This window comes from Solanum verrucosum, unplaced genomic scaffold (genome assembly GCF_900185275.1).
Source record: "Solanum verrucosum unplaced genomic scaffold, falcon-dt-bn FXZP01000125.1, whole genome shotgun sequence".
In the NCBI taxonomy this organism is placed as follows: domain Eukaryota; kingdom Viridiplantae; phylum Streptophyta; class Magnoliopsida; order Solanales; family Solanaceae; genus Solanum; species Solanum verrucosum.
This window is the reverse complement of record NW_026019923.1, coordinates 183,989-328,167: the sequence shown is the minus strand read 5'-3', so window position 1 is coordinate 328,167 and position 144,179 is coordinate 183,989. Positions and strand designations below refer to the sequence as shown.

At 31.1% G+C, this 144,179-nt stretch overlaps 8 protein-coding genes and 3 pseudogenes across 14 annotated transcripts; 5 read left to right on the top strand and 6 right to left on the bottom strand.

Moving 5' to 3' along the window:
* Positions 1-17,819: 17,819 nt before the first annotated feature.
* On the top strand, positions 17,820-21,100 carry LOC125823621 (auxin response factor 18-like). Of its 2 annotated transcripts, XR_007442720.1 has the most exons (4): positions 17,820-19,065; positions 19,629-20,343; positions 20,423-20,527; positions 20,647-20,761. XR_007442720.1 is itself a non-coding variant. In XM_049502968.1 (3 exons), the coding sequence occupies exons 1-3, from the start codon at positions 17,956-17,958 to the stop codon at positions 20,720-20,722; spliced, it is 2,085 nt and encodes a 694-aa protein (XP_049358925.1). In that variant the 5' UTR covers positions 17,821-17,955; the 3' UTR covers positions 20,723-21,100. The 2 variants fall into 2 exon arrangements, 1 of the variants encoding a protein (XP_049358925.1); XM_049502968.1 differs by having other exon boundaries at positions 17,821-19,065; positions 19,629-20,527; positions 20,647-21,100.
* Positions 21,101-31,123: 10,023 nt separating this feature from the next.
* On the bottom strand, positions 31,124-37,850 carry LOC125823808 (uncharacterized). Its single transcript, XM_049503198.1, has 4 exons — positions 37,668-37,850; positions 34,558-34,669; positions 31,670-31,735; positions 31,124-31,493 (listed from the first exon to the last, which is right to left on the bottom strand). The coding sequence occupies exons 1-4, from the start codon at positions 37,820-37,822 to the stop codon at positions 31,407-31,409; spliced, it is 420 nt and encodes a 139-aa protein (XP_049359155.1). The 5' UTR covers positions 37,823-37,850; the 3' UTR covers positions 31,124-31,406.
* A 6,175-nt stretch (positions 37,851-44,025) lies between these two features.
* Positions 44,026-44,641, bottom strand: LOC125823801 (uncharacterized). The gene has a single exon (XM_049503188.1). It carries the CDS (start codon positions 44,568-44,570, stop codon positions 44,094-44,096), a length of 477 nt encoding a protein of 158 aa, XP_049359145.1. The 5' UTR covers positions 44,571-44,641; the 3' UTR covers positions 44,026-44,093.
* A 23,187-nt stretch (positions 44,642-67,828) lies between these two features.
* Positions 67,829-80,568, bottom strand: LOC125823735 (aquaporin PIP2-1-like). Of its 4 annotated transcripts, none has more exons than XM_049503137.1 (3): positions 79,935-80,527; positions 79,722-79,862; positions 67,829-68,001 (listed from the first exon to the last, which is right to left on the bottom strand). In XM_049503137.1, the coding sequence occupies exons 1-3, from the start codon at positions 80,517-80,519 to the stop codon at positions 67,888-67,890; spliced, it is 840 nt and encodes a 279-aa protein (XP_049359094.1). In that variant the 5' UTR covers positions 80,520-80,527; the 3' UTR covers positions 67,829-67,887. The 4 variants fall into 4 exon arrangements, with proteins under 4 accessions (XP_049359094.1, XP_049359087.1, XP_049359072.1 ...); XM_049503130.1 differs by lacking the exons at positions 79,722-79,862; positions 79,935-80,527 and adding exons at positions 68,653-68,793; positions 68,866-69,504; XM_049503115.1 differs by lacking the exons at positions 67,829-68,001; positions 79,722-79,862; positions 79,935-80,527 and adding exons at positions 68,442-68,561; positions 68,653-68,793; positions 68,866-69,500.
* A 4,912-nt stretch (positions 80,569-85,480) lies between these two features.
* LOC125823763 (aquaporin PIP2-1-like) lies at positions 85,481-86,746 on the top strand. The gene is made up of 3 exons (XM_049503148.1): positions 85,481-86,096; positions 86,169-86,309; positions 86,401-86,746. The coding sequence occupies exons 1-3, from the start codon at positions 85,512-85,514 to the stop codon at positions 86,512-86,514; spliced, it is 840 nt and encodes a 279-aa protein (XP_049359105.1). The 5' UTR covers positions 85,481-85,511; the 3' UTR covers positions 86,515-86,746.
* A 17,040-nt stretch (positions 86,747-103,786) lies between these two features.
* Positions 103,787-110,556, top strand: LOC125826113 (uncharacterized; annotated as a pseudogene).
* Positions 110,557-111,915: 1,359 nt separating this feature from the next.
* LOC125826103 (uncharacterized) lies at positions 111,916-115,881 on the top strand (annotated as a pseudogene).
* A 1,153-nt stretch (positions 115,882-117,034) lies between these two features.
* LOC125826095 (uncharacterized) lies at positions 117,035-117,942 on the bottom strand. Its single transcript, XM_049505399.1, has 2 exons — positions 117,592-117,942; positions 117,035-117,475 (listed from the first exon to the last, which is right to left on the bottom strand). Exons 1-2 carry the CDS (start codon positions 117,940-117,942, stop codon positions 117,035-117,037), a joined length of 792 nt encoding a protein of 263 aa, XP_049361356.1.
* Positions 117,943-118,071: 129 nt separating this feature from the next.
* LOC125826085 (uncharacterized) lies at positions 118,072-120,562 on the bottom strand (annotated as a pseudogene).
* A 9,655-nt stretch (positions 120,563-130,217) lies between these two features.
* On the top strand, positions 130,218-134,360 carry LOC125823563 (serine/threonine-protein kinase-like protein CCR1). Of its 2 annotated transcripts, XR_007442719.1 has the most exons (2): positions 130,218-132,790; positions 134,261-134,360. XR_007442719.1 is itself a non-coding variant. In XM_049502924.1 (1 exon), the coding sequence occupies exon 1, from the start codon at positions 130,415-130,417 to the stop codon at positions 132,710-132,712; it is 2,298 nt and encodes a 765-aa protein (XP_049358881.1). In that variant the 5' UTR covers positions 130,218-130,414; the 3' UTR covers positions 132,713-132,943. The 2 variants fall into 2 exon arrangements, 1 of the variants encoding a protein (XP_049358881.1); XM_049502924.1 differs by lacking the exon at positions 134,261-134,360 and having other exon boundaries at positions 130,218-132,943.
* Positions 134,361-140,529: 6,169 nt separating this feature from the next.
* On the bottom strand, positions 140,530-142,904 carry LOC125823701 (putative serine/threonine-protein kinase). 2 transcript variants are annotated; one of them, XM_049503072.1, is made up of 6 exons: positions 142,814-142,904; positions 142,611-142,726; positions 142,255-142,471; positions 141,633-141,873; positions 141,365-141,515; positions 140,530-141,113 (listed from the first exon to the last, which is right to left on the bottom strand). In XM_049503072.1, exons 1-6 carry the CDS (start codon positions 142,887-142,889, stop codon positions 140,766-140,768), a joined length of 1,149 nt encoding a protein of 382 aa, XP_049359029.1. In that variant the 5' UTR covers positions 142,890-142,904; the 3' UTR covers positions 140,530-140,765. The 2 variants fall into 2 exon arrangements, with proteins under 2 accessions (XP_049359029.1, XP_049359037.1); XM_049503080.1 differs by having other exon boundaries at positions 141,633-141,870; positions 142,814-142,896.
* Between the last annotated feature and the right edge of the window lie 1,275 nt (positions 142,905-144,179).

Below are 144,179 nucleotides of genomic sequence, written 5' to 3'. Positions count from 1 at the left end.
CAACTCTTAAATTAGAGATATTAAGTTCACACTAGGACGGGGTTCAAAATCGAATCAAAGCCGATAATTCGAATCAATAATTTGGTTATTTGGTCAATGGTTCGGGTCAATGATTAATTAATAGTTTGGGTCTCGATTTACTATAAACTTCTTATTGGCTTATCGGTTCGGATCTCGATTTGGCCATAATTCTAATCGGGTGCCCCGATAACCCGATAAGAAGTTTAATTAATTACATTTATATCAGTTAAAGTGTTAGACACTTTTAGCTTTTAGGGTTTACACTTCATTCTTCAGACTCTTTACCATTACTTTATAGTTGACACTCAAATTTCACAATAATATTCCAAAGTTGCGACATCACTCATTGATTCACGGTCACTGCTCCCACATCAGCGAGTTATATTGAATATCATTCTCTAAGTGTCTAAATTGAGGTTCAATGGTTGGTTCCCTTGATTTTAGTCTTTGTTTTTTTCTTCTCATTACAGTGAGTGAGTCAGTGAGATATGCTTGCAATATTGCAATACTATAATCTGCAATGAAAAAGTTTTTATTAGTAATGGTCTTATGATCATTAATGTTTTTGTTAGTAGTGTTGTAATGGTTTATAGTTCATATCGAAATTGGCTTGGTTGTTATGAGGAACCCTTTTGAGTTTGCCAGTTTGGGCAATATTGACATCTCTGTCAGGTTCATATGGAGTTTAATTTTATTAAGGGTGTATTTGGTATGAAGGAAAACATTTATTTTTCGGAAAATGTTTTCCAATTTTCTCATGTTTGGTTGGGTTAAATGTTTTGGAAAATGTTTTCCAAATCAACTCATTTTCCTCAAATTTAAGGAAAATGACTTCCCTTCAAAACTTAAGGAAAACATTTTCCAAAACTCTCTTCCAACTTCCAATTAAAAAAAAAATTATTGAAAAAATCAATTTATTTGGTCCCTACCCTCAAACCAGCCCCCCCAACCACCCCCCAAAAAAAATAAAATTAAAGTTTGTTTTTAAATTCAATAGTTTTACCCCACCCTCACCCCTACCACCACCCCCTACCACCGCCCCCCCCCCCCCCCCCCCCCAAAAAAAAAAGAAGAAGTTATTTTTAAAAGATATTTCTAATTTCAATTTTTTATTTTTTTACACCCCCACCTCCTACCCTCACCCCCCAGCCCCCTATCAGCCCCCCACCCCATTCAAAAAGAAAAAAAATTAAGTTTGTTTTTAAAAAATACGGAAAATGGTCAAAATTGCCCCTGAACTATGCGAAATAGACCACTTATACCCTTCATTACATTTTGGGATAAAAAATACCCCCGCAGTTATCCCAAGAGACCACAAATACCCTCAAGAGTTAACACCCCAATTTTTTAGTAACGTGGCAAGCCACATGGGACTAATCCCTCCACCTAAGCATTGCCAACTAAGATTCACTACAAAAGAACTTGACTTTTAGTGGCGACAAAGTCGCCACAAAATCCCAAAATATTGCCACTAAAGGTTATGAGTGATTTTTAGTGGCGACTAAGACTCCAACAACCATTCGCTAGTAAAACCTATTTTTTCAACAAAAAATATAATAATTAATTTTCGATTGCGACCTAATTTTCTAAAATAAATAACTTGCAATATCCATATTAAAAACATCCAATATTATTACGAAAAATAATCAAAATTACTTCTCGATTCAAATCCCCTACTATATATATATATATTGCATCATTGTACATTTTATACATTTACATATGACATAAAAATAAAACATATAGTGTCTTCAAACTCCTACTTAATCGATATCGATCATATTTGATTTTTTAAAAACAATGAAGAAAAAAACACAAAATTAGAATTTAATGTTAAAAACTTTTAGTGACGATTTTCTGGGCTTTTGTGGCGACTGTTGTTGCCGCTAAAGGTCTAGTTCTTTCGTAGTGAATCCTAGTTGGCAACGCTTAGGTGGAAGGATTAGTCCCACGTGACTTGCCACGTCAACAAAAATTTGGGGTGTTAACTCTTGAGGGTATTTGTGGTCTCTTAGGATAACAGCAGGGGCATTTTTTATCCCAAAATGTAACGAAGGGTATAAATGATTTCATATAATTCAGGGGCAATTTTGACCCTTTTCCGTAAAAAAAATTATTTCATTTTTTCAACCTTACCCTCGACCCCCCTATCCAGCCCCCACCCACCCCCTACCAACCCCCACTCCCCAAAAAAAAAAATTAAGTTTGTTTTTAAAAAATATTTTCGACTTCAAAATTTCATTTTTTCACCTCTACCCTCGACCCCCCCCCCCCGCCCTACCAGCTCCCCCACCCCACAAAAAAAAATTTAAGTTTGTTTTTAAAAAATATTTTCGACTTCAAAATTTCATTTTTTCCACCCCTACCCTCGACCCCCCCACCCCCTACCACCCCCCCCCCCCACCCCCCAAAAAAAATTTTAAGTTTGTTTTTAAAAAATATTTTCGACTTCAAAATTTCATTTTTCACCCCTACCCTTGACCCCCCACGCACCCAACCCCTACCAGCCCCCCCACCCACCCCCTACCAGCCCCCCCACCCCCTACCAACCCCCCACCCCCCAAAAAAAATTTAAGTTTGTTTTTAAAAAATATTTTTAACTTCAAAATTTCAATTTGTCACCCCTACCCTCGACCCCCCCACCCCTCACGCCCACCCACCCCAAAAAAAAATTAAGTTTATTTTTAAAAAATATTTTCAATTTCAACAATTATTTTCTACTCTATTAAAAATAAAAGAAATTTTTCAAAAACATTTTTCATTCATAAATCAAACACTAAAATTTTTTTTCGGAAAATATTTTCTACTCACCAACCAAACATTGAGAAAATAAGTCAAAAATCAACTTGTTTTCCAAGAAAACATTTTCTAGGAAAACATTTTTCTTCATACCAAACACACCCTAAGTGTTTTATGTAGTAATGGACTAACACGGAAAAGTTCAGCAGTGACTACTGGCTAATGCGTACGATTAATTAGTGATTAGTCCATTAGTAATTCTCAATGAAAATTGTGTGAACTGTTAACGGTTAACCCGATAATCGAACCGATAACGATTACTAACCGATAAACCAATAACCGACAAACCGACATCTTAACAGTTCTATAACGATTTAGCATGATTACAAATCGATAAATAAAACCAATAAATTTCAAAACCGAACCAATCGATACACAACTCTAGTTCATATAACTTGATTTTAAAACAGTCATGCCAGTATATTTCGAATACGTTACATTTCTTAGGTTTTTACCAACTTCTACTGTCTTTTAATTGGGGGGGGGGGGGGGGGGGAGGGGGAGAAGGGTACCAAGACGACAGAGATTCTGAAAGGAGTTGCAGTCGTTGGACTAACTAAAAACAAGTGGCCAAAGAGGTTTACATCAACATACTCACCAACTACCCAACATTTCACAACAAGTGCTTCTTACTTTTGTCAAATACTAATAAAGTAATATGGGCCAATGTCTGCCTCTCTAATAGCTTTGTGACAAAGACACTTTCCTTCACGCTTAATTAGAGGTGTTAAATAGGCGTGATCAAGTTATATGGGTTATAAAAGTGGGATAAGTTAATAAATGGATGAATCAAGAGAAAACTGATAAATATACCCATGAATTATCGTAAATGATATGCATATACCCTCCATATTTTTGAGACATTGGTGCCCCTGCCATCCAAAAACTCTAGCATATATGTCCTTCACTCTAACAGAAGACTAAATAAATAGGGACACGTGACACAATAATCTTATCCATTGATACAATATTTAATAAATGTCGGGTCGGTGGATAAGATTATGACACGTGTATCTCCATTAGTATAAAGGGTATATATGCTCTAGTTTTTGGACGCAGGGACACCAATGTCCCAAAAATATGACGGAGGATATATGCATATCATTTACGATAGTTCGGGGGTATATTTGTCCTTTTTTCCATGAATCAAAGACTAGCTTGTTTAAAAGTTACTTAGGTTGGATGAGTTAAAAGGTGAATCATAACATAAAATTTTAATTTCTTTGTTTGTTCTTATATGATTTATAAATACCTAATATTTTTCTCTCTTTATTATAGATATATATAAACATTATCAAATTAAAAAAATCAAAATATTTTTATTTTGATAAGATTTCTCATGAATTAATTTGAGCTATGTGTCAAGTTAATGTTTAGATAATCTGAATTAGGGTGGTAAAAATGCATCGATCTGCCCAAACTTGCACGAGTTGGGCGGATCATATCTTCATGCGCTAATTATTGATCCGACCAAATATGTATGTATGCGATGGTCGGGTGATCAAGCTATATTTTTATGGACTAATTTTGTCTTGATAAATGTATTTGTTAATTAGTGATCCATTATGTAGTTTCAATTTAAAATAGAGAATCTGAATCATCAAAGAATTAATAATCAGTTTGAGAAGTATTTCAAGTGAAATAATGAATTTCACTCACGAAACTTCAGCATTATTATTTTTTTAGTGAAATTCATGTACAAACAATATAACGTTCCACTCTCAAATATCATTTTTTAACGTTAATTTCAAATACTTTTTTTCCTATCAAATTTCAACCAAATCAATATTCAAACATCGATATTAGTAATGTTCAAGTGGAAAATACGTTTTTGATCCATTTATAATGAGGCGTATGCAGGGCCGTCTTAACCCATAGGCCACTAAAGTCATCGCTTGGGGCTCCATATATTTTGAGGCCCCCATTTTTGAAAAAATAATTACTTATATATGTTTTTTTTTTTGTAAAAATAAATTATAAGTACTATGAGTGTTATGATTTCTGCTAAGAAAATTGCATATGAGATGAAAATAAACTTGAATTTCGTAAGAAACAATTTGATGAAAATATAGATAGCGAAATCACTAAGTCCCTTGAAGAATCTTTTAGAGTTTATTGTTTTATATATGCAGGGTAGATCAAACTATTTTTTCACTTCAACATAGATTTGAACCAATTGAAGCATATGGAAATATTTTTGATTTCTTATTTAGTGGTAAAATATTGAGATCACTAGATGATGAGAATTTTAAAAATATTGTCTTAACCTTGAACTTTCTTTAACATGTAATAGATGGTTTAGATTTATTTTTTTTAATTAAAAGTGTTAAGAGAAATAATACAAGTAGAAGATAATAATGATCTAATGAAGATAATCAAATAAAAAGACTTGATTCTTTTCCAAATACACATATTACTTATAATACTGTTAACAGTTCTTGTAACTGTTGCCTTGGCCGAAAGAAGTTTTTCCGAAATTAAAATTGATTAAATTTTCTTTAAGATCAATAATGTTTCAAGAGAGATTGAATATATTAGCTATATTACCATTAGAAAAATAATTATTAAAACTAATTGATTATAAAACAGTATCTAATGACTTCGGATCTAAAATATTTAGAAAAATAGATTTTAAATAAAATTATATATGATGAAAAAAATAAAATATTAGGGCCCCTCTCTTCAGTTTCGCTTTAGGCCCCCAATGTTGTTGAGTCGGCCCTGGACGTATGTTATAAATAAAAAATAGGCACGTTTTTAGTTGCACTTTACAAGTTCTGTAACTCAAAAAGGTAAATTTAGTTTACACGATAGCAAAAGGAAACTAAATTTTAAGAAAGTTTGCTAGACTTTTTAAATTTCGAACACAAATTTCCTTCGCATGTTTTTTCGATCGAGTTAATTATATGAAGGTTACTTAATGCAATTTACTTCTCTTGTACTGTGGCTTGCGTCTTTGTGAGGTATTATACTATAATAGAATTTACTTTATATCACCCGAAAAAAATAATAACCAGATATTATATATATATACTGCTGATAAAAGCTTTTGCATGGTTTCTTTCCAAGGGGCATTGATTTCTTTGATAGTATATTCTAGAGGAATTTTATTTATAATTTGACCAGAGTACAATATGCCTTTTTCATAGTTGGAATATTTACCTTAGAAAAGGAGGAGGTAGATAGAAGAAATACATTCAAAATTCATAAGTCTTAGATTTGAGCTCTTAAAATAAAATTATTTTTAATATAAAATATTTTTATCTTAAAAAATTAAATTCTCAACATAAATTTAATTTAGTTGAACTTCAATATAATACTGACATCAAGGTGTGAGTATACTCTTGACGTTTATTTTTCTTTTTTCATTGTGACAATCATTGTATTAGACTTTGAGAAAGCACAAGAAGAGAACATTTTTGACTTTTTTGTTACTTTTAAGGACAAGATGTGAGTAATATGTGTCAATAAATTCATCTTTGAAATGATTTTGCTTCTTCTAGTACTAATTTTTTCTTATTTCTTTTGTCTCATTATGTCTCTCATGAAATTTCATCGAAAAGTAATGCCTCATAGCACTGTAATTTTGCTTTTTTATTTAATTATAAGTTCAAAATACAGATGCTTATTTTATTTTTAAAATGAAACAAAAAAAAACATTAAACATTGTATTTGATTAGGTTTTTGATACAATAATAAGATAATTTAGTGTTTATTTATGCTTGGATTGGTAAAGAGAAATAGAGGTAATTATTTTTTACTTTCAATCATGTATCAATTTAAAATCTTAAATATTACTTATTTTTTTTGTCTCAATTTATATGTCATAGTTTAAACTTCGAAACTCAAACCTTTTAAATTTTGACTGTGAATTTTGAAAATTATGTAAAATATAGCTGCGAGGAGGCGGCATTTTCAAAGTTTTTCGACCTACTAAAGCAGGTAATACCATACGCCACACTAATTAATAATTTAAAATATATGAAATTTATGATTTTTCGAAATTCAAACATTTTCATAATTTTCACTCCAAATCCCACACAAAAATTCAAAAACAATTTTAATTATATTCATATCAAAACATAATCAATTTTCAATTTAAAAACAAATTAGTACTACTTTTGATCAAATTTCACAAATTTTATGTCCAAACGTCCATATAAAGAAAAAAAAACAAGGAAACTAATTGCTGGTCCCATTATCATATTAATGTTGTGACAAATACATGGTTTTGCCAACAAAAACCAACTAGTACTTACACTAAAGTCTTTGAGAAATTAATTAAGTAGGTTTAATAGAAAAAATTTGCTATTATGACACCCCACAAAATATACAAATTTACCAAACTTTGCCATTAACATACCCTACTTAGCTAGTCATACATAAAATCCAAATTAAACCTTGCATTAATATGCAAGTATGTGGTTGTTTAAACTTTTTTCTTTTAATTTGTACTGCTTTTATTTTATTTAATTAATTACATTCTCAGTAACAAAGGAATATATGTTTTTTTCTCCAATCATGAAGTTTGGAGTATATATATTAAGGCTTAACTTAAGCAAAAACTGCCTTTTTTAAATTATAATTAAATTAAATTAATAAATTATAATCAAAGGGACAATATGCATAGATCCCACATTACAACATGCAATGCTAGAGGCAGATTAAGGCAGGTTCCATTAGGTTCATAATTAAATCTTGTTTCTTTCAATTCGAACATAATACCTACGAAAAAAACTAAATGCACATATATACAATAAGATCGTTATCTTCTGAATGATTAAATTCATCGATTCAACATTCTGAATCTGCCTCTATTATTGATATTAGAAGGAGTTCAAGTGGCGCTCGAAAAAAATCCAATAATGTTTGGAGGATCAAAAACCCTAATTGACGTTTGTGTTCTCCATACACAAGTATATATATATTTTCTTATTGATTGAACTTATTAATAATTGTAAGAAAACAAAATAAAATGAAACACAATGATGTACTATAACTAACACAAATTTAGTGATGCTTTAATGTTGCTGTACGTTTATAGTTGCTTAATTAATATGTATTAGACCCTACAACACAACATGCAAATTAAATATGTAAAACTTTAATTAGAAATGCAAAACGCAAGTTGATCAAAGTGAACGTACATGTATAGACCCTACTATACATATATGCATGCTAGAGGCTTATTAGAGCAGGCTGAGTGGATTCATGACTAAATCGATTGCTTTCAATTCGAATTTATATATATATATCCATAAAATTACTAAAACATACATATATAACAAAATCATACACATTCCAAACTCACAAATTTTATGTTCTGAATCTGCCTCTTCAAATATTAAGAGCTTAAGTAACAATTTGGGCAAATTACAGAAATCACATATTTTTAAGGCAAAATTACAATCTATCTCTTAAAAGATTATAATTACAGAAATCCCTCAAACGGATATAATAATATAAGCGTTGATACATCAATCTGATGCGCGAGATACATTAATCGTTAAGTAAGATGCATTACATTTTATACATGATACACTAATCTGATGTACATTTTATACATGATACACTAATCTGATGCGCGAGATACACTAATCTAATGCGCGAAAATGAGGTATTTTGGAGATTTGTAAAACTTATAAGGGATAATGGTAATAAGTAAACTAAAAGGTGGGATTTCTGTAATTTGGAGGATAAAAGATAACCCTAGATGGAGGCTTGTGTTGATCTCCACACAACTATATTTTTCTAAGGGATGGTACCTAATAAGAAAAAAAGGAAACACAATTGATATAACATGTGAGGTTTATTTGAACTTTCTTTATCGAATATTATATATAAAGGACTATTTTATATATATATATTTGTATATAGTAAATAATGAACCTTCTTAGTAAAAATTCAGCCTTTTGCTACTAAGTATCATAAACAAAGCTAGAATATAGCTTTACCGGTTTGGTTGAATTCGGTAAGAAATTTATTGAATATGTACGAACTATCAATTGAAAAAACTATAACCTCAAATTCATAAGCTTCAAATCCTAACTCCATCTCAGTTCTACTGAATATTTGTATAACTAATAAAGCTTGAATTTAGTTTTTTCTTTTTTCCTCTTTCACTACAAGAAAACATGAAATCCATTAATCTATCCCTAGATAGGTTTAGTATGAGACTTTTATTTTCAACTACAAAATTTTATTCATCACTAATTTCTTATTATTGATAGTGTTTTATTATGTGTTGGCAAAGAAACCATCATGTGGTGTCTTTGATGATGGCTAATCTCACACTTGAATTGTCTTTTATATATATATATTATGTGTGATATGGAGTTGGTTAGCTGTCTGTATGGCAAAGGCTGTGTAGACAATTTAGTCGTGGGGTGTATCAAGCACTTGAAAGACAAAACCCACCAACATCTTGAAATGGACCATTTTTATTTATTTATTTTTCTTGCATTAACTCATGAAATTAATACTACTACAACACAATACAATGGGAAGTAGGCCTTGAGTTGTAAAGAGGTTAGGGGTAGAGCATGTCCCATGCATCTATTTGCCTTTTTCAAACTTTTCTTTTATCTATTTTTCTATATTGGATAGTTAGGTTGAAACAAAGGTTAGAGGCAAATTCAATATATAAAGTTTATGATTTCTGAATTCTCGCCTTCTGAATCGATTGGGGGATTAGGTTCCATAATTTATAATTTGTACAATTATTGAATTCTATTGAACACATATTAAAAATAATATATCTTTCCTAGCAGATGTACGTATATACAAGAGTTTCAATTAAATTCATCTATCGTAATATATGCATGGTTGAATTTCGCTAACATACAACAAGTTTGTTGTGTACAGTGCTAAAGGTTACTCAGAATTTGCTTAAGGTTACAAAATCAAATCTCCAGTGTGACGTTCTTGCTTGTTTTTAGTCCTTTTATTAGAATTTCTAATTTCGACATTAATTAATCTATGCAGGGCCGATGCTAGGGTTCATCTGAAACCCTTCGTTCGAAAAAATATACTATATATTCAAATATAAAATTAATAATATTTATAGTAAATATTAAATTATTTTAATTTATCGTACGTTTATTTTTTTTATATTTTGAATTCTTTATCGATTCCACCATTAGTGGTAGGGTTAGTATGCAGAGAAATATATTATATATTGATATGGTTAAAGTGTCTCATTCTTGGTGCTCCTTAGCTAATATTCAGAAATAAGGTGGACATAGTTTCATGGCATTAATAATATCTTTCAACCAAACTGTGGGGATGGTCTTTTGCACTCCTTTCTGGTCATGTCTTAATTATGACTTTAGAATATTAGTCTTCTTCTTTGTTTCTTATACTATATAATATAATATAATATATTAATTTGTACATTTCTATGTTTGTGTACATGTGTGTTACCGACTTGTATATATATATTTATTGTGTATATATTGACATGGTCCATATACAATATATAATTACATGAATCTAACATTTGGTTTGAAAATAACTAGTCACATAATGTGGTGGACAAATAAAATTATTTTTACTCTTAATTAGAAATTTCGAATTCGAATAGTATAAATGAATAACAAAACATGGTAGTGGGTGCTTTCTTTTTAATTGGCTTTATGCATTGCCAATTTGGATTAATTAGAGCTCCAAAATAAATATAAGATAACATGTGGAAATTAAAACTAAACAAAAATGTTTTATAAGAAATTAAGAATAATTAATGGTCGCTTAACCAAATAGTTTTTAAAGTATCTAATTAGACAAGCACTCCTATCATATTTACTAAATTCCTCTCTACTTTAAAATAATTACATAATTCCTCTCTTCCCTTTTTATGCCCTTCTTACTTGAAAGACATTTAAACGTTCATTTTCAAAATTATGCTGGGAAACAACAAAACCCCTTTCTATTCAATATCTTAATTGTTGGGGGGCATTAACTAAGGAGCTAAACCAGAGGATCTCATTCCATGCCTTATCCCCCTCGCTATCTCCCTCTTTCTCAATGATGATGTGCATTAGGTGCACTGGAATTAATATTAGATATATTGAATGAAATTGATTTTGGATACTGAGATACATGAAATTGATATTGGATACCTACATAAAATTTGTGAAACTCAAATACATTCTTAAATACATATACATAGGAATTAGGAATAGAGGCATGAGAGAAGAGAGAGGTGAGCGAAAGAGTTTGTGTATCAGAGATAAATATGAATTAAGATTAAATAAAATGTATCTAAAATAAATTACATCTAATTTAACTTGTGTATATTTGAAATACATATATTTGTTCCGTATACATGTATTTGGAACATAATTCTTCTAGTTTAGGGTTTGGGGCCGAAAATAAAATTAGGTAAATTGCTGTTTCATCATATTATAATTAGCACCAATAATAGTATGATTTGTTTGTTTTATTTTGGTCCCTGATAGAGCACTTATTTTGTTAAACGGCCGACCAAGTAATTAAGTTTTTAATAATTTTCTTAGCTAAGACGGCTTTGCTATATATGATTAAAAACTATGGTCCCAAAAATATAACCAACTTCCCCATCTATTTATTATAATAATGATACTAATAATAATACTACTACTAATAATAATAATAATAACAATAATAATAATAATAAATTATTAATTGAATTCATTATTTTCAATTAACATGTTGCAAGGACGGAAAATAATTAAAGATAAAAGAAGTCAAAACTACCAAATAAACATAGGTTACAACAAAAACCTTATTATCAATATTGAAGTTTCTAAATTATGTCAAATAAGAGATGTGGGGTGGTACAATATATGACATACAAAATTTTGTATGTACGTAGATTTGAAAAAAATCTTCTAAATCAATCGAATTGAATCCAATAGAATATTGAATCAATCGAATAAAGATCTCCATTTTATTTCTGTCGTTAGTAGCAAATTCACACTAAAGACAATTCAGACATTTGTAGCTAGTCTTCAAATTTTAAATATGTTGCTAATTATAAGGTATGTAAATGATCTTTTTTATATGTATGATCGTAAGTTATTCAAAAGTTACTGATATAAACTTAAATACACGCCTCACACTACTTTTTAAATGGAAAGACTCCCTATACCAAGATAATAAGTGAATATGATCAAAACTAATGATTCTTCAAATATTATTTTTTTCATTTTCTTCTATTTTTATTTCCTCATAGATTGGCCAAAGTTGGCAAAAATAGTACTCCTATAAAATATGTTTGGCATAGCAGTACACAAACTTTTGCCTATTGAAACTTTAGCCACATCTTTAATTTGTAGTTGAAACTACAAGTCTTTTGAGTTATCTTTGCACTGTATACCCATATTGCATTATTGTGTTGTCTTTTTGTCTTAGCCTCTTTAGTCTTTAGTATGGACCATTACTACAGTGACTCTGGTCCTAAACATTATAGTAATATTCAAAATTTAGAGTCGGTGAGTTCAAAATGACTATAACGATATATAGTTCAATATGTTTAGCTAGACTTAGAAAAGTTGATCTAAATCCGTTTTTGCATGTCGCATTTTTGCAATTTCTAGTAAGTATTCATTCGTCCTTCACTAAATATCTCAGACTCAACTCATATGTTTGGGATCGATCTTATTAGGGAGCATTGTACTCTCTAATATGAAACTTTTCAGCTTGAATTTAAATTTTATACGACCTCAATATAAATATCAAACACCACTAAAAAAAAAACTTTTAAAAACATACATTCTAATACTCAATTGTGTTGTGTTTCTCTATTATCACCTCAATGTTTTGAAAAGGAGTAAATGAGGTACTAACATTAGGACCATCTTGATTTATTTTTTGAACCACTATAATTATATCTCACTTTGGGTATATTCTCCCCTCCTTCATTTTTACATTATTTCAAAATTATTTTTTTACATTTATTTGCTATTTTTCATTTATCAGAAAAAAAATAATTTATTTTATCCTCAACATTAATTACTTATTTCTAGAATAACCTAAAATTATATTAATTATTATTTTTTAACAGGCGTACAAAACTATCAACATGGGTTGTGGTGCACTGGTGGGAGTTCTTCACCCTTAACCAGAGGTCTCGGGTTTGAGCCCTGGGTATGGAGAAAATCTTGTTAGGAGTGCCACCTCCGAATGGGCCCTGCAAAGCACGATCCGGATTTAGTCAGAGCTCCAATGTGGGCTTCGGACACTAAATGAGAAACCAAAAAAACAGGCGTACAAAACTCAAAATGAATAAATAAAAATGAACGGACGATATGTTATAAAGTACAATTGATTGATAAATCTAACTAAGAGTTAATATCTTCACATACATGCAATGCAGTGTTGTAAAGTACAATTGATCAACTACCTTTTTTACAATTTTGAAATTCACGCCATAGGTTAGTCCATTGTACGTAATGTAGCATAAACTTGACATAGAAAGGTTATAATTGCAAAGATTTTTTGTTAGAATTCCTTCAATTACTTTGTCCTTATTTATTATAGGTAACTTTTTTTGGAATTTTCTGATCTTCATATAATCCCAGCACTTCATATATTCTCTTAATGGGGGATTTTTAAAATACCACTATTTAGTATCGAATGAAATTACGTGAATATAATATCTGATTTTAACTATATATAGTAAAAATTACATGTATGTAAAGACATATGATATGTATAGCCAACTTGATCCATTGTATATTTGTTTTCAAACTATATGTGAGATCAACAGTATGTGAAAAATATGTAAAATATATGTGGAGTGTATATTTGTTGTAAAAATATATAACGTCCTTATGTTTTGTAATTTTTTTAATAGTACCATTATAAAGAGTAATAGAAGGACTCTAAATCGTTGCATCGAGTAGTTTTTATATCTTTTTTAACTTGGTGTTTGGTATCAATATTTGATTTTGAATAATTTAAATTCAAAACTTTTTAAAATATTTATTGTAATCCCATTTAATAGAAATATTCCCTCCGTTTCTTAAAAGAATTTACCTTAAACCTTCAAGTGAATTTGGATATACATTTCTTATTATTTTTAAATATAAATAGTATCTAGAAATTACAAAAAAAACACTTTATTTAATTTATTATATTTAAAATTACTTTAAATTCTTCTTGTTGTCAACCTTTTTTGATGATTGTTTTTTTTTTAAAATAAAAAATACAAGGTAAATTTCTCGATGTTGACATTATCAAGAGGACGTAAATATTGAAAAGTCTTTCAAGAAAGGAAACATTTTTATTTAATCAATAGAAAGAAAAGAAAAAGTATATATAATTTTTTTATAGTAAAATAATCATTAATTTTATCCTGAACTTCTAAAATAATAAATAATTTGAGATATTTAATTTTAAAAATTAAGAAAATAATTTGAAATGAAATAGGTAATTACCAAGATGACACAAGAAATTTAGTTGGTTGGATAACCCTTTCCCCATCCGACCCACTAAAAGTTGTCCCGACTCGATCCAATCTCGAACCTAACAAAGACACAATTTAGTTTAGTGGGTCGAGTCGGGCCAAACCGGTCCCTGTTGCCGGTCTTAATTGAAGGTCTCTTTACTATCTTTATCGAATTATGTGGTCAAAACTTAAAAGAAGTTAAATGAATCCACGTATTTGAAATATAGCCATCATTTAAGTAAGGTGAAAAAAGGAAAAGTCATTTATGCCAATTGTGTACTTTTGAAACATAATGACATGTTTTTCTCATATATTATTGAAAAAAATTATATAGTTTTCTTTGTTTTTAGGTTTAAATAAGTTTTTTTGTGAAATTTTGGTTCAGTAGGTTAAAGTTGGCTTACGTTTGGATATGTGATATATAGTTATGATTTTAAATTAGCATTTGAAAATGTAATTTAGGATCGTGATAGAAACTTAGAGTTTAGAAATGCGATTTGGGATCATAATTCAAATTTCAAATTCAACAAAAAAAAATATGATTTCGAATCGTGAATTTAATTTATATATTTTTTTAATGTAAAACTTGATCCATAAGTTTATATTTTGTAAGAAAGACCTATCATTTTGAAACTCTACAAAAAATAAAAATAAAAACTCATGCTCCACTGAAGAGATTGATTGTACCACGTGAAAGATTATATAAAAGAATAATTCGTTACTACTCTTATTGATTAATGAATCTCTATAAAAATGTGTGTATTTTGATAAATTATTAAGTAATTAAACGAGTTATAAGATAACAAACAAACAAATCAAATATAGAAGTTGATTCGATATAATTTGTGATTCATTGTTTAGTTCATCTTAACCCAAAAACATCTTTAAAAAATTACTACAGTGGATATGTTAACAACCTGTAGTAAAGATTACTAAGTATCATCATCAAAATGCAATCGTTAAAGAGAGCTTAAAAAAAATCTCAATAAACACAACTATTGAAAATAATCTATATAGAATTTGTGCACGGGTTGTAGATTGGGAGAACTCAATTTAGTTAACTAAAAATCAGTAGCATATTGAATTTAATTTTTTAATATATAAAATATCTCGACCAAACTAACTCGAATTCACGTCAAATAAACACATTAAAAGAGTTAAATGTTCCAAAGTTTTCCCTAGGGTCACACTCACACACATACATAAATATAAATAGATTAACACCAACATAACAACAATATTACTATTTAGTAGGTACAACTAATTTAATAAACCAAATTTGGAGGTTAATTATGTCAATTTATAGTTAGTTAACTTCAGTCAAAAAATAAAATTAGTGTCCCACATGGTTTAGTCAATCTAACCCAACATTTTAATATTCTCAACCTAATTAATTAATCACAGCATTTGCCTTGCTTTAAGAGTACTATTGACTTCCCATATTTCCAACTATCACAATAATCACATTAAATTAATCCAACTTCAACTTATCAAATTGATCAAGTAAATCCAAGAGAATAAATCAATTAATTTTTTAATCCATTAAATAAATAATGAAAATGACAATACTATTTTCCTAGTATTATTTTATTTAATACCATAATAATTGAAAATAACAAAAAGAAGAAAAAAAAAGTGAACAGCTGGCTTTAAGATCTTTGTTGTTTTGCTGGCTTCTGAAGATACAGCAGAGTTTCTTCAGATCCGAAGAAAATGGTCAGAAAAATAAAATTTTATTCAACCAACCAAAAACCATAAAAATATACTTATCAATTATCAAGAAACCTAAAAAAAATAACAAAAAAAAAATCATCACATGTGGATGAAACTGTATTTTCCTTAACACTCAATTTCGAGTCTCAATATTAAAACAATTCTTGAATAAAAGCTATCCCCGATATAAATTTAAATTATTTGAGCCACAATTTAAATATCGAACATCACAAAAAAAACAACTAAAAAGTATAAAAAAATTTATAGAGAGAATCATTTATCAAAAATGCTAAAAAAATAATTTACTAAGTGATGTACTTCATAAGGCTACTAGTTTTTTAATAAAAAATGTTGAAATGAGGCTATTTCTTTTTTAACTAGAGATTTTGATTTTGAGTGGTGAATATAATATATTTTTGATAAAAAGAGTGACACCGGATTAGGGGTGTGCACTATTCGGATTAAATCGAATAACCAAATCAAATCAAACCGAATTTTTATTTGGATTGGTTTTTTGGTTTTTCGGATTGATTTTGAATTAATAAATTACTTTGTTTGGTTTTTTGGTTTGGTTTCAGATTTTAAAAATAAAAACCGAAAAAAACCGAATTATATGTATATATATATATATATATATATATATATATATGTTTAGGCTTAGAATTAAGTTGGAGTTAATCACTTTTGTCCCTTTTTGGTTATTGTCTTTCATGATGATTACGTTTATATTTTATGCTTGAATTACATCTCTAATAGGTATACTTATAAGTATTGTGTTTTAAGTTTTACTTATGATTTATATTAGAAAGTATATTTAAGGGATTAAATATTATTACTTTGGCTATGTATGTTATTAATTATTGACATAACCGAATAACCAAATCGAAAAAAGCCGAACCGAATAGAGGAAAATCAAACCAAACCAAATTTATTTTGAATCAGATTGGATTACACTTTTACAAAACCAAAAACCAAAAAACCAAATGCACACCCCTACACCGAATAGACTCTATCCGTAAATAATGATTCTAATTTAATTAGACTTCCAATTGAGAGATCGAATAGGTAAATAGTGAAAGTTAAAAACAGAGCAAGAGAGAGAGAAATAGACAAGTTTTTTACATGGGCACACACACACATGTGTGGACATAGAGTGCATAGAGGAGTCATCATATATATGTATACATCTTTTTCTTTTTGTATGATACAAACAGAGAACTCTCTCTTTCTCTTTTGTGTGAGAAATATATATATATTTGTGTGTATTTTGAGACAAAAACATGACAAAGAGTATTGTTAGCGAAAGCCCACTCTAAACCAGTTTTTCACTTTCCACCAATTTTGATGATTTGTTAGGGTTTTCTTGGTTTTTTTTCCTGTCTTTTTTCTTGTTTCTTGTTTCTGTCTGGTGAATTGTGAAGTGGGGTTCTGTTATTTTGTTGTGGGTGTGGCAAAAACAGTGTAAAGGTGGAATCTTTTGGTTTCTTGGAGCAAATTTTGAGTGTTTCTTGATTTTGAGAAAAAAAGATTGGATTTTTTGCTTGATTTTGAGCTCAAAGTGAGTCAAGGTTGTTGGAGACCTCAGTTATTTTGTGTTTAATGGATGATTAGGAGGGAATTTTATGTTTTGAAGCGGTCAAATTGAAGAAAATGAGGGGTTTTGGGTTGAATCTTGTAAAATTGTTCTAATTTGGTGGTAATTCAGCAAATTCTCTTGAGTATTATGTACTTATAATTGGTGTTTCTGGAGATAGATTTCTTTGTTGAACAGATATAAAAAAGGTATGGACTTTTGAAACTTCTTTGAGTTGAATTTATTGTGATTTACTTTGTTTTTTGCTAATTGGTACAATTAATATGCTTAAAGAATATTTGTTTCTTTTTATTTGATGACAGCATTTCTATTCCTAATGGGAAAGTAAGTATTTATGAGGTGAAAGACTTGTTGGTTCTTGAATTGATTGTCATATTAGTAAGATTTTGTTGACATCAAGATGATTACATTTATGGATCCAAAGGACAAAGTGAAGGAAATAGAAAAGTGTTTAGATTCTCAACTATGGCATGCTTGTGCTGGTAGTATGGTACAAATGCCTTCAATTAGTTCAAAAGTTTTCTACTTTCCTCAAGGACACTCAGAGCATGCCTCTGGAAATGTTGATTTTAGGAGCTCCATTAGGATTCCGTCGTATATTCCTTGTAAAGTCTCCGCAATTAAGTATATGGCAGATCCTGAGACTGATGAGGTTTTTGCCAAAATTAGGTTGATTCCTGTTGGTAGGAATGAGGTTGAATTTGATGATGATGGGGTTGTTGGGATGAATGGTTCGGATAACCAAGATAAGCCTAGTTCATTTGCTAAGACGTTAACGCAATCAGATGCGAATAATGGTGGAGGTTTCTCTGTCCCAAGGTATTGTGCAGAGACGATCTTTCCTCGTCTGGATTACTCTGCGGATCCTCCTGTTCAGACCATCCTTGCTAAGGATGTTCATGGGGAGACGTGGAAATTCAGGCATATTTATAGAGGGACGCCAAGGCGCCATCTGTTGACGACTGGATGGAGTACTTTTGTGAACCATAAAAAGCTCGTCGCGGGTGATTCCATTGTGTTCTTGAGGGCTGAAAACGGGGACCTTTGTGTAGGCATTCGGAGGGCAAAGAGGGGAATTGGAGGTGGACCTGAGACTTCTTCTGGATGGAATCCGGCTGGAGGGAATTGTATGGTACCATACGGAGGGTTTTCCAGTTTTCTTAGGGAAGATGAGAATAAATTAATGAGAAATGGGAATGGGAATAATGGTGGGAACTTGATGAACAAGGGAAAAGTGAAGGCAGAATCAGTTGTTGAAGCTGCAAATCTTGCAGCCAGTGGACAGCCATTTGAGGTGATCTACTACCCTCGTGCTAGTACTCCGGAGTTCTGCGTGAAGTCATCGCTTGTAAAGTCAGCATTGCAGATCCGTTGGTGCTCGGGGATGAGGTTCAAGATGCCTTTTGAAACTGAAGATTCTTCACGGATAAGTTGGTTCATGGGAACTATATCTTCAGTTCAGGTCTCCGATCCCGTTCGATGGCCAGATTCACCGTGGAGGCTTCTTCAGGTAATACCATCTTTATTTAGTGCATCCCCATTGTGATCTGTCATATATGATCCTGATGTAAGCACACATACTCGGTCACATAATGTTTCTCACATTTTGTGCTGATTGTTCCCCACAGATTCGTTTTTTGTTTTGATTAAAAAAGAAAAACAAATATCATTTCATTAATAACATAGTGTTGCACTCGTTATGTTATACACATATACTCATAGGAAGTGATTCAGATTGGTATACCAAAAAGGAAAAGAACTCCTAATCTGTAGAAAAGATAAAGTATTTAAATTTGTTTTTAGAGAAAAAAAGAATCAGGGACTTTTAATTTTCTGTAACACGATGTTTGATGATTTTCACAATCTCGTGAAGTTGGAGAGTTTTGATACCTGTATTTGAACTCAATGAACAATACTTGGAGTTGTAGCTTTTATTTCCCAAACAGAGGGTTGAATTATTACATAGTGTGTCCTGTTTCTTTACTTACAAAAGAAAGGGACAGAATCCGACAATCAATCAATTCTTGCTTAATTTAGTATGATCCTGACTTAAATTGTGATGAATTGCTGTAGGTGACGTGGGACGAACCTGATCTGCTCCAAAACGTAAAACGTGTCAGCCCATGGCTTGTGGAATTAGTCTCAAACATGCCTACCATTCATCTTTCTCCCTTTTCGCCCCCACGAAAGAAACTAAGATTACCTCAACATCCAGATTTTCCTCTCGATGGCCACCTTCCTATGCCGGCTTTCTCCGGCAACCACCTTCTAGGGCCTAATAGCCCCTTTGGTTGTCTTCCCGACAACACCCCTGCTGGCATGCAGGGAGCCAGGCATGCTCAATATGGTTTATCATTATCAGATCTCCATTTCAATAAGTTGCATTCTAGTTTGTTTCCGGTTGGTTTTCCACCACTTGATCAGGCTGCAGCAGCACCTCGTAGACCCCTGAATATTCCAATGATCAGCAAGCCATGCAACAATGAGAATATATCTTGCTTGCTAACCATGGGAAATTCTGCTCACTCTACGAAGAAATCTGATATTGGGAAAGCACCACAACTCGTGCTTTTTGGTCAACCTATACTTACTGAGCAGCAGATCTCTCTTAGCTGCTCGGGAGATACTGTTTCTACTGTTCGTACAGGGAATAGTTCCTCTGATGGAAATGCTGATAAAATCGGGAACGTGTCCGATGGTTCAGGTTCTGCACTCAATCAACGTGGATTAACAGAACGCTCACCATGCGACACATTTCAATCTGAGCCTAATACCGAGATTGGACACTGTAAGGTTTTTATGGAATCAGAAGATGTAGGTCGCACTCTGGATCTTTCATTGCTAGGATCTTACGAAGAGTTATGCAGGAAATTGGCAAATATGTTCGGTATTGACAACTCGGAGATGCTTAATCACGTACTTTACCGGGATACCACTGGCTCGGTCAAGCAACTTGGTGATGAACCATATAGGTATGTTTTCAAAAAATTTCCCATGTTTTCCAACATACTCCATTATCTGTTTATTCATATAATGAAATATTTCACATTGCTTTCGTAGTAAGGAAGTGTTTCTTTCCTCTATTTTGCAGCGACTTCATGAAAACAGCGCGAAGGTTAACAATTCTAACTGATTCAAGCAGTGACAATGTAGGAATCAGGGAATAGAGAGAACAAGTAAATCTCCACTTTCCTTTTTTCGAACTGTATAGCTGGATGATCGAGTGCTTTGTTCCTAACATCTCAACTCTTTCGGACATGCTGACGATGATGATGTTCAATTTACCTAGTTCATGAGTGGAAAAGTTTGCGTTTTGCATCAACGTTTCAGTATATTTACTAGTAGTTTTCACTTTTCTTGGGATCGTTTCCGAGTTTTTGTTTCAAGACAATACCTACAAAGAACAAGATAGAACTTGTTTTTTGTAGGCTTTGTCTGCTAATTCTAGTACTCCATTTGTTAATTAAAGGCCTTCTAAGAAGGCTTAAAAGACTTGTTCTAGTTTCTGTTTTCTATATATCTAATCAGTATATAGTTTAAAAGTTTTTTTCTTGTTTTATTGATGATTTAGTATTCTAGCGGCGAATGCACGCACATCTATTGTCTTCAGCTCGAACTATATGTATATATAAATGGGATTTTTTGTTCACATACGCATATACAAAGTCAAACATTCATTGTCACTGACTTCAAATTCTTGATCTGTCTCTGCCTCATAACATCTCCAAAGTCAAAAGAGTGGAAAGGAACACATTTGATTGCAGAAAAGGCATAGATAAGCACATATAGAGCCTATTAATTGGTCATTTTGAACGACTCGATGAATTAAGTTGATCATTCCAGAAGGCCTTAATGATTATAGATCGAACATATTCAACTTTTATTGTACGAGTATGATGGTTGTTCACGGCCTAACTACACCTATCACATCATAAAAAATATCATCGTGTTTATGTAGGATTTGAGGAAAATCATATTCTAAAAGGGGTGTGATATAGACGACTTACGAAATTCTAAATATATGGAAGACCTGCACAAAGGTGTTGGTCGGAATATGGGAAAATATATTTGTCAACATCATTATTGGATCAAAGGATATTATATTTAGAAATTAGAAAGTATATATCTTTAAAAGGATTCTAGATATTTTGCGTACACGATTATGTTATCTTTAAAAAGATTTTGTTTTTTTCTTTAAATTGGACTTATTATTAATCTTGATAATGATTAAGTATATGTCTAATCAAATAATTGACAAAAATTATTAGTACTAAATCAACAAGCAAACCTCCCTCCACCTATTACCTCAAATCTTGAGTTTGAATCCTAATCGAGTTTAAATATAAGTATCAAACGTTCGGCGAAAAAATAATAAAATGCCATGTGTACACGACATAATCTGCAGTCCCTAAAAGAGCAGAAGTCACATGGTAGACCAAAAACATTTGAAAACAAGATACCCTAAAACAAAGTCCTACATTAAATACTGCTATTTTGTTGCCGCAAGAATTGGGAATTTTTTAAAAATTAATTAAATGTTTGTTTACGTGATTAGTATTGGGATTGAGGCAATTAAATATTAATTAAATTTAATGAAACATTGACCTTAATTTCAGCAACAAACAGCAAACACAAAGTCAAAGATAGAGTTACGCAAAGACAACATCAGCAACACCAACAACAAATGACTTTTATTTCTTTCTTTTTAAAAAAAAAAAAAACCTTGAGGCGGTTTTCAAATGGTTAAAATCAGAATTCGAAATTTATGAATTTTCATTATATCAAAATAAATAATAATAATTGATACTTTAATTATTAGCTACTCACACATAAAATTTGGATAAAAATGAAACTATTGAATTCACGTGAATCTGTACTAGAGGTGATAACAAAAGTGAAATCAGAATTTTAACTATTTCAAATATTAATAACTGTGTTCTAAACTTAATATCTATACGTATTCAATAAAACTTCTTAACACACCAAGCAAAAATTACTGAACTTGACCAAATCTATTTTCGAACTTTTAGCTCCGCCCCAATGAGACACACGTGTGAAGAGTGAAGACACGTGTAAGTCAAATAAAGGAGGTTGATTGGTCAAAGAGTAAATAGGGTTCACGTGTGGCCAACGTAAGCAAGAGTAGATTTTTGCATGGGTTGCGCCGTTTTGAAGACCACGCTGTTTCTTTCTTTGAATTTTTTTTTATTGTGTACTTAAATGGTAAATCGAAATAAATCGTAATTCATATGTTTAAATAAAATTTATAAAGTTATCGATTTATCGATATGTTAGAGCCAAATAAATAAGATTCCCTATATCCTACGCCAGGGAAGGGTACCCATAAAAATTGATTTAGTTATACCTTCTAAATGCTGTAGTCTTAACTACTCCGATTCTTCCGGAATATCATATGTAAATTTTATAATATAGTATTTAAAGTGTTTGTTTATTTGATTTAAATATTGGAAAAATATTTGTGTTTGTGCTATAGATATGACATGTACATAGATAGATATCATACATGATGGTCATCATGTACATGCATTGTATGATAATAACAATAATCAGGGGCGGCTCTAATAAATTAGTGGCCTAAAGCCAAATTCGAATGGAGGCCTCAATTCGAATATAATTTCTTTTTGAAGTTTATTATAGTCAATTATCTAATCTTTCTTGAGACATAATATTCATAATTTGTCGAACTTCTATTACTTCTTTACTTTTTTATGAAAAGTTTTTATTTTCTATAAGTAATACTCGATATTTTTTTAAAAAAATACTTTTAACCTATTATTTTTTTAAAAAAAAATGAGGAGGGCTCTCAAATTTTGGGCCTAAGGCAATTGCTTTTTTTCAAAGCTGTAGAGCCGCCCTTGACAATTATCATGGTTTAGTATTTGCACTAAAATACAATTAAACTAAAATTTGAGGATCGTTGAGTTATTTTTGAAGAGACAGTCTCAAATAAAATATGTTTCATTTTTAAGGGTTCAAAAATTGAGACATCTGATTTAGGATAGAGGAAATTGCAATCATCCTATCATAATATCATAATTTATATTGATTGGTGTGCTTTAATGAAGATTGAAAATATGAACAAGTAATTTTTTGAGTTTTAAAATATTATTTTAAGAAGATTGAAATAGTTGTTTAATTCTATAACTATATTTGCATTTTGTTTCATATAATAAAATGCAATAATTTTTTCCCTAAATATCTTTTTGTTTCCTTTCTGTGTATGTACGGGTTACGTGTGTGACTAAATATGTAGTTTTTGACAAAATAAATTGTACACTAGCTTGTCCCAATATATAGAGTCATAGACTGAAGAACTACAAATAATTAAAATTCAACATAAAAATATATATGTACATTTGATTTATTTTGTGGTGCAAAAAAGTGCACACACTTAAAACATACGTATATACGAGTATAATTATACACAAGTTGGGATCCATTAATTTCAAGCCATTGACTCAGTATGTGTAAACCTTTTACTGACAAAGATCCATTTTATGAGCTTAATTTAATTATAGAAAAGAGAAGACTTTTATAATAAGCTTCTTAATTTCCACTCCTAAAGCCTAATCAGATCCTAATTAAGCCATAGTACTACTTAGCATTAATAACATTAATTAAGTAAAAGAGTTATTCACGTCCCAAATTATATGTCGTGATTTCTTAATAGTTATCTTAAAGTAATATAAATTATTATTATTTTCATTTTATGGATTACGCTTAGTAAAATTTGTTATTAAATACTATAAACAGTTCAATTATGGGATAATGACAGTAAATATTCAATGAAGGGATAATATATCTTCAAACATAAATAAGGATAACATAGTCAAAACTGTTCCTAGTTACTCCTTCCGTTTCATTTAAATTGACTTCTATACTAAAAATATAGTGTACATAGTTTTTTTTTTTCCTCATACAACTATTTGTATTAAAATAATATTAGTCAAATTTAGAGGTTTTAAAACATCATTAATAAAATGAACTTAGTAAAATACACTCTTAATAAAAACTCTCTTAAAAATTGTGTTAAGTTAATATAAATTATATTTTCTTTTAAGACGTATAAGAAAAATACGACAGATAATTTGTGACGAACCGAACGAAAGAACCGACAGAGACACTTTACTTGGAGTGAAAATAGTCACCGACAGATTTCACAACACAAAATAAAAACAAAAGAATAGACAAGATCATAAGTAGTTTTGAGTTGGATCACGTGAATGTACAACCACGTTTGATCAACGTTGTCTTTAATCCTTTTTATATGTTAGCCATATGAGTCAATTTGTTGAGAGAGACGAATTTAGAATTTAAATTTTTATGAATTATAAAATTTAAAATGATAATATCAAGTTTTAATAAGTGTATACGGAATAAAGAATGTGGTATGTTTTGATAAATTTACATATAATGATTTGAGGCAAAATTATCATGTTTCAACTAAATCGTATTCTATCAAATTGAATATGAAAATTTTGTTTTTAATGATTGATACTTTTGAATATCTCAAAATTCATGTCCAAATAAAAAGTATTTCTCCATATAATCCAAGATTCAAATTGCAATTCAATTCAAATATTTAAAAAGCACAAAATAAGGGTGTGTGTTTTCCTTTTTTCTGCTGGTTAAAAATTCTGAAAAATATTTTTTCTCGTAGAAAAACCAAGTCCTTGAAAAAACTTTTAAGAAAAATGACTTACATAATAAAAGTAGAAAAAACAAGTTAGAGTATGTTCTCCTCGCTCTCTCTTGCACCCCCATCGCATCCGCATATATAAATATTTTTAAAATAATATTTTTACTTACATATCCTACACAAACGGATTAGTAAAAAATCACTTATTTTTCACAAAAATATTTTCATATAAAACCCACCCAAAAAGAGAAATTAAAAATAGGGGACATGTAACACTTTCCAAGGCCTTTTCAAAATGTAAGTATTTATTTGGAGCAAACATTTAATTAATTACTCTGTTTTCAGCACCCCAGGAATTGATCTCCATAATATCTGCACCATGTTTAATTTCTCTGATTCTCTCCATTTATGAGATAAAAGTCTACACCAAAAATGCCACTATCAATTTAATCTTAATTAATTCCACTTTCTACAAGTTGTACTTACTAGGTTAAAATTTGATATGTTAGATATATCTTCTTCTTAATGATTGTGGTGTCTCGATCAGTTTTAATTTTTAGTGTACATAGTAGGTATTTAAATTTATATAAAGTACTTCCTCTGTATCTAATTACTTGTCCACTTTTGAATTGACACACATATTAAGAAAATAATGATTGACATAGTGAGTTTACCATTTTACCCCTATTAATTATGAAGTAGATCGATGAATTAAAAACTTAAGAGTTTCAAGAAGCTCTACATTTTTCAAAGTAATTAATTGAGGGTATAATAGGTAAAATTTTTTTGTCATTTCTTGATTTGTCAAAATGGACAAGTAATTAGGGACAACTAAAAAAGGAAAAGTGGACAAATAATTAGGAACAAAGGGAGTATTATTGAACAAATAGACATATACGTCCTACGTGGCATAATACATTTGTTTTGAGTGTATCTCACACAAATTTACACGTAGAACGTGTGTGTCTAGTTATTCAACTTTATACAGGTTTAATAAGTGTCTACATATACATATCTAAAATTGCATAAATATGATCAGGTGAATCCAAATTAAACGACATATTTATATATTACGAGCGCTAAATTAAAGGACAAAGAAGTTGGGAAATTTAGGAGAGGAAAGGACGCATGCATATGCATGTGTTGTCTTGGGATTAAGTTTGCTTACAATTTACGTTAAATGATCTATCGATCAGTGCAGAAAACTAAAAAAAGTTCTGTTTGTTTTTTTGTTTTTTCATCTTTCCTCTTTTGATAGATCCAAAGCAAACACCAAAAATGGTGGGTGAGAGAGAGAGAGAGACCGTTCATTATTTTACACATTCTTTGCATCATCAAAAACATTATGAAGCATGGTTGGTTTGTCCTATAACACAACAATCCCCCACCCCACCCCATCACCTAAAAAACTAATCCTTATTGAGTGATAAAACTAACGTTTGATCATATATTTTGAGTCAGATTTTGAAATTTTATCTTCAAATATCTGTTTGGCCATGAAATTTTAAAAAACTAGCTCAAAATTAACTTTGGGAGAAAAAGATTGATTTTTTTTCAATTAAGATACATGTTCAAACATACCACTTGAAAAATTCGAAATTTCGATTTTCGATATCAAATTCTATGGACAAAGGGATGGGAATTTAATTTTTCCGCAATACTTAAATGGGGTTAAAAAGGAAGAAAGACCATACTTTTAAGAGTTTAATGAAATGCATATCATGTATTATGTATTGATGGTGTAAGAAATATTGGGATCTTTATACAAATAACTGATTGAATTTACTGTTTACTTTTTTAGATAATATACATTAATTATACATTAAGTATATACAATACTTTGAGACATATTACAAATGAACTTTATACATTATGCCATATATTCACTAACCATTTTCATTTAAGCAATTGATTAACGAACAATTAGGTAAGTTGATTCTTAAGAAATATTAATACAATCAATTACTACATATAAGATATAAGATAATTATAAATAACAACTCTATTACTATCGTATGCTAAATTATAGTGAGATACAAAATACGTAAAATGTCAATATATATAACTTAAATCTTTTTTTATCTTACCGTCTAGGAGTCTACCTACAATGCTCTGATGGAAACCAAATGAAGTGGGTCCGGCCCATTCAGTATATGGGCTTTTTCTCTCCACGAATGTCATATGGGCCCAGACCGACAGAGATTCGTAGATGAGATTAATCAGTTGGCCCATTAGGTCCACTACAATAATGGCCCAATCATAAATTGTTTGAAAATGACCTTTCAAGACTATTGTGGACCTAACTAGTGGGCCCATTTCATTAACTGCAGTATTATAAGGACTAGGTGGGCCTAACTAATGGGCCCTCATGTTGATGAAGGGTGATTTACGAGAATGGCCTTGGACGTGAGCGTGGGTGGTTTTGAACTTTTGACATAGAAAATTTGGATATCCGTTGTTTTGACGGATTAAAAAATTCTGAATGGAATGATTTTGAATATCAATTTGCTAAATCAAACATATTTTAACATGCTCAATTTGTGTTAATCATGAATTGAGAAAAAAAAAAAAAGTTTTTATATGTTGTCTTTTTCTCTATTTTTTTATGGAGTGATTGTGAAAGGTAATTTTCTCTTAATTTTTAGTGTGAAAAGAGTAATAAAATCTGAATTATTTCATGTCTAAAGTTGAAGTTTTTGGTCAAAATCATCCTTAAATTATACCCCAAACTTGAACTGCATTCTTAAAGTATCATTCTTAGCAGAAAACATCCTTCAAGTATTTAAAAGTGAATAATTTTCATCCTTCTACTTGGAAACTTAATCCATTAAAGTATCCACTTACCAAAGAATTTATTGTTACATTATCATGCTTCCAAAATTAATATGGAAACAAAATGTAGTAGAGAGTCATTGAACAAGAAAAAAATTGTGACTTTCTAATGGACGGATTGAGCCAAATTAAAATGAAATTAAAATAGTCGGGTTATTAATTAAAGAGGTTTCAGATCGAACCGCATAATTCATGTTTTGTGCAGTATATTTAATTTCGAGAACAAAATTGATGCCCTAAGGTATCATGGGTGGATTGATTTAAGTTTGACCGATTAATAAAGAGAGTTGAAATTATAAATGTTTAATGTATGATATTAAACATTAACTTTTGGACCATTCATAAGGTACAAAGTGAACTAGTAGTATGGTATCATTCCTGTTTAAATATATTTCGATTGCCAATAAAATAGAATGCAACTGAATAACACATACTGAAAAACAACTTCTAACATTATGAAAAGATAAAGAGTGCAATAATACACCACCTTTAATAGAAATACACACAACTTAAAATAACAATTTTTCTATATTGTTTTTACAAGCATATTAGAGATAACAACAACAATATCAATAAGCAAACCCAAAATATAATTATTTTTTGTAAGAGGGGAAAGCAATTTAGCCTTTTTGAAGGATTCTTCACAAAAATTAATATCCAAATTTGCATCTTTAGCATAATAGCCCAAATCCATAAATTGCTTGTATTCCAAGTACAATTGTGTTTCTCCAAGAAAATCCATTGCCTCTTCATAATTAATTGAACAATTCCCATAAATGTTTCTCAATTTTGAATCTTTTTCATCCAATAAAAGTGAATTAACTTTGTCATTTGTAGCATTAATATGGGAAATTGCCAAATTGATGGCTATATATTCAAGAGTGGGCAAATTTGATGTTTTGGATTTTGGATTTGACTCCAAAAAATTTTCACAAAAATTTTCATTCTTGATTTGTTTGCAAACATTTGGAATCAAATTTCCAAATGAAAAACCAATTAGAAAAAATAAGTTGAAGAGCAAGAATAGAAGTGATAAAAATTGAGAAGATGAGGCCATTTTTTTTTTCAATTGAAAATGCTTGTGTTGTGTAAACATATATATAGTATTAGCTTTTTAATTTTTTTCCCTTTTTGGGTTGAAACTATTGAATTTATGATTGTTGTAATCTGTATTTCTTTAAATATTTGTTGCCTTGTTTGTTCTATTATTACTTCCCAATTAAGAAAAATACAATATACATTAATAGCCTTGTAAAGTATTATTGCAACACAAACACCTGTAAAATTGCTCAACGACCAAAATCGTCCACCATTTCTTTCTTGCTTACGAATGTTTATGGGTATCGTTTACTAGGTCATTATAAAAATTGGGGTTAAAAAGATTTTGTCGGGCATATTTCCAAAAATTCTTGGACTAATAGATATGAAAAGCTGAAAAAATTTGAATTCACATTACATTACCTTTAAATGTCAATAAAAATGGCGTGGATTTTGTAGATGCTATGATTATCATTCACTAGATCCTTATGAATGGTCCCACAAAATTTGGGGTTAAAAAGATTCAGTCAATCATATACCAAAAAAGATAAATCATAAATTAATATACACAAAAAAAAATGAGAAAATTCTGAATTTTTGTTTCGTGACTCCTAAACGCAAAAAAATGACGTGGATCTTGTAGAGGCAATGTGTTTATTTACTTGGTCATTGCAAAAGGTTTCAAAAAAGTTTGGATAAAAAATATCCGGTTAGTAATATTATATCAAAAATTTATGGACTTACACAAAAAATTGTGAAAAATCAAATACCTCGTTCGTGATCCTTAAACACTAAAAAAAGGGGCCTGAATTTTGTAGAGTCTATGAGGGATCGTTCATTAGGTCATTAAGAATTATCCACAATTAAAAAGTGATATTTTCAAAAAATCATGGACTAGAGCCCGTCAAAATGAGCTTAGCTTATGGGGCCAGCTCAACCCAACCCGTTATTGGGATATGATTTTTCAAGCCCATTTAAAAATAGGGCTTATAAGCCCGACCCATATAACCTCTAGGCCCTTGAGGCTTGATTGGGGCCTAACCAAGGTCGGTCCATGGGCCAAAACTATTTATTTAAGGGTACGCAACTTACAGAAATCACACTAGTGTATGAGTTAATTACTTAATGCACGCTATGTTATAATATTATGAATCTTACCAGATTTGGTGCATCCAGATACATGTATCTCAGGATCCATGGACTCATAAGTAGGTGTAATTTGTTCTAGATACACTCTATCCAAGTGAATTCTCACGTATCTAGGATATGTAGACAAATCTCATACCCTCGCCTCTCTCCCATCTCGCTTATCTCGCTCGTGTATCTAGATGCATCATGCATCATACCGAATACATGTATCTCGCATATCTAGTATCCTAGATACATGCTTGGACTGGGTGGGGCCCCTTCATGACACACTATCATGGACTAATATATGTGAAATACTAAAAAAAATCGGAATTTTTATATTGTGGATCCTAAATGCTAAACAAAAGTGGTGTGGATCTTGTAGAGGCAATGGGTATCGTTAACTAGGCAATTACGGATGGTCCTACAATATTTTGGATCAAAAACATATGTCATATATATTTTAAAAAATTTATGGACTAATACCCACAAAAATTTGAGAAAATCTTGAATATCTATTTCGTGACCACTAAACACTAAAAAGTGGCATGGATCTTGTAGAGGCTATGGGCATCGTTCACTTGATCATTCCAGAAGATTTCAAAAAATAGTTGGGTACCAAATATTCATGAACTAATACACACAAAAAACTGTAAAAAATCAAAATCCTTAAATGCTTAAAAAAAAGTGACAAGGAATGCATCACACAAGATCAGCAGCGGTTTATCTTTACCGGTAAAGAGCATATTCATGTGTTATGCCTTTTTTTTAGAACCTTTGCAGTCCAGATACTATGAATCAAATTTCAGATTTTTGACAGCATTGAGAATGTCACTCATACATATATAACAAAATGTAAAAGACTTGATAATCAGCTGTAAAGCACTGTTGCATTTTGTGACCTCTGATGGTTCAACTCCTTTTGGTCATATCTGCTGCTAAAAATCTATACAATTCAAGATTTAATAAAATGTTGTATGGGGACTTAGAAAAATCTAAGAACCATCACTTAACAAAAGAGAGTATTCTAGGGAGGCCAAAAATTTGGATGGCAGATGCTCCGGCATGCCTCTCGGAAAGCATAATGTAGCGCGAATTCTGAAGCATAATCCTCCTTGCCATGTTTGAGTTAGATTAATTTGGTAAGTTGTCAACTTCTGAATGATCTCTGGACCACCAGGGTTCTGGTGAAGTCATATATGTTTCATGCTACATTTCAACTTCTCCGATTCAAGCTCTTGTTTCAAAGACTCGAGTCGTTCAAGTAAATCAATGTTTTCCTGGTGAAATCGAACATCAGAGACAAAAGTATAAATTGAACTGTGGCAATTATAATAAGCATCATGGTTATCACGATCTACAAACTTTACACTTCTCATATAAAAGGCGTCAAAGAGGGGGAGAAGAAGAGAAAGATCAAAGAAAAGACATCAAGTAAATTGTCTCGAACGTTCACCTTTTGCAGCAGGTCCAACTTCTTCTTAATGCCAGCAGCACCATCCTCCTTCAACAACTGCTTAATCTGTACGAAAGGCCACAAGTTAAAAGACTAGCAAATGAGGTGCAACTACGTTGCTCGGACTCTATAAAAATGTTGCCGCGCCCATGTAGGATCCTCCAAAAATGCACTACTTTTGGAGGATCTGACATGCACCTGTCGGTATTTTTGATAAGTCTAAGCAATATCAGTTAACCCTCTTTCCGGTAAATAAAATGTACACCTGGAGTCCAAATAAGCTTCCAACGGTAACTTTAAACATATATTTAACCATCGCTTCTTCTTTTATCCTTGAACAAAAATTAATCTCTCTTTTGTTCTTGAACAAAAAGTAATCACTTTCCTTTCTCTTTTGTTCTTCAAGGATAACTATTCCACCATTTTTCAAAGCATGAAGTTAGTTGTCGTAATTGTATCTTTTGCTACAAATATTGAATTTAGGGTTTGCAATTTTCCCCAATTTCATATTGAAGATTCGAAATCTTCCCCAATTTTATCTTCTCCTATTTTTATTTTTATTTCATTTTGTGTTGTTAGGGTTGGTAATGTCAAATGTGAAATTGAATAAGTTATGCATAGAAGAAGAATCAGACTCAATGCTCAAAGCCATAGTACGATGCAAACATGAAAGTTTGTTGCATATGCAGACTTCTTGGTCGAAGTCAAATCCTGGAAGACGATTTTGGTCTTGCCCCTGCTATGGTGTATGTGACTTTTCTTTTGTTGTTTGATTTTGTTGGGTTTAACAATATTTTGTTTGATTTTGTTGGGTTTTGATTTTTTTAGTCGAACAATATATTAACATGAACTTCAGTTAAACCCAATAAAATCAAACAACAGAAGAAAGTCACATACACCATAGCAGGGGAAAGACCAAAATCGTCTTTTTGACATCGACCAAGAAGTCTGCATATGCAACAAACTTCCATGTTTCATCGTACTATGGCTTTGAGCATTGGATCTGATTCTTCCATGCATAGCTCATTCAACTTCGCATTACTAACCCTAACAACACAAAATTAAAAAAATAGGAGAAGACAAAAATGGGGAAGATTTCGAATCTTCAATATGAAATTGGGGAAAATTGCAAACCCTAAATTAAATCTTTGTAGCAAAAGATACAATTACGACAACTAAATTCAAGCTTCATGCTTTGAAAATGGTGGAATAGTTACCCTTGAAGAACAAAAGAGAAAGGAGAGAGATTAATTTTTGTTCAAGAACAAAAGATAAAGATATTAATTTTTGTTCAAGAATAAAAGAAAAAGAGATGATTGAATATATGTTTAAAGTTACCGTTGGAAGCTTATTTGGACTCCAGGTGTACATTTTATTTGGTTCTTATGTGCCTCACGGAGGTGAGTTCACGCTTGTGGACAATTAGCCTATAAGGGTGAACTAATATATAAAAAAGGTTCAGGGGTAATAGGACTCCCGTGAAGATTACGTGTGTAGTTGGAAATACGGCTAAAGCTTGAGGGAGCATTTGACCATTTTCTCAAGGATATTAGGAACAAGAAATCGAAGAGCAAAAGGGACTTCAACATTGGCTCAAAACTTCTCCTCTTCATTGACCTATTATATTATTTCTTTTTTATGACTGATAAATTGGTCTGAAGCCACCCTTCGGGTCATTTTCCACTTAAATACTAGACTTTGTTCATTCACTTGGCATTGGGATCAAACTTGTGACCGAAGACACAAGTCCCTCTCAATCTTGGGTTAATTAAACTTTTCTATTCTGTCTGCCCACTTTTTTGAATATTATCTTTTTCTTAAACTAAAAAAAAATAAAATCAAATAAGTTTGGCAAACACAATAGGAAATATTCTAGTTTTACGTTTGAGGACAACATCACTTTTTATTTGGTAAGATGACATGAGATGAGCTTAAATGGAGAAATATTGTCAGTTATGATCCATATAGACGAACCCAACTTGTTTGGACTAAGACATAGCTATTGTTGTAAAGATCACGACAGGACCTGGCAGCAAGACTGATCCTTCTCCAACTAGTTTGATTAAGTTGGAGAAACTTCAAAACTTATGTCTATTCATCTTAAATTTTAGATAAGATCTTTAACCACAACGAGAACTCAGCAAACTGATTCTACTTATTCAGCATGGTCAGAGTAGTAGCTAAGGGCCTTACATCAACTTTGATTGTATTCAATAATGATTTTTACCTGCAAACTATAGAGTGTATGCAAAATTTCTTTCACAAATCGAGTCGAATATTGTCTTATTTAAGGGTTTAAAATCGATTATTCTTTAAACGAGTCAAATATTGTCTTAGTAATAATTATTTATTACTAGCATATTTAGGATTCCAGGAGAGATTGTTTTCACCGCATTTCTGGAAGTCCTTGTGTACCTTGTGTAAGGAGCTGGTTACTCAGGTAGAGCTTAGCATAGCATCTCACATATGGACTGATGGGTCAGTCCGTGTGGACCATTCAGCCCAGTCCATGTATATAATGTTGTTCATTCATGTCCAACAATGCTTTATTTCTTTTCTTAGACATAGGGTCATCGATACAATCATTTTTCTAGGCAGATGTATCAAACTAGAAGAAAAGGTGAATGTTTTCTTTTTATGTATTTGCTTTTTTATGCTGGTACATATGTGATTGCCTAGTTAATATTCTTGATTAAAGTGATAGATTACTTGGTTAATAAGGCACTATGGTGTTACATTACACTCAAGCCATCATTGATTGTCAATAGAGAGGATAACATGTCGCAGAAAAATAATATACAACGGAAGTTCAAGGACTTCGCTATATATATATATTAAATACTTAATCAAGCATCTATGGTATTGATTCTGAATGAAAAGATGCCTACCTTAATCAGTTCCTTTTGGCAGGCAGAAGATATCTTTTCCTCGTCATCATATCTTTTTCTCCACACTGCAGATTCGTCCATTGCTTCTCTACTGGCAAGATCGAACTGTCTCCTACAAGAAACCAAGAACAATATACTTAGCCAAGCATTAAATGGCATTGAAATACCATCTTAGAGGGAAAGTTGGATTTTAAATCTAAAATATGATCATATGTTTGATTGCCATCAATTTTAGACTCGTGCTGGGAATGTGGAATGATTAAAAACCTTGGTCCTGAAAACAAAGTTTCTTATTTATTTGAATCACTACTTAACTTGGAAGCGGTTTTGCATCGGCAACTTAAAGAAAACAGTACAATGTTCACAAAACATTCTAGTAGAAACTAGTTCTAATAGTTTGATATATTCCAATAAAACCCACCTCTATAATCAAAATCCATGTCAAGTCACCTATTAAAGCATTTGCAATAGAGTTCACATGATTTTCACCTGCTAAAGAAAATAAACATTGGGCATAACTCAAACTTCAAAAGCTAGTTTATGCAATGAGGATTGCCAAAACCATATAAAGAGTCTAATTGAACTATCCCCATATGTGTGGGACTTCCAACCCCCCCACACGCCTAGGCCTGCCTATTGGAGCATGGACAACATAATATGAGGGCCAACATCGGGTAAACCAAGAATCAGGATGGGTCTAGCTCTCTTCATGATAAGAAAATGGACTTTGGGCTTAACTCAAATTCAAAAGCTAGCTCATGTGGTGAGGATCGCCCAAGACTATATATAGAGTCCTATGCACCATCCCACATTGATGTACGACTTCCAACCTCAATTGGTAATCAAGTCCAAATGGGGCATTCAAATTGGTTTTCCTTTTGCTGGTCACTCAAGCAAGAAAAGAAAGAAACACTTCTCTTGGGTGGTTATCAAAATTGAATACAAACATGAAAACTACATTTCTATGCTGGATACAAGTAAAGGTGATTTGTTTTTTAATGTTCTTGCTCAAAAGTTAAGACTAATCAACATCCCCAACTACTCCTCCAGTTCCTTGAACTACACCCAATTTTTTGAGCAACCAAACAAAGTGAAAACAGAATTCCAATCAATTTCTTGATCCATTTTTGGGTGCAAAGACATGACCTTTTTGAGGTACATACAAAAGATTAAGCAAGAACATTAAGATAAAGGTCACCAACACAAAATACAAACAAGAAACACAAATTCCTGTGCTAGATACAAAAATGAAGGTTGGCACTTTTTAATATTCTTGACTGAGAGTTCAGACTGATTCAAATTCCCAACTTATAATTCTGTTTCTTGAACTACATCCAATTTTACCAGCAACCAACCAAAGTAAAAGTCCAAATCTGGGTGCAAAAACATAATCTTTTTTAGGTACATTCCAATGCTGGATACAAGTAAAGGTGATTTTGCTTTTTTTTTTTTTTTTTTGCTTCAAATTAAGATTAATCAACACCCCCAACTAGTTCTTCTGTTTCTTGAACCACCCCAACTTTCCCCAGCAACCAAACAAAGTGGAATTCCATTTCTAATCAATGTTTTAACCCATTTCGGAGTGCAAAGACATGATCTTTTTGAGGTACATACAAAAGATTAAGCAAGAACATTAAAACAAAGGTTTCCAATATTGAACACAAACAAGAAATCTACTCCTAGGCTAGATACAAAAATAAAGGTTGATGCTTCTTAATATTCGTGATTGAGCGTTAAGACTAATCAAAAATCCCCAACTAGTCCTTCTAATTCTTGAACTACACCCAATTTTTCCAACAAACAAATAAAGAGAAGAACCATTTCCCATTATTTTGCTGATCCATTTTTGGGTGCAAAAACATTATCGTTTTTTAGGTACATTCCAATCATGGGCGGAGGTAGAAGCCCAATCACCAATAGTTTTTGCTCAAATAGTTACAACAACATACCCAGTGTAATCCCACGGGTGGGGTTTGGAGAAGGTAGAGTGTACACAAACCTTACACCTACATTGGGAGGCTTTTGCTCAAATTGTGTAGTTATGCTAAGAAATTAATTTTATATGTACATACATTATGTTTAAAACTCAAGTATTAGCAGTTGAACTGGTCGTTCTAAAATCATGGCTCCGCCTCTAATTCTAATGCCAGAAACAAAGGTGACTGACTGCTTCTTTTTTCCCTTCTTTTTAATGTTCTTGCTTAAAACTATAGACTAATCAACATCCCCAAAAGACACCAACTAGTCCTTTCTGTTTCTTGAACCACACCCAGTTTTCCCAGCACCCAAACAAAGTAAAAATCTATTTCCAACTATTTCCTTGGTGCAAAAACATGATCTTTTTGAGGTACAGTCCAACACTTGGATAAAAGTAAAGGTGTTCGTTCTTTTTTCCCAATGTTATGCTTAAAGTTAAGATTAATCAACATCCCCAATCACTCCTCCAGCTTCTTGAACCACACCCAATTTTCCCAGCAACCAAACAAAGTGAATATCCATTTCCAACCATTTTCTTGGTTCAAAGACATGATCTTTTTGAGCTACATACAAGTAAAGGTGATTGCTTTTTCAATGTTCTTGCTTACAGTTAAGACTAATCAACATCCCCAATTAGTCCTCCAGTTTCTTGAACTACACCCAATTTTCCCAACACACCCCAACAAAGTGAAAATCAATTTCCAAACATTTTCTTGGTTCAAAGACATGATCTTTTTGAGCTACATACAAGTAAAGATGATTTCTTTTTCAATGTTCTTGCATAAATTAAGACTAATCAACATTCCCAATTACTCCTCCAGTTTCTTGACCTACACCCAATTTTCCCAACACCCCAACAATGTGAAAATCAATTTCCAAACATTTTCTTGGTTCAAAGACATGATCTTTTTGAGGTACATACAAGTAAAGGTGATTGCTTTTTCAATGTTCTTGCTTAAAATTAAGACTAATCAACATCCCCAATTAGTCCTCCAGTTTCTTAGACTACACCCAATTAACCCACCAACCAAACAAAAGTGAAAATCCATTTCCAACCATTTTCTTGGTGCAAAGACATGATCTTTTTGAGGTAGCAAGAAAGAAGAAGAAGAAGAAGAAGAAGAAGAGAGTACCTGAGTAATTCAGTTTCACTAGATGAGAAATTGTAGTCAATGGTCCAAAGCCTCAAGTAAACAGCTAAACCCATCACCATAACAAGACCAAGTCCCAGGAATATTTGCTTTCTTCCTCCTCCCATCGTCTCCTTCTTTCTTCCCAACCTCTGCATTTACTGATTTCTAGGTTTCTCAAAAATTATTTAGAAAAAAACAAAAAAAAAAGTTAGCTACTGTAATTTGGGATTAATGGTAATTGGTTTTAAAGTCCATTTTGATTTTTGACTTAACTAAGATATTAAGCCAATGGTAATTGATTGGTCAATTTTTTTGAAAGGAAATTCTCAAAGTTAAATTAAATTATATTAATTTGATATTTTAAATAGAAAATTTAGATACTTTAAAACGATATGAAAAGTATTATAAATTGTAATTTTTTATATAATACATCGAAGTTTTTGTCATTTGACTCTAAAAAAAGAAATAATAACAATTAAAAGTAGACGGAGTGATTAATTTTCTAGTCTTATGCAACTTTTTTTTAGTTTTATACTTTATTTATAAACGATCTTTGTTATTTTATATAAGGATAAAAAAAGGATTTTTTTTTTTTAATTCAAATAATAAAAGGGCAAGAGATTTCGGCGTGAAGTAATACATTTTAATATTTTGGTGAAAAATGAAGGAATAATTGTTATTCATTTACTAGTTCTTATAAAATGCCTAGGAATTAACTACTATTAGGCAATTGAAATATTTTCTATAGTCTGTATAAATTATAGTGGTAGCATTTTCTTTGAGAAAAACTTGAACCACAAGTATTGTGTTTCAAAACAAGAAATTATAGGTCTAATATATATCCATTTGGCCAACTAATTATAATTATGATTTATTTAAATTTTAATCACTTGAAATTATATTTGAGAGATTTGAAGATCAAACTTCAATCTTTTGAATCTAAAGATGGAATTGACCAAAGTCTAATGGTTAGATTTCAAGTTTAAAATTGAAGAGTCTAAAGTTCGACCAAATTATGATAAAGTTGATTCTCATGCAAAATATAAGATAAATGAATTTATAAATATAATTAGAGAAACATAAAAGTAAAAATGGGTGACATAGACTGATTCTTCTAAAAAAATTGATGCTGCCTTTTTGCATCATTTAAGTCCATGATCTATCAAAACAATCTTTCTACCCATAGGAATAGGAGTAAGATCTCCATAAGTCATATCATTTTTGAACCCCACTTCGGAAATTATGCTTTTGTTATTGTTGTCTTATATATATATATATATATTGAGAAAACTAACTTTAGCTTTATTAAACATACATACATACCATATTATATTAATTCTATTTATACTTTATTAAACATACATACCATATTATATTAATTCTATTTATACTTTTAAACATTTACGTATCTTACTTTTAATTAAGAGTTTTCTACCTATATTGAGAAAGATACATCTAGATACATGTATTTTTGCTATCAAATAAACTAAAATAGGGAGAGAGGTGAGCGAGATGAGAAGGAAGGCAAGTCATATAATCATGAGGCGAGTGAGATAGTCATGCATCTCAGATACATGTATTTGTACGGATCTGATATGATTCACATGTATCTGGAATATCAAATACATATGAGAGTGGAGAGATAGGAGGGAGGCGAGCGAGATTTGTTATGGATAGAGCGTATCTAGAATAAATTATATACCCCAATTTTGACTCATGTATCCCGAGATACATGTTTTGAAACGTAAATGAATGCATCAAAATCTGATAAGATTTGCAATATTGAAAACTAAAGCGTATCTATGTAATTAGGTCCAAAACTAGTAAGGTTTCTATAAGTTTTATTTTGGAAAAATTGTATATAATAGCAAACTATTAATTCAAATTAAATGTTATAACCACAGTTTGATTTAATTGTAACCCGTAGCAAACTGTTGCCATTCGTCACTCTCCCTGAAATTCTCGCTCGCCACTCCCTCTCTCGCTTGTCAGTCTCTCGCTCGCCTCTCTCACTTTATACAAACACAAATGTATAAAATGTGTTTCTGTTTGTATAAAGCGAGAGAAAATTGTATATACATATGCAAATACATATATCTTCGTCATATACACTTATAATTATACAATATAAATCTTCCTCTGCCCAGTTCTCTTTTGCCTTTCTCTTTTTCTCGCTTTATACAAACACAAATTATACAAAATATAATGTATAATTTGTGTTTGTATAAAATGAGAGAGAGAGATTTGATATACAAACGTTTTATTTCGATTCAATTGTATACAAATTCAAATTTTATGCAGATATACAAACACATAAAGTTGAATTGAGAGGTTGCCAACGATTTATACAAACGAAAGGCTGCCAGCAATTTATACAAATGAGAGACCGTCAGCGATTTTATACAAATTTGTTGCCCCCAGCGATTTATACAATTTGATGCTCCATAGAAAACATAAAGTTTGCTATAAAGCGTAATTATGCAAAATATAGTTATAACATACAAATATGATTTTTATGTTTGTTAACTGTGAAAGTTGCTCTGTTATTTTCCATAAGATCCACACAAGGTGGAAAAGTATTGGGCTTAAAGAAGTGTAGAGTTGGGCTATGTACGCCAATAACCACTTAAGGATTGTTGTTTAAGATTTATCTTCTATGTAATATACACAAAGTATTTAAAATATAGCCAGTGTTGTTTTCAAATACCATTTGTTCCCTATTCAAATTTAGGGAATGACGTCAATGACTCATCTATTTAGTAACTCCATCTATTTTGATCAGTTCAATTATGCTCACTAGAAAGGTTAGGCTAAAAATAATTAAAAAGGTGTATATTTGGTTGAAGTAGTCAACATAAAGAAACAAAGTTTTATTTTTGAAAGAAGGTGGGATACACAAGAATCCAAGTGAATTAGAAAAAACAAAATAAAGGATAAATTTTACTCTCATTAGTTACTTCGAAAAAAAAAAATTAAAAAAAAAAAAGAATAAAAATTGGACAAGTTAGGCTATGATAACTTATTTTAACCCAATCCACACTGTTTAAATAATTTTTTTCAACTCATTTTAATTTATCTAAATTCAGCTCAATTCACACGTCTACGTATGTTCCTTTCAAGTGTCCTTCCAATTCCATCATGTACTGAAAATAGATTTTGGACAAACAGATCAACAAGTATATAAATATATCAATATAAATTGAACATGATATATATACTCTTAGAGAAAAATAATATATATATATATATACACTCTTGGAGGTAAGTTTAGAAGTATTTAGATTCCTTTCTTACGATAATAGTTAATGTAAATCTACCTAATTAACCTTTGATTAATACAACACAAACAAGCTGCTGCGCCCATTGTTTAATTAGCACCTGGTTAATATGTTTAGGTTAATTAAGCCACTAGTTAAAGGATAAGTCTTGTCAAATTTATGTAACTAATTAATGTAAAGGTTAACTATCTTATAATTAATTTCATGACAAGACGTATCTATTTGAAATGGCCTCCATTATTCTAAACATGGACAAAATTAAAGTCACCAAACAGATAATTACAAATTATACAGTAATTAATTAAGTGAGTTTTAGTAAGAAGAGTTTAATTTTACAACTATCAACTTTAGTCGTATTCACTTTTTTATTATTATCACTTAGAAGTGAGAACTATGTATGTGGATTTATATGTGAGCATATAATATATTTCAAACTCGAATAAATAAATAAAACTATCCTTATGCTAAACTCCGTCTCAAACTCGAATAAATTAAAATTTTGTGTTTGTGGGTAAATTGATTATTTTTTTTGGTAATAAATATAAATATTGCTATTAATAACTTTAGATTATCGAGAATGATCTTAGATAAATAGGTATGTACGACACACGTATTAGGGTAAAATGTTAGTGGAGTACTATCTCGCTTTTCGAGAGGTTAGGCTTATTGGTGTCTTGTTTGTTATACTGTTGTATTATTGTACTTCTTGTTATATTTATCATCGTATGATATTTAATATTTATTTTGTTTTGATAGTCGAATATTTTGTTGTTTTTGTTTCTTTTGTTGTAGGGTTTGCACTACTCCCTTATTAGTTGCTATGTTTTTTACATTGTTTTCTTTTTCCTTGTACTTGGATTTGCTGCATTTAAGTCGGGGAATTTTTTAGAGACAGTTTCTCTACCGTCACAAGATGGTGATAAAATTTATGTATATTCTATCATTTTCAACCCTTACTTATAAAATTTCACTCAATAACTTTTTTTTAAAATTATTATTATAACAATAAAATTAATACACCTAAAAAACACCTGACATCATAACCATCTTCTAGAAAGAGTCGTGATAATTAGGCCTCTAATAACACAAAAAATTGTTGTATCAAGATTTCACATTTAATAGCTTTTTCTTTGATTGTCTTACTATATCTAATCTAATAACAATATAAAAATATATTATTTTTGAAACGGTTCAAATAAATTGAATGCAATCCTTTTATTTTATTTTATTTTTGTAAAATGAGCTGACACTCAATTATTGGTTAGTTTTAAAAAAATAAAAAATAAAAAATAAAATCCAAGTGACAAGGTTGAGAAGAATGTGTCATAGATAAATACACGAAAGTACAACTAATATACCAGCCAATAGAAAATAAAAAAACTATTGTCTAATTAAAACAAGATAGAGGGATATGAAAATGATAGAAAGAGACCATCAAAAGATGTGGTGTAGTATATCATTGTTTTTTCCTTAATCAGATATTTCAGATAAGATTGTTCCTTCTTTAATTAGAAGTTTCGTATTCGAGTCTCGAGTATAAAAAAATCTTTGATAAGGAGAATTTGAATTAATATAACTTTAATACAGATATCAAATTTCAAATTAAAAGAATATTCTCTCCATTCCTTTTTATTTATCAAATTTTGATTAGGTACACCTATTAAGAAAATAATGATTGATGAGTTTACTATTTTACTCTTATTAATTGATGGGGTCTCAAACATATTTACTCACTTTATCCTTTATTGATTTATCAAAACTGACAAATAATATGAAAATTAAATTAGAAAATATTTGACAAGTAAATAGAGACGGAAGAATAGTAGAAAGAGTGTTCACAATGATCTAAAATACTTTGAATATGACCTCAATTTCAGTATTTATTCAAAATTATTTCATTATATACAAATACATAAGGTCAATTTATTGGTTCACATGATACAAAATTTGTCCATATCCAAACAAACAAGTCAAGTTATCATTTCTTTAAAGATTAAACAAAATAAGAAAAATTCCTATCTTAGGTGGCGTGTGATGTGATTTTTGCTTCAAAGGATTGTCCAAAGCTAATATGTTGTTTTCTTACCTACCACTATAAACTATCCAAAAGCAGTCTGATACACAAAGTAATTCTATTTTATAAAATTTATAGAAAGATCATATTCAAAAGAATTATATATAATGTAAATATTATATTATGACTAATATTACAGAACGAATTCATAATTTGTAAATAATATAACAATAATTTTATCGTTACTTCAATCCTTTCTCTCTTTCAATCCAATGTATATTTTCTAAAAGAACAACTTGAGCAAAAAAGAATCACACCCGAAGGCTGTGTAATACAGACATGACCATACCTCCAATGCAAACTTGAAAGACTTGATTCATCGTTAGAATTCTTAATCTATAATTACACAAAAATAATTTTATCATTGCTTCAAAATCTCATCTCGTTAATTTCTATCTTCACCCAAAAATGTAACTACTACAACCACAAGAAACAACAATAGAACCAAGAACAAAACTACATAAGTTATGTTTCACCATTTGTTTTATTTATAATAATAATTTGCTAAAAGGAAATACTACTAAAACTTTTTCAGAAATCATCCCTACTAGCTATAAGTGTCATAAAATTAAAAGAAAAAGTACCTACCCCAAAGCAAGAAAGATGAAAGAATAATGTTTGAGAAATCTTAGCGATTCGATTGATTGGCTTTGAAAATTTGATTCCTCATTTTTATAATTAATTTCCTCCCTAGAAAGAAAAAGGCAAAAGAACAATGTATATGAGAAAAAAACACAAATTAAATTAATATACTACATATATTGTTAAAATCCTACAAATACAATACAATTCCCAAAAAACTCATCAACAATTACAAATTACTAATTAGAAAATCTAATAACACAAACTTACATTACATCCTCATTGAAGTCCACAACTAAAAGATGAACATCAATAAACATAGGATCAAATCTATTCTAACCCCAAAAGAACTTACCAAAAAAAATAAAAATTAACCCATTAATCCAATAAAAAAAAACTTTGTTCCATTCCAGCAACAATAGTCTATGATTCAAAACGCCGTATTTTCATAATTACCCCTTAAAAAAAAAAAACAAATTTCACTATTAGTAACTAATCTTCAAAACCAATTTTTTTCCAAATAGCATTTCTAACTCTACTTAAATCTCTTCCTTTTAATGTCCTTCCAATTCCTTCATGTACTGAAAATGAAGCAACTCTTGTTCTTGCTAAATACTCATGTGGTGGAATTCTATTTTCATTATCAGAATCTCCATCATCATCAAACATAATATTTTTTCCCAAATTACCCTTCTCATCACCTAATATTTTTGACCAATCAGGTATATTCACAGGCAACGACGTCGCATTACTCGCCTTTCTTTCGCCTTTTTTCGTCGTTTTCTTTGAAAATCTTGAACTTGGTATTGATAATTTGGGTTCAAAACTATTAATTTCTTCCGAATTACTCCACATTTCAGCTTCATCAAATTCGAATTGGAGGGTGTTTGTGCTTGATGGGAGAGGGGTAATTCTGTCTTTTCCACCTAAGAAGAGGAAATTTTTGTTTTTTCTTGTTGTTGTTGCCATTGTTGTTGAAGGAAGAAAATATTGAAAAAGATGAAGAAGAAAAAGAAAGAGTGTTTGGTTTGTTATTTGTTAGGTATGTGAGTAAGTTAAAAAAGTGTTCTTGTTTTGATTGAAGTTAAGGGGTATATATATAATTGAGTTGTACTATTGGATAAGCTTTGTTTTAATTAATTATTTTTTTTTGGTTTTTGTACTATTGGTAGTACTAGATAACACTTTACCATCATTAGTGTATACAATTATGGAGACGGGCTAGTGGTGCATTAGTGAGACTGTTTCATTTTTAGGAGCTTCAATGTGAGTTTCGGACATTCAGTGAGAAATTAAAAAAAAAGTATACAATTATGAAGGATTTATTTGTTGTGGTGGTGATAGAGTTAGAATTTTCATTAATGAAATTTTAAAATACAAAGAAATAAATTTATGAAGAAGTTGAAGAGTGTTCAGTATCTAATATACACATAAAAAATAATTATAATCATGTATAGAAAATATACTTTTCTTTTAAAGATGATTCAGATGAACCCCTTTAGCCAAATATGGTAGTTCAGAACTTGAATTGACACAAGTGTAACCAAAAAAATGCACATAAATCTCCTTGAAAAATGGAGTTTCGCTCTAGTTATGGACAAAAAATTACTTTATTTAATTATATAAGTTAATTTTGATCATAACATACTTAAGATTTTACAACTTGTTAAGACTTACAAAAATTTAAGCTTCTTATAACTCATAAATGTGTGTAGTTACTTTATGGATTATAAGAATTAATCCATAATATTGAAACTTATTATTATATGGTAGATCTGACTTGGTATGATAGACTTTTTATGGATGAAATAAGTTGAATGCTAGCTGTTTAGATAGAATAAAATTCAAATAAATTGACTTTTACTTCTTCTGTCTCTTCTTTTTATTTTATTTGCACAAACATATATATTCAATGTACACGTGATCCTTCATGAAAAGTATCAAATGGAGGATCCCAATAAAATTATTGCATGGGTTCATATAGTTTATTAGCAGCTGCCTATGATCTTTTATTTTATGTGTCTCTTTATTTTCCCAATATAATTTTGGGTCTAATAAGATAAGGTTATAAGATTATGTACTAATATTTTAAATAAAAGCAACAATAATAGAGCATGTATCTATAACCTAGTTTAGTAGTACTAATTTGAAATCTAATAATGTTGTAAAAACTATTGAAAATCTATCTATAGAAATCATTTTCAAACTTTGACGCATCAACAATAAACTCAGCAGAGAATCATATTTAATAGAAATAAAAATATTAGGTGATATTTGTTTTACTGTAGTAATTTTAAATGTGGATATAATTATTTGATATCTGTTACAAAGGTGATAAATATCCTATGAAATTAGTTAAGATGAGGCAAAGCTGTGAATGCAAAAATTATAAAATAAAATTAAATTATCGATTATAATTATACTTGTGTATAGTTTCATAAAATAAAATGTGGTTTGAAAAAAATATCTTACTTTAATTGTAGCTCGGAGATAAATAAATTGTTTTTGACAGATTCTGACTCGCATATATAAATAAAACAATTAAATAAATAAAACTATACTCTTTCTAACAATTTAAAATTTAAATAAAATAATAACGTATATATTTATTTTTTTGAATAAAATAAAGCTTTTGACATGCACTGTGATTGAATTATTATTTTCAGTACAATGAATCATCAAAGTTTCCATATAACCACAAAACTAATTGTTGAAAAATTTCCAACGTATTTCACTAACTACTAGATATTTATTTGACCAATCAAATTTCGACAAGATATCAAACGTACGAAGCTATTGATTAAAATGTTAAAAAATATTTGTCGAAAATTAGTATATATTAGTTCCGTCATATCAATGTCCTTTATTTGTCATATCGAATTATTCTTGATATGATCTATATAACATTATTAATCGTAAGTGTCTACTCATTTATAATCAACTCATAATTTTCTTTGTTATTTTAAGGATGAGAAAATGGTCTAAAATCCCCCAATTTATATCTGAAATTCCAACTACACACTCCAACTTTAAGAGTGTCCTATTACCCCCTGAACTTTATATTTCTTTATTTTCTACACGCTTAAACGCTGACCTATCATATGAGGTGTTCTCACCTCCTCTAGGCGCGTTAGAAGGTGAATTTTGACGAAAATTTCCGAGAAAATAGTCATCTTCCCCACCCTTAAAATAAACCATTGTTTCTTCTCCATAGCAACAAAGACCAAATTCTCATACAAAAATTAAATTGGGTTTACATCAAATTCAATTGAACTCCCAAATGAGAATGTTTTTTTCTTTTTTTTTTAGATCCTTTAATTATCAATCTTGAATTTCAATTAATAAATGAAAGGATTCAATCTCAATTGACCTCCATTAATGGCATTGCTAGTGCTTTCGTTTGTTCTCCCTCTTTTGCTGCTCGACCATCAACCATCACTGTCGCCACCTCTGGCGAAACCCAAACCACCAACAAAACCCCGTTCTCCTCTTCCCCTCCCCTCTTATCTCTCTCCCATTCCGAGACAACCACCATGAAGACCTACCTCTGTTCTCACAACAAGGTCGATATTCATCTTTGTTTCTCACAATTCCATAGGAATTTGAAAGAATTGGGGGAAAAAATTACCTAAGAGATTTTAAGAAATTGGGAGAGTATAGGAAAAAGTGGAAAGGAATTATAAAAAAATTGAAATAAATAAATAAATTAGTTGAATTTTCACCTGTAAAACGCGTGAAGTTCACAGGCCAACACAGATCTGGTTATGGCTTTTTAGGGGTGTAATTATTACAATTTTAAACAATTCAGGTGGGTGATAGGACTCCCGTAAAGTTGGAGCGTGTAGTTGGGATTTCAGGTATAGGTTGGGAGGGTTTTAGACCATTTTCTCTTTTAAGGACTACAAAACTATGTTCTAAAGTAATCTTTCCAATTATCAGGTATATATTCTTCAACTTTTCTAGCCCATTTTATTGATTGGTAGATATGGTATCTTTCAAAATTTATTAGAATTTTGAAGCACGAGTTATAATATAATCTACAGATAATTAACTAGTAACACTTGAATAAAGACGACTATGAGACTCTATCTGTAGAGGCATATTTTAGATTTAAAGTTTATAAATTTTTATAGTAATTTTTCATTTACAGTTGATGATATTATTTAGTTAAATATATCGCGTTACTTGTTTGTTTATTAAAGGGAAAATGCATAAGTACCTCCCCAACCTATGCCCGAAATCCCAGAGACACACCTAACCTTTACTAAGGTCCTATTACCCCCCTGAACTTAATTTATCTATAATATTCTACCCCTTTTCGGCCTACGTGGCACTATCCTTGAAAAAATTGTCAACATGCGCTGGGCCCACAAGATAGTGCCACGTAGGCCAAAAAGGGGTAGAATATTACATATAAAATAAGTTCTGGGGGGTAATAGGACCTTAGTAAAGGTTAGGTGTGTCTCTAGGATTTCGGGTATAGGTTGGGGGTACTTATGCATTTTCCCTTTATTAAATGAAAAATTGACTTTTATCTTTTGAAATAATTTAATTTTAATTTCTTTTTTACTTTACCACTAATAATATATATATTGGATCCCCTATATATATTTATCATCACAAAAATGTCATATAAAAAATTTTGAACCACAAGTTCAATTTTTTTTTCCTTTTTAAATTTGTGCTCAAACTCAATTATATGATGATGACACGTCGAGTATTCGTAAGATCAATCATTGATAAGGAAAATTTATTATAAATTTTAAATGCTACAAAAGAAGATAGCATAGTTTATCCAAGAAAATAATAAGTGAAAAACGTGGACCAATCAGAAGCCAATAATATATTATGATGGACTTTATTTCTGTGGGTCATTCTTGTTTATTTCATCACATCACTATGACTTTTACAAGACACGAAAATGTTCTTTATCACCGCGAAAAAATTGCGGTGAATCGATAAGTATTCTTTCATTTTTAGTTAAAGATTTCGTGTGTTAGTTTTCTTAGGTATGAAGTAGTTTCTGTTAGGGAGAAATTAACACTCTCCGCTTTCTCAATATGTAACTTTTTGACGTGAATTTAAATTTAATCGAACCTCTATATGAGACATCGAATGAAAAACAAAAAATGTTCTTATCAAGACACGCGTCATGTTTACAAAAATTAATCATACTGCCTTTAGTATAATTTTTCTGTGGAAACTTCTCGACCTACAAGTAACCTCTTTTTTTTTTTGTTAATTTCTTTACGTGATAAGATTAATTAATCAGTTCCAACTAATACAAATGTCATAGTACATATCATGTTTTGATAGTAGTTGAGTACCTTATTATTAATTTTGAGTACCTTATTATTAATTTTGAGTTTTTTTTTAGTGTGATAAATTTTAAATAAAGTAGATTTAAGATTTTAAATTTATATATAGATTCTGATCTAAAAAATCGACGATAATAATCAGGTTCATTATTACTACAGATTGTTAATATATATAAATTTCTTAAGATAAATATATGATCCGGAGAAATATAAATTAAGTTTTTACAATAAGTTCTAAGTAAATAATGTTAATTGCCGTGTGTGTATATTAGAAAGTCTTAAACTATATATACCAAGTGGATATGTATGTACGTGCACCAACTTTGTCTAGGAAAATGACTTTGTTTTTATCCAATTTATTGGTCTAAGTTGTTTTTAGTTAAGAGTTATTTTATTCGTTTCTCGTTTAATAAATAAAATTGCATGCCATAAAATTTTGAAACAAGAAAGGCCTTAATTATATATTCTTTATTATAATCTCTTGTTTATGCCAAACTTTATACTACCTCCGTCTACTTTTAATGCTAATAGTTTCCTTTTTAGAGTCAAACTATAAAAAAATTGATTAATATTTTATGATGTATTTTTTCATCATATTGATATGCAAAAATTGTAATTTATAGTACTTTTCGTATAATTTTTTAATATCCAATTCTTTTTGTTTAAAATATCAAATTAATATAATCGATTCAATATTTAAGTTCTTATTACTGAAAAGCGTTACATTTTAATATTATAGGGTCAAAATTAATTTTTTATATAAAATTAATTTTGACCCTATATATATATATATATGTCAAAAGTGCTATCAATAACCATTTAAAGATGTGTTATCTAATTTTAGAAAGAAAAATAAAACAAGATAATTATAAAATTCAATTTCTAACCTCACGTAGAGAGCTGCACCCGGTCATCATCGCATTATATGATATTCCGAATGTGGGTTACATCTACATTTCAATATATTTTTAAAAGTATAACACTACTATAGATAATCTCAAAAAAGAAGCATGGATTCATGTGAACCCAATAACCCCTTAAATATGCTCATGTATGTTGGCTTGTATGGGTTTTTACCTTTTATTAGTTAAAGGGAAAAGGCATAAATTTCCCCTCAAACTTGTACCGAAAAGTCAGTTTCACAATTCAACTATTATGACGACCTATTACACACTCTTACTATTTAAAAGTGAATTTAATACCACCTTGAGACACATAACACCACTCTCACAGTATGTGGTGTATTACACTCGCCGCCACGTCAGCGCCACGTCAACTCCACATTATAAATTATAATTTTTATATTCTTTTTTTTTTTTTTTTTTATTAATTAACTTTTTTTTGTTAACTCTATTTTACACTAATTAATCCCTAACAAATTATTAAAATTCTCTAATAATCATATATTTCCAATCTAAATCCTACCCATTTTTATCCCAGCTAATCTGACTAGAATAATTATTCATTTGAAGTTATATCACAATTCTCTTTGTCTTCTCCGGCGAAGAACAATCAACCTATCACCACCACAAACCTACCTCCATAACGTCATCCCCTCCTCTGTTTCCAATAGCCAACCCATCTCCAACAAAGAACAACCACCAAACAGTTACCTAAGCCACCACAAAAAACCACCCAAAACTCCATATTAGTCATTGACGAACACCAAATCGAACCCCTTTACCTTACCCCTTTTCGATTTTTTTACTTTTAGTTTTTATTGCAGGTGTTTCGGCGAGCTCAAAGCTTCGACCATGGATCTAATGACGTTTCAATGAGCTTTGTTTTTCAGATCTATGACGTTTGAGTAAGCTTTGTGCTTCCAAATCTGAACAACCAATAAACAAGGCAAGTGGGCGTGTGAATATGCACATACAAATATATGAATACAAAAATGAAAAGAAATCATTTTTAACTATAAAAAAAAGGCAAGTGGGTGTATGTATATGCATGCATACAGGCTACAAGTATATTTGAGGGTTTTAAGGTTGAAGGCTTTGCTTGTATTTTGCCGAAAATTTGAAGGTGAAAGTGGAAAGAATAAGAGAAAAAAGTCTCGAATTTTTAGAATCATTGTGAAATTTGAATTAAAAAATTATTTTTTATAATGATGAAATTGAGTGAAAAATTGTAGAAATGTGATAAGAAAAAATGAAATTAAGTGACAAATTGAAAAATTGTGCAAAGAAAAAAATGAAGAAGAAATTTTTTGAAGGAAAATAAGAGACGAGGAACATGAAAAAGGAGAAAACAGGGGCTGGGGGTTAAAATTTTTTACTTTTTTGACTTTATTTTCAACCTCAGACGCGCCTAATTTATTTTTATTTTAAATTTTATTTACACGTCAGTTTTGAGGTGATATTAATTACACTTTGAACAAAAATGGGTGTGTAATAGGTCGTCATAATAGTTGAAGTGTGTAACTGACTTTTCGGTACAAGTTGAGGGGGGAATTTATGCCTTTTCCCTTAGTTAAAAGAAATAGTGTGACATCCTCATACTTTTACATAGATGCATCCCTGATAAAAATTAATGTAGAGTCCGTTTGGATAAACTTAAAAAATAGTTTTTAAGTTAAAAATAGAAAAGTCAAACTGGAATGACTTTTAAAATAAAAAATAAAAAGTAAAGGAAGATCTACTTTTGGTTTTTAACTTATTTTAAGTTATTTTTAATTTTGTCAAACACTTTCCAACTTATTTTAAGTTATATTTATATTTGTCAAACACTTTCAAAAGTTAAAAACTAACTTAAAAATAGATTTTACCAACTTTTAAGCTAATTCAAACACCTTCTTAGTAGTCGCATGTTACAGAGTATTAGTAACATAATATTATTATTATTATTATTATTATTATTATTCGCTGCTTTTGACAAAGAAAACATAGTAGGGAGGTGGGCATTAATTAAAGAGAGATATGGTCTATGCATGCATGCAAAATTAAAGCAAGTTCCCGTGAAAAACATGGGCAACTTCATTTTAAAAATAAAAACTTTTTAAAAAATTCACATGTGTTCAATTATTTAGTATGCAACATTCATGAATGTTGAACACTTTCTACGTATACTAGTTGCATCATATATGCAACTTTATATATAATAAAATTGGGCAAAGTATCAAAAACATATTTAAAGTATTTTAAATTTTGAGTTTCATAGCTGAATTATCAGCTGTGTACATGAGTTTTCTACTTAAACTATCACAAAATATTTATCGAAACATACCTCAATTAATTATTAGTTATCTGATCTCTTTTTCTATCTGAATGATGGTGGTATTTCATGTAGAAAAAGGGAACAACTGATATAGTAGAGGTGTATTTCAATAAACATTTGACAACAATTATGAATTTATGATAGGAAACTCACATACATGATAGATAAGGTATGAATCTTGAAGAATTAAGATATTTTAAGTATGTTTTGGACCCTTAAAAATTATATGAAGATGATACTGAAATTTTATCCAATCGAATTGCATATCCATTTTAATTAATTAATTGAGAAAGTATTTTACTAGCTGCAGGGTTAATTTTATCCTCTCGACCAAAAGGGAGAAAGTAATTATAAGGTCAAAATTCAATATGGTTAGGCAAGTCAATGCAATATATTTGACCACTAGATGGAAAAAAAAACTCTCTTTTTTACCTCCACTTTTTCATTCACGTGTTTTTATTAATTATTATTTCTTCTATTTTAATTTATTTATCTGATTTTAATTTGATATAAAGTTTAACAAAATAAAAAATATATTTGAATTTGTAGCCTTAAATTAAGTATACGTATGATGTACCAAATGCACTTGAATCCTATCATGGTATTAAACGATCATATGAAAAATTAAAATTAAAGAGTTACTGTTCTTTTTTGAAAACATGTAGACCTTAAAAAAAGTTGAAATTGAAACGAAGGGTTTATAGAGTACACCTTTCATTCACAAGGAAAATTAAAGTTGTAATCGCCATGTCTCTTTTGACATATGTACAAAGTATATATTTGTGATATATGTTTTATTTTTTAAAATAATTTTGGTGTTCAGACCAGCTTGTACGTATCATAACTTGTTTTAATAGCTGTTACTTTACCAGGACAAATATTGAGTAACTTTGTGATAAAAGTATTCTAGAAGCAATTGATAAATGAGATGCTACACACATTTTTGAATTATTTATTTTATGCAATTTTTGTTACTTGACAAATAAATTCATTGACCAAAATAAAATAAATCATGCGCATTTGAATGCAAGAAAATTAATTTATGCTAGATAAAGTCTCACTTTACTTCATGGTATGAATAATTGTCTAAGACTTTTACTATATAAGCCATATGTAATTAATGTATTTTTGTGATTAAAAAAAATAGCATAAGTTATTTCCTTAATTCCATGCCTCATAATAGGCTCAATAATATACGTTTTTTCCCCATGATCTTGACCAATTATTGTCAATGAAATAAAATAGTTTGTTCCTTATTTCTTGGAATCAATCATGCAAGCATCGTAATGTTGTATAATAAAAACTAATTAATTTTCATATGAGGACAAATTGAATTGCCTCAATTAGATAGTGTGGCTTCAAATTAAGTATCGAACATGCAGGCATAAAGTAGATTGCCTCAATAAAATTGTATGACTTCAAAATTAGTATCGAACATGAAGTGGGAACAACAAATAGATGAGTACTTATCGGACATTAAATATTATTATGCCTAGTAGATATAATAAGTAAGAGTGTTGATAATCAATTGTAAGTGTAAGAAACATATTATACAAATAGAAACAATTCATAATAAAAGGTTTGTTAAATTAAATCGAATATATTTATAAATTGTAAAATCATAAGATAATGTTACCTGACCTACTTACACTTTCATCAAATATTTGTGTCAAGATATTTATCGAATACATAAATAAATTTAAAAAGTATTTATAAGCTAATTTGATCGTCTTATATATTTACTCAAACATCATATAATCCAATTCAAATAAAGTAGAATCTTGAAAAATGGGGATATGCTACATGTATAATGGGATATGTTTCATAACTTTAAGACTATAAAACAAAAACTTATACAAAAATTCCTTGGCTAGGTTGTGGGGATCACCCTACACCTTAGCTTGCAATTTAATTTAAACAGTGCTATCCAATAATGATGTTTAGAACAATTATAAGATAATCATAACTTTTGAAACTCTAGAAAATTCACAATAGTTATTCTTCAAATGTGCATTAAATTAACCTATTCCTATTTAATAGCGCATAGATTACATAGAACATTTAGACCATACGTACGACATTAGACAAGTCTAATGAAACGAGCTGGAATGAGAAGACATTGATTATAGGGGGAATCGATCCCTGACCTCCGAATGGGATAGTCCCTTATGTTGCAAAATTTCTTAGTGAAATATTTATATGGGATGAGAAAATGTTTTTATTTTCCTTTCTGAATGCCTTAATTTTTTCACATGATATATCATGAGAAAGTGGGTTGATCTCATTGATTGTCACTCAATTTTTATTTATCGTACTAAGGTATACTATTTTTTTGTAATGAAAAATCTCTCAACTCTACCTGATTGTCTCACAAATGTGACTAGCCTATTTTTCGTAGCCAAATATCATTAGTTAAACATTTTACACTTATTAAGCATCAGGTAATTATTTATCTGCACTCGATCTTTATATCAAGTCATATTAATCTAATACGGTTAAAACGATAAACTAAGGTGAATATATGTATATTAATTAACTCTCATTTGGCGATAACAATGCACGTGAATATACATATTTATTTGACGATACAATGAGTTCATGGAAAAGGCCTTAAATTAACCGGCCCAACCCAGCATTTCAATAGGTTTAGATGGGCTATGAAGCCCACTAGCCCATGTAATATTTGGCCCAATACAATTTCTTCCATAAAAGTGGGAATCATTATACAAATAATTGATCGAATTCACAGTTTACTTTTCCTAGTCAGTAAACATAGATTATACATTGTGATTATATATGATCTTACATATCTTCTATTTAAAGTGTATACATATTATATATTTGTTGACTATTTTCAGTTTAAGTAGTTAGGTGGACGGTTACTTAGGTTGTTTTTTCTAAAACAAAAAATAGCTATTTCTGTTGACATACAAAACCTTTCGATCCAAATATTTTGCTTTTTCTCAAAGCCGCCTTGAGTTCTAATATATTATCAGTTTGATATTTGAGTGTAGTGGTGAATTATCGATTCACATGATATTTGCTTAATTTTTTTAAGGAGGAAAAAGACCTATTAATGTAGCTTACGATATGAACTTAGCGATTTAAGTAGAGAAAATTTCGTAAATAACGCTATTGTCTAACCAGGTATATGGTGTACATGACTTTAATCTCTTGTTGAAGTTCTAGATAGAAGCACTTTCCGTTTTATTCTAATTAAAACAAGTCTTTAATTATTTCTTATTAATACAAGAAAAAAAGAAACTCATATTTGAATAGAAACTTTAATATTGAATTTTAGCATATATTAATTCAAAACTTTTCAATAAATTAATCAATAAAATTTATTATAATATCCTAAAATTACAATTCAAGTTTTGTTTTGAAAATTAATCAATAAACATTCAATTTTCACAGGTCAAACTAGCTTCGTTATAATATCCTAAAATTACAATTGTGAAATTTAAAACTATATCAAAATTATCATTTTTCATCTAAATAAATGATTAAGTGGCTATTTTTAAATTATACCTGTAGACACGTATTTTTGACCGAACTTAAAATTTTGCACCATTTTTAGAGCTGAAATACTTTTATAAATATAAATTAAATATTTAAGTTGTTTTAAAAGATTTGAAAACAACAAAAATAGAACCCCTTTTTTAGGGTAAGTTTTATTTTCAATTGTTTAAAAAGAAATGAAAGATACAAAAAAAAAAATATTATTTTTTGAAATTAAGTTTTTATAAATAAGCTGGTATTATTTAATTGATCTTATATATATAGCTAGTTGACTTTTTCTTAGATTTTATTAATTTTAAATAATTAGTTGATATGTTATTATAATTTATTATTTTAAGAGTAAAATAAAACTAAAACTAAAGTAAAAAATAACCTAATTAATCTAACAAACCTACCCCACTCCTATACCTACCCAAAACATACTACACGAAAAAGATAAAGCAAAAACAGTTTGGATGCTTTTAAAATAAATAAATAAATAAACAACAACAATACCATACACCCCCCCCCCCCCCCCCCATACACACTCCCACTCCCTCACGTTCTCCTCAACTAAACAAACCACTATCCACTCCTATACCCACTAAACTACTACTACAATCTGCCAAAAAACTTATTCTATATATAGTTGACACATACGTACAGCAAAGGAGGCATACACACACAGAGAGAGACGCACAAAACCAAAGAAAAGGAAAAAAATTAACCTGCACGCGCACACAACATACATATTTGTCCTCTTATAATACATTTTAATTTACTCACAAACAAAGGTTGAGTTCAAGGTTTGCTTTCGTGGTTTCGAGTTCGTGGTTCCCTGTTAGAATTGCTTTTCTTTCGTGAGTTGATTTTCGCAAGAGGTACTATTTAACATTTATTTTATAATTTGATTTTCATGATTATATAGTACTTATTTCCGGTGTCCTGAATTTATTCAAATTTCATGTGTGTTTAGCTTTGCCATTATAATATTGAAATACATGTAAATATTTGTAGTGTTGCATTTGGATTAAAATATGATATAACGTATAATTGCTTCTTGCTCACTAAGAATTCAATATTTTTCTTTATTCGCTCTATTTTATCAAGCCGAAATCTGACTCGGGGATTGTCGTTAATTAATTTGATCAATTCACATAGTTTTGAGTTATTCGTTGATAGCATAATTTAAAAAACGGACTAAGTAAATCATTGTTTGTTAGCCAAAAAATACATTTTTTATGCAATTTAATCTTATCATTTAAAGTGTTTTAGAATCTTGGTATTCTATAGGTCATAGATCTAATGCTAGTTTAAATTTAGCATAAATACTAATGATGTTTTTTTTTACTTTTATTTTCTCTAAAAGCAACTTTATGGGTTCATTAATTAGGGTATTAGATTTGAGTTTACTAACTTACAGAAATAAAAAGTGTTATTTTAAGATATTTTCTTTTGTTATTAAGATATATCAACACGTATTATTAATAATTAATTAAAGCGTGACCTTAATTTGTTAATTATTTTTCTATCATTCATTAAAAATTATTATTTATAATTAGAATAGTAAAAAACATATCTCGAATAACAATGCTCCATTTTGTTAAACGACTGGAAATATTATTATGTTAATAAGATGAGATTTAATTAATTAAATGTAATATTTTGTGGGGGGAAGGTGATAAGTGAAATATAGAAAAGGTTTTTAGGTTACTTTAACAATTTAACGTTGCCATTTACTTTTAGACTGTTTTAACATAATAATAGGTATATCTTAGGATCTATTATACGTTGTACGAGTACAAACGTTTATGTGAGGATCTTATCATGATTTGTATATTTAGTGTATTCGAACACTTATGTATTTGAGCATAGAGTTGAGGCTTCTAGGTTATTAATATCGTAAGAATAAATTTGTTTTAGTGTTATAACGAATAGTACATATAAATGTTGTCTTCATATTATAATGCAAGTTGTTTGTCAATTTTATTCATTTTTCTTAATATGTATATGGTATCTTTAACATGATAGGTGTGCGTTTGTTTATTATTTTTTATCATCACTTGTTCAATAAATATAAACAATAAAGAAGAATTGGATTACACATGATAAAGGATATATTTGTTGTAAAACTTTAGATTTATTTATTTATTTTTGTTAAAGATCGTATAGCTTTGTTAAAATTTTTTAGTCAAGCTCTAAGATGTGTCGAACTACAACAAACGAGTTAAGACACATAGTAAAGTGGATTCCAATAAAAAATGTGATTCCACATCTTTATGGAAATATTTAAAGATGAGAATAATAATAATAATAATAATGGTAGTAATAATAATAATAATAATAATGGTAGCAATAATAATAAGTCTCGATTAAGAATGTGGTTCCACATCTTTTTGAGATACTTAAGAAACTCAAGGATGCGGTTACGCACCTTGGTCAAATTCAAGGATGCGGTTACGCGCCTTGATCAAATTATTTCAATAATTAATTTTGTTAATTCAAACCAAGAGGTGTAAATTGAGATTATTAGGTGTGATGAACTCGAGAGGAGAAGACAGTTATGTCTCTAAATGTCAAGATCGAAAATGCAGTTATGCATCCGGTTTAAGACTAATAAAAATAAAAAAATAAAAAAAAATAAATAAGCAAACCATGGCCTGTAGACATAATATATCCAAAAAATAGTAAAAAATAAGTATAAGTCAATAAAAGTGATCGTGCTAGAACCACGAGACTCGAGGGGTGCCTAATACCTTCCCCTAGGTCAATAGAATTCCTTACCCGAATTTCTGGTTCGCAAACCAAAACTAAAAGAGTCATTTCCTATTGATTAGGGATTTGAAAAGGTGACTTGGAACACCATAACTCAATTCCAAGTGGCGACTCTGAAACAATAAAATAATCCCTTAATCAATAACGTCACTTAAAATCGGAAAAACCCTTCCCGCCGCCGTGCGCGAAAAAGGGGTGTGACAATACCGATTCTAGAAAACCTTGATTTATCGAAATTGAAGTCTTTGAGTAAACACCAACCTCAAGATATAAAAGGTGATCCACTTCAAACGGCAAACCTCAATTGAAATATTCAAAAATCATAATTTACTATAAAAAAAAAGAAGTAAAAAGTAGACGAATAAATTAAAAGTCCATGATCAAAATTGAGGGACTCCCTTTTTTTAGTGAGCCTTTGTCCTTGTTTCTAGCACTTGCCTATTCTCAACCTCTCAATTCCTATCTACCACATCTATAAATTCCCAATATTAACATTCCTCTTAAATCATTAAAACAATTTAATTAAAAGAGTCCAATAATCTTCTTGAAAAGACTTAATCTCTCTTTCTTCCTAAAAATCAAAGGGAGGAGGAGAGCAAATTAGTCCAACTTATTGTGCTATTGTTCAACTGGTAAAGTTGTTGCTTTGTGATCAAGAGGTTATAGATTCGAGAGAAATGACAAGGGAAACTAGAAACGTACGTTCTTGGATGGAGGTTGCTCCTCATGCCCTAATGATCAATAATCGACGAAAGTCTTCAAATACATCAGGATTGGAAACCATTAGAGAAGAAATCAATGAAGGGTGTGACGATGAAACACAACATCAAATTTTCTCCCTTCAATTGCAACGTCGAAATTAATCATGAGATATTATTTGATATTATAGCTTAAATGTACTTGATTAGATCTTTTAATTGAGAGGTCGATGAAATTTTAGCCCTCCACTACAAATTCAGGAAGTGTACCATTATTATTTAAAGAATATTAACAACATTTTATTTTGTCATTCTGTTTTATTCTTGAAGTTTTTGATAATGTCATAAAGATATCGTATTATAACTAATTGGGAAAAAAATCTGAAATATATTTGAATTTTGAACAAAAGTGCTGTAACAATATTGAACTTTGGAAAGGACCTGTTACCCCTCTGCACTATTTAATAGTATATTTTAAAGGTATATATGTGCCCACGTGGACATTATAAATATTGCATCATTATAAATAGTAATGTGTCTACGTGGGCACATATATACCTTTAAAATACACTATTAAATAGTACATGGGGTAAAAGGTCCTCCATAAAGTTTGGTATCGTAACAACAATTTCTGTCAAAGTTGAAATATATTTCAGACTATTTTCCCTAACTAATTAGTTACATAATCAAGTCATTTTGGAAATATTATATATCTACAAAATATTTGACTATGAATCTGAGTTATAATTGTAAACTTATCCATGAAAGTGAGTCATTATTGTTCTCACTTTAAGATTGATTAAAGTTCAGAATCAACCTTTCACATAAGGCAATTTTTGCATCGCTTTATCACAAAAGGAAAATGGCATTGCACCTCTGGCACTAAGTGATCGTTTGGTTTGAATACAAGTCATGTTGAGATAAGTAATATTGAAATAAGTTATGTTGTAATTAGTTTTTATTGCTTGTTTGGTTTGTTATATTTAAATTTATATTTATTGGATAATTTTTAAGAATACGTTGTTTGTTTATAAAAATAGCCTCCAACTTATTTAGTTTTTTTTTTTTACATTTTCTTTGTAAGCTTTAGTTATTCATTCTTAAAAATAAATTTTTCATTTTATTTAGCTGAAATATTTGTGTGTGCATTTTCATGATTGTGCCTTGTGTTTTAAAAATAAAACTTTCATCTTATTTAACTTAAAAATAAAACCTCCATCTTATTTAGTTTAAATATTTTTGTGTGTGCATTTCCATAATTGTGCCGTGTGTTTTCAAAATTAAACTTCCATCTTATTTAACTTAAAAATAAAATTTCCATCTTATTTAACTTAAAAATAAAATTTTCATCTTATTTAGATTAAAAATGGGAAAAAGCATAAATACCCCCCAACTTATGCCCGAAATCTCAGAGACACACTTATACTGTACTAAGGTCCTATTACCCCCCCCCCCCCAATTTATTTTATAAATAATTTTCTAACCCTTTTCGGTCTATGTGGAACTATCAACCAGATAGCTTGATAAAATTGTCAGCACACGCTGGCCCAGAAGGTATTATCATAAAAATAACAAATAATTAAGGTTGTGATATCATTAAAAATTATGTTAATATACATGAATATAAAAAGGGTAAATTTTAGGAATCACATAGTTTTAATATGAAATTACAATCTATCCCTCTTTAGTTTGTAATTACATTAATCCCTTAAAAAGTAACACAAACATGATACATAATATGTAGCTCAGATACATTAAAGAGTATCTCAGATACATTATAACATAAATCGGATACATTAAAAACTAGCTCGGATACATTATAAAGCAAACCGGATACATAATATGTAGCTCGATTACATTAAATACTGGCTCGGATACATTAATATGTAGCTCAGATACATTAAAAAAATAAGGGATTTTAGAGGTTGTTAGAAATAGAAGGGGATATTGGAAATAAGGAAAACATAAGACGTGTATTTCAGTAATTTTTCCATATAAAAATGGTGTATAAAAAGAGAGTTTAAGGGGGATATTTATGTTGTTTTACATACTTTATTCTAGGATAAGTTATCTTGCGATCACTATTCCATCCCAATAAGGAATAACTTATCCCAGGACTAATTGGTAATCTTGAAATAAGTTATCTCAGGCTTTACAAACAAACAACAAATTAAAGGTCACTCAAAAATTTACGTGAAATTAACTTTTCTTATTCATTACACCAAACGATCCCTAAGTGTTTCAAAAAAAGATATTAATCTTGAATCTAATCTTCATACCCCATGTTGCACGTGGGAAATTAGGTACATCTAACAATTATGATGTTTCTTTAATATCTCACCTTTACATTTAGTGTCTCACACACTACAATATTTTAATTAACCCCACATAAAAATTAAATTTATCTTTTTTATTTTGATTGTTTTTTTAAAAAATAATTATTAAAACTCAGGATTCAATGAGAGAATGTTGCGTACATGAGAAGGAATATAAAAATATATAATAAGATTAGAGAAATAAAAGTATATAATAAGTGTGCTTATTTCCCACATGTTCCACGTCTTTACTCGGTAATTAGGTACAACATCTCAATCAATTAAAAGAAAAAGGAGAAACGTATGGAACGGATTCAATATTTAAAGTTAATGAATTTATTTATTAAGATTTTAAATATTTTTCTCGGGGTAAATCTTAAATTTATAACTTTATATATATATATACTGTGTTAAAAGTTATGAATTCAGATGAATATAATCTGTTGTTGAGCTACCTCACTTCATCTCACCTTTATATAAGCCTTCACTCTATGCACTCTCCTCTCAAACCAAAACAACAACAAAAAATACTCAAAAATAGTAAAGATTCAAGAGTGAAGTTACATCTCTCTTCGTGAAAGAGTACTTTTGAAGAAGATTTTCGTTGAATAGAAGGTTTATTGAAAATCTATTTATTTTTCAAGGTAGGGATCAGGTTCGCATACACACTATCATCTTCAGACCACACTTGTGGGATTATACTGCGTGTCAGTAATATCTAATGGCCAATTTAAATGAGAATAACAAAAAATGTTGGATGGAGATTGCTGTTCCTGCTGTTCTAATTGCACCTAATAGGATTTCAATTTCTCCTCAGCTAGAGACAATATTTGAAGAAAAAGATTTTGAGGATTCTAATTTTTATGAAATCTTTTCTAGGATAGGGGAATGTGTTTTATTCCCTAAAGTGTTGAGATCAGTGAAGTTGAAATGATTTTAGAATTGTTATTTTCTGATGGAACTTATTGTTCATCCCTTTTCATGAGAAATTTAGTCTCAATAAATTTTCTCATTTAATCGTAATTGTGCTAGTGTTATTTGTATTCAGAGCTGCTAAAATCTTTAATGACATTTATATAGAGTGTTGGTCAACAAAAAAATGCTCAATTTATGGCGGTTAACTTGAGGGAGTTCTTAAAAACTCCATTATTAATACATTTTGTAGCGTTTTTTCTAACTCACATAGTATAAATCATTTTGTGGTAGTTTTATTAAGGGGGTTAGAGTATTTTCATAAGTTAAAATAGTTTGTGTCGATTATCGACCCTCCAAAATTTATTTTGTTACTATATATATATAAAAGAATTAATGTTGAAAGTTAATTTCATTATATATACACACATGCTCCTTCTTCATTTCAGTTGGATTGTAATCTTTGATTCTTTATTTTTTAATCTATTAAGATAAACTTAAATATTTTCTATACTTTTTATATCCAATTTCACTTCAATGTTTTATCTTATATATACTAGTACTACAATTTGTATTAAGATATCTTATAAAGTCATATTCATTAATATTTATTTTTGCTTAAATTTTAATTTTATTTAATCTTTTGTAATACCAAAGTCAAATTAATTAATTAGTTACTTATTAATAGTCATTAAAAAGAAACAACTTGTTATGTGCATAAAAAATAAATAGTAATATTTTTTCCTCCAAAATATTAAAAATAGCCTTAAACCAAAATTCCCACTAATTCCCTTAAAATTTTCAAAACAACCAAATAACTACCCCACTTCCCACGTAAAACTCCCACACACAAACCCCATATCATTTTCCCCCTAAACTTATTACTTTTCCTTCACCCTCTCCTCTTTCCCTTTACCTCTAATTTTTTTTTCTTACTTCATTTTCTGGCAATCTTTTGGGTGAGTATAAATTTTAATTTTGCTAAATAATTTGTTCTCCTGTAGGTTATGCACAATGGAATAGATGGTAAATAATTTTTTGAATATAAATATTGATCTTAATTTTAAATGTAAATATTGATCTTAGTATTATTTAATTTGTAGACATTTGTATTTTACAAGTTGTTAAACCTAACACATTAATGCCTTTACATATTTCAGGTTTTGTTAAAACTTTCATCACATTGTAAAGTTATTTATAGGGGACCTTCAATTGATTTCAGGTAAGCCTCAATTTTATTTTTGTTTATTTAAATATTATGTAATAGTTTTATTCTTGATTGGATTTGACTAGTGCAAATTAAAGGATAATTTTCACATGAGATTGTGATCAATATAAGTATAACTTAAAAATATGTATTATCCGTACACCTAGCTTTTGTTTCCGTAGAAATAATCATGAAATCGTTATTATTCACATAAGTGTGTATGAGAGAACATCAAAATAAATTTCTCTCATCCATAATTTTATACTTTTTTTTTCAAATCAAAGCTTTATATGAATTTGCTTTGGGGATGAAATGAACTTTCATTAATTTTTTCAAGACATACAAATATATATATATATATATATATATATATATATATATATATATATATATATTTGTATCAATATATGTTTATCTAATTATGTATATATTTTTTTGTTTCAGATTGATCCGGGGATAGAGCTTACTTCACCTTGGATAAGAGATTGACTGGCAACAACCTAAATCATCAAACAAATGCTATATAATTTTTTATATTTAGTTGTTGTGAATGTTTTATCATTTAAAATGTAATGTTGAAGTTACTATACACAAGTTTGTATTACTTTTATTTGACATGAGTTTGAACTTGTGAAGCTTATAAATATAAATTTGTTTAGTGAAATTTTATTTGCATTAAGTGTGTTATTCAATAAGATTATTTATTTATATTATTTTTAAGGCTTAATGTAAATCGAATTTCATTTTTATTATTATGATAATAATAATTTTATAAAACTCCACAAATCAAATTATGTAAATATTGATCTTATATAACAAAAACTTTAAATCTACAAAAATAAAAAAATTTAAAATATTGAGATGATATTGTGAAGGTTCTAAATCGTCACAAATTGATACTATAAAACCTCCACAAATTTATTAGGCATTTTGTGGGGGGGCGTCGTGGAGGTTTACTAAAATCGCTACAAATATGCTCGTGGCAAGGGTAATTGTAGCGTTTTAAAAAACCACCACAATTTAATTTGTGGGGTCCCAAAAATGCCACAAATTGACAAAATGACCCCCATAAATTGAGCATTTTTTTGTAGTATATTATAATTATTGCTAAATGTAATATAACGATAATTATATTATTATCGTTAAATAATTTAAAATCCTTTATTTGTTATAATCACAGTTCCCATCTTCCAACTAGACGATTAAAATTAAATAAAGATGTTCAAGCGTTCAACTTTTATGATTATTAAATATACTTAGCTAAATATTTATTGTGTAAAAGATTCTCCGCTAAAAAAAAGATTTATGTATGTATAAGAAGAAAAAGGATGCATGTGTAAAGAGATTTGGTTACAATTAACTCATGTCTTATATATTAACAATTTAACACTATATGATATAGCAAAGTATTCATCAAAGTTAGTTGCTTTATGATGAATTGGGAGCATGCTAAAAGTTGTAAGATCCTTCACTTGTAAGAACCATGAGCTTCAATTAGTTGCATAGAATTAAATATGAAGTTTAAAAATGATAGTTTTAAAGTGAAAATTAGGGGTGTCAATGGAACGGTTCAATCGGTTATTTTAAAAAAATTATATCATCTAATTTTTTTTGGATATTTTATAATGTATAATCAAAATTAAATTCTTTAAAACATCCCAATCATATTGATTTCTCTTCGGTATCGGTACGGTTCAATTAATTATTGATTTTTTTACTTTTAAAGTATCACCTTAAAATATAGGGATAAGGGTCTGAAAAATACCTCAACTTTGGTCGAATTTGCTGTTGCGATACTAAACTTCCATGAGGACCTATTACCCCCCTGAACTATTTAATAGCGTATTTTTTACCCCCTGAACTATTTAATAGTGTATTTTAAAGGTATATATGTGCCCACGTGGACACATTACTATTTATAATTTTGTATTATTTTTTATGTCCACGTGGGCAAATATATAAGTTTAAAATACGATATTAAATAGTCTAGGGAGGTAATAGGTACTCATGAAAGTTTAGTATCGCAATAGCAAATTCAATCAAAGTTGGGACATTTTTCAAACCCTTATCCCTAAAATATACTATTATTAAAATATTGATTTTCGCAAGTATGTTATTAAAGAAACACTTCAAATTCTTCACCAAAAAGTCAAGAAAGTAAAACACTGTTGCCGTATTGTTTGATCTTAAACATTTAATAGGAGTGTTTACATAAGTTTTGTCGTATTATTCTGTGGAGTATCTACTATTTTATCTTTTAATTCTACACCTAATTAATCAAAGGCTAATTAAAGAGCAAAAATAGAAAGTCATTCAGTCACCAGAGGCCTAGGACCTAGGTACTTCCTCTGTCCCAATTTATGTGACACATTTCGCTTTTCGAGAGTCAAACAATTTAAGTTTGACGGAGAATTTGCTCATGCAATTTTCAAATTTTTTAAAATGAAATTTATATATTTGTAAACTACACAAAAAGTAATATAAGTCTCAATAATTGATAATACAAAATATTTAAAAAATATAAGAAAAATTTACGGTCAAAGATAGACATGTTTGAATCTCGATATCCAAAATTTGTCACATAAATTGGGACAGAGAAAGTAATATTTATACTTAAAAAATGTTATAAAATATATTTATATATTTAATTTAACATATTGTTAATATGTAAAAAACTATTTACATACATGTTATTCGATTCGATTTGAATTTTTTTTTGATTATTTTATAAATTAAAAAGATCATCAATAAATTTTCGTAAGCACTGAAAATTAATTGAGCAACATTGAACACGACAAGATTTTAAAGCGCGTGCTTAATTCCCACATGTTTCATGTCTTTACCCCGAAATTGAGCAACATTGAACACGACAAGATTCACAAGCGATGTTTCCACTCTCTTTCTACCGACACTTCACCTCCCTCATAACTCTTTAAATATTAGCCCCTTTCTTTCTCTCTTCTCTCAAACACAACAAGAAAATACAGCCAAAATAAAACAGGGGAGAGTAGTACTGAACACTCTCTCTATTGTAGTTCGTGTAATTTCACAAGTAGAGTCTTGAAAAAAAAGTGGTGTGTACACAATCATACCCGACTTAATGGCAATTAAAAGGGAACAAAAATGTTGGATGGAAGTTGCTGTTCCAGCAGTAGTAAAGGCACCAAATAAGATTTCAGTTTCTCCCAAACTGGACACTATATTTGAAGAAGAAGAAGATGAAGATTTTGAGGACTCTTGATTTAATATGACCTAATTTTTTCTTTTCTAGGTAGGGGGGGATTCTGTTTTCTTCCCTAAAGATTTTGGTTTAATTAATTAAATAGATGTGATGTTGTATTTCATCATTTGAGTATTGTTAAGAATTAAGATATCTCTACATCTGTTTTGTTTGTTGTTTTTCCCCAAATTACCAATCGAGTTTGGCGATTAGTTTCATATATACTCCATTTCAATTTATATGATATTTACTGCTTACCAAAAAATAATTTGACTAATTTGTAAGCTTAGGGTGAGCTAACTTTGAAGCCCTCAAAGGTTGTGATATGTGATAAGTTTGTTTAGGATAGTTAATTTACTTGAAATTTGTGTAATTACTAACAAGATCGTAGTGAGGATTGAGAATACCAATAGAACACTCTTTAGTCAAATCTTACAGTAGGCGTAAACTGATACCATGAAAAAAAGCGAGGGCGGATGTTGTTCTCATGTACCTAATTGGACATTCTTCGTGGTTAAATCTTACTTTATATTGGTATATATAATATTTTGTACAGTATTAGAATCAATAGTTATCGGTAGCGTAGTGCAAGAGTATGTATGAAATTACATGGTGCCCCTGTGAGCTGCAGCAGCAATAGGCCAGTAGCTCAGTGGAAATTGGGCTCAAAAGTATCCAAGGCATGCACAATTGAATCGCTACAGAGTTTTCATGAAACTTCTGGCAATGTCATTGAAAAAAATTTTGATAAGTTATCTAATAAAAGAGTGTTTCCACGACTTGAAACATGTGACCTCTTGATCACATAACAACAATTTTACCATAGTACTTCCATTTTTGTTTGAACAGAACAAAAGTTAGAAACAAAGAGGCAGGGAGATATATGGATAATAGCCTTGTTCATAATTAATTCCATTATTTGGATGCTCAAAACAAGCATAGTGAAAATTACAGAAACACACAAAAAAAGGAAACCAATAAAAAAAAGTAGTAGTGACATTGTTTAGCAAATCTAAAACAAATGCCAAACAGCCAAGACAACTCTAATAATATAAAATGCATAATTTAAAGAGACTTCTCTTGTCAAATACTTATATACAATTTTCAATTCTTGATGATAATTATTAGGCATTGCTCCTGAATGAACCAAGTGCTTTCACAGCTCCAGCCCTCAAAATAAACTGATGATAAAATGCAGCAATTGCAGCACCAATAAATGGTCCAACCCAAAATATCCACTGTTACAATTTAACAACCAAAAATTCAATTAATCAACCAAAATATAGTATTTCAAAAATCAACAAATCAAATTTACTTACTTGGTCCCAAGCTTTGTTATCTCCATAAATAACAGCAGCCCCAAAACTCCTAGCAGGATTAATACCAGTTCCAGTAACAGGAATTGTAGCCAAGTGGACCATAAACACCGCAAATCCAATTGGAAGTGGCGCCAATACCTTCAATTATCAGAATTGAAGATTTAATTTAACGGATCATCATTAAACTTTACATGACAAAATTATACTTACAGGAACGTGTGAGTCTCTGGCATTCCTCTTAGGATCAGTAGCAGCAAATCTAAAAACAAATGCCAAACAGCCAAAACAACTCTAATAACATAAAAAGCATAATTCAAAGAGACTTTTCTTCTCAAATACTTATATACAATTTTTCATGATAATTATTAGGCATTGCTCCTGAATGAACCAAGTGCTTTCACAGCTCCAGCCCTCAAAATAAACTGATGATAAAATGCAGCAATTGCAGCACCAATAAACGGTCCAACCCAAAATATCCACTGTCACAATTTAACAAGCAAAAATTCAATTAATCAACCAAAATATAGTATTTCAAAAATCAACAAAAAAAAACTCATCAAATTTACTTACTTGGTCATTCCAAGCTTTGTGATGTCCATAAATAACAGCAGCCCCAAAACTCCTAGCAGGATTAATACCAGTTCCAGTAACAGGAATTGTAGCCAAGTGAACCATAAACACCGCAAATCCAATTGGAAGTGGCGCCAATACCTTCAATTATCAGAATTGAAGATTTAATTTAACGGATCATCATTAAACTTTACATGACAAAATTATACTTACAGGAACGTGTGAGTCTCTGGCATTCCTCTTAGGATCAGTAGCAGCAAAAACAGTGTAAACAAGAACGAAAGTTCCAATAATCTCCGCACCCAAACCGGTACCAGTACTATATCCATCATTCAACATATTAGCACCACCACCATACTGAACATAATAAGCTTTTTGAAAAGATTTAACCAATCCGCAACCACAAATAGCTCCTAAACACTGAGCTACAATGTACATTATGGCCCGAACCAACGATACTTTTCGTGCCAAGAAAAGGCCGAATGTAACAGCAGGGTTAATGTGTCCACCAGAAATACCAGCAGTACAATAAACAAGTACAAAAATCATACCCCCAAATGCCCAAGCAATTCCAAGAATACCAACACCACCACATTGATCAGTAGAACTCTGGCTTTTGTACCCAATAACAGTGAGGACAGTTATGTAAAGAAATAAAAGAGTAGCTATGAATTCAGCAATTATGGCTCTGTAAAATGACCATTTTCCTAACTCTTCAGGATCAATTAAGGGTGCTGGGGGTGGGTCTTGGTAATCTTTTGGTGCATATTCAGTACCAACTTCAATGTCTTTGCCCATTTTTGGCTCTCTGTTTTTTAGGCTAAGTAAGAGTGATGTTGAAAAGTGTTTGATATTTGATTGATAATTGTTGGCGGTATTTATGGAGTTGGGAATTTAATTAGAGGACTTATTTGATGGATTAATAATAATTAATCAAACTTATCATTTGCCGCCCCACAATACTCATTCCCATTTTCTTGCATTTTTTTTTAAAGTTTCATATGATTAATAATCAATGTCCCTACCACTTTACGAAACGATTACATGTTTTAGAAACGATTCTTTTTTTTTAAAAGATAAATGTCAAAAACACATCTAAACTATCTTTGTTTTTTAGTTTAATATCTAAATTATTGTGATTTTGAACAAACTACCACTTATTAATTTAAGAAACACATCTCAAATTAATGCATTCTTTCTTTTATTTGAGAAAAACCTTGACACATGACATTCTATATAGATAAAATATTCCTCATTGACAAAAATTAAATAATAAATTATTAATAGTAATTAAAAATTAAGGATTAAAGTATTACTATCCCAAAAAAAAATTTAAATTATGTTTCTTACCCACTCATATGATGACTTGTTGTGATATGCACTATTCTTAATTTTATTCAATTCCTATGATGTAAGTGCATTAATCCTATAATGATATGTGGAGGTTAAGTCTTGAACTCTTAATGAAAGTTTGTATCTCGTATGAGTGGGGTGTCAAATTATAGGAGCACCCTTGACAGATTTCACCTATGTGAGAGTGAAAGTAGGTCGCTTTCTATGAGAATGGGCTTGTTCTCAAAAAGACTCATGAAACCGGGATAGCACAAGGCCATAATGTGTTGGCTATTAAAGCTTATGTCAACACCTTGACTATTGTGTGTAAGCAATGATCATACTTTATTTCCCTTAAGCAGTCATAGTTCAAGTCTGAGACCACTACTGACTCTAGAGTAAAGGTTATTGTTTTACTAAGTGAAGGTTCAATGTTGAGCACACCTTCATTATGCATAATAGTCTACCTTCAAATGAGTTGTGAAGAACTCTCTTATCTTAATACTAAAAATGAGTGGGGGATTGTTGATGTGACATTTTAATATTAATTAAAATATATTACATGTCACATTATATATCATGTAATGTCTATTGATGGGACATTACATTTGTGCCTCTTTACTCTCATCAATTATGGAAGAAAGTGGTCATTAGTTTTTTGTAACTTATGTAATCACTAACTCTTCATTTCATCAATTATTCTATCTTTATATCTTGTAACTTATGTAACATTTGAGCCATTCATTTGACAAATTTACTACCCGCTATCTTCCTATTCATTGCAAGGAAGAATTCATCAACTATAAATAGTGTGGTCTTCCTTTGTGTTGAGAGATAAGAAAAAACAAGATAAGTACAAGAAAATATAGAGTGAAAAGATGAGTAGTATTTTATTGTGTTTATATTGAGATTAGTATTGTAATGAAAGAGAGAGTTGAGACAAAGAATGATATACTAAGTCTTCAACTATATTCACTATATACAAAAGAGAATATTTATATGTTGAAGGAAAATGTTCTTTTGTGGAGCTTCAGACTCTTCAACTAATTCGGAGTTGTTTGAGTTGTACGATGTTGATGGATTGTTATATCCTGGAGGGGATAAGTCAAAAGTGATACTGCTGGATAGGTGTAGATTATGCTGCAGTGGACTTGAGCTGCCTCTGATTATCAACAACAATTTTTTTTAATAGAAAACGATTTTTTTTTTTATAAATCTTACTGCAATACGACCGACCACCTTAGGTTGGAATGGAAAAGAAAAAATGAATCATTTGATTTTCTGTTTGGGCCATATAGGACACCACCGTCTATTCCAACTCAGCCCATATTGTTGACTCTTTCAACCACTCATATCTTGCCATCTCTATACTGTTCAAAAAATGGCTGTTGTAATTACTTGAAAAAAATAATGCCATTTTGAATAATATGTGGTTAATGCCTAGACATGTGTTGATCACCAAACAAATCAGTCTATTTATAAATAAAATACAATTCAAATATTAATTAAAGAGCTACTAGATTATAGTCCAACAATTGTCGTCACTTGTTCACTATACTATTTTGAGATGTCTAATAATACTTGTCTATTTTACGAAATTAATTGATAATTTTACACTTAGTTCCTAATTTATCTTTATTATTAATTATAGTCATTTCCCTATTACATTTTTCAAGTTATTGTATTTATTATATTTAAAGGATGATCTAGTAAAATTACCTTTATATTTACAGTTTCTTAAGGGGCGTGCTGTAACGACCTTCTCCCGTCGTAATAGAAAAGCCAACGGGGAAAAATTTTGAGCCAAATTTTTTCCGTAGTAACTTGAAATTTTCCAACCTAGTCCAGATTTGGACGAAATCGGAGTCATGTGAGTCTCGGGAAATCTAGTAACAAATGGGAGATCTAATTATGATTTTGATCACACGAGTAGATAGCTAAGACGTTGAGGAATCCGTACGACTTTACATAATTGAATTTGAGTGAGTGGAACTTCCGAAACTGAGCTTAGCGTGAACGAGTATTTCTGAGTGTCATGGGATGAAAGTGTGTTGTTAAATGGGGGTTTGCGACTCTAATTACGACGTTTTGTCTCCGCGCAAACCGCTATGGCGGGATTTTTCCCGCCACAGCGGGGCCACCATAGAGGGTCAGTCGTGACTTAAGTTGCAAATAAACCCCAATTTTTTTTATTCTGCACTTTTTGACTTTGAGAGCTAGAAGATGACCCCAGGTGTTTTCTTGACAGTTTTCCACCGTTCTTGATGCTAAAGGTATGATTTTCACTCCCCGAATCCATTTTTCAATCCATAGAACTTAGTTCTTGGGTAATTATCAATAGGGGAGGGTTTTGATCTGGGAATTATGGTGGAAGAAAATCCTAATCTGGGTATGGGGATCAAGGGTTTGACTTAGGGTTGATATTTTTTATTATGATCCGGGTAATTAGGTCTTGATTATTGATTCTCGCGTTATATTGATTGTTTGTAGACCAAGAACATACGGAAAGAATCCGAAAAGAGAAGAATCAAGTTTCTTAGGGGATTCAAGCTTTGTTCGAGGTAGGTGATGGTTGTGATTTCATGTTGGTGTGATATATATTTGTAATTGCTTCATTATAATGCATGTATGTATGCAAATGTTACATTATTGATCACACTAATCGTAGATAAGGATGATTGAATAATTGTATGCCATGAATCATAACTTGATTGTATGATTATAAGAATGTACATTGTGATTGTGATTGTGATTGTGGTTTGTTGAATGGATCGGGCGTTACGTTCCAACACACTAACTTGGATCGGGTGCCACGTTCTGGTGCATATATGGGATCAGGTGTCACGTCCGGCATACTAACTTTGATCGAGTACCACGTATCGGTACACTAACAATTTGGGTATTGATTCCATGAAAGGACCATTGACTTGACATGACTGTATATCTTGAAAATTGTGAAATTGTACGTTGTTCGTAAGTGATAATTGATATTGTATATGTTCGGTGTATGCATGTTTATTATTGTTGTGATAACTTATATATGTTTCACCTATTGGGACAGCCGCGTGATTTTACCGCTACCAGTGCACTGTGGTTGTGTACTGATACTGCATTTTCTCTTTCTTTGTTGAGTACATGGAATCTTCAGGCGGCTACTGACAGACCTCGCTTAAAAGATCAGTGATCGAGATCGAATTCAAGGATTAGCCAGTTCTTCCAGGCTGTCATAAGTTCTCGTTATGTTTAGTCCATTCCATTCATACTTAGACTAGTACTTTAGATATTCTTATGTTTAGTTTGGGGTTGCACTCATTTTCTAGGCTTGTCGTTAGTAGATGTTTTGGTACATTGACTTTCAGGTTCTAGGCTTTATTTCTGCAATTATTTTGATTAGACTTTTGAAGTTTATGGGAACTCCCCATTTTTTCTTTAGACATTTAAACCTGCTTTCGTATTTTTAAATGTTTTAGTTTCGTTAATTTGGTTAGTTAGGTTGTAGTAACTGTTCTCCCATCGGAGGGTTAGTGTGAGTGTCAATCACGACGGTATGGGTCGTGACAAAGTTGGAATCAGAGCTCTAAATTCGTTGATTTTGATGTACCAAAACGAGTCTAGTAGAGTCTTGCGGAATGATACGGAGACGTCTGTACTTTTCTTCGAGAGGCTATAGGACTTTTGGAAATCTCTTTGTTTTCTTTTGTCTCCTTTCGTGCTATAACTTGGGTCCAGTTGGTATCCGGTGATCCAAATTGGTATCTAATCTCCTTCACTCTTCTGTCCGCAGATGGTTAACACTAGGTTCAACGGTGTCAAACCCGCAACACCCGTCAATGAGCCCACTGAGGAGTCCGCAGCAAGAGGCCGTAGTCGAGGCAAGAGTAGAGACAAAACAAGGGGTAGAGGCCGAGGAAGGATAACACCAACTAGGGATGGAGCTCCGGTTGAGAATGCCCCCTTATGCGCATCACGAGGAGATAGAAGAGAATGTAGAGATTGAGGATGAAGAGAGTGTTGGACAAGAGTAAGAGGTGTAGGCTGAGACTACATGTATCCCTTCCTTAGATCCAATGTTAGCTCAGCAGATTATGTTGTTCCTGAAAGGATTGGTTGGTCTTGGAGTGCTTTCCTCTGTTCAAGCAACTTAAGCTCCCGTTAATCCCTCTATTGCTATCACTGTTTCCAAGGTGGGTGGAACTGAAGGTACTGATGCTTTCTTTCGTCCTTTGTTGGGTCCTGTTATGACTGGTAATGAACATGAGATGTTGACTAAGTTCTTGAAATTGAAACCACCTGTGTTTCATGGTTCTGAGAGTGAGGACGCCTATGAGTTCATCCTGTTGACACCCAATTTTGACCCTCCTTCCTTCTAATTTATTGTTTTTGAGCTTCTAATTTAATAACGTATAAAATTATCCCTTTCACAACTATTTTTATTACTACAACTATATATCTTCTAAAATTATTAGTTTTATTATCAAAATTACTAATATTATTTTTTATACCTCTTATCTTAAAAAATCATTTGTCATCATTTTATTTCAAGTTTCATATTTTGTTAAATTAATTATACGTCGATATCTTGTATCTATATTTAATACTAGCATAAAGTCGTAATATCGATATTTTTATTTACGTAAATTATTAGTTGTCATCTTATAACATTTTAAGTATTGGTTATTAAGTTAGAAGTCCAAAACAATTGAAAAGAAGAAAAGATCCAAACAAAATTCAGCCCAAGCTAGGATGTAACCCAACATTTATCCCAAGAACTCAGCCCAAATCCACTCAAATATTCAGCCCAAATGTGAGCCCTAATTCCAATTTGTGCATACAGCTGCGCCTAGTCCAAAGGAGCAGCATCGTTCTTCCTCTTTGAGAAAGTTTCAGAGACCTTTAACATTATGCAGATCTTAGTGTCTCCATTTTCGTGCAAGAGCTTCACCTCTCTCTTCTGCAAAAAGCCAGCACCCTCTTCCTCTTCCTGATTCACTTTTTTTTTCTTTAATTCGGTCAACAAAAAGCCAAAATACTTTTGACATCTCTGATGAAGAATCACATGTACAGTTTTGAATTCAAAATGGCTCTTTTGACTCGATTTTAAAGAAATCCTGCCCAAATCAAGAACCCTAATTCCATCCTATAAGTATTAGGAGAAAGTGTCTGTTTTGGAGAGGTTGGAGCAGCCGCTGTCGTCCTTTTGAAGCACCATTTTTTTTACCTTTAAAAAATCACTTTTTTCTGGCTCTAGCATTTTGGTTTCGGTTTGGTTTCAGACCACAACAAATACATTGTTGTTTACTCTATTACTCTCCTTGTTGTTAGAGTTCGAGTTCAAAGCCCATCGGATTTAAGATTCGAGACCTGCCTCTAACGTTCACTGCCCCAAAAAAGGTGAAAACTGATTTTATTCTTTTACTTCATAATACTTTTCTTTCTCTTTTTTTTGTTAACAAATCTTGTATGTAGAAAGCATATTATAGTGTTTCCTGCCACTTTTAAAAAATATATGCTTTGGTTTTGGTGAGATTTGCAGAAGAAGTTATTTTACTAAGTTGAACATACATCGTCTGTTCCTAAGTCTAATGAACTCGTATTTGATAAAGAATACATTTTTTGGATTTTTTCCCTTTTTCAATAGTATTTAAATATGTGTTTTGTTAGGATATCAAGTTTCTTGTCAGCTGCATGTTACCTGTGTATACTAAATAAATGGAATTTATTTATTTTGAGCATTTTTTTTATTAACCATTAGTATATAAATTTGTATATATTGAACTGTCATGTATTATTTTTAACAAATAATGTTAGTCTTAGTCTACTTAGAATAGATATTGCCGTTTATACTCTTACTAATTGTTGTTTGTTGATTTGGTATTTTTGAGTCCATGTGGTATTAGATACAAAATATTATGTGAAATACTATGTGTGTGATTTATCTCCTTCATTTTGGGCTGTTTGAACTTCTTTGTATGATTTGCGTAGATTTTTTTTTTTAAAATCAAATGAGTTGCTGCTAATTTCTACCTCTTTTTTCTTTTCTCTATTATACATGTACACTCGGGAGCGCGTATGGAGTTGCAATATGACTCCACCTCTATCCAAATTAGAGAAGCGACCTATCTTGCATTTAGCTCGTGTCTAGAATGATTCACTCATTCCAAAAGAAAATCCTGCACTTCCTCTTTATCTCAAAGCTTTATATTTTTTATGCATGCATATATGTTGTTATCTTTGACTAACATTTTATACTTTCTTTCGGCACCTATTTTTATGTTTCGTTTCAATTTATATTTGAACTTATGCAAACTAATTAACTAAGAACTTAAGCAAACCTAGTAGCTCACCTTCCCCTCCTCTAGATATTGGGTTTAACATATTAATTTGGCTTAGAACAAAGACCTATAAATTAAGTTCTTTTGTTGCTTAACTCGCTCGTTAGTTTGAGAAAGTTTTGTTTTGCAAAGAAGTTGGACCCTTTTTTTTAATGAATATGTATGTTGCTGTACTTTTTCATAAACTAAGGTCTCAAACACAACTTTTCTAACACTTTCCACAAACCTTTGTTAAAGTTAAGAACAAAAGAGTAAGTATTTGAACTCTAAAGTGATTTATTTTGAGAATTTAAAAAGGGCCGATTTGTATGTCTTTGTTTATATTTTTAAAATGTTAACTTTATAAAATGTTGATATGTCTAGAGTTTTAAAACACAACTCTTTTTGGGAATTATGAGTAGGCGAATTTGAAGATAAAAGGCTTTCAATTGGATAAAAACTTTTATTTTTTTTATCAAGGCAAAATATATTTCATTATCTTTAGCTTCAAGATTTCCTTGTTAATTCAATTTCATAAAAAAGATTTTCTTTCTTAAACAAAAAGCATTTGACTTGGCCAGCTATTTTGAAGATAACAAATTGTGCATATTTCATTCAAACTCCTTTTTTCTCGCTAAAAAATCAAGTTTAAATTAATGGTTGTTTCATTTCATTCTATTAGATCTTTCTATATGAAGTTAGTATATTTTAAGGTTTTTATACTTTAATATTTTTTAGGTTACTTTGCCATGATTTAATTAATACTAGTTTTTCTTAGCTTTTAATGGTTATTTTATTTTTTCTCTAATTAACCTAAGTTTGGCCGGTTAATAGTTTTAAAACTAATCTTAAAGGATGCCTTACCCCTTCCCTTTAGGATCAATTAGAACTCTTACCTAGAATCACATAAGTTAGTAGACCTTAATTGAAGTCAATTTTAGTATTACTTAGTTAATAATTTAGGTATCCTAATTTACCTTAAAATAATTAGGTGGCGACTTCTTAAGTTAATTAATTTGGAAATCACCAATACGTTGTACACGTTTTGACCTCGAGTTAAAATGGGGTATAACACATCCTAGATTGATATGTAATCTGAATTGACTCATGAAAAATCTTGTCGAAATATTTTTAATATTTTTTTCAATTTGATATGTTGTATACAACATAATAAAGAAAAATAATAATTTTATTAGGTACTAAAATAGTTTAAAAGAACAAATAAATTAATTAAGCTTAGTAAAAATTGGATTGGGTTGGGTCTTGACCCATAATTCAACCCATTATCTTATCCATTTTGACCCAAACAAATTTGGGTTGTATTGGGTTGGGTCTTGATTTGATTGTTGTCTTAACCCCATTATGACCCGTCCAAATTTGATCCAACCCTCCCAATTGCCATCCTTATTGAAAAGTACCATCCAAACAGTAAATCTTTAAGGGATATGACTGTAGTTGTGGTCACACCAACCCTTTCGTTCTTTTAGCTCCAAATCTCTCTATCATTTTCTTCTCTTCCACTTTGGCCAATATGAGCTCACCTGGTACTAGCAGCTTTATTCGAGAATTTCTCATCTTAGTAGGAGCATCAAGGTTTGAGCCAAATTGAGCAAGAGTGGCCACTTTGCGATATTTTGCTCACACTATTTAGGATAATTTACTTCATAGTTACTTTATTTTATGAAAAAATTACATAAATACACAACTTATTTTATCATATTCTTTAAAATGTTCTACCATTTGAAAAAAATTACAGAAATTCCTACTCTTTCCTATTCTTGGATATATCACTTTACACGATGTATTAAGACATTGATTGATGTATTCGAAACCAAGACGCGATGTATTAGGACGTCGAGCGGTGTATCAGAAATTGGGACATGATGTAACGGAACGTTTTGAGATATATCCAGATTTCACCAAATTTAAGAGCTTTTTGTGATTTGGAAAAGAGTTGAGATAAGATGTAATTAGCTCTTAACACTATGGAATTTGTGTAAAATTCTCTTATATTATTTTATAATTTAAAAGTCACTCAACTTAAAATAATTTACGCAACTTTATTTTATAACTCAAAAGTCACTCAACTTAGAGTAATTACTTAGAAAGTCACTCAGTACTTCACCTAAAAAGTCATCTAATCAATTTAAATTATTTTTTTCATTGAATTATTTTGAAATAAATTTTTTATTTTAAATTAAATTTGTAAGAAACAATAAGGTACCTAATTTAATCATTTTATTGACCTACCCCACTTAATCCAACCCGTTAAAAATATATGTGTTCTTAACTTTACGTTATTAGTATAATAATTGTGTCACTTGATTCTGTAATTGAAACGTATACAATGCACCCCTTTTTGTGCATAAGGTGAACTCTAAAATATTACTCAATTAAAAGTTAAACACAAGAAACTCTTACGATAATCCCTTCTAGCCTCCCATTAATTTGTTAAAAGGTAAAATTAGTTAAAGATTAAAGTTTAATGGGATTAAAGTCAAAGAAGTTATTCACCAGTCATCACTTTGACATAAATAATTCAACAACTATTTAATATCTCTAGCCAAACGCAGAATAAAATAATTATGTATTTTATCTCATAATTATTATACATTATACATTATACATCACATCAAACAACTCCTTAAAACTTTCTCGCGTCTACCTAGCTCAGCCTCGAATTAATGTTTATTGGGTGACTTTCTTATATGATATCTTGAACAATTCTTCACTTTTGAAGTATTTGCCTTTTTGGGTTGAAAATGACTCGATGTTTAATTTTTTTCTTAATCATGATATTACAGTGGAACCAATTACAATCTTGTTTCTCAATGGTGGCCCCATACCATCTCTCAGCGTGAGGTTGGGTGTTGACCAGTCACACATCAAAATAAAAAAAAGGATGTGTATTGGCCTATGGTCATAAACAATGAACGCTTTCGAATTTAATTTTTGAAATTGAGTTAAATTGAATATTATTTTTTAATTCGTTATAATAAAGAAGGGGGAAGTTAAATGGACAATAGCCTTGCTATTTCATTATTTGGATGCTTAAAAAATAGCATAGTGAAAATTACAGAAACACACACAAAAACGAAAAGGGAAACAAAGTAGAAAAGTTGTTTGGCAAATCTAAAATAAGTGCCAAACTGCCAAGACAACTCTAACAACATAATTCAAAGAGACTTTTCTTCTCAAATACTTATATACAATTTCAATTTTTCATGATAATTAGGCATTGCTCCTGAATGAACCAAGTGCTTTCACAGCTCCAGCCCTCAAAATAAACTGATGATAAAATGCAGCAATTGCAGCACCAATAAATGGTCCAACCCAAAATATCCACTGTTACAATTTAACAGCCAAAAATTCAATTAATCAACCAAAATATAGTATTTCAAAAATCAACAAATCAAATTTACTTACTTGGTCATCCCAAGCTTTGTGATGTCCATAAATAACAGCAGCCCCAAAACTCCTAGCAGGATTAATACCAGTTCCAGTAACAGGAATTGTAGCCAAGTGGACCATAAACACCGCAAATCCAATTGGAAGTGGCGCCAATACCTTCAATTATCAGAATTGAAGATTTAATTTAACGGATCATCATTAAACTTTACATGACAAAATTATACTTACAGGAACGTGTGAGTCTCTGGCATTCCTCTTAGGATCAGTAGCAGCAAAAACAGTGTAAACAAGAACGAAAGTTCCAATAATCTCCGCACCCAAACCGGTACCAGTACTATATCCATCATTCAACATATTAGCACCACCACCATACTGAACATAATAAGCTTTTTGAAAAGATTTAACCAATCCACAACCACAAATGGCTCCTAAACACTGAGCTACAATGTACATTATGGCCCGAACCAACGATACTTTTCGTGCCAAGAAAAGGCCGAATGTAACAGCAGGGTTAATATGTCCACCAGAAATACCAGCAGTACAATAAACAAGTACAAAAATCATACCCCCAAATGCCCAAGCAATTCCAAGAATACCAACACCACCACATTGGTCAGTGGAACTCTGGCTTTTGTACCCAATAACAGTGAGAACAGTTATGTAGAGAAATAAAAGAGTAGCTATGAATTCAGCAATTATGGCTCTGTAAAATGACCATTTTCCTAACTCTTCAGGGTCAATTAAGGGTGCTGGGGGAGGATCTTGGTAATCTTTTGGGGCATATTCAGTGGCAACTTCAATGTCTTTTGCCATTTGTACACCAAAAAAGAAGAAAGAAGAATATGTTAATTTTGTGATTTGAGAAAACAGAGTGTAGTGGAATGGATAAGGAGTGAAAGGGGTATTTATGGAGAAAATTGGCCTAATAATTAAAGTCTCATACTCATTTATTTTTAATCAGAGTTCTTGTGTTTAAATGTTCAAAAATAAAATAAAATAAAATAATATTGAAATTGTGCACTTTAGAAATAAACCGTGTACTATGTAAATTTGAAATATTTAATATGAATATCAGATATCAAACGAAAAAAAGAAAAATTCAATAATTGAAGTGATATTGAGGAGGTGGATGTATGTAGTAGTTTCCATATTTTTCTTTGTCCTTTTTAGTGGTAGAGTGACACCTACCTCTAACTCGTGGGTCGGCAAATTTGTGGGGTACGTTGGGCACCGAATTTCGATTGGGATCCGTTCGATACGGAAAAAAATATTTTAATGTAAAAATGGTTCTTCACAATTTCTATGAAAATAAATTTTATAAAAATAAAAAAATATTGATTTTTGTTGAAATAGAAAATTTCATGAGTAATGTTTTTCGTATTTTGTCCTTCACATCTTCCGACATTAATACTCAACATTAAGTTACACTAGAACATTCGTTCAATGAGGTTGTTGAGAATTGAATATATGTTTTTTTTTGAAAAATCAAATTCAATTTATTTTCCTTCTGTGTGTTTCACATTTTTCTTATTAACCTTTTGAAAATTGAAACCAATAAAAATTTTCCCCATCCGGCATCAAAAAATAGTTTTGAGGTCTCGTTAATCTGAATTCAAATTATACCAAATATATTACTATAAAATTTTCATTTTCAAGATTCGAACCTCAACTTTTTTTATCAGGAATATAATGTTCTTTATTTATGCTGTCCAAATTTTCAAGTGGACCAATAATAGCAATTACCAAAAAGAATAATCTTATACCAAGAGAATTCTTTGCCAAAAAACACAATCAGCTAGCGCATGAAATTACAGTACTATAAATAGACTGAAATTATAATAATTATTTTTTTTTGTGCATTTTGATCGATTATTTCAAGTTTTTTTTTGTTATTTAGGTTTTGGATTCAGCATGGACGAAAATGACCTTTGATGACATATCAAAATCAAACGGCAAAAAAATTTCAATCACACAAAACCGACCATCATCATCATGAATGATGAACCATTTCTTTTTTCTCTATTGTAGGTCCTTTTAGACCGCCCACTAACCTGTCTCCACGTCAGCAATAGTTATCTGTATTCGATATTCATATTAAAATCCGATTAATTTAAGTTTACGCTACTTAGTGCTCCATTTAAGGAACAACACTTCCTACCAAACTAATTCTTAAACAAAACTTGAATTCAAAATCTCTAATTAAGAAACAAGCAGTTGCATCCACTACCACGTCCTTTAGTTGTCTTTCTAAAATAATATGGAAAGAAAGTGTATGCAAAGGGTATAATTCTAGAGGGATACCAATATTTTTTCACATCTAATGTATAATTTGTGTTCTTAATATCGACTTATACAATATTAACTCAAGTCCATGAAGATATTTTTATGTATTGCTCTTTAAGCCTAGGCACATAACGAGACAAATTCAAGGCTCATAATCAATATATTGATTGATCATTAAGTAAAAAAGGCGCTTACCATAGTATTTCAGGCTAAAAAAAAAATTCTATAATTGTATAATTATCAAGTTAAAAAAATAAGTCAACCTCGAAATCAAATATGATCATCTTGTTTTTTTTTTTCCGTAACAAATGGCATTATGTCATCTTGAGTGAGCTTGATAAGAAAAAAAAAATGTGCAAATTAGGGAAAGGTCATGACTCATGACCTCCAATTTAGAAAAGAAGCAAAATATACTTTAGAAAATAGTGGCATGTGGTGAAAAAGATTGCCACGTGTTGAACAATAAGAGATCAATGGAAAAAAAATAATTCACAACAATCATATGGTTAGTATAAAAATTAGGGTTGTGGATGATATTGAATGGTCGGTGTGCACATTGTCTTTATTCAATGAATCTCCACTAGTTTTGTCTATGTTTGATTATTGAAAAAAGTTAAAAGTCTCGCACTCCTTACTATCATTATTATTAATAGTACATATAATAATATGTCACATATACACCTTTACTAATGAACCTTCTGGATGGATAATCTTGTGAGTTGTGATAAGTATAGCATAATATGATAAATTAAACAGATCAAAACAAGAGATTTTTGTTGGGATTAACTAAATATTTTATAATAATGTCATTTAATTTGTCTGATTTTTAGTATTTAGAATTAGGTTAGGAGGGTATCTTTAACTTCTTTTTTCTCATCAGAGTTATTTCAGAAAAAACCTATTAAGGAAAAAAAAAAGTGGTTCAAAGAAAACTAGATATTATAAAGAGATTTAATTGTATTCAAGACTCGTGTATTTGTTAAGTGAAATTACAAGTATTGCAATGCGACTTCAATTATATTATCTCATTTGTGGAATTTTATTTTGAATTTACTTGACAATAAAGAAGAGAATGCACATTCAACGACTATGTGACATGACACCATTTCATCAGAAAAAATTACTACTAAATATAGAATTTCATATGAGTATTGTGCAAAAGTAAATATATAAAACATAAGTGATACCACTATACTATATATATATACCTTATACTTTATAGGGTCAACTAAACCAACATAACAAGGCTATTTTGTTTATATGAATGTAATACTTACTTAATACATCTTGTATAAATATTTGAACGTTGTATGTACAGTCACTATTGAGAATTAATGATAAAGTGAACTCTACAAGTGACTGTACACTTACAAGTGAGAATTAATGATATTAGATGAGGAAAATTATGCGAAAAAATAAATATATACTAGTAAATTAACTAATATAGCTATAATTTAAATTAATTACGGCTTACAGCTTAATTTTAGCTTTAATTACATCACATGTCCTCTTTTATATAAATACAAATACAAATTATACATATATATATAAAATTATATGACATATATACAAATATAATTAGCCTCTCTCCACTTTCTGACCTTTCTCGCTCGCCTCTCTCCTCTCTTCCCCAATTTCGCTCGCCTCTCTCCTCCATCTCCCAATCTCTCGCCATATATACAATTATATATGTATATATATATATATATATATATATACACACACACAATTTTCTAACAAATATACATATACAATTCGCCTCTCTCCACTCTCTTCCCTCTCTCGCTCGCCTCTCTCCTCTCTCTCCCAATCTCGCTCTCCAGATATACAAATACAAATGCATACTAGTTACATATATACAATTATTTGACATATATACATATACAATTCGACATATATACATATACAATTCGCCTCTCTCCACTCTCTGTCCTCTCTCACTCACCTCTCTCCTCCCTCTCCCAATCTCGCTCGCCGCTCTCCTCCCTATAATATGTAGCTACGAATCATAATTAGCAAATTATAGTTATGAAGCGTAATTAAGCTATTTTTGAATGACTATATGTGAAAGTTGCCCTATTAGATGTTACACTAAGATTTTTCGAAAAAACTTATTCAAGATTTTCAAAATAATATATAGCACGTTACGGTACAAGATTGTATAAAAAAGAAGAATGATTGATTAAGGTGGGTTCTGCCTCTAGCTATAAGGTTCTTTAATTTCTCCTACCTAACCAATTGAATTATTTGTTCGTACGATATAATTAATATACATTGATATTACAAAAAATATATTACCTTACCATTATATAAAATGAAAAAAATATTGTTGAATTAAAATATAAAAGTTTATTTTCTCAATAGTGAGGATTGAAGGTGAGGCCTTTGCTGAGAGCCTGAAATGGTGAGACATGAGTGGTTGAAGGAATCAACAAGGTGGGCTGAGTTGGAATGGACGGTAATGGTGTGTATTTTGTTTTTGATGTCTGATATATACATTGAAATCAATTAATATTCAGTTTTATATCGAAAAATTTCATATAAAGAAATAAATCACTTTCTAATAAAGATAAATCTTAAAGTGAATTCTTAGATTAGAGTTGGTCTAATTTGTGTATAATGTGTATGTCCTGTCCTTACTTACCTCTATTAGATTGGATTCAAAATTTTAAAGTTTAGTGAATTTAATTATAGTTTTTACACATTTGTGATTAAGTGATAAATACTTTTTTATTTTTAATTAGATATCTTAAAATTTGATCTGAAACTTTTCGTGGCAAATTCGAATTTAGTTTGACTTACCGAGCAAGCCTATATTGAGTGCTTGACATGTTACGAACTATGGAGCCATATTTAGTGAAGGGTAGACTAGTAGTGTACATCCTTTATGAAAAAAATATGTCTCGTATCGTAGTTAAATGTTACTCTCTCCGTCCCATTTTATGCGAGGTAGTTTGACTCGACACAGAGTTTAAGAAAGAAATGAAGACTTTTAAAACTTGTGGTCTAAAATGAATGATAGAAATTTATTTGGCTATAAATCATTTGATCAAGGATAAAATAAATATTTTAAAGTTAAATTGTTACTTAGTATAAAAATGTGTCATTTTTTTTTAACAGACTAAAAATGAAAGTAAATCATATAAATAGGAACATAGAGAGTAATTAATATAATTAAGCATATACTTAGTTTTGGACGCTCTTAACATAATTGAGAAAAAAATTTACCCATCATGCGCTAAATTTCTGATTCCGCCACTGATACTCCGTTCCAAGGAAATTTGCGGCTATGAGGTAGGGACATTAAACCATATGAAAAATGCAAGAAATTGAGAGTGATTATTATGGGGCGGCAAATGATATGTTTGATTAATTATTAATCCATTAAATTAGTGTTAATGTAACACCCTCTAATTAAATACCCAACTCCATAAATACCGCTATCAATCTTCAACCAAATATCAAACACTTTTCAACATCACTCTTTACTTAGCCCAAAAAAAAAAAAACAGAGAGCCAAAAATGGGTAAAGACATTGAAGTTGGTACTGAATATGCACCAAAAGACTACCAAGACCCACCCCCAGCACCCTTAATTGATCCTGAAGAGTTAGGAAAATGGTCATTTTACAGAGCTATAATTGCTGAATTCATAGCTACTCTTTTATTTCTCTACATAACTGTCCTCACTGTTATTGGGTACAAAAGCCAGAGTTCTACTGATCAATGTGGTGGTGTTGGTATTCTTGGAATTGCTTGGGCATTTGGGGGTATGATTTTTGTACTTGTTTATTGTACTGCTGGTATTTCTGGTGGACATATTAACCCTGCTGTTACATTCGGCCTTTTCTTGGCACGAAAAGTATCGTTGGTTCGGGCCATAATGTACATTGTAGCTCAGTGTTTAGGAGCCATTTGTGGTTGTGGATTGGTTAAATCTTTTCAAAAAGCTTATTATGTTCAGTATGGTGGTGGTGCTAATATGTTGAATGATGGATATAGTACTGGTACCGGTTTGGGTGCGGAGATTATTGGAACTTTCGTTCTTGTTTACACTGTTTTTGCTGCTACTGATCCTAAGAGGAATGCCAGAGACTCACACGTTCCTGTAAGTATAATTTTGTCATGTAAAGTTTAATGATGATCCGTTAAATTAAATCTTCAATTCTGATAATTGAAGGTATTGGCGCCACTTCCAATTGGATTTGCGGTGTTTATGGTTCACTTGGCTACAATTCCTGTTACTGGAACTGGTATTAATCCTGCTAGGAGTTTTGGGGCTGCTGTTATTTATGGACATCACAAAGCTTGGAATGACCAAGTAAGTAAATTTGATGAGTTTTTTTTTGTTGATTTTTGAAATACTATATTTTGGTTGATTAATTGAATTTTTGCTTGTTAAATTGTGACAGTGGATATTTTGGGTTGGACCGTTTATTGGTGCTGCAATTGCTGCATTTTATCATCAGTTTATTTTGAGGGCTGGAGCTGTGAAAGCACTTGGTTCATTCAGGAGCAATGCCTAATAATTATCATGAAAAATTGTATATAAGTATTTGAGAAGAAAAGTCTCTTTGAATTATGCTTTTTATGTTATTAGAGTTGTTTTGGCTGTTTGGCATTTGTTTTTAGATTTGCTAAACAATGTCACTACTACTTTTTTTTATTTGTTTCCTTTTTTGTGTGAGTGCTTCTGTAATTTTCACTATGCTTGTTTTAAGCATCCAAATAATGGAATTATGAACAAGGCTATTATCCTTATATCTTCTAGTCTCTTTGTTTTAATAACTTATGGTATGTTCAAACTAAAACAAAATTATATGGTAAATTATTGCCCTATGGCTAGGTGGTTATGAGTTTAAATCGTGAAAACAAGCTTTTTTGGAAATATAAGATATGACTATGTATGATAAATTATTGTGATTTGTTCCTTTTATGTACTTATGCTTAGCGGGAATTTTAATACACCAAGTTATTTCTCTTTTTAAAATATGAAAAAAAATTATGAGTAACTCACTAATTACTTGTAATAGCATAATTCTGAATGTTGGTAATAATGTAGGAATCTTTCCAAATTAGGCGAAGTTGATTGAACATCTACACATTAAACAATAAATCAATATTCCATCTAGTGTCACAAACCAAATATGAGTCTGTTTGACTTTGCTGTTAAAAAATGTTTATTTCTAAAAAATTTCTTTTAAAAAAATAGCTTTTCAAAAAAGTGTTTTTAAAAAATAAATTAAATTGTGCTTGGCAAATTCATTCGAACAATGCTTTTAATAAGCAATTTGTATTTGACTAATTTTTTTACAAAAAATATTTTTGAAAGTCAAATTACGAAAAAGGACAAGTATCAATATGATTTTAATATTAAGATTATTTTATAGAAAGAAACTATTTTAAATATGTAACAAAAATTTTACTTAAAATGTAGAAGAATCTTTGTTATTTGTTACCTATTTTTTAAATTCAATCTTTAACTATTGTCTTTTTTTTTTTGTTATAAACTTCTAAAGTAAAAAAAATCAAATTAAAATAAGATAAAATAATGCATAAATTAAGAATAGAAAAAATTGTTAGTTGTTACTTTTTTTGGGAGGGCAGAAATCTTTAATGGTTATTATTTATCTTTTTTATAATTCATCAAAAATATTGTTCTTATCTTTATTTCTAATTTCGTAAAACAATACATAAAATAATATATTAATATATATAAAATATAAATAATAATATATAAACATAAAATAAAATAAATAATTTATAATATAAAAATAAATAAAAAAATTATTGCACAAAACTTAATTAAACTTATGAGATTTGTTAATTACGTAATTAATAAGAGATATATTAGTCAATATGTAAGAGATATTTAGTCTTCAAATAAATAATTTTTTGTTACTTTTTTAAGAAACAGAATTTTTAGCTTCTTCCCCAACAATAGAAAAGTTATTTTCACTTTCATTTAAAAGAAATTTTAAAAATTTGCTAAACCACTAAATTTTTCAAAAAATAATTTTTTTTCCTGAAAAGAAAAAATACTTTTAGCCTCCCAGAAGTCATGTCAAACAGGCTCTGTTAGTCTAGAAGAGAATTAAATAACTTATCAATTATTTAATCTGATTTTATAAATAGACTGATTTGTTTGATGATTGACACATGTCAAGACAGTAACCACATATTATTCATAAATGACTTTTTCTAAATAATTAGTGATGATAGAATGATGATATTTCTTTTCTTCTATTATTTTTACATTGAAAATGAGAGAGAATGATAAGTGATGAATCAAACTCTTACTAATAAAATAAAATATCAATAAATCAATTAACTAAAGTACTCATATCTCAATTAAGCAGCCATTTTTCAACAGTACTGAGGATTGAACCATGCTGAGATGGCAAGTTATGAGTGGTTGGAGGACCCAACAATGTGGGCTGAGTTGGAATAGTCGGTGGTAGGTGAGTTTGTTGGGTGGGATTGGGGTAGGGCTTGCTCCGTCGCATGTCATTTTCTTTGATCTGGTCCAAATATCTATCTAAGGTATTCTAAAAAGAAAGAATAATTATTAAAACATGAATTTGTTAATAAACTTTACGTAAACATATGAAAACGATTTGTTTTGATAGAACACCACAATTGATTTAAATTTTAAAAAAGTTTGTACGAATGTTCTCAAACACCAACTATGGTTCATTATTTCTAAAGCATAACAATTATGGTCGGTTCATAGATACGTCACCCTTAGCTGTTTGATTTAATAACCTGCCTCACTAATCACTCACCTCCTCCTTTGGATTAGCATAATCAAGGCCTAAGTACAAAATTTAATGTTGGTGGAATACTTACAAAATAGGGAAAAAGGTCAAATACCGTTAAAAACAAGTTATTTTTACTTCTACCATCAATAAACTTAACAAATATATCCCTTCTTGAACGGAAACCCCCCAAATCAATTTAAAATACCCAATTTTAATTATAATTATCCAATTCTTTTTTAACCTGAACAAGAATCCAACCCACTATACTAAAAAACAAGAAAAAATGGCACAGCATATACTCTCTTTTAACTAATTGGCAACATATAGCCCCTTTTTATTTTTATAACAAAAAAAGGTTTTTTAAAATTAAAATTGGCATAATTTGGCCCTTTTGGCCCACGTTAATATATGGGAAGTAATTTATATTTATATTAATTATTTTTTAAGTTGGTGACAGCAATTTTATTGGGAAGTGAGACTTTGTTCCTTTTTTTTTCTCCTCTTTTCTCATATACATATTTTCTTTGATTGATGAATATTTATTGATAATGTAAACATTTATATCATTCTTCTTCAATCCTTTTAAACAAAAGTGTTAGAAGTTGATGTTATATCTTCTCTAGAAGATTTGCATGTCTTCACTTTTTATATTGTTGTTAATTTTTTTCTTGGTTTTTTAATTTTTCAAGTTGAAAGTTTTTATATTTGAGCGAAAATTAAGGAGATAGAAATTGATTGTGGGTATCAATTGCCACGGTTAAGAAAATATTCCTAGAATTATTCCTAAAAAAGGAGATTTTGATTATGATTTTATTGAATCTCCACCCAAAACTTCAAATTTTAGTCATGCTTTGAATATTTTTTACTTGTGTAATGCTGATCATTTTAATTTCCAAATGCAATCCTCATTAACACACTGAAGGAAGAATCTGGAATGTATACAAATTTTTAGTGAATGAATACATGGATATGTGTACGTGAATTTTTGTATACATGACTGTTTATTCAAATGATAAAAACTCATTCATGTGATAAAAGATTATTCGATTAAGTGTTTACATTTTTAGTGAATGAATACACAGATATGTATACATGCATGCATTGTATACATGATTGTTCATTCACGTGATAAAAATCCAATTATGTGATAAAAGATAATTTAGTTAACTATTTACTCACGTTCCGTTTTTAATGTTGTGTGTGGCGGTTAGTTTCACAAGAAATTTTTTTTTAAAAAAAAGAAAACCCTATTAGTATGTCGCCTGTTAATATGGGCTAATTTGTGCTCTTTTTTTTTTTGTCTATTAAATGCTATTTAATTATGGGCTATTTGTTGCTAATTTTCCATAATAGTTGTATATATATATGTCATTTACTCACTAAACAAAGCCCATAACAAATTAACCCATTTCTAATCTTCTTCATCTCAGTGTTCTTCCCCTTTTTCTCAATGTTCACCACTGGATGGCAACTTATATTTATCTATTGTAGAAGTTGTTCATAATTGTTACACTAATAGCAAAGCGTTTTTTTTCTTTTCTAAGATTGATTCTTTTGTGTCAAATATATATGGGATTTTCAAGTCCCAATATAAAGAAATAAATCTGCCAAAACAAAAGAAACACAAACAGCCGAATTTGTGTAAATTATCTCTTTGGGTTGGATGACGAATGTTCTTTGTGGTGGGGGTGGGGGAGGAGGGGTCCACGCGTGGTAAGTGCACAAACAACCGATTTGCGTACATTATCTCCGAATTGTTCGTTCGTTCATGATAAATATCAACTTTTCGATTGATTTTGTTAGACAAGGTAGGATTTATGTGTTAGCTACGATAAAGATTGTGAGTGTTCTTAGGGTACTTAGCCAAGAACAGTGAGAAGAAGGGGAAGAACACTTACACTCTGTTTGGATCATTGTTGCCCATTGTTTCATAATGTACTGTATTGTATTGTATGATAGATACAATGATTGGCTACGTTGTATTGTTTGTTGTTGTTTAATAACATTTTTATTGTTTGATTTGACTGTATCGTATAGGTATTGTAATTTATAAATTTACTAAAATATATTTAATTATTCTAGGGTAGGAGGTTTGACTAAAATTAAATAATATAGGGTAAAGGGTAAAAAAGTATTATGAAATATTATGTAAGGATATAATTAGAAAAATAAATTAAGTAACAATGGGAACACACCAAATCGGTTGTTCCATAAAATGGGTGTTTTCATTGTTATGTAACAACGAAATTTAACAATACAATACATTTTAAGTAACAATCAAAACAAACATCGTAGGTATGATAACGATACAATACAATACAATGGGTAACAATGATTCAAACTGAGTGTTAGACGAAGAAGATTGGAAATGAGTTAATTTGTTATAAGTTTTGTTTAGCATAGTGGGTTGGGTTCTGGTTCGGGTTAAAAAGGAAATTGAATAATTTCAATTAAAATCGGGTAATTTCAATTGATTTGGGGGTTTATGTCCAAGGAGGGGTATATTTGTTAAGTTTATTGACGACTTGTTTTTAACGGTAAGGGTAAAGTCGACCAATAATATAAAGTTGAGAGGTAATTTTGACCATTTTCCCTACAAAATATTAGTACATATACTCTCTATCCCTAATTACTTGTCCAGTTTGATAAATCAAGAAAGGACAAAATATTTTTACCTATTATACCCTCAATTAATTACTTTGAAAAAAGTACAACTTCTTGAAAATCCTAAGTTTTTAATTCATTCATTTCATAATTAATAGAGGTATAATGGTTGTTTGATTTAAAAAGATATGTAAAAGGAAAAATGACTTAGTTTTCGAAAAATCGATTAAACTTATAGTTTAAGAGAAATCAAATTTCTAAAAGGACAGAGTCGCCACTTAATTTTTTAGTAAAAATCAAGAAAAAACTATGAGGTTTTCAAAAGATTTAAACAGACAAAATCAATTGAAAACGGGTTCGAGTTCAAATGTACATTCCGAGAAGGTATTAGGCCCTCGGAATGTCCGCTAACTTGCGGTTGACCGGCGATTTGACTTAAAATGATTTTTGACTAATTTTGAGAAAATGATTTAGAATGGAAAATGATAATTTACAATATTTGATCAACTTTAAGAAAATAGTTGAAAAGAACAATTTAAAATTTTTTATTTATTTATTTTTTAAGAAAATCGAATCTCAATTGAGATATCCCAATTAATTTACGAGCAACTAGAATTTTGGCAAATTTACATTAAGTAGAATTTTATTTGAATCTCTCAAAAATAATAATTTAGACCCACTTAATCAATTAAAGATAGAAACTATTTTAAATTAATCGAAGATTAAGAAAATGAAATTTTGTTAAAATGTACTAACATAAAGAATATAGTTTATCTTTTGGGGCTTTAATTAAGTTAATTAACAAATTTAAAATTAGAGTTAAAACAATAAGAAAAATATTGCAATCAAATGATAAAGAGAAGGAGAGAAGAAATTGGGCTCATTGTTGCGTTTAGGGCCTCCTCCAGCCCATTTTCGCTCCCAAACACCTGTGTATACAGCAAATGTATATTGTGGTATATGGGTCGTATTCAGGCACGTTTTTGTGTATATTGGACTGTATGTTCGATGCAGACGTCCTAATTCAGCTCCTCGAGCACCTGTATTAATTTTTTGAACCTGTACATCGGTGTTTTGGCCATGTATATCAGTGTATACGGCTGTATACAGCCTGATTTTAGCTGCTATTATGCTTTCCAAAACCTGTTCATCAGTCTTTTTCAAAAGAGGGGAAATATAATGCAGAGCCGACTCGAGGAAGATGCGATTGGGCCTCCATGGCCCACTCGGAATGAAAAGAGGAAGGTGATGGAGTTCGATGAACTCACTCGAAATCATATGAAACAAAGGAAAAGAAAGAATGATTAACGTTCATGTTCATAATAATAAACCCGCAAATAAATTTAAGTTAATCGATAATGGAAACAAGCACACTGATGGCGTAGTGACAATGTATTTTAACATCTATTCATTAATCATATAATATCCCTCATGCTTCCAAGTTAATGCTAATTAATCTAACTTTCCCCTTTTTTTTTTTTTTTTTTTTTGTAGCTTCCGACCCCAAACAATGAGACAACATGCATATTACTAAGGCAACACATCTAAACTAAACCTATAGAGATGGAAATTTCGGAAGCACGAGAAATCAAGGTCATATCTTGAAAGAGAGATATTCATACCACAAGATAAACAAAGCATTACTAAGCTTCAGTGATGTGAACAAAAAGAAAAAGAAAAAATAAAAGTAAATAAAAAAAAATTCTAATCTAGACCAAGGAATATGCAAAGAACAATAGAGTAATTCTTTTGGCACCTTAATATACATAACTCAGCAATGAAAATCAATTTAACAACTAAAGACCCAAAATGTATAAATGCTATCCACGCCTAGTAGACTAAGATTTTGATTCGGTATAATAGCTACAGTCGAAAATGCCAAGAAAACACATTTTTCTTTTTGACTAAGAGCAACAAAATAACTTCAAAGTAAGCCTTAGATCGTCTAAAAAAATCAAACTCATATTTCTAAATTTCAGAAAAATTAAGATGAGGAGAGTGACTAAGGTTCAAACAAATTATATAGGATCAACAGAGAGCAACGCTGTGAACCAATACAATAAACCCGAAACAAACCAAGGGGTCGTGTGTTGTTTACCTTGTTACGGGCAGCAAACCGAAGACAAGCGAGTAGAGGATCAGCAACTTCTTCCACACAACCTTAAATTCGACCTTCGATTCCAAACAACCAACCCAAAAAATTCAAACCAACTTCGAGTAAAAGATTTTTTTATTTTTTCTTTTTGTTTCTTTCCTTCCGATTCAAGAGCAGTTCGGAAATCCTTAAATGTATAATTTTATGCAAAGAAAAACCAACTCTCTGTATTCCCTTTTCTTTTCCAACTCTGTCCTTTTTTTATAAAAAAATTCCCCCCATTCAACAGTGAATAGATACAATTATATATAAGGGAAATTAGGTTGAGAAAAAAAAAGGGGGAAAAAGGACGAAATCGAATAAAAAAAAATGGCCTTATTCGAATTTCAAATTCAAAAGTCTTTCACAATTTTGGAGAGACCACTTTTTCTGAGGAATTCGCCCCATTCCGAAAGTGGAAAAAGGGGATAAACGGCTAAGACCAACTCCTTTGTCCTTGAGCATCGACGTGTCTTCATCTTGTGGCTACAAGGACTGAGACGTGTTGCTGGCAGGCTGTAGGACATTGGAATCGCTGGATTTTGGTTTTGTCGCGTCTGGAATGGCTCTTCGTTGAGCTTCTGGAGAAGAAGAACAAATGGCATAGGGGTGGGGTCACGTTGTTGTTGTATGTGTATTGTTGAAATGGGTTTCTTTGGTATAGAATTGGGCCAGCTTTTGGGCTAAGGATGGGTTGGAATGGGAAGATTGGAAATTGGGCCAAAATTGGTCTCAAATTTGAGTTAGGGTGAGGGAATAAATGGCTAGAATTGCAATAAAGGGTTAGGTAGATGAATTAACAATCTATCCAAATTGAATTATTTTAGTTAATTCGGCTAGTAATTAAATAAGACGAATTAATATAATTAATTAACGAGCTTCTTAATCTTAACGGAATAAAATAATTAACTTAATAAAAATAACTAATTCAACAACATAGCTATAATTCAAACTAAATTATATTAATAAAGTGTTTAACGTTAAAATAATAATAATAATAATAATGAAATCTTTTCTTCTTCTTTTTTAAGATAGTTTTCAAGTATTTATAAAATATATTAGTTACATACGCAAAATATAAAACATATTTATTATTTAAAATATTATAAAAGTGAATAAAATTCTTAAAATATCTTGAAACATATTTTGAATTTTTCATAAAATTAGTTATTTCAAATCGTTTGGAATTAAGGAAGCTCGCAAATTAATTCTTATCGTGGAGGGTCAAAATTAGGTGTCAACAACTGTCCCTCATTTTACTTGGATTGATGCAAGAAATTCGAGGAAGATGAAATTGACAAATCCAATTTTGACCGACCACATCTCCATCTTTTTTGGAAAAGGTCTTTGGTACGGATTTTAGGAATTATGGCCGAACCCCGGAAATGGGTTTCCTACATATCTCAGGCTATATGAGAATTCATGTCACTTGTAGTTCGATACGCTCGATTTAACGCACCATTTTGATAGCATTCAAAGCCATCCCGATATCGGATTATGAAGAGACTGAAATACTCAGGAATAAGATTTGAAAGTGAATGTTGGAATACAGCCGAGCTTTTTAACATTGAGCCCGCCTACATATCCCTAAACTTAGGGAATCAGGCCGCTTGTAGTTCGACTCTATCGGCTGAAAAGGAAATCTATTATGCAAGATAACCTTTGGTTTTGGAAAAGTGACAAAGCAAGTCGAGTATGAAAAAGAGGCTTGCAACCTCTTAGCCATGAATGTGGCGCGCTTCACACTCATAATTAAGAACTTACACGGTCATAATTTTCAAAGCTCTTAGTGCATTGTCACTCAGATTGGAAAGCTGCTTTCGGCAGAGACCAAAATTTTTTGGATGTGAAACTGAAACCGACAAATCTAAGAAAAACCCACATGCCTTCTAATAGGGGTGTGTTTTGATTGTGGTGAAAGTCGCTCCTCTGCTTGCGTCCTAAGAGTTTGGTACTCCTCTTTGGACTATGTCCCAGTTCGCTGCTAAGAAAAGGTTCCACATTGTGCTGCATCCTTTTTTCTGTCGTCCGCACCTGTGGTTTGTTTTGGAGAATTCATCCTTTCGGATGTTCTCGACAAAGACTGAGATAAAACTCATTAGCATAAAAAATGCAATTCAAATGGGAGACAGTGTCTTTTACCGTGTTGACACTTAATTGTTCTCCTTGAATATTTGACGTCAACTCTATCGAGTTTGACGTGAAGCAAATAAAGTTTGTGCCTCATATTTGCAATATAATCTTCAATGTACTCTTCCTTTGATATCAAAGTAATAAAATAGGTTGTGTAATATGTTGACGGTTCTCTTGATTTCGTTGTTTTTTGCAAAGAAAATGATGCAGTTGATGTTGATTTTTTTTTTGTAATGGGTAAATCTTTCCCTTGCGATGCATAAATTTCTTTCCCGTGATGCATGAATCTTTTTCCTGCGATGCATGAATCTTCTCTTGCAATGCATAAATCCTTTTTCTCGCGATTCATGACTCTTTTTCTCTGTGATGCATGACTTTCTTTCGCGATGCATGAGTCTCTTTTCCCGCGATGCATGAATCTTCTCTTGCAATGCATGAATTTTTTTTTAATTTTCGCGATGCATGACTTTTCTCTTGTTACACATGGTTTCTTCTTCTTGCTATGCATAAATCTCTTTCCAGCAATGCATGACTTCTTTTTCGCGATGCATGAATCCTTCTCTTGCTATGCATGAATCTCTTTCCCGCAATGCATGACTTCTTTTTTCGCGATGCATGAATCTTCTCTTGCAATGCATGATTTTTTTTTTATTTTCGCGATGCATGACTTTTCTCTTGTTACACATGGTTTCTTCTTCTTGCTATGCATAAATCTCTTTCCAGCAATGCATGACTTCTTTTCCGCGATGCATGAATCCTTCTCTTGCTATGTATGAATCTCTTTCCCGCAATGCATGACTTCTTTTTTCGCGATGCATGAATCTTCTCTTGCAATGCATGATTTTTTTTTTATTTTCGCGATGCATGACTTTTCTGTTGTTACACATGGTTTCTTCTTCTTGCTATGCATAAATCTCTTTTCCAGCAATGCATGACTTCTTTTCCGCGATGCATGAATCCTTCTCTTGCTATGCATGAATCTCTTTCCCGCAATGCATGACTTCTTTTTCCGCGATGCATGAATCTTCTTTTGCAATGCATAATTTCTTCTTCTCGCGATGCATGACTTTTCCGCGATGCATGAATTTTTTCTCTTGCTCTGCATGAATCTTTTTCCTTTATGCCTCCCTGGTACCGAACGAAAATAATGCTCCACCGAGCAACATCGGTGATCTTCTGGGACGGCGGTATCATCTTAATCGATAATATAAATAAAAATGACCCTCGAAATAGTAGTATCATCTCATTTGACAATACGATATAAATGACTCTCCGGGTAGTGGTATCGTCTCAATTGACAATATAAATAAAAATGACCCTCGGAGTAGTGATATCATCTCATTTGACAATACGATATAAATGACTCTCAGGGTAGTGGTATCGTCTCGTTCGACAATACGATATAAATAACCTTCAGGGTAAGAATATTATCATATCTGATAATATAATGCAGATAAATATCCTCCATGTATCTTTAGTTGCTGGAAAATAATAATATTTCTCTCTTCAAGGTTTTCATTTGTCCCATCTCCGAACGTAATAGCATGTTCGTTATGAACCTTGCTTTGCTGAGAATTTGAATAAAGTAATTCTACTCATATTCCCAATTCTTGGTATAAGAAGCATAAAATATTTCCTGCATCCACAGAAAAGTTGTCAATTTGGGGAGCTCTTCGCCCTTTGACTTTTCCGTATTCATTGAATAGAAGATATGCTGATCTTGAGGCAAACCTATAGACCTGCATTCACAGAAAAATTGTTAGTTTTTTACAAAATGAACTGATCTGTGTCGATCTCTTTGGTTGTCCGCTCTTTGTCTTACTATCTCCGGTTGATTTCTACGATCTCCCGCTTCTTGATAAATAAGACTAAACATTTTTTTTTTTGCAAATAGAATTGAAATATGAAGGAAAAGTTTTTTAAGGAAAATAGATTTTCAAAAGTAATGTTTGGAAAAAGCTACTGCCAAGTGTCATGTCACATCAAGTTTAATGAACGTCCTTCGGAGTTGGTGTTTTGAGATTTCTCTGATTACTTGCTGGGAAGTATTCAAAGATGTTCCAAACTGTCGATGATCCTGTTGAAATTTTGAGGCCATCCTCAAAATTTTTGTCCTAGTTAACTGTCTTGGCTTATCCTTTACTGTTGGTGAGCAAATCACGAAATTTTTGAGATTTTTCTCAAAAATTCTGTCCCAGTTACGAATCTCAAAGTAACTTTAATCTTGACTTTGTTGGAGAGATCTCTTTCTTGAGAATTTTTGAGTCCCTCTCAAAAATTCTGTCTCAGTTTCTATTGTAAAGAAAAATAGAAATCTTACGGGAAATATAACCGAACCCTTGTGGCGCCTACGTATCCCATGAGGCAGAAATCAGGTCAAACGTAGTTCCCCGCAAGGATTAACAAAAGTAGGAATTTTACAAAGAAAGCGACCGAGGCCGACATAGGCCGCCTACGTATCTCAGTCTTGCGAATTCAGGTCGAACGTAGTTCAAACACAAAGAAATATTTAGGGGGATTAAAAGGGGTGATCGAGGCCGACATAGGCCGCATACGTATCTTATTTTTGAGAATTCAAGTCATACGTAGTTCATTACAAAGGGATGAATTCTAAACATAAACTATTACAAGCGAATAAAAGCGATTGCAAAGAAAAGATAGAAATCGAGTCTTCAAACATTCTATCTTTTTACAACATTTTAGTAGATTGGTGACTTGTGATATCTAATGTTCATGCTCAACCAGGTAACATCATCAAACAAATGTATCGATGTGTTCTCTAAGCAAACTGATTAGTTCACTTTCTTGTGCTTTTGTCATATAGGCACCAATTTTGATTTATTTGATGCATACATCATTTTTTTGATTCACTATTCCGATCTTTTCTAAATTCGGCTCTTCGTTAATTTCAAACTGTCTGAACTCCTCAACCAGGTGTTTGAGTACCGTGATCTTCTCATTGTAGTCCTCAAATTCCTCCACATCTACCCCATTTTGTTCATTCAGCTTGTGACATGACATGATATTGACAGGTTTGACAATATTTTCACTGAAATCATAGATAGATATTGTTAGGTAGTAAATATAAAGCAAGAAAAGCAAAATTTTCGCAATATAAGGAGGGAGATTAAAACATAGTGAGGCAAAAATAGAGTAAATAATGGGTCTCAAGTCTCATTCGGAACACCACCAATTTTAGAAATAACATGAAAAATGTCTATGTCTACCAAGACGAGCTAGGAGTCAAGAGCGAAGAGGACGTCCAATTAAACATTTGCTCCTTTGACTCGCTGTTTAGTATGACTGGTGTCTCGATCATCTCTTTAAGCACTATATCACCTTCTTTGAACCAATTTTTTATTCCTTCCCCTAGACCATTTTGCATTGGAAAAGACTGATATAAGTGAGACAATGATTTTGGAAAGCTTGATCGAACTTCTGCTTGTTCTGACCCTCCTTCGGCACTAAAGCAAAAGCTTGATGAGGTGCCATGATCACACATTTGGATTTCTCTCTTTTGGTTGGAGAGGCTACAACTTTCTCAAGATTTTCAAGGTTGGCTGAAATTATAACTTTCTTCACAATCAAATCTCCTTCGACATCAACCATATTAATAGTTACCCCTCCATGATTCGGCATGGGGTTACTATTGACATTAGGAGTGACAGTCTGAAGAGTGACGACCTTTTGATCTATCAAGTCTTGAATTTTATGCTTCAAGTTGATACAATCCTCAGTAATATGCCCAACACCTCCTGAATGGTAAGCACAGTGAAGATCGGGCCTATAAAGCTTGGAGTTGACATTGATATTTTTTTCATCAATTGTCTGTATCAGGCCAGCCGATTTCAACCTCCCAAAAAGTTGTGTTCGACTCTCAACCAAAAGAGTAAAGACTCTAGAAGGTCTCTTCTCACGAGGAGGATTGCAATTATTTCCTGGATGTGAAGGTACTTGACGGTAGTTTGGAGGATTTTGGTGAGTTGGTACTTGCGTTTGAAAATTTGGGTATTGTGGAGCTCGGTAGCTAGGAGGGGTATTTTGGTAGTACGGGGGTGGAATTTGATAACTTGATTGGATATTTGAACAATTAACTGATGGAGCTTGGTAATATGGATGGGTATTTTGGTAATGTGGAGATGGAGTCTGGTAAACAAGCGATGAAATTTGGTAACTCACTGGTGGAATTTGGTAATTAAGAGATAAAATTTGGTAACTCGGTGGTGGAGTTTGATAACCTGATTGGGTATAACAAGCTGGATATGAATTTTGTGGAGCTTGAGGATGACCTTTGTAAGGTGAGGATTTTCTGAAGTGTCCTTTTCTATCAGATGCGTAGGAAATAGAAGACACATTATCTCTCTTCTTTTTCAGCAGTCCTGAAGATTCGGTTGGGGCGGCAACGCGAGAAATCTTTCCAGTTTTAATTCCATCTTCGATAGCCTCACCTACTTTGACTATCTCCGTAAATTTTGCTCCAATAAGCAATATTATCCTGTCATAATACTCTGGCTCTTGAATGCGTATGAACACTTCAGTGATCTCCTTCTCAGACATGGGAGGTCGAACCCGAGCGGCCTCTTTCCTCCACCTATACGCATATTCACGATAGTTTTCAGTGGATTTCTTTTTAATTCTCTCCAAAGAATAGCGATCAGGAACGATCTCCACATTGTAGGCGAACCGTTCGACGAAATCTTTAGCTAGTGCATTCCAGCTAGACCATTGTTTTGTCTCATGGGAGGTAAACCATTCTAACGCTTCTCCGTTCAAACTTCGACTAAAAAGCCGCATTAAAAAAGCTTCATTCTTTCCAACTCCCACGAGCTGGTCACAATAGGCCCTCAGGTGCGCCAAGGGATTCCCTGTCCCTCCGAAAGTGTCAAATTTTGGCACTTTAAACCCTTCCGGGAGGTCCAGATTCGGATGGATGCATAAATCCTCATAACTCAACCCATCGACTTCAGGAATATAGTGCAACTCCTTCATGGCTTTCCTGATATCTTCTTTCATATTCAGTTTGGCTGCCTCTTCCTTTGACCTCCACTCTCTCTCTTATTCCTCATAGTGATCAAGCTCGGAACAGTTGGCATAGGGTTCATTTGGATTTGGGATTTGAAAAGTAGTCTTTTGAGGCAATGGCGGAGCAATGGAGGGACTCTGGGTATTTTGAGTGACTTGGTAATTTTGGGGGGGAAGTCTGGGGGTTGGTATATTGATTATGGTGATGGGGGAATGCTTGTGGATTGTTGACATTTTGATTTTGAGGGGGAGGGCCAGCTTGCGGGTTGGTATTTTGATGAGAAGGGAAGGTTTGGGGATTGGTACCTTGGGGAGGAGGTGGTGCTTGGTAAGAAACGGAGGCCCGGTGGGGATTTAGGGTGGTTTGGTCGATGGTTGAGGGATTCTGAGCGGGATTGGAGGGAGGGTTCTGAGCCTGTTCCGCGTTCAAAGGAGGAAAGTAGAATGGAGGTCTCCCATCTCCTGGAGTATTAAAAGCAAAAACCGAATTAAGAAATTCTTGCATTCTCTGTATTTCGACCCTCATCTCGGTGATCTGTTGCATCAACTGCATAATTAATTCATTTTGATCAGTGGCGGCGGGCTGAGCCACGACAACATCAGTCAAGCTAATCTCGTCATTGTTATCACCCATTATTGTCTTTCCTTTTTGCAAACTTTGATCGGGGAAGGAATCTTTAGGAGCCTTAGATCTTGTAAAATATGGGTGTTCAGCCAACTTATCAACACAGACCAGTTCTAACTACCTGTCAAAGAAAAATAAATCAAAAAATAAACGTGTTAGTCTATGTAGATGATAAAAAAAATACAAAATATCACACATATGACCACAAGCACATAAGCGTTGCTCCACTTGAAGATAGACTAGCCCACGGATATAGAAAAAACTTAATAGACATGAATTTGTCTATTTGACTTTGAGCTTAATGAATCAGAAATGTCAACTTGAGTTGAGACAAAGTTGATTGTATATTTTATTGTCATATTTCTGATTTTTGACTGAGATGTAACTCTGATTTCTGTGTAAGAGTTTAAAAATATAAAATTTCTCAAAAATGGGGACCGAACCTTAGAAGGTTGCCTACGTATCTCACGAGGGAAAATTCAGATCCTACGTAATTCGACCAACTTTGATCTCATCCGATTTGAGATAAAGGGTCAACCTTTTTTCTTTTTTTTTTCTTGATGAGAAAGTAAGATTTGAAAAATGAAGTTCGAATTTTATTGTGAAACTAAAGACTCGAAGAGTATTTGGACGCAGTTTGATAGTGACTTGATATTTGTGCTTAAAGGGTTCTGGAAAATAATTTGAAGAGGAGTGGGCTAGAATAACTTTGAATAAAGCAACATAATTACACAAACAGTTATAACACATAAACAATTATTGTGTATTTTAAACAGATATGTGACCCTTTTGTGCCAAGAGTAGGCCTAATGATTTGAGGGATGTATACGTCATTTGAAATATTTCATTGCCCCCAAAACTTAAATTTATACATGCTTTGTAAATAAACTGAATGGGGATACATAGTAGGGAAAATAATATCACAAAATAATCAGTCCCGCGCAGGGGTACAATCTTAAACTATACTTCAATGGAAGGACCTTCGTTCTTGAACTTCTTGTCATCTTCGAGTGTCGACTCCTTTAGATGGACTAGTAGCTTGTGAAGCTATTCCTTCGGCTAGAATAAGCTATAATCTACCTCTTACCCTAGAGGATAATGATTTTTCAAATAACGTATATATCCTTCAAATTTAAACAAATAAGCATAATTGTCTTTTATTGACCAAAATGGATCAAATAGACACAAGGTGGGCATCTAATGGGCCCAACACGCCTTGGGTGTTGGGTTGACCTAGTTCAAAATGCGCTAAAAATTGAGATTTGATTTCGCTCTACGCTAGTTGACTAAGAACGGCTTTGAAAGATCGGGAACCCAAGTGGACAACTTAGGCTGAAATTAACGACAACCAATGGACGCGTGACGTACCAATAAATTGCCGATCTTTTCGAAAAAGGGTTGATTATAAAAATTCCGGCTGCGATTATGCAGAAACCGTCCTTAATATACTATACATATAATAGGAAGATGTCATTAAATGCAATGACAGTTATAGCAGTTTAAGCACTTTAAGCACAAATAAACAATTCAACAGTCAATAACAATTAATTACATAAGTCAAATCTGATGGTTAGAACTTAATTAAGTCCCCAACAGAGTCGCCATTTCTGTTTGATTTAAAAAGATATGTAAAAGGAAAAATGACTTAGTTTTCGAAAAATCGATTAAACTTATAGTTTAAGAGAAATCAAATTTCTAAAAGGACAGAGTCGCCACTTAATTTTTTAGTAAAAATCAAGAAAAAACTATAAGGTTTTCAAAAGATTTAAACAGACAAAATCAATTGAAAACGGGTTCGAGTTCAAATGTACATTCCGAGAAGGTATTAGGCCCTCGAAATGTCCGCCAACTTGCGGTTGACCGGCAATTTGACTTAAAATGATTTTTGACTAATTTTGAGAAAATGATTTAGAATGGAAAATGATAATTTACAATATTTGATCAACTTTAAGAAAATAGTTGAAAAGAACAATTTAAAAATTTTTTTTTATTTATTTTTTAAGAAAATCGAATCTCAATTGAGATATCCCAATTAATTTGCGAGTAACTAGAATTTTGGCAAATTTACATTAAGTAGAATTTTATTTGAATCTCTCAAAAATAATAATTTAGACCCACTTAATCAATTAAAGCATAGAAACTATTTTAAATTAATCGAAGATTAAGAAAATGAAATTTTGTTAAAATGTACTAACATAAAGAATATAGTTTATCTTTTGGGGCTTTAATTAAGTTAATTAACAAATTTAAAATTAGAGTTAAAACAATAAGAAAAATATTGCAATCAAATGATAAAGAGAAGGAGAGAAGAAATTGGGCCCATTGTTGCATTTAGGGCCTCCTCCAGCCCATTTTCGCTCCCAAACACCTGTGTATCCAGCAAATGTATATTGTGGTATATGGGTCGTATTCAGGCACGTTTTTATGAATATTGGACTGTATGTTCGATGTATACGTCCTAATTCAGCTCCTCGAGCACCTGTATTAATTTTTTGAACCTGTACATCGGTGTTTTGGCCATGTATATCAGTGTATACGGCTGTATACAGCCTGATTTTAGCTGCTATTATGCTTTCCAAAACCTGTTCATCAGTCTTTTTCAAAAGAGGGGAAATATAATGCAGAGCCGACTCGAGGAAGATGCGATTGGGCCTCCATGGCCCACTCGGAATGAAAAGAGGAAGGTGATGGAGTTCGATGAACTCACTCGAAATCATATGAAACAAAGGAAAAGAAAGAATGATTAACGTTCATGTTCATAATAATAAACCCGCAAATAAATTTAAGTTAATCGATAATGGAAACAAGCACACTGATGGCGTAGTGACAATGTATTTTAACATCTATTCATTAATCATATAATATCCCTCATGCTTCCAAGTTAATGCTAATTAATCTAACTTTCCCCCTTTTTTTTTCTTTTTTTTTTTTTGTAGCTTCCGACCCCAAACAATGAGACAACATGCATATTACTAAGGCAACACATCTAAACTAAACCTATAGAGATGGAAATTTCGGAAGCACGAGAAATCAAGGTCATATCTTGAAAGAGAGATATTCATACCACAAGATAAACAAAGCATTACTAAGCTTCAGTGATGTGAACAAAAAGAAAAAGAAAAAATAAAAGTAAATAAAAAAAAATTCTAATTAGACCAAGGAATATGCAAAGAACAATAGAGTAATTCTTTTGGCACCTTAATATACATAACTCAGCAATGAAAATCAATTTAACAACTAAAGACCCAAAATGTATAAATGTTATCCACGCCTAGTAGACTAAGATTTTGATTCGGTATAATAGCTACAGTCGAAAATGCCAAGAAAACACATTTTTCTTTTTGACTAAGAGCAACAAAATAACTTCAAAGTAAGCCTTAGATCGTCTAAAAAAATCAAACTCATATTTCTAAATTTCAGAAAAATTAAGATGAGGAGAGTGACTAAGGTCCAAACAAATTATATAGGATCAACAGAGAGCAACGCTGTGAACCAATACAATAAACCCGAAACAAACCAAGGGGTCGTGTGTTGTTTACCTTGTTACGGGCAGCAAACCGAAGACAAGCGAGTAGAGGATCAGCAACTTCTTCCACACAACCTTAAATTCGACCTTCGATTCCAAACAACCAACCCAAAAAATTCAAACCAACTTCGAGTAAAAGATTTTTTTATTTTTTCTTTTTGTTTCTTTCCTTCCGATTCAAGAGCAGTTCGAAAATCCTTAAATGTATAATTTTATGCAAAGAAAAACCAACTCTCTGTATTCCCTTTTCTTTTCCAACTCTGTCCTTTTTTTATAAAAAAATTCCCCCATTCAACAGTGAATAGATACAATTATATATAAGGGAAATTAGGTTGAGAAAAAAAAAGGGGGAAAAAGGACGAAATCGAATAAAAAAAAAGGCCTTATTTGAATTTCAAATTCAAAAGTCTTTCACAATTTTGGAGAGACCACTTTTTCTGAGGAATTCGCCCCATTCCGAAAGTGGAAAAAGGGGATAAACGGCTAAGACCAACTCCTTTGTCCTTGAGCATCGACGTGTCTTCATCTTGTGGCTACAAGGACTGAGACACGTTGCTGGCAGGCTGCAGGACATTGGAATCGCTGGATTTTGGTTTTGTCGCGTCTGGAATGGCTCTTCGTTGAGCTTCTGGAGAAGAAGAACAAATGGCATAGGGGTAGGGTCACGTTGCTGTTGTATGTGTATTGTTGAAATGGGTTTCTTTGGTATAGAATTGGGCCAGCTTTTGGGCTAAGGATGGGTTGGAATGGGAAGATTGGAAATTGGGCCAAAATTGGTCTCAAATTTGAGTTAGGGTGAGGGAATAAATGGCTAGAATTGCAATAAAGGGTTAGGTAGATGAATTAACAATCTAGCCAAATTGAATTATTTTAGTTGATTCGGCTAGTAATTAAATAAGACGAATTAATATAATTAATTAACTAGCTTCTTAATCTTAACGGAATAAAATAATTAACTTAATAAAAATAACTAATTCAACAACATAGCTATAATTCAAACTAAATTATATTAATAAAGTGTTTAACGTTAAAATAATAATAATAATAATAATAATGAAATCTTTTCTTCTTCTTTTTTAAGATAGTTTTCAAGTATTTATAAAATATATTAGTTACATAAGCAAAATATAAAACATATTTATTATTTAAAATATTATAAAAGTGAATAAAATTCTTAAAATATCTTGAAACATATTTTGAATTTTTTATAAAATTAGTTATTTCAAATCGTTTGGAATTAAGGAAGCTCGCAAATTAATTCTTATCGTGGAGGGTCAAAATTAGGTGTCAACAACGGTAAACTCACTATGTCAATAATTGTTTTCTTAATAGGTGTGTCAATTCAAAAGTGAACAAGTAATTAGGGACAAATGGAGTATTAGAGAGAAACATTGAAAACACCTTTGAGCTTGACGCAAATTATTAGTTTCAACCTCGAACCATTAACAGACTTAAAAACACCCCTCCCCCTACATGATTAACTAAACTTAGATACAAGTGTGATACACACCTCAATCTGCCACATGACATAACAGGTAGTCTCAAACTATTGTAGGAGTATAGAGCTTTTAATAAAAAGTTGAGAGAAGAGTTGAAAACTGTCACTCCCCGAGCCTATACCCTGGACGTAGCTGGCACTCGAAAACCATTGTTGGCCCCAAGCGAACCCTTGGTCTGGCTTACTTACTCAGCGGAAGACTCTAAGCATTATTACAATGATCAAATGCATTTAACTCAACTGAATAATGAAATAACTAAGAATGTTTAAATGTTAACATTCAACTTGGCCAAAAATGGCAACCCAAGTCTTAACATAAGAAATGATAATGTAAAGACAACAGAAATACTAACTGTCTATGAAGCCTCTAAAACAAAGAGGGATGTTGGGACAACACCCCCAATCATCCTAACAATGAAATACTAAAAGCGAAATAAAAGGAGTCCTCCGGAATGCAAAGAGGCTCACCAACAGACTTTAAACTGCTCACTGGATCAACGATGCACTGGATGTCGATCCTAGTTACCTGCGTCTGCATCATAATAAGATGCAGGTCAACTGGCATCAGTACATTGAATGTACGAGTATGTGAGTTGGAATGCTTAACACAACTTAAGCTTGAAAAAAAATTGAACGGAAACTGAAGAACTTACCTGGCTCAACTCAACTCAACATAACTAAACTCATTTCAATATAAAACAGTTTAAAACAAGTGTAACATAAAGAAAAGTTATTTAAAATATGATGTCAACTCTATGTGTATGCAAAGATACACTAAAACTCTAAAATGTATGTAAAAATACAAATAACTGTGTATATAAGAATACAATTAACTTCTGTGGAGTTTTTCTAACCGACAACCATCACTTAAGAGCTATAGTGATGATACAACATTTTACCTCACACTGCCAAGGCATCCTATACCTTGCCAATGGTATATGATCTGAACTACTAAGTGGATCCACTAGTCTATGCTAAAAAGCACTAAGGGTTCATCTAAAAAGTATGACCCTTTTCTACCCATGATGGCTACATGGTTTATGGGGGATGTGGGTTCTCTGAACGCTCCCCCATATCGGTGCTCAATACTACTTCCAAAATATGATACTAGCTCTTTAGGTTTAAAAACATACTTCTTCTGTGATTTGAGATTAGTGCTCAAAAACTTAGCTCAAAGGCTATCTTGGAAATCAAAGTTTCCTCTCTTGCTTTATTTAAAAAACGATTACTCTTTTCTGAAAACTAGCATGAATGCCCTTTGGAAACTGAGGTTTCCTTTCTTGTCTAAATGTGAAAACATTTTAAACCCTTTGGGAATACATAGTCCCCATATACTTTTGAAGAAATGGACTTCAAACTTTACTCTTTACTCAACTTGAACTTTAAGTCTTAAAACAAAGTTAAAACATTTGGAAAAGACTTTTGTAAAACTATAAGAACTTCTCTCGACTTTGATCTTAACTACTCTTGACTTGACTCTTAACTGGTCCTTGTATTGAATTATGGATTCAAGGATTTTGATTTGTGATTGGAAAGATCTCAAGATGTTTAGGAATGATTTTAGATAGCCAAACATGAGAAAAAACCAAAAATTAATATTTGAGGGTGGGTCCACGATGCGGAGAGACATTTAAATTTTAGTTTCTAAAATGACTTTTGACGCAGAATGCTCCGTGATTGCTCCGCGACGTGAAATAATTTTTCCCAGATCTGGGGAATGGCTCCGCGACGCGAAGGCAGTGCCAAATTTTGACCGACGAAATTTCTTCTTCAATTTCCAGCTCTAAACCCTCTAAACTCCATGGGTTCTTTCCCTAAAAACTTAGAATTGATTATATGTTCAAAGTACATCAGATTCTACTCAAAATCAAACCTCAAAACGTGAATCAATCTCAAGAAACTCCAATTAACATAACCCACAAGAATTCAAACGAAAATTTATCAAGAACTCAAGGATTTACTTTCAAATCTAATAATTTCACTGAAATTGAATCATGATTGGGGCGTGGGTGAACTAACCCAATGCTATGTGATCTCACATACCTTGTAGGGATCACCCCCGACGAAAGCCACAAGCTATTCTCGACGAATCTTAAACGAATCTTGGATGTTCTTCTCCTTTCTCCAAGCCCTAGCGTGAAATTCACCTTTCTAAAACTGACTGAAATCTGACTTTACCCCAATTAAACTCCTAAAAATGAATTAAATAAGTTGGGTAAGGAAAAGACCAAACTACCCTTTGGACTTTCCTAATTTCAACATCGCAACTTCCAAAGGGTATAACTCACTCATACAAACTCAGAATTGCGCAAACTCAGCGGCTTTGGAAAGATCATTCCAAGATATTTCCTACCATATCTGGAAGCACCTCTAACTCATCCTGAGCTAGAAATTATGACCGTTTGAAGTTGGCTAAAACTCAATTTTTCCTAACTTTAGACAAATTTCCAGATTTTCATTATTTCCTAAAATGACTATTTCCAGTTCTTAGCTTCTTCCTAACTATTTCAAATTGCTATATGTTACAAAAAAACCCTAAACTTGACAAGAATTTAGGGGTGTATTTCACTCATGTTGCAAGATCGAGGGTGTATTTAATTCAGTTAGTCAAATAACGAGGTGTTTTTAAGGTTGTCAATAGTTTGGAAATGAAACTAATAATTCAGGTCAAGTTTAGGGGTGTTTTTGATACTTCTCTCTATATTAGACGTTTGTGACATAAGATACGTTTTATTATTTTTGGCACAAATTCTTTATTATTGTAGTTGTTTTAAATACTTAACTTTTTGATATATTTTACTTGATAAAAAACAACATATCTATTTTCTTACGGTAAAGGTAAAGTTGTTTACACTACACCCTTTTCAGACCTTACTTGTGAATTACACTAGATATGTTGTATTCGGAATACTTGCAAAATATAAATGGAAAAATAACTTAAATACACAACTTTAAGTTCCTTATTAACTATTTTTCCCTTCTTTTTAAAAAAATTACTTAAATCCCTTATTTCACTTAAATATCAAATCTGCCAGATACATCATTATTTTTTACCTCCCACGTTTCACCACTCCCTATGTCACTCCTTTTTTTTCTCCATAAATTCACTCCAATATCTTTTCAGTTACAGATCATTATCCCAAATTGATTTTCAAAAATTTTCTTTCTTAATCCAACCATTTTCAAAACTTCGTCTTCTCTGTCTTCTCTCCCAAAGTCTGCCATTGTAGCGTTCATCTTCTTCCTTCAATTTTTATTTTGTTTTGATTTTTTCTTCTTGATACATATGGATCCTGATCCTACATCAAATCTTTCTAATACTAATCGAACAATATACGACTCTGATGATGAAAATTGGGCAGAAATTAGATCAAAAAGTTTGCATCACCCATTAAATTTGATGAATCAGTCGACCAAAGATGTGCCAAAATCGTCTAAACCAAAGGTTGCAAAAACCCCCCAAAAAAGGGGAAGAAAAGCAGCACTCGCTATTTCCAGACCTGCATTGCCTAGAGTATGTGGTTTTAATCTTTATTAAACTTGTTTGTTATTTGTATTGCGTTTGATATCTTATACTGAAATTGAATGATACATTAATTTGATGTCTTATATTGTTTATTGGGTTAAATCATGATACATTCAAAAACACTATTTTAGTTTGATATATACTGATTTGAGATTTAGTCAAAAATTATAAAACCTTTGTTTTATATGTGTATCGAAAAAAATGATACATGACAAACCCCAATATGAAAAGAGATTTGTCAAATTTAACAAAAAAGTCGTTGATGTATCAGACGGGGCATCCTCATGGACAATGGATTCTTTGAAAAAACTGAGCGAACAAACTTTGTTGATTGTGATGCGTACAAAGACAATAATTTTGTTTCACTTTTGAAGGCACATGTTCCTTTCATGGTTGAATTTGCCCAAGACATTATGCAACAAAAGAGTGATAGCCTGTAAGTATTGTGCTTTTATTGTTTTTGAATCATGTATGATTTAAGTTTATACCTGATATTCTGCATTTTTGTAGAGACTGTGGGTAATATGTTGCTACATTTGCGGAGTATCTGAGCGACCAAATCGAACCATCATATGTTGATTTTCTTCCTGAATACCTACGCAAAAGATATGAAGCATTGTTGTGGAGTTATGGCAGCGAGAAGGCTAAGGGTGCATACGTTAGTGAGAATGATGATCCACCAAAACCTAAGAGTGTAGTCACACCACCACTAGAAGAAGATTTGGTTCACATAGTGTAGTAATTAAGTATCTATGTATAGACAATGTTTTATTTTTTTTAATTTTTTGACAATTTCACTCATGTTTTAGTCTGTTTTGATACTTTATCGATCAACATACATTGCCTATAAAAAGTTAAATTGGAGACAATGTTTTGCATTATATAAGAAAAAGTGCAGTATATATCATATATTGTATCTGATACATGTTGTATTGTTATTATGTATCTTATAAGTAATCAGATATAATAACATATTACTAACAAATAGATTTTTGAAACTTTAACGTATATGATTCATTATTTATAATTAATATTATAAGTGCAACATAATATATATATATATATATAGTATATGATACATGATTTATAATTATTGTGTTAAATAAATTGTTTGCAAACTTAATTGTTTAAGTATGTATCATAATATATATATATATATATAGTATATGATACACGTTTAATAGCTTATTGCTAACATATAGGTTGTGTATGTTTTAATGTAAATGATACAGTAACCAATTAACATATATGATACAACAAACGTTATATAATTTGATATATATGATACATTACTGAAATTATTTATTATTTAATGAATATGATACATTAGCTTGTTCTGATATGTATTGCGTTTGATATCTTATACTGAAATTGAATGATACATTAATTTGATGTCTTATATTGTTTATTGGGTTAAATCATGATACATTCAAAAACACTATCTTAGTTTGATATATACTGATGTGAGATTTAGTCAAAAATTATAAAACCTTTGTTTTATATGTGTATCGAAAAAAATGATACATGACAAACCCCAATATGAAAAGAGATTTGTCAAATTTAACAAAAAAGTCGTTGATTTATCAGTCGGGGCATCCTTCTATATAATGTATCAAATTTTATAATACGACTCTGTTGAAGTCTGGTAACATGTGTTTTTATATGTATCAACTTGTTTTTATTATGTATCATTACTTGTTGCGTAGTGTGATTTAGTGTTTTTATTTATGTATCATAATATATCATTATAAATAGTATGTGCTAATTTTGCAGTCAATCAAATATGTTATAAAAAAAGTACCATTAATAATATATCATACAGGGAATCCTTCTGTATAATGTATCAACTTTTATAATACGATTCTTTTAAAGTTTGGTAACATATATTTTACTATGTATCAATTTGTTTTTATTATGTATCATTACTAGGCAATGCAGGTGTGTTTTATTTAGTATAATTTTCTTTTTCATTTTGCAGTCAATCAAATATGTTATAAAAAAGGTACCAACACATGCCATAAGGTTTGGTGTCCCTTTTAACACAAATTTTTTGGAGGAGTTCCAGAAGTCTATAGGGAATGATGTAATTGAACTGTTTAGAGCTACAATTTTTTGACCCTATTTAGTCATTCCTAAATGTAATTTTCAAGGCCAAATCAGTAAATGTTTGTTGTTGTTAGAATTGGAACAAGACAACTCAAAGGTGTTGCATATTAGGCATGCAAACATGGGTATCTTGAAATTTGGTATCAAAGAATTTGCAATAATAACTGGTCTTAAATGTAAAGGCAATACCAAAGACTTTGAATACCCAGAATCAACTCCATGTAGGCTATTTCAAAAATATTTCCCTGGTGCAGTTAAAAGTGTAAGCAAGAATCATCTAGTCCAACGATTTTTGATGGGCAACTGGGAGAATAATCAGGATGCACTCCAGATGGCTATCATGTACTTTTTCCATACATTCATTTTGGCTCAAACTGGTGATTCTTCCATATATGTTAATGAATTCTTAATGGTTAAAGATGGTAGATATCAAGTATATCATTGGGGACAGATTGCATTCACAAAACTCATGGATTCACTCCGACAGGATTTCAATCTTAGCAAACAGTTGTATCAGTTATATGGAATGCCTTATGCACTTAACGTATGGACATATGAATTTGCATCCCAATTAAATCCTGAAATTGTTGTCAAAGAACGGAATGTCATCCCTAGAATTTGCAATTGGAGGGTTGTGGCTTTAATGCCAAAGTTTGAAATGCTTATGACTAGCATTTTTCAAGAGGTAACATTGAATCCCATTTTATATTACATTTCATACATAATTAAGTATATAGTTGTAATGTTGCAAGTTTGTCTTTTTAAAATCATTTTTTCCTGTGTTAGGATACATAATTTTATCTCTTAATATTCAAAAAAATTATTTTTCCAGAATGCATGTTCAAACATTGTGCCAACACCGGAGGAACTTGCAGCTTTTGATTTACCTGAAGATGAACATGATCCTCCTTCTTCACCCACCACAACATATGTCAATCCCAAGATAGTTCAACCGAATGACATTGCTGATTTCAATGATTTCTCCACAAGTCCTCCCGAACAGTTGTTAAGGAGATCATCTAGAGTGTCTGATACATCATCTCCACCACCACCAAAAAGAAGAAAGAAATGGATACAGCTAAAACAAAGGTGTCAGAACCCAGTCAGCCAGATCAGTCCAATGTGTTATTAAATCAGCCATTTTTAATTCCGGATGATCCTCCGACACCGGCTGCTAATGTACACGATTCTGCAGATGCTCAAAAAGTCAACTATGTAATTCCAGATATTGAAGAACTGAAAGATCATTTGAAGAATTACGTAAGTAATTGTTTCGATTTTATAATTTTTTCTTTATATTGACTCTAATTGTAGTTATTTTTTAAATAATTTTTTGATAGGTTGACAAGAAATTTGAGGAACTTGTAATCTTGATAAAGGAAAATCACTCGCAATTGATGTTATCTCGACACAAGGAAAACAACAAAGTTGATCCTCAATCAAGCAATAAACAACCATCTTCACATATACCGACTGATCTTGATGATGCAGTTGGTGTAGCTGATTTTGAGGTTGGTGTATCTGTTAATGAGGGTGGACATCAAGTTAATGTCAAAGCAGCGGTATGTATCTAATACATTGTTTGTAATTGTCGTTTTACCTCATACATTAAGTATGTATTAAGAATCAAAATCATATGTATCAGCACATATAGATCATATATATAGTTAAGGTGATTCACCGAATCTTCTATCTCATTAATCAGTTATATATTTCAACTTTATATTCATCACTTATGTTAAATGATGTATCAGTAACAATTATGTTAACACTTTTTTTATTATTAAAAATTCAAATATAGATTGATCATACTATCAGTAACCAACAACAAATGAGGCATGTTTTAGAGCTCTAGCCTACATATGAAAGTACTCATGTTGATACTGAATTAAATGATCCTAAGAAGGTATCAGTATGATCAAAAACTTTAAACATTAAAATTTTCTTTGATACATTATCCTCTCTTTTTTTATATATATGATACATAATTTTTACTGGGGATAACTGATACATACAACATGCTTAATTTAGGATGATGAAGCACATCAAGCCCCACAAGATTTAAATGAAGTAAACATGGATGAAGATGGTGCTGACACAGTTCAACACAACATTCGTCATTTTGTGCCCTATAAAATAACAGTTGATACATCGGTAAATTAATCAATTATGCATCATGACACTATTATTCATTATATGCAGTGATAATAAAAAAATTATAATGTCATATTATACAGGATTCTTCCACATCAACAACAATATCGCCCTCAACTCAAGCAGCAATAGATGCCCTTGTGTCCGATCTAGGAAAAGTTCCTATTCATGCTAAACCATTGTGTGTTTACAATCCACAGGATTTAACTGGCAGTCATGATTTGTTGTCTGATAGTCAATTACCCACTGATATTCCAACCACCAAGATTGTTGTTAGAAGTCATTCAAAGACTCATGCGCCTAGAAACAGGATGCCTTCAAGAATTATTCAATCTCCATACGTGACTTCTTTTGGGTCAAGTGAGAAGGGAAAACAGAAATTAGATGACGATGTTCGTATGTATTTCTCATTTGAAGGATGTGGGATTACATATCAACCTTCGTCTAAACTAATTGATGAGTATATGCAGTGGTTAACCAAGGGGCTTCTCAAAAATCATGCCAATAAGTAAGTTTTAAACATATATTTTGTAAATGTTTGGATTAACTTATTTTGATGTAACCAATTGATAATACAAATATTATCACAGGAAACCATCGGAGGATAAATACAGATCAAAAGCCTCTTCTTTTGAATTTGAGATGATGGATTTTGTTGTTGCATTTCCAATTAACAAGAACTGGTTCTATGCCATGTCACATCCAAACAAATGTTAGATTGATCAGGTAAAGTTCTTAATGAAACAATTTAAGCATGTATCAGATACTTTGGTATAGAACAACATGATACAAAAAATCAATCCGGATACACTCAAATAAAGTATCAAATTAGTATTTGCTTAGATTATCATTTAATGTATCAATCCTATCATAGACCTTTTTTACAAGTTTCTAATTTCGTTTATCATGTTTTTTTATAGCATATCGATGTTGTTTTATACTACCTCCGTAAAAAATCAAAACTCTGCAGCACGAATCAATACAGATACACAACAGCCAACTGCTTGTTCATCTCACACATCAAAAATACATATGAAAGGTGTAACCTGGCTAATGATGATTTTCTTATTAGTACCCAAGAACACATTGATCGCGCCTCAGCTGTATCTGTATATGAGAGGTCAATCACTAACATCATCAAAGGTTTTGAAATCCCAGCTGCTTTACCATGGCATCTTGTAGACGGTGTTTACATCCTGGTTAATTGCGGTGGAAAATTTCATTGGGTGCTGGATGTTGATGAATTGAAAAATAGGGTGATAAGGGTGTATGACTCTTCATTAGGCTCAAGGAAAAGATTAATTTCGCACGAGATAAAAATGTTGTCTATAATGCTTCCTTCTTACCTCATGGACAATGGATTCTTTGAAAAAACTGAGCGAACAAACTTTGTTGATTGTGATGCGTACAAAGACAATAATTTTGGCTCACTTTTGGAGGCACATGTTCCTTTCATGGTTGAATTTGCCCAAGACATTATGCAACAAAAGAGTGATAGCCTGTAAGTATTGTGCTTTTATTGTTTTTGAATCATGTATGATTTAAGTTTATACCTGATATTCTGCATTTTTGTAGAGACTGTGGGTAATATGTTGCTACATTTGCGGAGTATCTGAGAGACCAAATCGAACCATCATATGTTGATTTTCTTCCTGAATACCTATGCAAAAGATATGAAGCATTGTTGTGGAGTTATGGCAGCGAGAAGGCTAAGGGTGCATACGTTAGTGAGAATGATGATCCACCAAAACCTAAGAGTGTAGTCACACCACCACTAGAAGAAGATTTGGTTCACATAGTGTAGTAATTAAGTATCTATGTATAGACAATGTTTTATTTTTTTTAATTTTTTGACAATTTCACTCATGTTTTAGTCTGTTTTGATACTTTATCGATCAACATACATTGCCTATAAAAAGTTAAATTGGAGACAATGTTTTGCATTATATAAGAAAAAGTGCAGTATATATCATATATTGTATCTGATACATGTTGTATTGTTATTATGTATCTTATAAGTAATCAGATATAATAACATATTACTAACAAATAGATTTTTGAAACTTTAACGTATATGATTCATTATTTATAATTAATATTATAAGTGCAACATAATATATATATATATATATATATATATATATATATATATATATATATATATATATATGATACATGATTTATAATTATTGTGTTAAATAAATTATTTGCAAACTTAATTGTTTAAGTATGTATCATAATATATATATATATATATATATGATACACGTTTAATAGCTTATTGCTAACATATAGGTTGTGTATGTTTTATAATGTAAATGATACAGTAACCAATTAACATATATGATACAACAAACGTTATATAATTTGATGTATATGATACATTACTGAAATTATTTATTATTTAATGAATATGATACATTAGCTTGTTCTGATATGTATTGCGTTTGATATCTTATACTGAAATTGAATGATACATTAATTTGATGTCTTATATTGTTTATTGGGTTAAATCATGATACATTCAAAAACACTATCTTAGTTTGATATATACTGATGTGAGATTTAGTCGAAAATTATAAAACTTTTTTTTTATATGTGTATCGAAAAAAATGATACATGACAAACCCCAATATAAAAAGAGATTTGTCAAATTTAACAAAAAAGTCGTTGATGTATCAGACGGGCATCCTTCTGTATAATGTATCAAATTTTATAATACGACTCTGTTGAAGTCTGGTAACATGTGTTTTTATATGTATCAACTTGTTTTTATTATGTATCATTACTTGTTGCGTAGTGTGATTTAGTGTTTTTATTTATGTATCATAATATATCATTATAAATAGTATGTGCTAATTTTGCAGTCAATCAAATATGTTATAAAAAAGGTACCATTAATAATATATCATACAAGGCATCCTTCTGTATAATGTCATATAAACATTATAATGATTTCACTTTTCTTTTGGAAAGAAAGTACAAGTTCTTCTGTTGTGACCTTTTTGTCCACATTGTCCACAACAATTTGTGTTCACTGTAATCTTTTCATCCGCATTCTTTTTTCTTTTTTTTCTTGGTCGTCCAGCTAATCGTCTGTATCTAGGTGGATACACAGTTTCAGCTACCACATCTTCAGGAGCTGACCAATCTTCCTTATCTGGCATTGAAACCATTGGAATCTCATATGTTTTTGCTATTGCATCAGGCTTGTAGTAATCAGAGCAATATGGATGCATATCTTTAACATTTTTTTCCTTTAAAACAGTGATTGCATGTGCGCAAGGTATCTCATCTAGTTGAAATCTTCCACAAGAACATACTTTCCGCTCAAGACAAACAATGTATCTTCTTCTAGCTTCATAAACCGAGAAAATAAATTCAGATAATGGAACAACCTGCGTACATTAAAAAAGTCACCTATAAAATTATTTCAAAGAAATCATGTTCAAACAGCAGAATGATACACCGAATTAGATACATACAATATAAAATAATGTATCATGACACATACCTCCATCTTCGAACTTTTAGACGTGTTTATAATCAATACCTCCTCAAATCTTCTCCCCAATGTGTCCTTTGTATAAGAGGTTATTTCTCTGTTTTTGCAATGCCAAGAACCAAATAGAATTCTAACTTCTTCCAAGAATTCTAATATAGACAATTGTCGTGCTTCAACAAGACAACTATTGATACATTTCGCAATGTTTGAAGTCATCATTCTACCTCTATTTACTGTTGAATGAACTCTCGACCACTTCTCATACCCTGCATCCTCAAGGTACTCCTTAACCCTGTGATCAATTTTATCAACCTTAGCCATCAATTTATCAAAATCCTCCTTTCTGTATGGCTTAGCCATAGAGTAAAATAGATCACTTAGGGTGTTTCTGCTCCTTTTGAAGTTTCCACAGACATTCTTCCAAAGATGCCATATGCATGCATAATGAGGTACATTTGGGAACACAATCCTTACACTCTTCATAATACTCTAATTCCTATCTGATACAACACACATTTCTTCGCGCTCGCCAAATACATTTTTGAATTGTTCGAAGAACCATATCCACGAACAATCATTTTCAGTGTCCACAACACCATATGCCAATGGAAATATGCAACCTAATTACAGAGCAACCCATACTATTTAATTTGATACATAACATCTACAAACACCTCACAACTACGAAAAATACATACCTGCCCCATCAAGTGTGCTTGCCGATACAAATGTCCCTTTGTAAGCTCCTCTCAGATGTGCACCATCGACAACAACTATTGGTCTGCAGTAATCGAACCCCCTAATCAATTGTCTTAAGGCTACGAACAGATACATAAATTCATCTTCATTAGTCTTCTGCATCCTTATATAAGAATTTGGATACACAGTATTTAGCATATATATGTATCTCGGCATCTGTCTATATCCAGCCGATGGTTTACCCCTTATCATTTCTAGTGCACATTCTTTAGCACGCCATGCCTGCTGGTAAGATATTTGAACCCCATAGAATTCTCTAATATCAGCAATTATATCTTTCGGAGTATGAATTCTTTTATGGTTGACCAATTTGGGAGCAGTCACACCACTTACAAACCCAATTGTTGCTTGGACTTTGGTTAGTACCCTATCCCGCATTGGACACGTATGTTCACTATTGAAGTATCTAACTTTGAAAACATCAGATTTTTTCTGCAGGAAGCCTTCATAGTTCAGCCACATTCATCCGAAAAGCATACCAACACATAACTGTACAATTTTTTTCATCATATTAATACATATAGCAGTTACATGTTATAATATATAAAACACTAATGTTCAAAGTAACCAAAGAATGATGTACATTAATGTATCAACAATTTTCAAAGACAAACACAATTAATGTAGTGTATTTTTTGTATCACGTATCACAATTTTTTGGAATGTATCAGCTACATGATTATTTACTGTTTCAACAGTATTATCTTAACGTATCAATAATGTTAACTCAATGTATCAATAATATTAACGACCAACACAATTATTTTTTATCACATTTAAAAAATAAATAAATAATGAATCATGTATCACAAGATGACGGAATGTATCGGCAACATAATTATTGCGATTAAATTTTTTAATGTTTAAACAGTCTAATCTGAACGTATCAACAATATTAACTTAATGTATCAACAAATAGTGTATCATTATCAATCTACCCCAAATCATATTCAACGAACTAAACAAAAAATCAAAATCAATGACTTTCTAATTAATAATGTATCATACATTAAAACAAAATAATGGTATCACCATTTATAGATCTAAAGAATCCAAACACAGTTCTTCACAAATCAAATCAAATACTCACATACTTTTGTCTATCAGATCTCTTTGCTTTGCAATTGAAGTTGTTCTTTATCTTATATTTCGCCATCACATCGACGAGTGTTGCTTTATCCTTATATAACTGACCTGTCTTCACCTCTATACTATTTGAATTAATTATGTAATTTGTAACTTCCAATTCTGGAATATAATACGAATCACAAATTCTTGATTCAACCACCGCAAGAGCTTTTATATCATGTGTTGTGCCTTCTACACACGTAATTTCTCCGCATGTTCCATCAAAGTTATGTACATCACTGCCAATCTTTTCATTTGTGTCAATGCATAATGGATACATTGCAAATTCTGGCTCACTTTTTTTCACTTCTAAATAAAGTTTAACACCCATGTCGTTCTTAATTTTTATCAGAGACGAGTTACCTTCTACTATGTAACTAATTTCAATATTTTCCTTGATACATCGATATTCAACTCGGCTGAAATTGCTGCTTTTAGATTCAAAAACGATATTGATTGTCCAACAACGATTCCGTCACTTTTGTAACTTTCATATTTCACTTCGCTGACCCAAATTCCTGAATGCCTCAGTAAAATTGATATATTCCTCTTGTATCAGCAAAAAATTAGAGTTTTATTCGTATTTCTAGCTTTTTGTAAATCGATGGATGTTCACAAATTGTTCTTCAATGTAGAAGATTTAATTTTGAAATTTGTAATTTCTGAGTAGATTACCTATTAACATAAGGAATGTTTAGGATCAGTTAGGCGTAGATTAAGCTAATTAAATTAACAGAATTCATTATTATGTTTTTTTTCCTTTTTTAGCGCTGCATTAAATTTTTACTGTGTTTCAGTGCCAATGTATCAGAACGGTATCCATGTATCATTCGCCTACCTTTTTAAGGGATTTTTTGTAAAATGTAAATTAGTTGGGATAGGATGTAATTTATATCCTACACTATGGGATTCCTTTAATTTTTACAATATAAATTAGTCGTACAAATCTTTTGCTAGACGAGGCATAGGTTATCTAACCTTTGGGCCCAAATTAAGATCCGGCCCAAAATCATACTTGCTTTCGTTTGGCCCGTATGCTTTCTGGGCCTTTGCGCACAATATCTGGTCCAGAGTACAAGTGAAACACATCCATTTTTGGTGTATATTAGATCAATCCTTAAATTTTTTAACTAAAATTTAAATATTTAATAACTACAAAAATTAATGCAAATATAACCTTTTATAGCTATAGTAGTTTTTCATGACTTATTTATTTCTGTTATTTCTTTCTCTATATTTTTTTGAACTGTTTTTTCCTTGAGGTGTGCATCTATCAGAAATAGTTTGAAGGTAGATAAGTGTAAGGTTTGCGTACATATTACTCTCCCAAAACCCTACTTTAAGAAATGACACTAATATATAGTCGTTGTTGTAGTAGTATAACCTTTTATAGCTTAAAGTATTTTTATAATATTTGAAATCTTCATAGAAGAAAAAAATTATTCTGACTCTGCAATTAATAATTAATTTCTTATGGAATATAGTCCTATATGTCTGAGTAAGTTTTGTATCAAATGCGGCCTAAACTCAAATTAGCAAAAGAAGAGGCTGAAAAAGCCCACTGAAATTATTATATATAAATTATAGGAACAACATATTATAAGTACTAAATAACATCCTATCCCTTCTAGTTTTCTATTTATCAAAAATCCCTTAAAAATGATGTTTGCGAGATACATAACGTTTTGCATGGGATACATTAGATTTGATACATTCCACATAGCGGGATACATAGTGTTGTGCATGAGATACATTAGGTTTGATACATTCCACATAGCGGGATACATAGCGTTGTGCACGGGATACATAGCATTTGATACATTCCACATAGCGAGATACACAGTGTTGTGCACGGGATACATGCGGGATACATAGGTAAAATAAGGGATTTTTGAAATTTTTGAAATTTTTGAAATAAGTAGGGATAAATGGATATTAAGGTAAGTAAAGGAGTGTAGTTAAGTAATTTGTCCAATTATTTTTGAGAGAGATGTGTTGAATGATTATTTATTTGTTGCGGAATCAAAAATTTTAATCCTTCGTAATAATTGAATACTATGTACAGGGGCGGACCCACATAGAGTCCATCGGGTGCTCGAGCACCAATTAACCTCGTCTCAAAATATATATATATATATATATATGTAGAAATTAAGAGCTATTTGTATAAAATTAACATAGAACACCCAATGAACAAATGATTTGACTGATCCATTGGGTCTTTGGTGGGTGCTTAAGGCTCTTTTAGTGTTGTTGAGCCCGGGTTCGATTTTCATTGTCAATCTGTCTTTTTTATATTTTTTATTCCGCCACTTTAAGAGCACTCACAACCTTAAAATCCTAGATCTGCCACGGACTATGTATTCACACAGTAAAGTTGAAGTTAGATTTTTTATTTAAAGTGTTTAAAATACGAAAAAATAAACACACAAAAAAAATTCAAAGAATTCAACATATACCATATATAATAAGAGCTGCTTCTTTTTTCCTCTCTGTTTTTATAAATATTTTTATAATTGCATGACCGTTGAATATTCAGATATTGGTGTTAATTAAATACGTTTTTGCCTAGTTAGCCACATGCAAAGTATATTCATGTCCACACTTAAATTATACGCACTGTTTGTGTATGATTTTAATATTATCAATGTACGTAGTTTGCACTATATATTATGTTGCTAATATTTACTTATCATAAAGAATATTTACTTATATAATCACTTCAAAAGTAATCGATTGTGGAACTAGGGGTGTATATGACCGGGTTGGTTCGGGTTTTTCAAATATCAAACCAAATCATTTGTGTAAAAAAAAATTAATTTATAAACCAAACCAAACTAATAAAATTCGGATTTTTTCGGGGTTTTCAACCTCGGGTTGGCTCGGGGTTTTCAAATACCAAACCAAACCATTTTGTCGAATTTTTAAATTTATATATCAAACCAAACTAATAAACCTCGAATTTTTTCAGATTTTTGGATTTTTTCGGTAAAGTTGGCATACAAACATATAATTAACTTGTGCTTCAAATATTTCTTTAGTCCAACCAAAATACAATTATCTAAGGTGTTTGTTTCTTAAGAAAATAACACAAAATATGAGATGAGTACTGATGACACTAAAATATTCAATAAAAAATAATAATGAAATCATCATATAAAATAAATATTGCAAATTAACAAGTCATAATGAAAATGATCATAATTTAAAAGTACTAAATCATGCTAAAATAATAAGTTTAATAAGTATTAGTTACATTACAAAATATTTAAGGAAAATTAAAATTAGATTATGTATTTTAATTGTCTAAACCAATGTAAAACTAAAGAACGAATATTCAATATTATTGTCATTCTTAGTGTTGAATTGATTTTCTTTTGCATTAGTATTAATTTGATTTTGATTTAAGTTTTATTATAATTATCAACATCTATGAACTCTAATCTTTATTAGACCATTCCGAATTCTAAGTTTTAAACTTAAAATAATATATTAAAAGATAAAAACTATGAAATATTATAAGAAATATTTTAAAATTATATCAAAGTAAATATTTTTATGTATAAAATAAAATTTTAAAATTACATATATAATGTCAGGTTGGTTTGGTCTCGGATTTTGTTTTTTTTAGTTAACCAAACCAACTCAAATATAGTCGGGTTTTTTTTCTAATACCAAACCAAGTCAAACCAAACCACTAGTCGGGGTTTTTTTCCGATTTGACTCGATTTGCGGTTTGGTTTGGTTTTCGGTTCGATTTTGTACACCCCTATATGGAACTATATCTTTTTTATATTGGTAGTAGAGTGGACTTGTAAACGTGAACAGATCGGAGGCCGAATGGAGTGCTAATGTTGGAGCTTGTGTAATACTCTTTTCGTTCATTTTTACTTGTCATTGTTTGATTTGAAATACCCATCACACACACACACATAGTATTAGGTATTGAGAAATGATTTGAAAAATAAGTATTTAATGCTGAGAGTAAAACATGAAAAAAAAATACATCTTTTCTTGATAAGTCAAAAATAAAAAGTAAAAATGATAATCTATTTTAGGATTAAGTGACAAGTAAAAGTGAATATGAGAGTATTTAATTTAATTAAACACAAGATGTGCCCTTTAATGTTATTAGTAGTCACTAGTACATAACAAAGGACAAAGCTATCATTTAATACCCAAATTGGACATGGCTGGCTGTCTCCCTAATATAATACTTTAGAAAAAAAATAAAAATTGATTTTGAAATTAATTTTTTTTAAAAAAAATGAACAAGAAGAAGACAATTTCTTCCATTTTACCCATCTCTATAAGATCTGTTTGCTTTTCTGTCTACATGCTCTTCTGTTATTTTCTTATGAATAAATGCTTGCTTTTTTTTCACTTTATATTTTAACATTAAATTAGCAAGTTGACCATAAAAAAGTTCAATTTTTTTACTCACAATTAATGTGTCATACATGTTTTTCTCCTTTCTTGCAGTACGTTGAAGATTTTTGACAAAAATCTAATAGAGGAAAAAAAACATTAATATAATAGGCGAAATCAAAATTTTCACTAAATACTGATTTAAGATAAAAAAAATATATTTAGAAAAGTCAAAAAGATTCAATCTTTACGCTATCTTACGTAGTAAAATAAAAAAGTTAGGTCTCCAACTTCTCCTATGCCATAGTACTTATTATTCATTACCTACAACAAATGAATGAGATATGTGTAATACATATAAACATTTATCACTTAATCATAAATAAATGAGTTTAAATTGTTTAAATTTAACGTAAATAGTAAAGGTAGGTAAATATTTCCTTTACAAGTAAGTGAGTAAATTAAAGATTCATTAGTTTAGGGTAGTGTTATTAGCATGGAGGAAATCATTTTTTTCGTTGGCTAGCAAGTTCGCAATCGTTATTATTTGAGTGTATGTGCATAAGATAAATTATGTGTAATAGCTTGAAAATTATTTAGGAGAAGCAAATGTGAATTCAATATAAAAATTGTTGTGCACACATGAATCCACGATTTCTTCACTAGCTAAACAAAATATGTTATGTACATATTCGATAGAATTAGGCTGATACTTTTTGCTGACATTCATGTTCCAAAATTTTTTTTTGGTACACCTCATTGAATACTAACTTATTTATGCAAATGAGTAAGGATATTCTTTCCTGATAAATATATTTTTATTTTTATTTTCTTTCTTTAATAATGTATTCATGTTTTAGAAATCTTAATTAGATCTACCTTTGGAGAGGTAAATTATACGAAACAAGTCGCATGATCGAGAAAGTCTGAATTATTTTTTTTTGAGAGATAAGTTACTCAAGCAACTCAACCATCCTTGAGATGAGGAAAAATCATATTTGATTATCTTAGATATCTTGAAAAAGTATCTTTTTAAAACATGTTTTCCTCAATTTTTTTGGAAAATATATAGAGAAGTCATTTTCGAAAATCTCCATATATCTCATTTCTAGCAAGTTGTTCCACACCCCACCACCATATCCCAACTCCCACGCCGCACCATAATAGTAGTCACGTTATATTTTTTAGAAAATACATCTTAAACTATTAGTTAAAATTTACGCAATATAATCCTCGGATAGTCATGAAATGTGATAAAAGTAAAAGTAAACAAAGGAAAAGTATATATATGATAAATTCACTTTTTTTTAATGCAACAAATATTTCATATCAATTATAGTTTGTAGCTAATTATACATGATGAATGTTCCTTGGATACCAGTAGTGAATAGAAAATGTTATAGGTAAATATAAATTGTTTTTGCAAAGACATATCACATGCAGTTTGATCAAAGCTCAGAGCAAGTGGGACAACAAATCATCTTTCACTATTTTCTCTAATCCCCATATCCAACCCACTCTGCTGACCAAATCTACACATTATCAACCCCCCCTCCCCCCGCCCTCCCTCCCCACCCTCAAATATTTTTTTGGTTTTAATTTATATATCTGATTTAAATTTTATACAAAATATATGAAAGTAAAGAAGACTTCTAAATCGTATAGTTTTAAGCTAAAGATATGTAGAACATATTAAAATGTTCGTTAATCACGTGATCTAAATCTTGTAAAAAGTTAAAATTAAAGAATTACAAAATAAAACAAACAAATTGAAATGGCCGGACGGAGTACTAAAACCCCTTGTGTTTGTTTGTTCGTGTATTAGCTCTATAGGATCAATTAAAATTAATTTGAATATTTTGTTCTGAGTGTTGCAATAATTTCTTGGCCCTACAAAAGGCTATGAAAACAGAGGTTGGACGGCTACAAGCTACTAGTGAGTTCTTTCGATTGTATATTTGCCACGAGATTTAAAAAAAAAACATTCACTCGTATTCGATATTTATATCAATTATATAATATAAATTATTATTATTATTATTATTTAATTATAACTATACCGCTTTCACCTAATGCAATCCTGATAGCTAGTTCACGAGGATGGGTAATATTCATGAAACAGATCTTTTCAGTCTTTGTAATTGGAGTTTCAAATTCATCGATGAAACTCTAAGATATTTACATGAAGTTACGTGTCTATGAAATTTGAATTTTCGTAAGTCATAACAATGACTATATTTTAAAGACGTACAAGAGTGATTTTAGTGTTCAGTGGCTGTTATTTTTATTTTTGAGAAATTGATTCTCAAAATCATATAAGAAGACCACAACTCATTTTCTCAATCAATATGAAACATAACATTTCAGTCATCACACATGCAAGATGCAACTCAAGCGCGAATTACGAAAATTCAACATTGAAAAACACAACAACAAGAAATAAGGATCAATATTAGATTCGACTCTGTAACCTTTTACCTAACTCAATTTTAGAAGATAACTCATAAAAGAAGGATCCAAAATATCTGTATAAAAGGACCACAACTCATTTTCCCAATTAATGTGGAACTTAATACTAACCATGGTACATAAACAACTACATTTGATCATAATTAAATGATAAATATCATATAATTATTTAATATAAACACTCGATACAAATAAATTAATATTCTTTACAATAATCCCCTAGAGGACAAAAGGGACCTTACCTAAAAGGACAGAACATACATTGAACTTTCCTATTGGTCATAATTAATAGCTCCCCCTCCCCCACCCCCACCCCCCACCACCATACCCCACCCCACCACTAAAATTAGACAAATAGTAATAGGCACATGCACACAGATTACAAAAGGAGGCCAATGAAGATTCAATTTGTCTCAAGTTTTGGACTGACCCCATTATTTTTATATATGTTTGAAATATACATAAGTATATATACAAAAATGTTTGGTTTGTGATGTTTTTATTAATTCGAGTTCTGATATTCACATTAAAATTTGACTAAATTAAATTCTCGCATATTGTAATATCTATTTTGTAAAGGCGGCACTTCCAACAGATTTTTCACAACTCTTAAGACTCTAATCGAAAATCTCTGATCAATGATGAAGAAATTTCAGTCATCTTATCACAACTCATATTGATCGTGGATGTTATAAAGTTAATTAGGGGTTGACCATTGCCATGAAATTCAATAGTATTTTTTGTGATTAAAAAATAAAGAAGAGAATATGCCAAAGGAGCTGACCAAGCGACCATGTGATTTAGCTGAATTTACAAGTTGAGAATTTCAAGGACTCTGATTCATTTGGAGGCATTAATTAATTACAAAAAAATAGTAACAAGTTGGTGTTGCTTTATTTTATTTTTTTATTGTTTTTTTGTATAAAAAAAGGTTAGGAGAAAAGGGTGGGTTGGTTGTGGAGTATCAATTAGTGTGCATTAAAATGAAAGATGTATAAATGTTTCTTAATATGTCACTTACATATATTATGTAAATATGTATATTGTAAACGTGCTCATATTAGTTTTAATTCACATCAATTTTTATATCCTATGGTGATTAAATTGACCACAAACCGCCCCAATATTTCCTTTTTGGTGATTAAAAATGATAAGATAAGATAAGATTAGCATGAAAATTTTAGGGGTATTTTTATTTTGACATTGCTATTTTACATTTATTTGCTTTTACTTTTTTTGAAATGTTGATTTACTTTGGAACAATTTCAGATATATGGTGTATAAAGCTTAATTTTAGAAAAAAAACTAATGTTTGTTTTTAGGCCTTGTTCATCAAGTCTATCTGTTTTTTTTTAGGTTTCTTAATAGTTCAGATCTTAAAATAGATAACTTGGCAATTTTTAATTGTGTGGAAGCTTAATTAGTTATTATATTTGTAGTTAATTATTCAAATCTTTGACTATTTTTATTTTCTACTAAATGTAGATATAGAAACAGTTGTAATATCAATTTTGTTACACTCATTAATGTCATGAATTATGACATTCATGCAATTTATACTAAGTTTGTTTTTATGTGAAATTAATCTAAATATGAGAGAATAAAGACAAGTGAAGTAGTGACAAATCCCCTTTCCAAATCAAATTAATAACATATATAAAGGTGAAGAAAAAATGGCATGTGCATTGCCAATGAAAGATCTCAACAATTTTGGTCAAACAAAAACATAATAAGATTTTTTATTTGATATGTTTCTTGCAAATGTGATGAACAATGACAGAAGGTTGTAGTGCAGACTCAGTAGATGATGTTATTCCTCCCTTAATCAGATATTTCGAATTGAAGTCTTAATTATGAAAAAACATTTGATAGGGAGCGTTATTTCTTTCGAATAGAGTCTATGTAATACAAATCCAAATTAATCATACTCCAATGTAAGAACTAGACACCAGATGAAAAATATAAAAAAAAATTGATGAACTGTTTTTTGATACAATTTATTTTGTTAGGTCCATAATTTTGGATAAAATGTACAGCAAATTATAGTTAGGTATGTTTTATGTTAGTTGGTACATGGAGGCACTTGGGGCCCTCTTCTCTATCCATAATTACTTTAAATAATTTTGTGATTATTCCTCATTTAATTTATATCATACTATACAGATTGCATCATTAATCATTCTTTCATCTTAATGAGAAGACTTTTGCACAAATAAACTTTTCTTCTTTTTTTCCATAATGATTATCCAATGCACTTGCATCTTTTTCAATTTAATTATTTAATATTTAAAATTTACTAAATTAATTAATTTAAATTTATATATAAAAAAATAGATTTGTATTTATATTTTCTTTTATTCCCTAAGCATTCTTTTTTTTTTTACTTTGTTCTATTTAATAATCAATCTGACGTATTTACCATTTTATCATCAAGGTATTTTGAAAGTGGATCGCCTCATTGCTCAAAACTTGACTTTGTAGGGTTTTCATCGGAGATTTAAGAGAAGTCATATAAAATTATATAAATAACTATTATTGTTTTGTATTTTCTTCATTTATTTGAGGAGGATAAGTTATTCACATGGTTTCATTTGATGATCAAAATTTTGATCTCGTTTTATGCACTATTAATATTTATACGATTTAATCAGATGTTTTTAAAGATAATTATATGAATTTTATCCTTGATCAAATGAAATGATTTCAAGAAAATATTTTTTATCCAATAAAAAGCAAAAATATTTTTACTCACAAGATGTGACATAAATATTGCTTTATGAATAGTTAGGCCAATTACATCTTTAAAATGTACTATTTTGGAGTTCTACTTTAGTAGTGCACAAAATATTAGACTTATCCTTCCAAAAAAAAAAAGAATGAGAAAGAAACAAAAATGACCACCACCATTTCCTTAGGAAAAATAATTCAATTAACAACTTGCAAATTTATGTCTTATCAAATAGGCATTATGAAATATACATTATGCATTCCACCATGAGACAAATTAATTTTAAAAAAAATATAATAAGTTAATTTCAAAGCATAAGGAGTTATTAGATTATTTTTCAAATATTTTTAGTTATTGTTTTGCATGGAGAAACTGTAAAAGGTGAACCAAATAGGTTTATCAATACAAAAACTTTATTTAGGTGTAATTTTTGAATAATTAAATTATTCAGACAATGAGTTTCAAATATTGAATAATTATGATTAATGCCTAATGACATGTCAAGGACAACGTCAATGCATAGTGACATATCAAATATTGAATGATTAAGAATCGTGGGTTCCAAATATTCGAAAATCTCATTATGGAATAAATTGTTCTTTATCAAACGCGACTACATAAATATCACTCAAATTTGAGATATTTGACTAAGGATGAAAGAATACTAATATAGATTCGTGTTACAAACTTTCACTATATAACATTCAACAATAACATATTTCGTATAATTTTACGAGTAGTATCAAAAAAGAATAGATTATACACATACATTACCATTACTTTGACACATAAAGAAACTGTTTTTAATACACCTTTGCTTCAAGAAAAAAGAAATTTAAAGCAGATCGAATAACTGAATAAGTAATGACGAAGTAAAAAATCTATAACAAAATACTATAAAACCCATAACAAAAATAGATCAAAACATATTATTAAAAATAACTTCATTTCCAGAATTCAAATCTGAGACTTCTAAGTTCTAACTAACAACAAAGGAGTAATTAACCACTTATCTCTCTACCACACATAGCGAAATTCTTTTTCACGCTGCTTAAGGCTTCATTCTGAATAAAACACTTTCTATTAAAAAAAAAATTATACCCAAAACTCAAACTCGAAATATAGAGGGATATATCCTATTATAGTGGCAAACTGTATTTTGAAGTTTTAACAGTGAGCAGTAACTAACTTAAAATAAGTACATGGATTTTGTTAACGGTCCAAGAAGAAAACTGTGTAAAAATGGCGACAGCCACGTTGTTTCATCATCTTCAGCTGAATCAGTACATCTCTATACTCCCAAAAAACAACACTCCAATCTTGATCAAGATTTCATTTTTTCTCATTGCTCCATGACTTTACACTTTTCTGCTCAAAATAATGAACACCCTTTTCATCAAGATTACATTTTTCCATCTTCTTTGCTTCATCTTCCTTAAATCTGCATCTGGATTTGGTTCTATGGGACCCATTTCAGCTGCTTTTGGTAAAAATGGTTTCTTTTGTGCTATTGATGCGAGTGGCAAACAAGATGTTATTTGTTGGGGTAATAAAACTAATAATCCTTCACTTCCTGATGTACTAAACTACCCCACTGATGTTCCCTCCATGGCTGCTTTATCTGGTGGTGATGGTTTTCTTTGTGGCATTTTATCAAACACTTCGCAGGCATTTTGTTTTGACTCAATGGGATCAAGGTCTGATCTTGTTCCTAATGTTTATAAACCTAATGCTTATTCTCATATTGCTGCTGGTAGGAATCATGTGTGTGCTATTAGGGGATCTTATTATTCTGAGAGTGATTGGGGTAGTATTGATTGTTGGGATATTATTCGAAAATCCAATGGTACTTTTGAATCGAGGGAGAGTTCGTTGTTTTATAATCAGTATACTAGTTCATATGTTTTTAAGAAGATAGTTTCTGGAGATGGGTTTAGTTGTGGGGGTGTTAAGGATGGAGGGGTTCTTTGTTGGGGTCCAAATTCTAGTGGCATTGGTATATCGGGTTTATCGGAGAATATTCATGCTTTAACTGCAGGGATTGACTCTGTTTGTGGGGTTTTAGAAGAGTCAAGTGAAGTCAAATGTTGGGGGTCTAATGTCTCATTTGGTATCCCTCCGGTTGGGGTACCATTCGTGTCATTGGCAGCTGGTGTAGAGCATTTTTGTGGGATTAGACAAGATAATCATGGGATTATGTGTTGGGGAAACTATAATTCATCTCTGATTCCTAAAGGATCAGGCTTTCTTGCTATTGCTTCATCTGATTTTATAACTTGTGGTATTAGGGAAGGCGATTTGGTTCTTGATTGCTGGTATACGAATATTTCCTCACAAGTAGACTATGATCCACCACTGCAGCTGTGTAGTCCAGGATTGTGTACTCCTGGTTCTTGCGGGGAAGGGAAATTTTCGTTCAATGCGAGCCTTATAAATGAGGCAGATTTGATAAATTTGTGTGTTAGGAAAGATCTTAAGATTTGTTCACCTTGTGGGGTGAACTGTTCTGAAGGATTCTTCCCCTCTAGTTCTTGTACTGAAAATGCTGACAGGGTTTGTACTACTTGCTCTCTCTGCCAGAATACCTCTTGTTCTGATGTTTGTAAGCTCCAAATATCGGCAGAGTTGAAGCAACAGCATCAGCATCAAATGCGTCAACTGATCATCATAGTCGGGTCTTCTGCTTTTGGTTTCTTGTTCTGCTTAGCTGGATTATGTTTGTTAATCCGCATGATATCCAGCAAAAGTAAAGAAGGAGGAAAGAACCAATTCGCCTCTTGTATTCGCAAGCCTGAGAAGGAAACTGATGCTAATACTGACCTTCATCCTCCTGTGTCCGTGGCTCCGTGTCCAGGGGAAGCTCAGGTTTTCCGGCTTTCAGAGCTGAAAGACGCCACTAATGGGTTCAAGGAGTTCAACGAGCTTGGCAGGGGAAGTTACGGATTTGTTTATAAAGCTGTTCTGCCGGATGGGAGGCAAGTAGCAGTAAAGAGGGCCAATGCTGCTACGATAATACACACCAACAGCCGGGAGTTTGAAATGGAGCTAGAGATCCTCTGCAGTGTTCGTCACAGCAATATAGTTAATTTATTAGGTTATTGTGCAGAAATGGGGGAAAGGATTCTTGTTTACGAACTCATGCCTCATGGAACACTTAATGACCACCTCCATGGGGGTCTTTCTCCGGTGAGCTGGAATCTTAGGCTGAAGATCGCAATGCAGGCTGCAAAGGGGATCGAGTACCTTCACAAGGAGGTTTCTCCTCCTATCGTGCACCGTGATGTGAAGAGTTCAAACATTCTCTTGGATGCTGATTGGGGAGCTCGGATTGCAGATTTTGGACTGCTTACGCCTAACGAGAAGGATCTTAATGGAGACGTGCATATGGATGTCTATAGCTTTGGGATCGTGCTGCTTGAGATTCTTAGTGGAAGAAAAGCTTATGACAGGGATTGCACACCTCCGAGTATCGTTGACTGGGCACTGCCTCTGATCAGACAAGGGAAAGCAGCTGTTATCATAGATCGTTACGTTGCTCTTCCAAGAAATGTCGAACCTCTGCTTAAACTTGCTGAAATTGCAGAGCAGGCGTTGCGGGAAAATCCTGCTGAGCGCCTTGATATGTCACAGTTGGCACTTCTGTTAGAGCAGCTAGTGAAGGATGTAATGATATCATAGCCTTTATGTCGGAGTTTTATATTAAGTTTTTGGTGGATTGAAATTTTTCAGAAAACAAAATCAGAGGATAGCATATTGGTGAGTAACGACGCTCTTCTGCAATTGTACATTTCTATGAGCTGCTTGTAAATTTTGTGCTTATATTTTTTATTTGCCACATTCTTGGACAAATGTCAACAATAAATTTTCAACTTTTTCTTAAAGCAATGAAACATGTGATGCTGCACCAAATTATCTTTCATTTAATATCGATGTAATGAAGCGTTTTCCCACATTTCTGGATAATGAAAGTCTTCTTTGTTCACTGAGTAGATGGGAGGAGATGATAATTTGGTGTGGTGTACCTGCTCTGTTGGTTGGCAGATAAACTAGGAATTCTGGTCTCTCAAATTCCTATTTACCCCATGCTTAGACGATAATAATTCACTTGAAGTGACTGATTTTTGCAAAAAAAATCTGTTATTTCAGTTACTATTCTCAGTTGGATGTTGTGGCGCTTATTGCCAAATGAAAATACAGTATCGTCATTCAAAGTTGAATCTAGAAGTTAGACTTGACGGGATTAACCTCTAAGGTTCTTAGCTGTTAACTTAGTATACTTATGAAATTATGGGTTCAGAAATTCTCCATATTTGTTAAAATTTTAATGGTTTGAAAGTCAACATATATTTATCCGTGTTTCGTATAAAAATATTGGTCTCATACCTAGTTTGGTGAGATTGTGAGATTTGAAATCACGAACTGATGTAAACTGAGGCGTTGGTGAATCCCTTGAGAGAGCCTGCTCAACACAGAACACTATCGATGAATTTCCTTGCCAGTCTTTGAATCCCATGTGACCTTTCTCCTGTTACAATATTGTTAGCTTGATGGACTGATATAGAATATCTTGTAGGATCTACATTAAGATATTCTCGATGTGGTAAGTTTTAACAAGGCCCAAAGAATGATACTTTTTGCTGTTTAATGTATAGAGATGTTATCTTCCAGGGGGCTTTATCCATAGAATTCACTCAAAAATGAGTGGTGTGTCTTCACTTCATAGTTTTGGGCATAGATTCAAGATACAACCACATTTTACCTGGTTGTGTTATATAAATATGGTATATAGCAGAGTTTATTGTGTTATCAAATTTAGTCTTGGATCCGGACTGTTCTTATTTGCCTCACTGAGATGCTAAAAGACTATTAGCAAGGTAAAGTTGTTGCAGTGTAACCAGGAGGTCACGGGTTCGAGCCGTATAAACAATCTCTTGTAGAAATGCAGGGTAAGACTGTGTACAATAGACCTTGTGATTCGTTCTTTTCTGGACCTGTGCATAGAGGGAGCAGTGCACCGGGCTGCTCTTTTTTAACATGTTAACTGAATGAATAGGAATAGATGCTGAGGGAAAAATCTAACTTCTAAATGTATACTCTTTCCAGCTTGTTCTCCAGCTAATATTATCAGAGAACTGCCTCTTTAATTTCCTGCATTGAGCTTTGCTGACATTGTAGCCGATTAATGTTTATATCCTAGATACTAATTACGTAATTAATTTGTGATAGTATTCTTCAAAGTTACTTGAAGGGGAGCCTTGGAGCAACGGTAAAGTATAGGCTACATGTGCTAGTGGTGGAATCAGCCACATATGTTTGCGTCAAGGTAAGCTGCCTACAATACGGACCCTTAGGGGGTGGCCCTTCCCTGCGTGAACGCTAGATATTCGTGCACCACCTGAACATTTTATTCTTCGAAGTTACTAGTGGATAGATCTTTGATTTGATCTGGATCTGTTAATGAGAGCTATGACCTAAAAGACAAACAGAAGTTCATCAAGCACCTTTAATTGTACTGGTCAGTTTGTTGTTATTGGATGAGTAGGAAAAGCAAAGGCTCAACTAGGATCACAACACTTTTTTTTATATTGAAAGTGATTTCATAAAGCTACAATTGAATGGTCTTTTTCATAAGAATATTCAATATCTATAGCTTTATGGAATTAGTTATCAAAAAGTGTCATGTCCTATAGTTGGACCTTTGCTTTTCCTACTCAAACAACAAGAGCATACCAAATGTAATCCCACAATTGGGGTTGTGGCGAGACTAGAGTGTATGCATACCTTACCCCTACCTCTTGGAGATAGAGAGGTTGTTTCTGAAAGACTCCTAACTCAGGTAACGCATATCCAAGAACATACAGAAGTAAAGAAGACATAACAAATACTAGAGGAAGCATTACATAGCATTCATGAAAAAGGAACAACAACTTCAAAATAATGTGAAACCAAAGCACAAGAAACAGTTGGTAGTAACAGAAATCGAGGGACAAAAACTAATCAAGTCATAATTTTGTTCCTGTGGGTTGTGGGAAAGATAAATGAAGAAGCTTTTTCTTGTGTAGAACTGAAGTCAAGTTAGTTGTTAACTCTGTTGAAGCTGTTAGAAGTAGTATCAAGAAAAGTACATAAAAACTAGTATGCTTTTCCTCGTTTTTCCTTTATGTTTTCGGACAAAAATGGAAAGCTGTTAAATCATACTGGACGATGTTTCTTTCCCTTTTTTTGTGGCCGAAAGGTTGAGATCATGAAGGAATCGACAGAAGTGAAATGAAGGAAAGAAAAAGTTGATTCTTTCTACCTGAAATTCTGAGATACTGTTAAACAAGTCACCTCTCATTCAAATACTTCCAAAACAAAACAGTTGGAGAAAAGAATGTAAAAGACTTGCTTTATAATGCTGGAAAATATGGACGGTACAAGAAACAAACATATGGCCCTTTAGCTTTTGACTGTTGATAACTGCTTTTGTCGACAGCTTCTTAAGAACATAAACCCTGTGAGCTGAGGGTCTATCGGAAACTGCCTCTCTACCTCTGAGCATAGGGGTAAGGTCATGTACACTCTATCCTCTCCAGACCCCACTTTGTGAGACTATACTGAGTATTTTGTTATTGTTCTTAAGAGTAGAAACCCCACTAACCGCTTGATTGGATTGTCATTGCCTATTGTATAGTATCATATTTTTGTTTTGATTATTACTTAAACTTTATTATATCGTATTGTCAAATCCGTTATTACGTAACGATGGAAAGTGTCATGTTATGTTGCAACTCATTTTGTGTGATCATCGTGCTGTTACCTTATTTTTTTCATTTGTTGCACTTATTATGTACTAATCCTATTTTATCCTTTTGCCTACCCTTTTTGTTAGTAACTCTACCCCATGCCCTACTTTTTCTTTGTAATACTGTAAGCTTATTCTTCAGATATGGTTGATGTGAGACATTGTGAAACGAAGAGAAACAATACAATCTATCCAAGTGATATATACATCAAAACAATACAACGGTACAAAACATAAGTTATGAAACGATATGTAACAACCATCCAAACAAGTTGTAAAAAGATTAGGACTTCAACATGAAGGGGGAAAAGAAAAGAAAAGTAAGAAAACCAGGAGTTCTTTTTTTCGAGTTAGCGGTTTCAAATTCAAAATCATTTACACTTTGTTATTTTCATTTTTTTAGTTATTTGTCGCGTCTTCCTTTTCTTTTTCCTATAAATTCTGTTGCAGGGGTCACTTCAACTACAACATTTTGTAGTAGTTTCAGCAGAGTCTTGGCTATTAGAGGAAATCAAGACAAGTTGTTTCATTTCAATCTTAAAAGAGTCTGGAATTCCAGCAAGGTAAGTTTTCTTGTTTTCGTGATCGATAACATAACATGCCTGGCTCCTTGTATGCCATTTGCATTGTTCCACCTAGAATTGGTGGCCTTTTCAGATGGCATTCTAGGAGCCAAGCATGTATAGAGTTTCATGTCAAGCATTTCTAGAGTTGTTTATTTACTTGAAATTTTCATAGACAAGTTATTCCTTTTTTTTAACTTGCATAATCTTCTTTTAGTATGAGTCGAGGGTCTATCTAAGACAGTTTCTCTACCCATATTCTGGATTCGCTTTTCTTTTCTAGTCCCGTGCACAAGATCTTGATAAAGCAGTGTTAGTCTATTGTCACAATTCAGTTAGTAAGTGAGTTTAGGCCTAGAAATTATGATGCTTTTAAGGCTTTACTGATATTTAACTCCTGTTTGGGCATAAATTTTGAAGTTTGACATTTGAAACTTGAAAATTTAAGTTTTTGAAGTTGTGATTTTCGGAATCTGAAGTTATGTGTGGACATGCATTTTACTTGAAGTTTTGTGCGTGTAAGTCACAAAAATTGGTCTGGGAACTTGAAAATATTTGAAAGATCAAATTTTATAGTCAAACTGATATTTGAAGATAAATTTTTCAAAATCTACTCCCAAGCTAGCTTAGTTTCTATTTGTTTTTTCTAGTCTATACAGGAAAAACCAAGATAGTCCTTTAAGTAATGGATGTATGATTTTTTTTTAAAAAAACTTTTATCTATACTACCTACTGAATATAAAATATTCCTCAAGTTTGCAAAATTGGACAATTTTGGTCCAATTTTTATACAGTGGCTAATTGGAAGACTTTTTCTTCCTCCACTAATTTTTAGTTTGAAATGATTGCTAGAAGCCTAGAACTAGAATTGTTCTAAAAGAGAAAGATATGGGCTAGCATGACCAGTTCTTAGCAAAGAAAAATTGGAGAAAACATGTAACCATGGTCAATAGTGAATTCTATCTTCCTTCTTGAAAGTAACATATATTAGTACTATATTAAAACTATTCTCGGAAACAGTTTCTCTACTCCCACGAAGGTAAAGGTAAGATCTGCTTACACTCAATCTTGTATATTTGAAATATTCAACATATCAAGGGTGAATTTACTACTATTTGGTTTATAAGTTCAGGTAAACTGTATAATTTTCTCCTAAATCTTGTATAAATGTTAAGAAATCCACTCAATACTATAGATATTTGATTGTGAATATGATTATTGTTATAGAAAGTCATAAACTTTAATGAAGGCCAAGTCTAAATCCAAATCCAAAGTCTTTTTTCTTAAAGCAGTCATGGTCTCATAGATGGTGTAATTTTGTTGGTACTTGGTCAATTGACCAAACTTCCATTAATGTCACACTAAGGACAAAGTTTTGATTCTAGACTGGTTGTCTAATTTTGGTGACTCCTCTTTTGACATTAATTATTCAAAACTCATGGCTTATTAAATTTTTTTAGTAATAATAAAAGGAAAAAGGGTCAGATTTGCCCTCTATTATATGAAAAGAATCGATCTTACCAACTGTTACATAATTTATGTTAAAATACTTTTGTTGTTATCTATGCAGCCTTTCCTCGGGTTCGTAGAGTCGGGTTTAGTTTGAATATACACTTCATTTGTTACGGTTGTTTAGGGTGGACACCTAATATTTTAATGCGCTGATATTTTAATGAGGTGGATATCACGTGGTGTCCATTTCAACTAAGAAATAATTTCACAAGTAAATGTTATGTAACTTTATAAAAACATTTAAAATGTGATTTACTTGGTGTAGTTAATAGTGTTCCTTGTTAAGCTAAACAAAATTATGATCAACATTAAATGAAAACTCAAATGGGGTATCAATATTTCTTTTTTAAAACCAAGTGTGGCTTGGATATATAAAATTCACATAAGACTAATTGATTGGTTGATTATTAAAACAAAAAAGTTGGAATTGGGGGGTTGTAGCACTTATATTTCTATAATTTCATGCCATCACATTTTCCACTTTGGGTCAATCCCTCTTGGAGTTAATAATATATTTTCCAAAATAAATAAATAAATTGTGTGAGTGGTTGAAGGTGGGGTTGGTTGAAAATGATCAATAAAAATTGTTGGACAAGGAGACTATATTATTATTTATGAAATAAGGGATGAATGAAGGATAATATAAGAGTGACAAAAGAAAAAATTTTTATCTTTGGCACTAGATTTAAAAAAGAAAAAAAAATTGACCCCAAAAATTGAGGTTAATTCTAAATTTTATGTTAATTGTGATTATTATGTTTGCCCATTACTTAGGTCACTAATCACTTACATCTCTAACACTTCAATTGTAATTATGTTCCTAAATTAGTTAAAGATGTGATCATTCTATGTAACCTTGCTTCTTCTTTTTTCCCACATGATATGTATATCTTTTTTTTTATATCTAAGTATCGCGTAAGGCTTAAAAAGGAAAACCACTTCTTACTAGAATAGAACACATTTTAATTTAAAAATAAATAAAATTTAATTGATTTTTTAAATAGATATTTAAAATAGTTTCTCTCTATAAAATAATTTTAATATTAAAAGTATATTAATAGTTGTCCTTTCTTGTAATTTGACTCTTAAAAGCACATTTGAAAAAAATTAGTCAAACGTTATTTGTTTATGAAAAACAAATTTCAAATGAATTAGCTAAACACAAATTATTATTTTTAAAAATATTTTTCTAAAAAAAACCATTTTTAGCATCAATGCCAAACATGATCAAAGTCTGAACAAGAGTGTCGGTGAATAAGAACAAAATGACCTGTTTTTCAGTTGTGTTGTCTTTTTTTTTTCTTTTTCTGTCTTTAATAATAAAAAAGTTTGCCCCCCTTTCACTAAAACCTCTTGAATTGATCTGAATACAAATACAATAATTATATATAAATAAATAAAAAACAATATCTTTGACAAACAATCTATTGATACCAAAATCTTGTCCCATATGAGAATGTGTAGTAATGAATTATGGTCTAATGATAACAGACAACAGTAAAATGTACATACAACCATATTCATCATGAAATTATTTGATTTGGTATAAATATTCGAGAATAATTAATCGATGTAAATTTACGAATTACTCCTATTATAGAGAATTCGTTGGTAGAATGGGAAGAATTGGGGAAAGAATTTAGGGGCGTTCAAATGGATATGGTATAATATTAAAAAATTTGATTCGATAATTTCAATGTTTGATTTTTAAAATTACTATATTATTGACATACCAATTTGATTGATTAGTTTAATTAATATTGATATGGTGAATCGGTAATTACAATTAATTTCATTTCGAGTTATATAAAATTACATAAAAGATAATTACAACTTCGATTTTTCAAGAAACGTCTCAATTATATCATATTAACACCTTAAATATGTAGAAATATTCAAAAGAGAGTACAAACAATTTCCTTTGTTAATCAATTACATAAAATATACATTCAATCAAGATAGAATAGTCAAAGTTTCAACATCTAAATAATTAATATTATATTAATACTAATTTATAATTTTGTTATTATTATAATAATATATATGAATTATATATGTATTATATATTTGATATGATATTCGATATTTTGATGTATTCTTTTTAATAAACATTATATCATATTGAATTTCAATTTTCTTTTAAAATACATACCAAGTATATCATAATATCAAAATTTTGATATAATAATTCGATATCTACCATAGCATCTACACTATGTCAACTCTTTGGTGTTAGCAGCCACAAGCCCCTAATAAGTTCCCTTACTACTTTTTTATATTTTCAGGGTGTCTTTTTCATCTGAAAATCCATATCATAACACTAATAATGAATCATTTGTCAACCATATCAATAATTAATTAGTGGTTAATAGATTAATGTCCCTTTCACAATCAGCAATAATTGTATATCTATCCTCACTTCTTTATGGTAGCTTTCTTGATTTAAACATGGTAAATTAATATGTTTTGATGTAAATATTGAGTGCAGATACACTTTTTTATTAATAGATGTCACTCTAATAATGCCTTATGATTTTGTTATTTTATATACTACTTGATAATAGTTGTTGATCCCTTCTAATGATATGAAAATGCTCAATATACCTACTCAATTATTGAAAAACTAAAAAAAATGTTATTAAAGGTAGCTTTTACATCAAATGGAACCAAATATTCCAAAAAAAATTGAAAAAATTAAAGACCTAGCTGCTCACATTGATATACAACTGATCTAACAATAAAAAAAAAGTGAGCAAACTTAGTGCAAGTGTATCTATGTGTGTGCACAATATACTCTTTGTACAAGTACATTCTATTTTTTTTATAATCGTGGTGTCTGAACCAGCTTGTGCGTACCTCGACTAATTTCTAGCTATTGTTTTTTCTCCTGTTTAACTATTTGGAAGGGGCTTCCTGGGCTCATGCTTGTAGAAGCTTTAGAAAAAAAGCTTTGAGAAGAGTGTTTTCTGCCTATCTTAACATCCATTAGATCAGCAACAATCCCAGGCTGAGTAATCTTCATTTCGTCTACTATTATCGTGCCATCACGGCTCAACATCTTGATGACCATGGACATTTTGGGGCGGAGGCTGGCGTTCTCTTGCACGCAGAGGAGGCCAACCTTCAAGAATCGGAGAGCTTCGTCATCGTTCAAAAGTTCTCTATCCAAAACAGGGTCCACTAGCTCTAACAGTTGGTCAGCATTGTACATTTCCCATGCCTAAAAACACAACACAAGTTGACAACTTTCATGTCATATCAAGCCAACAAACTAATACTATCATTATATTAAGAGTCAAAATCATGGTTCCCACTTGTTTGGTTTATAGACTGTTACAAGTCATTGATAATGGTAATAATAATAGTACATATTTTCATCGAATAGCGATAAATTTCATATAAGCATCTATATATGTAGTCTTGTTTGAAACTAATCGTAGACTACACACAAGTCAAAAGTAATAAATGTACCTTGTTAACAAGGAAATGCTCTCCTCGAGTAATGTCGAATGCAACTACTGGTGAACCGCTGACTATTTCTAGTAACACGACTCCAAAGCTATAAACGTCTGACTTGCGTGTTAAGTGTCCACTGATGGCGTATTCTGGAGAAAGATAGCCTCTTTAGGCATAAGATGAGTTCAAGAAATTCACAACAGGATCAGCAACAAAGACTAGTGGAGTTCACAAACATGAGTCTTTCAAAATTCCAAATGAACATCTAAATGATGTAACTTACAATGTTCCGGCTACTCGGGTACTAATATGGGACATGTTCTCCGTAAACAGCCTAGCCAAACCGAAATCTGCAATTTTTGGTGTAAAATTCTCATCAAGGAGTATGTTGCTGGTTTTAATATCTCTATGCACAACATGTGGACTCACTTCTTCATGGAGATATGAAAGTCCCTTTGCTATTCCTATTGAAACTTCTTTCCTAAGTGTCCATGTAAATTTACTTCTGTTTTGCTCCCCACCTGCTAGTCAAAACAAACAATCAGACACAGCCTCAACTAACATACAAAAGTGAAACAACAACTATGTCTCAGTCCCAATCAAGTCCTAAAACAAGTGCAAAGAACAACCATGCCTCAATCCCAAACAAGTCAGGGTCGGCTAAAAACTACGCCTCAAACCCACACAAGTTGGGGTCGGCTAAAACAAGTGCAAACAACAACAACTACACCTCAAACCCAAACAAGTCGGGATCGGCTAAAACAAGTGCAAAGAACAACAACTACACCTCAGTCCCAAACAAGTCGGGGGTAGGCTAAAACAACTGCAAACAACAACAACTGCGCCTCAATCCCAAACAAGTCGGGGATCAGTTAAAACAAGGACAATTAAAACAAGGAAATTACCTAAAAATGTTAAGGAAAGACTGTTGTTTTCCATGTAATCATAGACTAAAAGTCTATGTGCTCCATCAACACAACATCCTCTGAGGTTGACAAGGTTTTCATGTTTGATATCAGACAATGCAGCTATTTCTGATACAAATTCCCTTTCCCCTCTCATTGATTCCAATTCAACTGAAAGAACTTTTACAGCCATAAAGGTTCCATCTTGAAGCCGACCCTTTTCAAGAAAAGCCCCAAATAAAACATAAAAACAGTCAATTCACAAAACAGAAAAAAGAAAAAAAGAAAAAAACCCACATCCCCTTTTTTCCATTTTCTTCAAAGCCAACTGAAAATAAAAGAATTTTTTTTTTCACCTTGTAAACAGAACCAAAACCTCCTTCTCCAATTTTATTTGAAGCTCTGAATCCATGAGTTGCAGCTTTCAAGTCATTGTAACAGTAAACTGAAAAATTCTGGGAAATTTGTCCACCTGTTTTTAGAATTGATACTCTTAAGAAATATATAAAAAAGATGAGATTTTTAAGTAAGAAGCAAAAAGGGGTTTTGAGAAATTTACCATATGTGGTTTGGCTGCCTTCCAAATTATCTGCTGATGAGCTAAAACATGAGAGAAATGAAAAAGAAAACTTCATGATTCTTGAAATTGGGTTCTTCAATTTTGGTTTTTATGCAGAAATATTTTTTAAAAAAATTAGTGGGAATAATGTGAAAAAGCAAGAAGAATTAGGAGTAGGGGAAAGGCAAAGGGGAGGTTTTCATGGAAAGTTTTAAATTTTGTTTATATACTTGAAGCCATGCCCATATATTTTGACTCTAGACAAGACTTTCAACACATTTTTGTGTTGATTTTTCATCTGGTCCTGCTATTTATATTGAGGTTCGATTAAATTTTTTATGATGTGTCGGCAAATTTGTTTCTCTTAGTTCTTTGTTTGCCACTTCCTTGGAGTTTCGATTCATTCATTTTTTTCATGACTCAAATCTGCAATCTTAAGATTAGAGGTGGGGTATGTTTATTATCTGAGCAATTTCTCTTATTTTCGGAAAGTTTTATATTAAGGATAAAATATTAGAAATTCATACTATATATACTAACTCTATCTATATTTTTAAATAATTATGTATCTTACAATCAATTAAGAGTTTTCTATCATATATTGAGAATTATACATCTAGCTATATGTACTTTTGCTATCAGATACACTAAAATGGGAAGAGAAGCAAGCAAAATGGGGAGGTGAGCGAGTGTGAGAGGGAGACAGTCTTGTATCCCCAAATACATGTGAATCACATTAGATACACACTAGATACAAACGCAACTTAGTATTTAGCAGAGATTAAATTCAAGAACTTTGATTAAGTAGGCGATTAGACATAAAAAAGGTGAAATTTGAAATTAAGTAGACCTATATTTTCAAGTTGAAAATGATATTTAAAAATTGAAGTTGTGTCATAATTTTCGTGAGTGGTTTGGAGTGAAATTTATGAAGAAAAATTATTTAACATTTTTATATTCAAACAATTTCCTAAAATTATATTTTCCAAAAAAAAGTGATTTTTTAAAATTGTGAACAAGATTTTTTAATACTTCAACTCTTTTATGAAATGTTTTGTCTTGACCTACTCCAACTAACATTTTGTTTTATTTTTCCATTAATCGCAATGTCATATATATAATTAAATATTTCAACTAATTCAGCAAATGATAGGCTTTGAATAATAGAGAATATTTCATAAAGAATATTTTTCTGGAATTCTCTCCATCATAAAGTAGGCGTTTGGCCAAAACTTCAAAATAAAAATCCTTGTTTTTATGTTTTTTAAAAATATAATTATGTTTGGTTATACTTTTTGTAAAGAAGAAAAAATAACATTTTATTTCAAATTTATAAAGATGGAGTTGAAAATTTATAAGCAAACGT

What these genes read in the sequence shown, in the direction of transcription:
- LOC125823621 (XM_049502968.1), top strand. Translation starts at nt 17,956, where the DNA reads ATGATTACATTTATGGATCCAAAGGACAAAGTGAAGGAAATAGAAAAG. An exon ending in CACCGTGGAGGCTTCTTCAG is followed by an intron (nt 19,066 to 19,628) that starts GTAATACCATCT and finishes GAATTGCTGTAG; the next exon opens with GTGACGTGGGACGAACCTGA. An exon ending in CTTGGTGATGAACCATATAG is followed by an intron (nt 20,528 to 20,646) that starts GTATGTTTTCAA and finishes TCTATTTTGCAG; the next exon opens with CGACTTCATGAAAACAGCGC.
- LOC125823808 (XM_049503198.1), bottom strand. Translation starts at nt 37,822, where the DNA reads ATGCAGAGGTTGGGAAGAAAGAAGGAGACGATGGGAGGAGGAAGAAAG. An exon ending in GCCAAAAGGAACTGATTAAG is followed by an intron (nt 31,736 to 34,557) that starts GTAGGCATCTTT and finishes CCTTTCGTACAG; the next exon opens with ATTAAGCAGTTGTTGAAGGA. An exon ending in AGTTGGACCTGCTGCAAAAG is followed by an intron (nt 31,494 to 31,669) that starts GTGAACGTTCGA and finishes CGATTTCACCAG; the next exon opens with GAAAACATTGATTTACTTGA.
- LOC125823801 (XM_049503188.1), bottom strand. Translation starts at nt 44,570, where the DNA reads ATGGCAACAACAACAAGAAAAAACAAAAATTTCCTCTTCTTAGGTGGA.
- LOC125823735 (XM_049503124.1), bottom strand. Translation starts at nt 80,519, where the DNA reads ATGGCAAAAGACATTGAAGTTGCCACTGAATATGCCCCAAAAGATTAC. An exon ending in CCAGAGACTCACACGTTCCT is followed by an intron (nt 79,863 to 79,934) that starts GTAAGTATAATT and finishes TGATAATTGAAG; the next exon opens with GTATTGGCGCCACTTCCAAT. An exon ending in ACAAAGCTTGGGATGACCAA is followed by an intron (nt 79,641 to 79,721) that starts GTAAGTAAATTT and finishes AAATTGTAACAG; the next exon opens with TGGATATTTTGGGTTGGACC.
- LOC125823763 (XM_049503148.1), top strand. Translation starts at nt 85,512, where the DNA reads ATGGGTAAAGACATTGAAGTTGGTACTGAATATGCACCAAAAGACTAC. An exon ending in CCAGAGACTCACACGTTCCT is followed by an intron (nt 86,097 to 86,168) that starts GTAAGTATAATT and finishes TGATAATTGAAG; the next exon opens with GTATTGGCGCCACTTCCAAT. An exon ending in ACAAAGCTTGGAATGACCAA is followed by an intron (nt 86,310 to 86,400) that starts GTAAGTAAATTT and finishes AAATTGTGACAG; the next exon opens with TGGATATTTTGGGTTGGACC.
- LOC125826095 (XM_049505399.1), bottom strand. Translation starts at nt 117,942, where the DNA reads ATGGCTAAGCCATACAGAAAGGAGGATTTTGATAAATTGATGGCTAAG. An exon ending in CTAAAAGTTCGAAGATGGAG is followed by an intron (nt 117,476 to 117,591) that starts GTATGTGTCATG and finishes TAATGTACGCAG; the next exon opens with GTTGTTCCATTATCTGAATT.
- LOC125823563 (XM_049502924.1), top strand. Translation starts at nt 130,415, where the DNA reads ATGAACACCCTTTTCATCAAGATTACATTTTTCCATCTTCTTTGCTTC.
- LOC125823701 (XM_049503072.1), bottom strand. Translation starts at nt 142,889, where the DNA reads ATGAAGTTTTCTTTTTCATTTCTCTCATGTTTTAGCTCATCAGCAGAT. An exon ending in AGGCAGCCAAACCACATATG is followed by an intron (nt 142,727 to 142,813) that starts GTAAATTTCTCA and finishes TTCTAAAAACAG; the next exon opens with GTGGACAAATTTCCCAGAAT. An exon ending in AGCATTTCCTTGTTAACAAG is followed by an intron (nt 141,114 to 141,364) that starts GTACATTTATTA and finishes TTGTGTTTTTAG; the next exon opens with GCATGGGAAATGTACAATGC.